General features: G+C 32.7%; 9 protein-coding genes across 12 annotated transcripts; 4 read left to right on the forward strand and 5 right to left on the reverse strand.

Annotated features, from left to right (window-relative positions):
* The first annotated feature begins 26,413 nt into the window (after window positions 1–26,413).
* LOC105330855 (uncharacterized) lies at window positions 26,414–33,183 on the forward strand. Of its 2 annotated transcripts, none has more exons than XM_011432794.4 (5): window positions 26,414–26,576; window positions 28,878–29,044; window positions 30,969–31,077; window positions 32,692–32,806; window positions 32,951–33,183. In XM_011432794.4, the coding sequence occupies exons 1-5, from the start codon at window positions 26,481–26,483 to the stop codon at window positions 32,953–32,955; spliced, it is 492 nt and encodes a 163-aa protein (XP_011431096.2). In that variant the 5' UTR covers window positions 26,414–26,480; the 3' UTR covers window positions 32,956–33,183. The 2 variants fall into 2 exon arrangements, with proteins under 2 accessions (XP_011431096.2, XP_011431086.3); XM_011432784.4 differs by having other exon boundaries at window positions 26,415–26,576; window positions 32,975–33,183.
* A 3,715-nt stretch (window positions 33,184–36,898) lies between these two features.
* On the forward strand, window positions 36,899–63,271 carry LOC105330868 (pyruvate kinase PKM). The gene is made up of 12 exons (XM_011432805.4): window positions 36,899–36,986; window positions 41,167–41,316; window positions 41,955–42,046; window positions 42,395–42,514; window positions 43,452–43,644; window positions 43,773–43,915; window positions 44,413–44,540; window positions 51,521–51,671; window positions 58,857–59,009; window positions 59,144–59,307; window positions 60,101–60,219; window positions 60,511–63,271. Exons 2-12 carry the CDS (start codon window positions 41,208–41,210, stop codon window positions 60,747–60,749), a joined length of 1,611 nt encoding a protein of 536 aa, XP_011431107.3. The 5' UTR covers window positions 36,899–36,986; window positions 41,167–41,207; the 3' UTR covers window positions 60,750–63,271.
* A 1,003-nt stretch (window positions 63,272–64,274) lies between these two features.
* Window positions 64,275–70,272, reverse strand: LOC105330889 (protein Mo25). The gene is made up of 8 exons (XM_011432826.4): window positions 70,133–70,272; window positions 69,384–69,540; window positions 68,563–68,727; window positions 67,877–67,995; window positions 67,542–67,710; window positions 67,250–67,375; window positions 66,853–66,996; window positions 64,275–66,449 (listed from the first exon to the last, which is right to left on the reverse strand). Exons 2-8 carry the CDS (start codon window positions 69,492–69,494, stop codon window positions 66,261–66,263), a joined length of 1,023 nt encoding a protein of 340 aa, XP_011431128.1. The 5' UTR covers window positions 69,495–69,540; window positions 70,133–70,272; the 3' UTR covers window positions 64,275–66,260.
* Window positions 70,273–70,319: 47 nt separating this feature from the next.
* On the forward strand, window positions 70,320–78,890 carry LOC105330880 (flavin-containing monooxygenase 5). Its single transcript, XM_011432813.4, has 10 exons — window positions 70,320–70,519; window positions 72,713–72,882; window positions 73,309–73,485; window positions 73,742–73,868; window positions 74,690–74,860; window positions 75,162–75,270; window positions 77,112–77,261; window positions 77,523–77,708; window positions 78,213–78,346; window positions 78,542–78,890. The coding sequence occupies exons 1-10, from the start codon at window positions 70,320–70,322 to the stop codon at window positions 78,717–78,719; spliced, it is 1,602 nt and encodes a 533-aa protein (XP_011431115.3). The 3' UTR covers window positions 78,720–78,890.
* Window positions 78,891–80,827: 1,937 nt separating this feature from the next.
* On the reverse strand, window positions 80,828–85,624 carry LOC105330898 (dnaJ homolog subfamily C member 3). Its single transcript, XM_011432835.4, has 11 exons — window positions 85,430–85,624; window positions 85,219–85,329; window positions 84,890–85,014; window positions 84,586–84,660; window positions 84,259–84,399; window positions 83,750–83,931; window positions 83,325–83,550; window positions 82,580–82,700; window positions 82,116–82,248; window positions 81,678–81,823; window positions 80,828–81,333 (listed from the first exon to the last, which is right to left on the reverse strand). Exons 1-11 carry the CDS (start codon window positions 85,524–85,526, stop codon window positions 81,194–81,196), a joined length of 1,497 nt encoding a protein of 498 aa, XP_011431137.4. The 5' UTR covers window positions 85,527–85,624; the 3' UTR covers window positions 80,828–81,193.
* A 2,704-nt stretch (window positions 85,625–88,328) lies between these two features.
* On the forward strand, window positions 88,329–100,305 carry LOC105319520 (cilium assembly protein DZIP1). Of its 3 annotated transcripts, none has more exons than XM_011417095.4 (21): window positions 88,329–88,488; window positions 88,974–89,231; window positions 90,201–90,272; window positions 90,458–90,523; window positions 90,865–91,002; window positions 91,136–91,333; window positions 91,469–91,546; window positions 91,818–92,111; window positions 92,626–92,706; window positions 93,350–93,458; window positions 93,606–93,666; window positions 95,036–95,174; window positions 95,640–95,717; window positions 95,857–95,962; window positions 96,056–96,332; window positions 96,436–96,678; window positions 96,922–97,105; window positions 97,342–97,410; window positions 97,760–97,830; window positions 98,011–98,096; window positions 98,625–100,305. In XM_011417095.4, the coding sequence occupies exons 2-21, from the start codon at window positions 88,974–88,976 to the stop codon at window positions 98,735–98,737; spliced, it is 2,721 nt and encodes a 906-aa protein (XP_011415397.3). In that variant the 5' UTR covers window positions 88,329–88,488; the 3' UTR covers window positions 98,738–100,305. The 3 variants fall into 3 exon arrangements, with proteins under 3 accessions (XP_011415397.3, XP_065926414.1, XP_065926415.1); XM_066070342.1 differs by lacking the exon at window positions 88,329–88,488 and adding an exon at window positions 88,693–88,788; XM_066070343.1 differs by lacking the exons at window positions 88,329–88,488; window positions 92,626–92,706 and adding an exon at window positions 88,693–88,788.
* Window positions 100,306–100,354: 49 nt separating this feature from the next.
* Window positions 100,355–101,906, reverse strand: LOC105341149 (uncharacterized). Its single transcript, XM_034472583.2, has 2 exons — window positions 101,747–101,906; window positions 100,355–101,501 (listed from the first exon to the last, which is right to left on the reverse strand). Exons 1-2 carry the CDS (start codon window positions 101,814–101,816, stop codon window positions 100,390–100,392), a joined length of 1,182 nt encoding a protein of 393 aa, XP_034328474.2. The 5' UTR covers window positions 101,817–101,906; the 3' UTR covers window positions 100,355–100,389.
* A 1,436-nt stretch (window positions 101,907–103,342) lies between these two features.
* Window positions 103,343–105,292, reverse strand: LOC105319519 (uncharacterized). The gene is made up of 7 exons (XM_066070344.1): window positions 105,270–105,292; window positions 104,659–104,870; window positions 104,484–104,553; window positions 104,215–104,390; window positions 103,896–104,077; window positions 103,635–103,800; window positions 103,343–103,516 (listed from the first exon to the last, which is right to left on the reverse strand). The coding sequence occupies exons 2-7, from the start codon at window positions 104,864–104,866 to the stop codon at window positions 103,389–103,391; spliced, it is 930 nt and encodes a 309-aa protein (XP_065926416.1). The 5' UTR covers window positions 104,867–104,870; window positions 105,270–105,292; the 3' UTR covers window positions 103,343–103,388.
* A 2,444-nt stretch (window positions 105,293–107,736) lies between these two features.
* Window positions 107,737–110,112, reverse strand: LOC109617042 (uncharacterized). Its single transcript, XM_011447507.4, has 7 exons — window positions 110,022–110,112; window positions 109,219–109,430; window positions 109,005–109,074; window positions 108,700–108,875; window positions 108,402–108,583; window positions 108,067–108,232; window positions 107,737–107,943 (listed from the first exon to the last, which is right to left on the reverse strand). The coding sequence occupies exons 2-7, from the start codon at window positions 109,424–109,426 to the stop codon at window positions 107,819–107,821; spliced, it is 927 nt and encodes a 308-aa protein (XP_011445809.3). The 5' UTR covers window positions 109,427–109,430; window positions 110,022–110,112; the 3' UTR covers window positions 107,737–107,818.
* Window positions 110,113–110,926: the final 814 nt, after the last annotated feature.

A 110,926-nucleotide genomic window follows, 5' to 3' on the forward strand; every position in this document is an offset into this window, starting at 1 on the left:
GATCAAGCTTGCTGCGAGAAAAAGTGTGGGGGGGGGGGGGCTGAACCCTCTATTATGCTATGTGTCTAATGGTTAGGTCTACTTAACTTTGCAAAAAAAGTGGGGGGGGGGGGGGGCTTAACCTAGCCCCCCCCCCCCCCCCCCCCCGGTTCCGACGCCTATGGAGAAAGAGAGAGAAAATAAATAATATCATTATATTGATAGAAAAAGTTTTCGGAAACTTTTTTCCTTCTATATTACAACAAAATCTTTTCGTGGGTGTTATTGTCTTGAAATCACTAATTAATTAACAATTTGCCTTTTAAAAGAATGAAAGAATCATATCATGTACATTCATTGTAATAAAAAAAAAAAGGAGAGAGAGAGAGAGAGAGTTCACTTATTCCTAGCCTTTCGAAAATTCAATTGATAAGTTATAATTGTTCGATTACATTTGTAGTTGTTTTTAAATTACTGTACGTTAGTCGCGATCGTTAACTAAATTCTTTAATAGTACAAGCTTGTGTGATTGTAATGTAATTTAGATAACCTAATTAGATGATAATTCCCAAAATGTTTTAGATGAGTTTTTTGTACTATAAATACAGGTCTTGTTTTACAGTGTTTGAATCTGTTTATAAAATATGCACTTAAGTGAATCTTCCATACTCTGCAACAGAATGGGAAAATGTAAAGAAGATGAGAATTACCAAATGTAATTCATATCGAAGAAACTGAATATATTTAAATGCCACAATGATTGAATTTCTCCCGTGATGAAATCATATGAAAAGCTGTTCATTATTTTTGCAGAGGAGTTTTAAAATCAATTCAAAGAAATTACCAGGTAGGCTATCATTTGACTTTATTAACATCTTGTTTCAGTCCACTCCGCTCCCCGGATTGAACCGAAAATACTTGGCTAGCGAAGACGTGAACATGGAGTCATGATCTACGACTGTTCTATGATGCGTTTTGTCATTTTATTCTATTTTCATTTTTTTTATTTGTGATTTATTCAATTTTTTCACATTTTAAAATACTTAATAGGAGGAAAAGCGTTTACAAAGGTTTGGACGCGCACCTTGTGTGTGTAAGAAATTAGGAGTGAGGGATCCTAAGAAAATGTTATCATCATTTAATCATGAATATTAAAGAGTATTCGATAATCTGTACCTAAAATTCGATAAAAATCAAAAGATGTTGCATTTAATTTGATCCGAATTATTGTTAAATACATAATTTTTATGGCATACAACTTACAAGTCACATTTAATACATGAATATGGTGCTAAGGGTTCAGTCATCTATTGGGAACTAAAATTGTACAAATACATTTATATGTCACACATAAATCAAGCTACATCTTGGAACATATATTGTTGGACATTTGTATACATAATTTTTTTTTACAGATTTCACACCAATTTTTAAATAAATGGCACAAGTTACACACATTTTTCACTAGATACTTAAAAACATGAATAACAACATAGTATATATACTGTAATAGTGATTTTATTATTTGAAAAAAAAACTTGATATAATCACCTTTATTTCGTAGAAATTTTAAAACGTGTTTATATCCATTGGATTATTTATATATTTATCTGCCTCGTTAACTTAGATATTAATATTATTACTAATTGAATAAAATTGTTACTGAATGACTACATCGGTTTACTGATCAAACTCATAGACGGCGAGGCTTAAGAGATTGATTAACCGGTATATTTCTATAGTCAGTCAGTAAAAAAAACAGTAAGCGTTTTGTTTTCACGAAGACATTTATTCACAAGAAGTGGCGATCAGCTCAAATACATGTTAAAGTTTCCTATAAAATAACATCTCGTTCAATACTCATCAAATTCTCATTCTCACCTTTCATTATTTTTGTTGTTATATAATTTTAACGACATTTTTCTTTCCCCTGCAGAGCTTTGCGATTTCGCATCCAACAATATTACTTATTAGGTTTGTTACTGACTGTTTACAGAAATTTTTGGGGTCGTTTAAGTCCATAGAAGGCGAGGCGGAGCCGAGCCTTTTATGGACTTTACCGACCCCACAAATTTCTGTAAACAGTCAATAACAAAACTAATAAGTGTTTTGTTTTGTCGAGGACCTAAATTTGATATATAAACAAACAAAAGATGATCTCAAAGGGCAACCACTCCAATTCAAATAAGAGGCCAATGGGCCACATCGCTCACATAGGGAACAATAGGTATGATAAAATGAGCTTAATAGAGTCATAATACAAAATATCTGGACAATGTAGTATAATACACGAAGATACTGTATAAAAAAGCCATTTCCCCCTGGCCGGATATTCTTATGTTTCTTACCATTAGTCCGTTTTCTAAACACATTTAAATCTACATTTTCTGAGGTTGCTTTCACTAAAGTTACAGCTTTTGTAGGCAAATGGGTTTTTAGAAAAAAAAATTAAAAGATTTTTTCTAATATATTCCTATATATATATTTATACCCCCCCCCCCCCCAGGTTGTGACCCCATCCTACCCCTGGGGTCGTGATTTGAACAAACTTAAATCTTTCTTTCCTGAGGATACTTCCACAAAAGTTTCAGCTTTTCCCGGCTGAGTAGTATCATTGAAGAAGATTTTCGAAGATTTATTCTATATATCCCTATGTAAAGTTCAAACACCCCTCCCATTGTGGCTCCATGCTACCCCAAGGGATCATAATTTTCACACCTTTGAATCTACACTATCTGGCAATGTTACCACACAAGTTCAAGCTTTCCTGGTTGATTAGTTTCTGAGTAAAAGGTTTTCATATTCCTATGTTAAAATTGACATCCATTGTGGCTTCACCCTACCCCCATGGATCATGATTTTCACAATTTTGAATCTAAACAATACTTTAACACAAGTTTCAGCTTTCCTGGTTGCTTATTATTTAAGAAGAGTATTTTTAAAGATTTACTCTATATCTCGCTATGTAAAGTTTGACCCCATTGAGGCCCCACCCCACCCTACCCCCGGGGATCATGATTTTCACAACTTTGAATCTACAATACCTGAAGATGCTTTCACAAAAGTTTCATTTTTTCTGCCTGATTAGTTTCTGAGGAGAGATGGTTTTTAAAGATTTATTCTAGATACTCCTGTGTAAAAGTTTGACCCCTTCCCTCATTGTGGCTCCACTCTACCCCCGGGGATCATGGTTTTCACAACTATGAATTTACACTACCAGAGAATGCTTCCACACAAGTTTCAGTTTTCCTGGCTGATTTATTCCTCAGAAGAAGATTTTTAAAGAATAACTGTTTATTGTAAATATTCCTACGTTAAAATTCGAACCCCTATTATGCCCTTCCCCTTCCCCCGGGAGTCATGATTTTCACAACTTTGAATTTACACTACCCGAGGATGCTTCCACATAAGTTTCAGCTTTCCTATCCAAATGATTCTTGAGAAGATTTTCTAAAACTTTCAATAATTCCTAATTATCTCCCCTTGAAAAAAGGCGTGGTCCTTAATTTTTACAACTTTGGATCTTGAAAGTGTAGAGAGTTTACAGGCAGAGAGACGACAGACAAAGGACTATATATGATATGGGCCTAAAATGGCCCCCTAAAATGAACATCATCATTTTACTGTAATTCTTTGTTTTCTTTGTACAGATATATACATGTATGTGATGTTTTTACATTATGTTCATTTTGACTCAAGTGCCCACAATTTAGAAATAAAATATCATAGAGATAACATTTTCCGGCCATTTTTGCATTTTTAGCACAAGTTTTTCTCTCTGAAAACATAGTGCGCAAGCTTGAACAAACAAAATATTCTAATCAGAGATGTAACTTGCCAAGACTAATAACTGACAAAAAAAATTTCCTTGTTCAAGCATGCGCTCTATATTTCCCACTCGTTAAAAGATAAGAAAATTGTCAATTTCTGACTTATTTTGATTGAATAGTAGAAATAGCGTCACTTCTGACGTCATATACTGCAAGTGAGTGCAAAAAAAAATCAAACAAATAGGTGAAAAATATATTTCATATCAACTCTTCTAAAAAATAACAGTACATTTTATTGTTCCCGAAACACTTTAAAATTGCGAATCAAGGGGGTCAAATTCAACTCGTCTATCTACTAGTATATTAAAATAATAGACTCGAATTTTTGGGCTTCAATACCGATAAATCGGAAAAGTACTGTCTTTTGTTTTATATATTTAAACATTATTGGTACTTGAAGATTACCAATTTGTTTACATTTTTTATTAATCAAGCTTTGCTAATTAATAATCAACGAAAATTCCTCAAAAAATTCCGGAAAACATCTGAATATTTTGGATTTTACAATCTTGCGCATGCGCATTACATTCACGCTAAATCACGGGAGGCTTTAAATTTTGTTTCCACATTATCACATTTGCGTTGATAAACTCAGAAACGATAAAACAAATGCGTGTAAATTTTCATTGGAAATTTTTTTCTGTTCATCTAAGAAAATACGGGAGATTTTCTTGAGAAAGAGAACGGGAGAAATGAACAATTTTACTGTTATTTTTTATGTAACTTTATTAATCTTCTCCAAAATCGTTTTGGAACGATTTTGCAATTTTCTGCTACATTACGGGTACAATGCATATGGGAGGCATTTAAACTTTGTTGAAGGCCTTTCCCGAGACAAAGTTAGATTATTCCAACTCAGCAGAGTGTAGTGAAATTACAATGAAGTGCATTGAAGTGGTAAAAGTTTTTGTTTGAATGGAATATCTTACACTTTGTATCGAACGTCAATTGTTACATAAGACACGCCCATTTCTTTTATAACGAGGAAAACAGTATTCGTAACCATGCTTTCGTAACCACTCATCTTCTAAACAATACAAGCAGGGCTGCAGACCCTGGAAATGTGGACACAAGCTGAATCCCGATATTTTCTCCGTATATGTTTTCCGTGCCCCGTGCATATCCTCAGTCCCCTCACCATGCTGCGAGCACAGCAAAAAATGCAGAAGAAGACGAACAACGTAGCTTACCCCTCTAAAACGAAAAACTGAAACATGTGCATAAATGTTGTGAACAAAACTTTTTTTTTATTTACAATACAGTACATGTAACAGGAAGTTCAAAACAAAAATAAATTTGTTACTGAAAATATTATTGACTCTTTATTTGGAACAATGTCACTGTTTCTGAACATAGTTGGAAAGAAAGAAAGTGTGTTTATGTGTGTTTTTTGTGTATAATGAACATTCCATTCGAACGAAAACTTTTACCACTTCAATGCGCTTCATTGTAAAAGCATAATTGTAGGCTTAAAGTTTAGTTATGCAAATGTCAACAATATACGGTGTGTCTATTTCGTAAATATCCGATATCATATGCAATGTCAACCCGTGTATGCACGGGTCAAAGTATAGTATCATATATAGTTCTTTGATCAGAAAAGCTCACTTAAGCTACATGTATCAGCAGGTGTATAGAATGCAGTTTCTGTTGTAAATGATTATATGAAATAACGAGATAAGTAGGCGAAAGGTCGGCTATATTGTCGAACATACCGGAGCACACGGCGGGTGCGACCGGTCAGCAGAGGATGCTCACTCCTCCTAGGCACCTGATCCTACCTCTTTCTATTTGAAGGTCCGTGTTGCTCTGCTTTGAATTTGTATTTCGTCTTATGGATTTTTGAGATGGTTGACGGTTTGTAATTGTCATTTTTTCATGGACTACCCTTTGACTGACATGTCACATTTTCATTGATTTAAATATGACACATGGCGGTCGGCTATATTTCTATGTCCGGCTGTTGAGAATTTATAATCGGCAATATGGCCGACGTTTTTCATACTTCACATTTCATATTATTTACAAGAAATCATATTGACGCAAGCATCAAATGGGCCGCAAAAATATAATTGTTATATGAATCATCATTGGTTGTTTACATTAAAAACACACCACAAAGAAAATAACGAGTTGGTTGTACTAATTTTGATGGTAGATTTAATTTTAATTACTATATTTTGAGCAACTCGTTTTGAATTTTGACATTTTACTATTATTATTAAGAATAGTGTTTGATAATTTTTTCCTTAATGGAATTATAAATCTTATTTACACTACAGTTTATGAAGATAATCATTGTTATTTCAAAAGAATGAAAAATAAATCAGGTTAGCTCAAATTTTCATGTCAATACAAATTTTAAGTTTTTTTCATATTTTTGCGTAAAAAAATGATATGGATGTCATTTCATGATAATTTTCTACCACATCTCACATGGAAATATAACAAATTCACACACAAAGTCATTTCATTTGACGCAGCACATAGAAATTCGATTACATCATTTATATATAAAAGTCCATGTCATTCAAGTTTTTAGAATTTCAGGTCTTTAGTATGTCCCGTATACCGATCCAGATACAATGAAAAACTCCGAAATTTTCCGAATACATCATACATATAGTCTCGATAAAAATGCGTCTAACATTATAGGGAAAAGCCTACCAATTATTTTCCCATAGAACTCTATACAAACCTTAGGACCTCTCAGTACTTTACTATGACAATAGCAGTCAAATCTTTGGTATCATTTGAAACTTCATTTTAAGCACTTTCAGAAATTTCCATAAAAAAAATACATGGTCCCGTGGCGTTTATAGGTAAAATTTGCACTTGTTTACAACTTACAGCGATCCGCAGTAAATGGCACCCTGCATAAAAAATTTCTGTATTTTCTGCAATATTTCCTCATCCCATCATTTCTTTCAAACATTTATATTTTGGCTTTAAAATGAAAATAATTACATACCTGAATTGAGCCAATCGCCTGACGCCTATCCATTTATTCCGTGTTACAATGTTCTATAACTTTTTCTCTGATGTCAACATCCGGTGCATTGGTACTCTCATTCCTATACACGACAGTCTATGACCAACTTTTCATTTACGAGCAAAACGAAAAAAATGTAATATTTTTAAAAGGCATAAAACATATTTCTACATGCAAATTTACTTTTCATTGATAAAAATGAGAATAACATTAATTCATTAAAAAAGAACTATTCCGCAGAAACGCATTTACAATATTTAAATGTGTATCAAATAACGGACCGCCTCCTGGCGGCGCGTAATAACAGAGACCGTGTTCCGTATAACTTTTCTTTATTTGGAGTAATTGCCCTTGAAATGACTATTAAAATTGGAGTAGTTGCCCTTGGAAATGATGTCGCTTTATTGTGTATTAAGCAGAGTGCAATATTTGCTTAATCCATTTATACAAGGATTTGTGAAGATCATCACTTCTTGTAAAACTCGATAGGAAAACGAAACACTTAATGTTACTGACCGAAGCTGATATATATCCGTTGTATATCAGTAGCAAACCTCATAAGTAATATTGTTTTCCCTCGGACTGAAATGTCACATTTTCATTGGATTAAACATGGCACGTGATTGCCTCATATATCTCTATATAGGTTCGTTGAGGATTAATATTAGGCAATATGGCCGTCATTGGCCGCCGCCTCACCTACTCATCTCGACTTTTCATATTATTTAACACAGAAATCGTGTTCAGTAAGTCCTTAAAATATTTAGAGTAGTGGCCCTTTGGAATTATTTTTAAATTAGAGTAGTTCCTTTTTGAATATTGACGTCAGATTGTTGTGTCTGGAGCAGAACAAAATGGCAGCGTCTAAATTTGCTCAAATCCCTGCAGAGGTTTAAAATTGAATAGCAACAAAACATTAAAAGTAATATGGGTGAAGCGAAGATTTTTAAAGCGTATTTGAAAGGTGGTATTGATAATTTTGTTTAAATGAGTTTAATTGGACGAGATGTAAGGCATCTTGTACATGGCTTTGCGTAGATCACCGCTAGGCCTATTTATCAATGAATATGTCGCTTGATAGTCCTCGGGAAAACAAAACACTTATTAGGTTAGTTACTGACTCACTACGGAAATATATTGGGTTGATCAATCTCATAGACGGCTCGGCTTCGCCTCGGCATCTATGAGATTGATCAACCCAATATATTTCTGTAGTGAGTCAGTAACTAACCTAATAAGTAATAATATCCGGCAGTCACGTGCCGATGAAAGTGTGCCATATCAGTCTGAGGGAAAACCAATAAGGATACTCTTAATGTGATTTATTGAATAAGTTTCAATCAAGTATGTTTTTATTATATTTATAATGTTATTTGTGAACACATTAAGTCAGTTTATCTTTTTTACGATAAGTCATTTCGTTCACAGGGGCCAAGCCCGTTTTAACATTAATTTCAATGTAACCATTGAGTCATGTAAGTCATTTCTATCACAATGGCCGGTCTGGTCAGAAGTTGATGTGGCTGCAGAATAAAAGTTCAGTTTGGAGAGTATTTACGGAATTTTATCGGAATTTAAGGATGTAAGTAGCGTGCGTTTGATGTGAGATTTTAAAAGATTAGTGCGAATGTTTCTCGACTTGTTGCAATACTGCTGTTGTCAGAGGCAAAATCCCATCTTGAGCCCTGGACCGATAAATGTCCGAGTAAAAATAAAAATAAACTGGCAAATTCGAGAGAATAATGACGTATATCTTCGCTATTTTAAGATCCATCAACTTGAAATTCGGCATGAGTGTACCTTAGACATTATTTTTTCTGAAAAAATACACGCATATTGCAAGTGTTGTAAAAAATAATTGATTTATTAGGCTTTTGAAGCGAGCTGGTAGTTTTTTTATCTGGGTCAGAGTTCGACCCCTTTCTTTATTTATGGTTACATTGAAATAATGTTAAAACGGGCTTGGCCCCTGTGATTTCGTCGAAGAAACAGTAGTTCTTAACTTTACACTATTTGTAAAGAAACATGAGACTCGAGCTTTGTTCATGTAAGAATGAATTCTTACCTTTAAATCTCTTTTAAAAACTTCTAACATTCAAATTGATCAATTATTCAAAATTCTCCAGTAAACCATTCTATACGTAAAAAGTAAAATATTGAATTTTGATCTCAAATCGTGTCAAGGTCCCTCTTAGTAAAAAAAGATATGGATTTCATTTTTTGTAATTGAAACCTTTTTTATGATATCGTTCTTTTAATCTTTTATAATAATTTTATTTCCAAAGTCATCTCTATGTTATTTATAAGATAATTTCTTTCTTAAATATTTTTTACTTTAATTTTGTATCCTTATTGTGACCCCTTCTTTACCCCAACTGGACATAGCCTAAGAAAGACTCTAAAAACCCATTCCTCAAAAATGCACAATACATGTATTTGTATTTTAACGTGAATATTCTTTATTTTCAGTTATATTCACATAATCTGTTTTAAAAAATTGCACATTTTATTGAATGTCCTTTAAAAAGGGAGATAGTATTTAATTGAAAGAATATTGAAAAACTTAAAAAGGACAAGTTGTGCCAAGTTTAATTGAAATTGGTCCAGTGGTTTAGGGGATATAGAGGCAAATTTGGAAAGTTTCAACCGATGACGTCGACTGTCGCCTGACTAATTGAACTTTAGCCCTCGGCTCAGGTCAGTTAACATACTATATATATATATATATATATATATATATATATATATATATATATATATATATATATATATATATATTGCACACACACACACACACACACACACACACACACACACATATATATATATATATATATATATATATATATATATATATATATATATATATATATATATATATATATATATATAATTCTGCTTTAAAGTCATCGCCATGTTCATATTTCTATATCACAGACACTAATCTTTAGCTGTTATAGTGATGATGTCGTCCGTATACGTCCAAACCCTTCAATTAAAGTACCGAGTGTATGTACATACCTTATCTTTAGCTTTGCTATTGAAGAAGCTCTAAACAAATTGTCGTTGCATGTAGCATTTGATTATTACTTCGTCATGTATCTTTTTGCGAAGGATCCCATAAAAAAGTATAAAGAATTTCCCTTGCCTTAATACATTAAAAAGATTAATAATATTCTTCAAAATAGTCTGCCAGGTAAGGCGCATTTTTTATCGAATTTCTATGTGCATGATCATTATGGTTTGTTGATATTGTTTCAGATTAGTTTTCATTTGTCATTGTCCTGCAAATTTAGAAGACAGAGATTACATTTATATGCTTTGTTTACCATTTGATTGCTTTACTTGAAATATCTATATTTATTTATGTTGATTTTAAAAAGAAATAATTATGATATTGAGAATATTATCTAATAGATTAACACAATATTTTTTTTTATAAACATAGTCGATAATTATATAGATAATTATAGTATAATAAATACAAAAGAATTTTTGAGGAATACATTTTATATTGCAGTAACATTGTCTTCGTCTGTACCTGGTAAGGAAAAGAATCTTCCGGTATGTAAAATCAAAAATAGTTCCTAGGGTTATTTTTCTTTGTTAAGGAAATCCTTTGCAATAATAATAATGTTGCTATTAGCGTTAAGTCGTGATGGATGTGCAATATGGTATAAGCCTAACCAACCTATTTGTGGGTGCGATTGGGTTATAAGAAATTCATTGCATCGTTTGTGCTTGTTTTGTTTTTTTCTCATTGTGATCATTAGTCTAATCTACTAGTAGAACTGATTGTATAACAGTAATCTCCTAGAATTTTCAAAATCTTTTAAGAACATATAATGCACATACGTGTTTGTTATACATACAATTCTCTAAATGTAAAATAGTCATTTGACTTAATTTTGTATGGGTTTGTGCTTCCTTTTTTCTTAGAGTTCGGACGTAATCTGTCAACAATTTACACAAAGATTACTTTCTGTGCAAAGAAAAAAATAATAAAAATGATTAACGATCTGGTTGATGCTTGCACATGTTTATATACATCAGAAAACAACGGATGCGAATGCTCTAAGTATGCAGCGTGTTTAAACCAAGTAATTTTAAACAAAAACGCAAATGTGACAAGATGATTATTTATTTTAATTTAAAGAATCCAAGCGTTTTCGAATTAAGTTGTTCATTAAGAAAATAATCATGAAAGTATGAATAATTACATTCATTTTTAATAACTAATGAAAACATTAATGTAAATGTTCAATTAGAAATAAGTACATTAATTTTCGTTAATTAAATATTCATTCATTTTCAATTGGAAAGAAAAGAGAAATCGTTACCAATAATGTTTTTGCTTGTCTAATACGATGCTTAAAATAGCGACCGTCACTCAGTGAAGCATCACGTTATATTGATTTACAACATATACTTATATTTGATGACATGAAAGTTCGGTGAACTGGGAACATTATAATTCATCTTTACTGGGTTTTGGTGGGTGGTGCCGTTCGTAATCAAAAGGAAAGATTTTATAATATTCGTTTTTAGAAAACAAGAATTAATGAACGCAATTTCGTTTAAGTCTTATAGTTTTGAAGTAAAAAGGTAATTAACGGCACCTAAATAACTCTGAAAATAAATTTTTCGACGTACTTTACAAATAGAACAAATTATAGGCGACCGACAATATCTTTTGCCATATATGAATAAAAAAAATATTTAAAAAAATAAGCGTATTTTATTACATGTAAAGCGGACATTTGGCTCAAACATATAATGTCTGTTAAATGAACGTAGACACGATTTGAGTTTAAGTTTTTCAAAGTTTATTTTTTGATATCTAGAATTGTCAATATGGATGCTTAAATTTTTTTCAAAATTTGAAGGTCAAATATCGAGTTACAATCGAGATACATAGGTTAGAATTCTTTGTTTTGTAAACAAAGCTCGAGTCCAATTTATGTATACATATGTGTTGTGTTGGTATATGTTTCAATATAATGCTGCTTTCTGTTTTAATTACGCTTTTCATGAACATACTGAGGCAGTTTATCTTTTTTACCACAAGTTATTTTGTCAAAGAAGTCGTAATTTCTTTACTTTTTATAAATTATAAACAAATATAAGATTCGAGCTTTGTTTACTTAAAAACGAATTCTTTCCCCTGTATCACAAATCTGCAAGTCCTTGGACCTTATATGTCATTTTTAGATAGTTGGTGTAGAATTATAGGTCGGAATAATAGCTAAGGGGTTTGTCTGATCTTGTTGAAATGATATAGGATGAAGCATATCAATTACAGATTGCTTCAAGCTATTTAATTTAGCATGTCTTTCATCACGTAATGATCTTGACAATTATTCTTAAGCAATTCCGAATTCGCTACCAACCTCGTCTTCTTTAATTTACCATCATATAAGTACATGAATTAGTTTACTGGTTTGTTTATTAATCAAAAACTTGCATATTTTTTTTTCATTTTTCATTTTCTAAATAATATTGAGTTGAATTATTGTAAAAATTCAAAACATTATAACCTTTTTCATTTAAATACAAGTCAAAAAAAATATAATTAGTAGGGCAATTGTGTTGTAGATTCTAATTTATAGCAATTAGGTCTTTTAGGAATGTTGCTTTTTTATCTCAAGCGAGGTACATTTATTACATTTGGATCTTTTCAGAATATGTTTATATTGCTTTTTCATCTAAAGCGATGTAGATTTTCTTTGTTTTATATATAATCTATTTTTTCACTATGAACATGTGAGTTTGCAAGCTCTGTATTCTATCAAAATATCAAAATTTGGTGGCCACGTAAAGTCACCGTGTTTCTTCATAATTCATACTTGACACCTTTGGTTCATTAAGATGCAAGACAACCTTAAACGATTGCTATATGGACCGGTTATCATGGTAACAATCTATTGCTAACAGAAGCAAAAGACTTTATCATAGCCATTTGAATTACGGTACTTTGAAGACAATCGCAGCAGTTTTAGGCATACAAACTATAATAATCACATTGAAATATTGTAAATTTAAATGTAATAGTTTTGGGGCAAATTTAACTGAACTAATCAAACTATTACTATGGTAACAAAACAGAACTTAAAAAAAAAACATTGTGCCAGTTTATTCAAGCATAAATAGTTTTGACTGGAACATTTTTATCTGCCAGGTAACAAAAAACAGTATATATCAATATAAATGAAAATTGATATCCGTTGCTATGATAACAAAAACCTGTATATTATGAGGTACTTTAGAAGAATGTTTATCCATACTTGAAAAATATTCTTAAATTAAACTGATTACATGCATAATTTGCATATAAAATAACATGCGAACCTCTTATGAATTGCTTTTTATCTTTTCGCAGCAGCTTTGCTCAGTTTCGGACAAAATTAAGCCAGTTTAAGAAATGTTTACATTCTCAAATTGAGAAGATGGCCGCAGATCCCCCGTAAAGCTTGGATCAAAACATGGTTGAGAGACCGTTTGAGATAAATGTACATGTAGCTCACTTACACAAAAAGCCAGGACATTAAGTAACAAGTTATTTTAAAAATCTTTCAAAATAATTTTAATCAAACACTTTAATTATTAATAATTATGATAAGATATTATATTTTTTATATGTTTTTTTGCAACGGTTGCGTTAACAAACTTAAAATAAATCAACGAGTACTCGACTATTGCTAGACTTAGGTTCCCAATTGATCGACAAGGCTATCCGAGTAAAATTGATATTTTCTAAGAATCATCTTCAAGCTATGGGAAAGATTGTTAATCCTCTTTTTCAAAGTTGTTAACTTTATGAATATTCAAATGTGTTGCTTCGCTCCAACTTGTAATGCTAGATTAACAAACCTTCAATCTTTTAGACGGATTATTTATGTAAAATATAAATATTCACACCCAGTGTTAAAATGATTCATTCAAATAAGTCCTCGTTAAAACAAATATTTTCAATTTCATTACTTCCCAAACACAGCGAAATACATTAAGCAATGATAGAAATACTGAGTTGAGCCACATTCAGCAGTTCATGTCTATCCATTTTTTTTCTTTAGAAAGTGACTATTTCGTTCTTTCTTTTTTTGTCAGATATTTTCGTTTCGGTGGGTTGTTTCTTTTGTATAGCTGTTAATTCAATCATTTGGGAAAACGGTTTTTTATCATGAATTTATCATTTTTGCTTTGATTTATGATATTAAGGCGTTATTTTAATCATTCAGGCATAGTATTAATTAGGCTATGTTTTACGGGCAAAGCCATAGATGTGGTTAACTAATAAAGTATAATCTATATAAAACATCACAGATTTTGTTTTTTTATTTACTTCTGTTTCATTTCTGTTTTCGCGGTTTGTATGTGGTTTATTCCCGTCTTCTGTAAACTGCACATTGATCCATTAATCACCAACACCATGAATAAAAACAACAGGAATATTGAATTTTTGTCATTAATGAAATTTCGTGCATATAAAAATTGGCGTTCAGATACGTTATCCTTTTGCAGCTCTAGGGGATGTGGTAGGAAAAAAAATCTTTGATTTACCACTGTAATCACGAAAGCCCAAGGTAATGTGGAAGTATTCATTGATAATATTTTAGATGTCGGATGATAGAGATTCCCATGGAAAGGTACCAGAAGCTACACTATGTTTACGTATATGCTTTAATTTATGATTGCGCCTTTTAAAAGGGTCTTCGACACCTTTTGAAACAGTTTCTATAATTAACTAGCCCATATTTGTATTTTTACATACACGTAGGTATGTAGTTTTTAACATATGTACTTTTTGGGAGAGGGGCATATTTTGAAAGGGTAATACAAGTAAAACAAAGTCCCTGCTTTATTCGATTTGTTGGAACATCCGCAATGGATTTTTGGTTAGAAATTTGTGGTCAGAAATGGATAGCCTGGTCCGAGTATCTCCAGCAACAATCCACTGAACACATACTATAGTAAATAGATATCAACTGTTCTTGCATCGATGTGTTTGGTATCAATAACAATAGCTGTGCAATTGCTCACGCGCCTAGTTGGAGGCCCCAACTCACATCATCGACACCTATTACATGGTAAAAATGTGTTGGCATGGAAGATACACAACTCCAAATTAAGATTCTTAGAGAAAACATCAAAACGGTAAACATTTATTTCAACTTGTGTTTTGTGTGGTGTATCAGGATCAGAAATCATTCCCTTTATAACCTAATCGTTACAATGTTTGCTTGTTTTTTTATTTGATTCCTCTTTGAGTTTCTATTTTTCTTTCTTCTTTCATAAACAATTCTTTTTCTGGTACTAAAAACTAATACGTTGAGAAACGGACTGATGAAATGATATACATAGGGAACAATCTTATTTTCAATAAGATTTGTTTTTATTTTCAATAAAAATGAACATGACCAAAATACTTTTTGAAATAGCCAAACCAATTAAAACTAACTTTAAATTTACATTAGACCTTTAAAAAACCAAAAAAATCGGGTTACATAGTGTTTAAAGCCTTATGATTTATTCTCTTTGTTCAATATTTTTCGTCATTGCATATATATTTCTTGATTTTGAGTTATGACCTAAATACTTATTATACTTCCATCTAATGTGAAGTTTTTCATGAACAAAATAATGTCTTTTTTATCGCTTAGAACTGCGTAGATACAGACTTATCTTATAGATATAAAAATCAGAAAAATCTAAAAGGAGGTCTTTAGTATCCCCTCTAAAACCGTCTGTTGATATGAATTCGAAGCTTGTCCATTAAAGTTGTAACTTTGTCTCAAAATAAGGTACCGTTTTCTTAAAATAGTTAACTATCAGTCAGAACGAGCTCAGAAACCTGACGTTATAAAGTTTTGTCATAATTAAAAAAGTACCCTATACCTAATATAATACACAAGGTACCTATCGCCATCTTGGATATATTTCAAACTGTCACATCAGGTGAAACTTTTGCTAAAAACTCATCAGTAAAATTATTTTGCGATCCCATTACATCAGGTTCCTGTGGGCCTGTGGTTTTGTCTGTGTGTATGGAGGTGCACAGAAGTTATATTTCCATTGAAAAATATACGAATATTTCTTATTTAAGAGAATTATTATTTTTGTTTTGGATATTTACCTCACTTCTAAAAAGAATTTACCCTAAACTGAAAAAGGACTGGTACTGTCAGATTCCACAAAGACCGTTCTAACGTACATTCATTTATTTTTGTCCATGAAAATATAACGCCAATGTCCTTCCATAGAGAGAGGAGGTCCAAGTATAGACAGATTTTTTTTTTCTTCTGAAAATAGAATCCATGCCGATGGATAAAAATAAGGTACCCTCAACAAATGGTTGTAGATATATGTATGATAGTTTTTTAGATTTTAAAACCTTCAATAGGTCTGCAGCAGCGCAGTTCTAAAGCAGTTTGAAGTAATTTAAAAGACATTATTATGCACTCGTATACGCTATTTGCATGCAAAACAACGTGTACTGATTTTTTTTATTCTTTTAACAACAGTTTTGATCAGGTCTATTTTCTATGAAATACGTAGTTTCAAGAAATGTTTACATTTTTTTACCACATTTGTACAAGATGGCCGTACATCCCCTTTATATACATTGCAGATGCTTTGTCTGGTTTTGAACATCAATGTATGTGATTTTTCTTGCATTCTAATTTTATTAAAAGTGTAAATCACTCAAACAACACAATGCTTTAGTGTACATTGTAGGAATCACCCAGTATTTCAATTGTCTTTCTCGACGACCTACATTTGTTTGATATCGCTTTTTATGTTTTTTAAAGAAACATTGTAAAATGATAAGGCGTAATGTTTTTAGGCAGATTGATAGTTTTATTTATTAACTTAATTAGATCAAGGTTCATTTTATGTTGGTCATAGGGGATATATATGTGTCGTCTCTACAGTCATCAACGGATATCTTTTTAAATGACCACGTCATATATTAATGTTTTTCATAATGAAAATATGATTTCAAGACTAACATGGCGCGCAGTCGTGTCGTATATTCCGTTCTGACACAGTGAATTAGCCTGACCCAATTTCTTTTTCATTCATTTTTTTAGTCGGAATAAGCAAGATCAGAGTTTAATGAAAACAAGTCCTGATTTATATAAAGAATTCTTGATTCCGACGGAATATGTCATTTCTTTCCTTTTGCAAATTATACTTGTCAAGATTGAAATGCGCAATATTTGTGTTATTACTCTTTCTAAAAATAACTAAACTCAAAACATAATTTAAACCAACTCTATGTAAATTTTTGGATGGTATATGTAACATTGTCAGAAATATATGCGTAGGCCTACTGTCCGCATTAATATGGCTTTCTAATCATAAAATCTTCTTCCATTTGACCTGATAATGATTAGAGCTAATGAAGAGTCAATCAACTCGAGCTTTATTAGATACTGTCATATTAATTTGATATTAAAATAAACATCTCATCGGTTCGGAGCCCACCTGTTTCCTAGTTGGATTATATTATGAATTTTCTCAATAAGTCACGTTTGATTAGGTTAGATTGTAATTTCAAGTCGGATTAGAAATTAATAGGATGAAATCACTAGTAGTAACGTCACAGACCTAATACATCATGCAGATGATAAAACCTGAGGGATTTATATTTTTGGTCTTCTCTTTCTTGTAATGTAGCCTATAATAACGTGTAGGGAAAGTTAGAAAAACATATAGAGTTGTGTTGGATGACTGGAAATGGAATATTACTGTATATCTGCTTAACTTACTGTTTTCATGCAACTGTCAAACTAAAATAATACAAACATGAAATTCTTTTCAATTCACTGTGAACTGTTTGATTTTAATAGATTAGATGGTTAAGTTTTTGCCAATGGTAAACCTTATACATGATGACGCAAAAACATTTTTATGAACTGCATTAAAAAAAATCCTCAATAAATGTTACAAATAAAGCCGGTCTTTATATAAATACATACTATGTAGGTTTTATGTATTTCTGTCTGTCTGTATTTCGATTGACTTACAAGTGCGAAAAAATTTATTGTTTAATCTTCATAACACCCCCACAGGATTGCTGAGGTGGAATTCTAGACACAGACTATTTATTTCTTGTAATCAGAAAGGATACATACAAGCCATAAATCATATTAGTGGAATTAAATATAGACTCCAGAGTTGTTCGTCATTAGCCAAGTTTGCTGAAATCATATTTTTATATCCTCTGCACGTCAGTATACGAGAAATTCCTTAGATTCACATTTCAATAAAGTATCTGCCAATGTTTTAACCCACATAAATTACATATGCGAAAAATAAGTTTCTTTTAATAAAGAATGACGTGAAAAGGATATTATCTTATATTTTTGTGTTAACACTTGAATGATAAAACTTTTTTTTTTAAATGGCCCGAATAAAAAAAAAAACTAGTGTAAATCGTTTCAGGTTGCAGCAAATTGATTTTCATAGAAGTGTATTCATTTGGATTGTCATATTCTGGAATAAATTACTTCGTTTTGAATTATGATGGAAATATGATGCAAAATGAATTATTTGTATTTAAATTTTACAACAAAACTTGCATTAAATTACCATATTTGGGATCTGTTAGCTTCAATTTTATTTTTTAACCTGGAAAACAAATATATTAGGCCTTTTAGTTGTATTTAGTTTACACACATATGTCAGAAATCTTTAATGTCCAGTGATAAGCTTGTTTAAAATACAGGGTTTTTTAGGAACTTTATATAAAATATGTGATAAACATATTGTTCAGTGAAAAGTTAAACAAATTATTAGTTAACACATATATGTAAATCAACATTAAACAAAAGACATGTACGAAAAAAGCAACCGATTTATTTTGTTTATTTTTATTTTGCTATTTACAAATTAACTTTAAACACTCGTAAATGATTTAAACTGCATTATTCTTATGCATTCTCGAAATGAATATACAAATAGGAATCGATGATTTCGGCAAGGCATTAAGGTGGTATGGGACATCTGTCGATATTAATGTGGATTAAAGTACATTATCATTAAAACACTTTTTAGAATTTTCAAATTTTACAATATTAACCCAAAAATAGCTTTTAAAAATTTTTGGAGAGGTAAAAATTGTAAAACCTCAAGGGGGATTCGAACTCATGACGTACAGATTCGTTATAAACCCTCTCAACCACTGCGCTACGCTGTTGTGTGCCAATATTGGGAAAGAAACTACTTATATAATTACATCTTCTTTTTTATTCGCAATTTATAAATTTTTCACATAGACATTCATACACACACAATCTCAACAAGAATATGCAATAAATAGCTTGAGGAATATAGTTGATACAACGTACAGAAAAGAAAGTATACGAGTCTACTCTTGAAAAATATTTCTCCACAAAGTCCATCTTTTGTCAAATATTTTCATTTCAGAACTTTTATAAGATATACATTTTTCAATTTCATATTTCACTTTTAAGTAACATAATAAACCGGATAGACATGAAAGTTTGTTTTGTTTAGAACAATAAAAAATGAATAGTTTTCCATTTAAATAAGGAAATTCACAACCAAGTTTGTATCTAGAAGAGGACAATTTCCAAAAATAACATTTGATATATTGAAACCAACTCTTTCTGAAGTAGTATTATAAATGTGAATACTAAACTGATTCCACATAGCTAATGAATGGGAACAACTAACAATAATATGCTCAATAGTTTCAGTAGAATTCCCACAGAATGTACAATCATCGTTATCAGTAGCTTTTATCTTCTTCTGATAATTTTTAACTGGGGGAATTCTGTGTAAAATCCTATACTGGAACCATTGAGCAGCAGAATCTTTGGTCACATTAAAACATATTTTGATTACATCTTTGGTGGGTTTTTTTCTAAATAACCATTAAGTGACATTTCAGAGTTCCATCTGACAAAGGAAGCTGGAGTTTTGTCTTATGTGTTAATATTTTTATAGATAATATTGGTACATTTTTTTATAAAAGAACAATGGCTCATAATACAATGGTATAATTGGACCAATAGTATAACAATACATTTCTTTGGTGAAACTAAAAAGTCTTAAAAACTTTGCAATGGCACTTATAATGCTATTATATTGCATTGTACATACATGACTAATGTTAAATTTGTTTTCAAACATCTCTTTTGGTAGAAAGAGTTCCATTATCATCTAAGAAATCATTAACAGTTTTTACACCCTATTCATACCAGTATTTTATAAACAAACTTTTCTTACCAACCGTTATCTTAGAATTGTACTATACAGGAGATAAAGTAACCTTGTAAGAATTTTGCAAGTTACCAATATATGATGCCAGTACATACAACCATGATTTTAAAACATCAACCCAAAAGTTGTTGGTTGTCTTATCTAAAAGTTTCTTAATAAAATCATCACCAAAATCCAGAATTTTTCTGACAGCAGTGTCACCATATATTGCATAAAAAATATGAATCCATGATTGTTCTCCTCTAAGGAGCTTTTGTATCCAGGAACTTTTTAACGATACTAAAAAATTACCAATATTGACCATATTAAGTCCACCATTAAAATATTTTTGGGTAACAACCTCCCGTTTGATTTTATCACACTTGGCTTTCCATAGAAAGTTCTTGGGTCAAAGATGACAAAAATTCTTTATTGGGGTTTGGTAAAGAGATAAAAAGATGATTGAGCTTCGGCAGTATAAATGTTTTAATTACGGTTACTCTACCAATAGGAGTGAGAATTCGTCTATTCCATTGCTGAATCGATGCCAGTATCTTTGGTAATTGTTTATCATAATCTAAGTCAACAATTTTATTGAGATCAACTGAAAAATAAATAGCTAATACATTGAATTCTGTTGATCCCCAATCTAGTTTCCACCTAGTATGATGGAAGACTTGACTAGAAAATTTTCTTGAGCCAATCCAAATTTTCCAATTGATTTTAAAGCAATATTGGCCACAGTGAATTAATACAATAGTTAAATTACATCTTGATTTAATTGTTTATTTCGATAAACAATACGTCACAACATGGAAGTGTCCCATACCACCTTAAATTAAGATATTGTCATTGTAATGGTGAAGTAATCATCTATGCAATATCTAATATTTTGAATATTGAATAATCTTTCAAAAACGTATGAATGAAACCATTCATGAATTATACTTTGAAAAGTTTAAACATTAAGTTTGATATTATTAATGCAATTTTCATATCGAATGAAATCATTTTGCAAAGCAAATATTAAATCGTATAGAAGAGAATAAAATTTTTCCAATTGATTTTAAAGCAATATTGGCCACAGTGAATTAATAAAAAAGTTATTTCATGCTGAAATGTAATCGATTCTACATTACAAAATAGATTTACATAAGTCATACTGTTAACAGATTTAATGGAGGGGAAAAATAACATATGAAGGAAAGTCGATCCTTCTCAATATAACAACATACATAAACCGCAATAAAAAAAATAATTTAGATAACTTTACAGGAGTTGCAAAACAAGTTCTTGCTTTTCAATTTATTGGTGAAAACTGCGCTGTTTAGATAGCTTTGTAGCATTTTATGACTATATTAGTCTCTTTTCGGATAACTTTGTATAAAGATTCAAAATTTAAAGCTAAGATATTAAGAATTTTTCTTCTCTTGTTAATAGATTGTGACTAAACAACCATATATAAAATGTAACGTCTGATCTTATGGGTATTATGTTATTTCTAGACCATCCAACCTCCTTATCGTAGCAAGTTCGGTTTTGGGGACACAGATTTTGTTACAGTGGTTTCACCAATATTCACTGATTACCAATATTTGTGGATTTTGTCGTTATGCTTATCCACAAAACGAAGTGTTCGTGGAAGTGCAATTTCAATTATCATTTTGCATTGATAGGATCCTTGGTCACAACTTAACACATCCTTGAAACTGTAATCTTCACTTTAGCCATGAAAATTGATGCTCATAATTTAATGAAACCACAGTAACAAACATTTATATCATTATGTGAGTTGATGGTGTTAAGGCGGAACTGATTAAATTGGTTTTAGTTAAAATTTTTGGATAGATAAGTGTTGTCTAAATATATACCAGTATTTACACATATTGTTATTTTTCATTTATACATTATATTATCAAATCTTGCACACATTGCTGCAGACAAAATATCTTCTGCATGTAGACACACGCATTCTTTTAATTCAAACATTAAATGTTATTTAGCAATGCCTAGTGCATTTAGTTTCAACATTAAATCAAATACTTAAAACGATAAAGAATTATTTTTACATATAAGTGTATTCTTTTTAAATCTTTAGTTATCTCTATCCGTGTAAGAATGTGCTCCTCCATCTTTAATACTTATAGACAAAGCATATACAATAATTTTTTTCTTTCGTGTTCTATTGTATAAAAACAAAATATATGAAGTAAAACCAATCTATAATCTCTCCCTGGTCACTATTTCTGTCTATTTTTGACGATTTAAAAAAAATCACATACCTTTCAAAACAGTACAATTGAAATTGATGTAAGGTAAAATCCAGAATGCGTATTGACAATTACTATTTATCATATATCGTTTGCAATTCACAATCCCCACAGACGTTTCATTTTGACTGTGTTTTATTGCCCAAAGCAATAGTTGGGCGTTTCGAAACAGAATAACTGGATTTTTTTTATTCTAATTAATAAATACAGTTTAAGACTAAAGGTTTTATCAATATCGAAATACTACACAAAAAGTGACTTGGGACATACATTACATGTTATTCATGAAGAAGTAACATTATCAAAAATATAGGGGGAGACTACACATTCATCAGTAGAGGGAGCACCAATTTTGCACATGGTTTTCTTGATAGAAATACCGCTTAACAGATCTGAAAACACGTACTGGTATGCATTGCCTTTTGATATACATATACGAAATTAAACCATCGCTTTACGGCCTCATAAATTTTTAAAGACAGATCTTAATACTAGAATAAAACATTTTATTCTGGTTTCATTATCTTCAAATAAAAAAACTGAACTATTTATTTTACAACGATTGATAAGCAAGTTCTACAACTTATATTAATATCTCTCGTTGGCACGGATGTTAGCGCGAGGTGGTCATTGGTGTGGGAATTTCGATATTCAAATAATCGTTTTCTTTTTGGAAAGTGACTTTTATTTGAAATAATATATACTTAGAGAGTGTTTTTTTAACCGAAACATGATTTATGAAATATGCATAGATTTGTTGAAATTGACTCGATGGTTATTGAGAAGAATTACACTGTTGATCTGAAACTTTGATGAATTTTCTACTCAGGTGAGCTAATTGTCAGAAATGTCACACAGATAGAATGTATCTCCTTTTTTAATCATTTTGTGTAAATAAAATTTTTTAAACCTTGCATGCACGAATCCATTGTGTAGTAATTGATAGAATGAACATCTCATGTAAATTGAGATTTGAAATTTAATCAAAAACAGTCTAATTTAAAAGTCTATGTGTTTAAAATAAGCGATTGCAGGTTTGCTTAGTTTAATTAATTGTAAGTCGTTTTAATTTTTCATTTAAAAAGTTTGATTTTTCCATGTTCAATATACAAACTGTTTTTCATAAATTTTTGTCTCCTTTTTTTGATTAAAACATATGTGGACATGACTTTTTGTTTTAGACACATATATACATACAGTGCACAATTTTTGAAATGTATACATATATCTTATATATTCAATAAAACCAAAAATGTTTTCGAATGAATATGACAGTAAAGGAATATATGAAGCTAGTATTAATTATTCCCTAATAGGGACTGAACAATGCATTTTCAGGATGAAGCTGGATTCAGAAAAACTAATTACTTACTTGAAAGAAATGATCCTTACATTCCATTCAGATTAAATCAAATGAGATTAAGATTCTCCGACGTTCCTTGTAGGGTCCTTCCTTGATCAAATGGTAATATATTCTTGGACATTTTTAACCCTGTAACATTTCCTTTGAAAGATGATTTCAAAAAGTACCTTTTGAGGGTTGGTCTTTCCTAATTATTTGAAACATATAATATTTTCTTTGAAACTAGATTTTGAAATGTGTTTTTGGTTTTTTCACTAAATAATGAATCTTATAAAACAGGCAATAACATGCAATTTTGACTACTTAACATCTGATATAGAAGTTTATCCTTTTGATGGTAATTGATTATAGTCTTAAAAGTCAAATGATTTTTATTCTTGACTTGTTGTGTTACTGTATTTTTAATCAATTTAGAAATTGATGGGGCGAGACAGAAAAGTGACAATGTGTTAACATTTTTCGTGGTAAACCTCTTACATTCCACGTTAAAAATTGCTCCGTTGGTTTTCATTGCACATTTCTTGGTCATTCTTTAAATTAGGTATTACTGTAAGAATAATCATGTGATGAACGAAAAAGTACAAATACCTGAAGTGACATGTTAAGTAGTTTATCATATAGAAATTAACACGAATTATTAATTTGCAAACATACCATAAGTTTTTTATGAATATCGTGTAAAATAATAATAATAAAACCCTTTATTATTAAGCTTTTGTTCATTTTAAAAATCTGATTATTATGTTTAAAGCATTTCTTTCAATCATATTGAACATGTATTCTTTTCTTCGCTTATATCGTACCTGTATGTTGCGGACTTTTTTAAATTGAATATTTATTGATCACAATACAAAATACATATATTATAACCATTTATAATAAAGCTTAAAAGAATGAAAATAAATTGAATTTCAAAGAAAGTATTTTCAATGTGACGTGTATTCAACTGAATGATAATTCACAGAATGTTTTATATTTAACTTTTTAAATAACAATGTGCAGAGTCCTATTAAATAATTTAGAATGTCTTAAAATAAAATAAAATACATAGTTACTGTCTTTAATTACAAACTATATTTGGGCGAGGGTAAGAAAACATGACAGAGGGCGATGCATGCATATCTGCCCATCAACAGTTAAAATCAGAACGCCATGGCGTAAACGAACCAAGAAATATGACGTCACAATCGTTTGAACTTTGGTTAAATGCACGAGGCTATATTGGGGCACTGACCAAATGTAGCTTTGGTTTATTTGGTTAACTTTATTCGGTCAATGCAGGATAAAATACATGTACATGTGATGTGTGTACTGTAAAGAGCAGAATGAATATCAATATAACAAAAGATAATGTAAAAATAAATTCTTTATTTGAATACACAAAATTCGGTGCACTGATTAAAAAACAATTTAGATAAACCGGCTTTGTTCTGTAATTTTGCAAAATATTACTAATAGAGGGAAATTCAAACTGAAATGAATACATGTATATTTGTAATTAATCACTTTTCATATAAGTGTTTGATTTTTAAAGCAATAAAAGCATTTTTTTTCAATTTTTATTTTGCTAAAAAACACTTTCCTTTTACATGTAATACTGCATTACACTACGATTGATACATACGATTCAAGTTTATGACTAAAATATGTCACTGAGGAATATTTAACTAATTTTTGTACAGGACGACAAATTGAAATTTTGTATTGATCAGGGCCTCGAAATAACTTTCCCAGTTGTATTATTTCATGAAGTTTTTTTACTACATTAGAATGAGTCCATAGATAAATGTAGTTTAAGATTACTATGATTAAATCGATGCATTAGGTGCAAAGGAGAGTGACATCGTTTTTATTCAAAATAGATGGCTATTTTAAAGTATATAATTTTCTAAAACCGTTCACGGAAATTTAGAAAATCTAATTCTCAAGGAAGTGCCATTTCTTTGGTATAAATAACGGTATTAAGAAGAAGTTTTGGGAAGGACATTTTCTTTATAGGTCAAAAACTGCTATGTAATGCGGATTAATATTATTCATGAAAGGTGTACATGTTTTCATTAATATTTAACATACAAAACATATTTATGATCTTCATGCTAAATTAGAAAAGGATTAAACAGTTTTTAAATATAAAGTGATTAAAACTGAAAGGTCCTTATTCACATCAACGCATGAAATTAAGCAGTTGTGTCATTTCAAGGAAATAATTGGTATTTGTCTTCATTCTTACGGGAAGTATTCATTTTTCCAAAGCTTAACGAAACTTTCAAGAAATGAAAAGCTTTAAAAACAAAAAACAAAATTAATGGTTTAGAGGAATGTGAAATAACATGTGGTATCTAAAATTTTAATATCTACTAAATAGTTATTTATTCATTGAAAGTAAAATGCAGTGATGTTGCATATGTAAATTTTGTTTCGTTATCAGTTCAATCCTCTTTTTGTAGAGTAATTTGCTAACATTCAAACAATTGAAATAAATACATTGTGGGGTTTTATGATTGCTATCGGCAATAAAAAGCATCAAATCTCCTTTTTTATTCGTTATTAATAAAAACTGTTGCAAAAAGGGGGGAAATTTAAAAGTGATCAACGTTGTACGACTACCAGACAAAAGCCAAAACTAATGAAATTGAATATGAAATGTCTCTATCTTTTTTTTTACTTTCCCACACAAGGAGGTGGTTATTTTGAATAATGACATATTTCAATCGATATAAAAGGAGGCCCAGTGCTAGTCATTATGTGACGTGGTAAGTAAGTTTATAAGAGTTGACTCGTGTCTGTGGAGTCCGTAGTGGAGTATATTGGCAGGAATGTGTGCTATGAAAGTACTCGGCGTCTGTTTTATTGTGATATTTGCCGTCCAGCAGCGACTTTTTGTCCGAGCGGAGACAATTGTGAGATATCAGGTACTTTTTCTCTTGATTTTTATCTATTTTTTTTTTTTTTACCCCGAAACAATTTTTTGACAATTTTTATTTTTTTTCCTTCTAAATTATCTTATAAATCTACGTTGACTTTTTACATTTTATTCATTTCATGCATACACTTTAACGATGTTAAAAGGCTAATAAGACATGTATACGTTTGCGGTAATGAGAATTTTGTGGTATGTGAAATGATTTTTGAAAGAACTTTATCATAATAGAACCGAATTAAAAGAATTATTTCTGATATAATATTTTGTAAAACTTGCACTATAATAAATATACTTTTATTTAGAATAAACGTCGTAGCACATGCACAGTATCGACGCAGCAGCCACGAACAAAGTTATATACAGTTTTTGATATACAATTAAATTTAATAAGAAATTATAAATTGTTTATCATTGGTTATTCATTCAAAAATTGCAAATACATAAATGTGACTGCAATTTTTTTTATCAAAACACTAACATTGCAAACAAATACAGTTACACGTGTATACACCAACAACGGTATGTTTACTATTGAAATAAACTTATATAAAGAAACACATTTTCTTCCTATTCATATAAGTAACATGATTCCGTTGGTTATATATGTACCATAGCCGATACAGTCTTTTGAATTTTGAAATACAGTTTTTTTCCTATTCACAAAAGTCACATGATTCCGTCGGTTATATGTGTACCAAAGCTGATACATTCTTTTTGGATATTTCCAAGGTCTTGGTTTCAAGGCTAGCAGATAAGATTAAATGGTAATCTGTCTGCGTTTGATTCTCAAATAAATACCCCGGTTTCTCGCAGACTGATAAATAGTTGTTTTTATCCTTATTACTATAACGCCACCAGTCAAAGAAGTATTTTTATACAAGAAGACATTTGCATTTTTCCTTGATCATTACTGACTTTCTATCAATGTCAGGAGTTTGACCTTGTATGAATGATTCCTTTGACTTTCGTACTTTTCTTTTTTATGTCAGTCCAATAAATAAATATAGCCATTAAATAGATCCATTTTGTAAATGTCACTTTCGTAAATGGTTTGCCATCTGTCTGTAGGGTATGCTAAGAATAATGGATTTTGAGATTTTTGGGTGTAATAAATGTCCAAAAGCTAAATGTATGTAACAAAATTTATGAATTGGATATTGTCTTTTTAAATCACAACGTATATGATTTGCAATTTTTTTGTCAATGGTTTAATATGCTTCACTTGTGACAGTGGTAATTTGGAACTAGATTGTTCAATGAAAACGATACTTTCAAGCGATAAACTCGAGTAGCTTATGTTTCACTATGAAAGAAATAGAAAATATCTCTTTCTTTTTTTTATCTCCTCGAAAAGTCAACAGCTTTGAGATGAGCTATTTACACGTACTGGCTTTTTACTGTTCCTTTTTTATTTCCTTATTTTTTTTATTGTTTTGCGACAATGAGCAAAAAAAGCAAGGTTGTATTTTAAAGGATCATTTTCGTGAAAAAACTATAAACAAATTTTAATTACCAACATGTTGTTTCCCTTTATATAACACAACGAATAAGTACATGTTTCATGATGGTCTGTTTATTAACATTTTAACAAAATGTCAAAATTCTCGTATTCTATTTAGATCTCTTGTAAAACCTAGCCACAACTCACTCATAAAAAGCATATATGTACGAAAACTTCCGCTCTGTTTGCTGTTAATGGTGCGCCTATGCATTAACATAAGCACAGAACATTTGTAAAATAGTCAATATTTGCAAATTTCAAATAAAACATTTTGTCTGATGTTTATTCTCTTATTGTAGCACTCTTTATGTTGTAATTAACATTTCGTTGGATTTGGAGCACAATAAAAATAGATTTATACTCTCAGTAATGCTGACTTTAACGGCACTTGCTTGGACAATTAGAACCATTTTAACAAGAGCTTGGACTTTCGGTAGTTGTGACAAACCGTAATGTGACGTAGGCCTGTCTATTTTATTGCTGGCCATTCACCCATGGCTCTTTGAAATCAGCATGATTTCTATGGCTTTGGAGCTAAGACTACACAATCTGTGTATATTTCGCTTGAAACCGCGTCATTTTTAACTTGTTTTGACGCAAGAAATAGATAGTTACATCCTACTGAAAGTCCAAGGCCTTGTTAAAATAGTTTAAGACATTATTTTTGAATTTATACGACTAAATATGACGTCACGTTCGTTTTTATTTATACAAATTTGTAAATACTTACAACTATCCAAGTGTGTATAAGATAATAATGCATGTACATTTGAGGGTTTTTTCTATCAGCAGGAACAGTTGGAAACAGCGGTCTGCGAGGAGAATGCAGTTTGTACCGAACTAATGGCGCTTCCAAGGGATAACTACTTTAGTCTAAAGAGTTGCTCATGTCCGAACGGTTACACGTGCCCAGAGCGACCTGGTACTTCCACTCTACCATTTGGACGCGGGCGGTGGTGAGAAACAAAGCTAATACTTATTTTTAGGGAGTTCCTTTCCAAAGATTTGAATTGATCAAGTCAGTTATCATTTTTGTGTGTCACATTTTGCAGTATTATCATTGCTATATTGGAAATTGTGATAACTTTTGAAGTCGTTAACGTTTTCTGTCAGAAGTATATGAATCAATTAACAATACCTCGATAGTTTTTTCTGCAACCCCCGTAAAATATGTTCTCGTGCGACAGAATGATCTAACTCACGCTTCATAATTTACGTTTGCTACTACATCAAGTGTCTCAATTTCTCATTTATTAGAAAAAAAATAACGAAAGCGAAGACACTGAAAGGCATCACTTTGTTCTCTAGGTGTCACTTCTTAGACGACTAATCTCATTCTCGTTCAGAATTTTGATTTTGTTTAATGTGGTTTGAATTGTGGTCCGGGTAATTGCACAAAGCATTCTGTTTCCTTACAAGAAATTATGCCCTTTATAACTATCTCGGAATTCGAATTCTTAGATATATACATGCTCTTATAGCACTAAAGATGAAAGATAAGCTTAGGATGAAGGTCTGCCAGACATGCCGCCACAAGAAACATAGATGTTTAATTTTACATAGATAATTAAGAAGGTGGCATTATAAACAATGATGAGTTGGTAGGATCCTGTAATATTGATATACATATGGACAAAACTTAGAAGATTATTCATATGATCGTCAATAAAACTATGTCACTGCTACGCTTTGAAGTACTATAGTATTCGGCAAGATGATTATGTTTGCTTTATATTATGGTGGAAAACGGGTTTAATCCTATATTCCTGTTCTGTCCACCTGGTCAGTATCATTGAAACTAGTCCATCTCCGAGTCTACTATGTTGATACTTGGCCAAGATATATTTGGTTGAAGGGGAAAGTTGGGTTTTTCCCTTTGACCTTTGGGTTCCACAACTTTTGCAAAGTGTGGATTGGACTGTACTTATACTCTGCTTCTAAACATATACAAAAGCTAGGCAATTTTCATATTTTCTTGTGGAAAGGGGGATATTTTTCAATGATAAACCATTATTATGGAGTTTGAGACCAAACGTATATTAATTTATATATCATTAACCGTTATTAAATTGAAAACTTATACTTAATTGACAATGGTAAATTTAGAATTGAATAAAAACCAACTCCAAAAAGTGCAGTTCTGATCTTAACTTTTGGAGGATCATGAATGGTCTTCTATAGCTATAGAATTACGAACAAAATGGCAACTGCAGCGTAGGGGTCATGTGTTTGTCAGTGGAGCAATGGTCTCTGTGTAATTTTTTTCCAATTCCCGAGAGACGTTAATGAAACTATTTTTTCATAACCATTGATTTTTTTATTTTCGAATATTAATGACTTTTGGCCGATTATTTTTTATTTTTTTGTTACAATCTTATCTTTGATCAGTTGGAATATATTGATGGAGGAAAGATTTCGAATAATTTTATAAGGTTTAGTTGAATTATGTTGATGATGATCAAGCTTCAATTATTAAAATGAATTTCCCCTTTTTTGTTACTTTATACATAAATCCATGATAATACTCGTGCAAGACTTGAAAAAAAATCGAACTTTATAATTAAGCATCACTTTTCTAAGAACCTATTTGCTACACATATCTCGATAATTATTCACACTAGTCTTTGATTCAGTCCCTTCAGAGTGGTTGTCGGGTCGAAAACTTGCTCATTAGATCTATAGATTTAGAATTTAATTACTTTTAACCTAAAACTATTCAGCAAGCCTCAAGAACTGAAATTGGTATTTTTTTTTATACTTTTCTACAGAACTCTTTTTGGCCGGACGGTACAAATAGTAAAATAGTAAATCAATTACCATTAAATTTGTGTACATATGTCTCTGCATCTTAATAGATCAATCTTCATTTGTCATTTGTAGGTACGGGCTGTGTCGTCCTGTCTCCGATATCCCAGAATGCAGTCCGGGGGAAGTGGCCAGGAAGCAATACAATGGCGTTCGGGATATTGGCTACCTCAAATATACTCAGGTAATGCTGATTGCAAGACGTAATTTGCATGAAAAGAATAAACTGTTAATGTGGAAATACAGATAAAGTTTTTCCTAAAACAAATCATCAATAACGATGAAAACTATGCCCATGATACAACAAAAAAGGTGCTCGGAGAAAAAGGAACCAATATATTTTTTTTAAATTTCGTGTAGCAAGAATTTGCTTTTGCAGACTTTGTGGTCATTTTAATATATTTCCGAAAGTGATGATGTTATCTGGGTTTTTTTTCTTTATCGTATGTTTCTTTGTATATAATAGTATTCGAAAAGGCGAAATCAAGAAATCATAAAAATTAAATGAATCTTACATGTTGATTTATGTTAACAGCTTAATTTGGGAAAGCTGAAATTGAACAAAAATGCCTCGAACATTTGCACCCCTCTCTTGCAGCGACAGTTAAAAACTTATATGCGAGAATTTTCCAGTATGATGGTGCAATTTCATATAAAAATACCCAAATGTGCAGTAATGCTTTACTATTATTTGAAATATTTAATCATGTGACCTGGTAAATATCTATAGTCAAGTACATAACTATTTGCGAAAACAATTGCAGAATAGTCGAAGAATAAAATATATTTTATTTATGATGGTCGATATTAGTCATTAAAATAAAGACATTTAAAACGAAATATAAAACCCCGATTTAAGTTTTATGTTACTCATTAAATTAATTGGCGTCAATAATCATCCCTTTTTTAATCTATATCAGAAAATCCTTCGAGACTACGTATTTTCTTCCGGCAGTAGGTAAGATAAAGTAGGGAATAGCAAAAAAAATCGGTCAATGAATTTGCACGACTTTCTCCGGAGACAAATAGGTTGTTTATTTTTAAATAAATCTTTGGAAAGAAACTGGTTTGCCAGACACAACACCAGAATTTGCTTCTTCATCATTTAATCTCCAATTAGAACAAACGTACTTTGCGGAAAACATGTTGCTTCGATAATAGGGAGAGCACAGGGGCAAATATTTACAAAAAGAAGATCCACAGTTGCAGTCTCATCAATATTTATTCGGAGACTATTTTGTCCAGAAATTCCAAAAATAAAACCAAACTCTCTACGTCTACACAGCACGGGAACTGCTCGATTGCTTCGTAATAATTTTATTGAACGGGAATAAAACACCCCCTGAAAAGCTGATTAGAGCAAGCTTTTGCGATCGGTGCGGTGACGATTAGCAAGCTCTACAGAGGATATTTCGCAAACCCAGATGACAACGCACACGGTCCATGCGTTTATAAACAAGGAAGTCTTTTTGCTTTAATCCGGCAAAAACCCACATCCTTCCTTTGTATGTTTTGCAAAATTAGGTGCGATGGTTTAATGCCTCTTTTAAAAGTTCATAGCAGTTGCAAGCAATGAAGCTTTTATAATGGCCCAAAATACGGACACAACCGTTTCGTTTAATTTTATTCGATAAAGGATAGGTAAGGACAGAAATAAACAACGCCATAACCAAGTGTATCTTTACATTATACAAAGGGATAGTGCATGAACTGTCAAGTTTCCAGACAAATTACTTACATGATTTGATGTTGATCAGTTAATTTGATATACATGTATATAATATAATTAACCTTGTAGATTCACTGCCTTTGCCCAGGGGATGGTCAAATTGGAATGGTACCTTCAACTGTGTGGACTAAGACCAGGAGAGATGACCCAAGGGCTGATTCCGTGTTCGAGTTCGAGTGCGCTGGTCAGTTTGGTCCTAAACTTCTTACCAAAGCCCAAAAGCTCGCTAAATATAGCTCTTATATATATTTTGGCACAATAACTGTGATTAAAAATAACCATACCGTTTGATGTTCATTATTTTTATTTTTTACAATTTTATTTTTAGTATGATTCCTGTGATTTCTTCCAGATCAAACACACAGCGGCAGTCCATCCCGAAAACGCAGCCGAGGGAGAGGGGGGTTCCGAAAATTTTATTTCTATAAATAGAGCTGTTTTATAACGAAATAGACTATTTATAAATCATCCAACGCTGTAGAAATGCTAGTATTTCTTGATGATCTTATGTATATCAGTTTTATATGATATTTATAGAAAATAAATACTTAAGAAAATAAAGCGTTGCTGGTTGTTTATTGTTGTAAATATTGAATTAAAATTTTCTTGGTTTATAAATGTCATAATTCAATAGACTGGTAATGCTGTCAGGTATTTAAACCAAAATTGAATTAAATTTTTAAAAATGTAATCCAGTCGAAAAAAGTATCAAGATAAACAAATTATTTACAAGACTTTGTTTTTATGTCTGTAACACATATGATGGCTTTCCTTTCCTAACCATATAATCCTTCTGCTGACAGGAATATGTAGGACTTTTTGATTTACCCCTCTCAGGCAACAATAATGGAATCTTCTTACAGGAATCAAATTTAATTAATTAATTAAAACTCGTCCTGTTTTTAAAAGGATTTTCTATTTCCCAAAAGGTATTTTTCTGGTTAGAAAGATGCTGGTAACGAAATAAATCAAAGTTTGATTAGCTGCTGAAGCTAACAGCCACCAACAGCAACCGCTAAGCCCCGAGAAGCTACTGTAATAGCCAATAAAGAAATTCATGAAAAGACCGAAGGCATTTGATCGAAAAATTTCTTTGTATTTCTTATTGGCTTTTTCATAACAACGTTGTTAATACAAAAGTTAATGCCATGATGAATGATAAACTCGAAGGAAAACGTGGGCAAAATATAGAAAGATGTGTTTTGAGGTTTTTTTCTTTTAAGGAAAATCAATCTAAGAATTAATTTTTGTCTACATGTAATTAATTATAAAACTGATATCTTCATATAACCTAATCGTGAAAGTAAATAATGTATATGAAGACGAAAACGTTTCAATGTTTCAAAAATCGCATGGACTGTACAGGTTGTTTCAAAACACTAAAAATTGTGCAAAATATATGTCAAATATATTTTATAGAGAGTACGTCAACTTAAATCAAAATATTTCGAACATTGGCTTAAAGTCATTCAAAAGATGTTTAGCTTGAGTCATTAAGCTCAACAAATTAAGTATCAATTCAACATTTCAAAATATGATACACTGTAGGTAAGTACACACATTTTCATGCTGAAAGTATGAATCCAACAACTTACCGGTATGAGAACAATGCATGAAACAGGAAAGTGGGCTGATATGGTTTCAGATTCAATCAGACTTTGGATGAAGGAGTACCACCGGGTGGTACCCGAGCTAGGAATACATGAAGACTGGGAATAGAAAGAGGATCCTCGCGGATTTCCTCTATGTACATGTTTATTAGCTTTAGAAGGGTTTGTTTGTGCTAGTGTTCGAAACCAGTTAACTCATTATATCATTTTTTCCGACTGCAAAATCAGTGGGCTTAAAAGTCTTAAAATTGGCCATTACTGTCCTCCCCCTACCTTCCAAGTGAGCTTCAAACGCATGCGCAGTATAGCTAAAGGGGCGTGAAATGGGAATAATTTTGCCCACTCTCAAATTTGAGCTCTTGGATGTGTTGCGTCCGTAGATGAGGGGTGGGGACTTTCAAAATTGTATATCTCCACAAATTTTAACCAGCAGAACAAACCATGAATAATAAGAAGGCCGAGCACCATGAGTATCTATTGTCAGATTTGGTTAACTTTAAATGATTTCAATCGGAATTAATTTTCTTATTTTATATATGCTATTGATGAGAGGACATATCAGTTACAAAATGTTTAAAAACATCTACAGTCCAAATATGATATGACTCAATCAACCAGTTATATATATTTTGTTTCCTTAATTCGTTACAGGTCTAACAATATTTCATATTGCTGTATTTACACTTTTATTATACTAGTAATTAAAATATATATACCAGCTTAATCATAGCAATTTAAAAAAAAAACACCTTCAATCTATTTCAAAGTATCAAAAGAATCAGATGGATTATATATATTTGTTGTTTATGATTAGTGTCTATGAAGATACCGATTTCGTCAAGTTGCATGTATGACCCATAGACAAAGATTACTTATCAACTAATATTTTTTTGGTGAACGTATTACTAAAAGTATATCGTCCCACACCCAATCGCACCCCACTGCCTTTAAATTCCCCCGAGTTGGTCAATCATCATGAAATTTATTCTAGCAATGATCAAAAGTCAAAGATAACGTATACATCGTACAGTATTTTTTATGGCACAATCAGTAATTTGTTGAGTTTCCTTATCGGCTGCTAACTTCTCCTGGCTTACTGGTTTCTGTTGGTGACTGCTACATGTACCCTCAGTCTCGTAAATGGCTGCTAGTTTCGGTCTAATTAACCTGCTCTTTCTGAACTCGATTGCATGTTCGATTTGTTACTCTAGTGACATGCTAGATCGTTAGAATCCAGCACTAGGATATACTCAGCTATAGTCTACAAAAAAGGTATTTCAAATTTAGAGAAAAAGACTTGATTATTGATTTGAAATTATCTAGAAAGATAAAAAAAAAAAGCACGCAAGCTTTTAATCTTGTTATAAAATTTCCGAAAGTCTGATTTGAAGCTAACATCCTTGTATGGTAGGACTACCGGCTAACAATTGTTGGTAGCACTGAAAAATTAAAGGCATGCATTTTTGATACACAAAAAAGTTGTAAAATATCAAAGAATGATAGATTTGATTAAATTTCATTAGGAAAGGCACACACATGTATGGTGTGCTTGAGTCATGTTCTTGTACAAATATTGTGATAGTTATGTATGTATATCGCAGATACAGTGATGTTGTATTCTGCACTTACAATGTACATGTAGCAGATAGGATTAAAAATCATAGACCTTATCAAACTTGTGGTATTTTGGTCAGCTGAGAAGCTTGTAAATGTATTCCTCCAAACTTGTATTCAGTAATATTTATAATATTCAGTGTATATTTCTCCTCATGTTTGCATGTGAAATCTGCGGTGTTCAATCTCCAATATTCAGTATTAGTATAGAATGAAACGTTCAAACTAACATAACCAATTGGATATGTATGAACTTATGAAAAATAATCGTAACATCATATCTATTCGTTAAAAAAAAATTCTCGAAAAAGTTTTTGGCACATTTTTAGTCGTTTGTGTCCTATAACACGCCAATGCTGTGTAGACAGATTATCATACCTACCGCGCGGTTTTCAATTTGTCTGTAATTATAGGACCGACGACATCCAAAATTGAGCATTCTATGCTTATATCTATATAAAAATAAGCATTCAATGCTTAATTACAATTGTCGAGTTCAAAATAGCAGTTCTTTATTGGTTTTGATCGATAGACTTCCCAATCAACAAGATATTACCGGACTCTGATGGAGAGTAAAGATTTACAGGTTCCTGCTGTATGTTATTGTCAGATTGGAGAAAGTTTTGTCTTTCGATGATGTTAACCACCTATCAGCATAGCACAATTGGTTTAAACCGGTTTATCAGTATGATGAAATTTCACATTGATATCTCAAAGTGTCCATACCATGAAATGTTTTTTGGTTTATCATTTGGTGACAGCTTTAATTTATTTGAATGAAAAAGACGTCCATAGGACAGACATACAAAAAAAAATGAAACCTTGAAATTTTAAAAGTGCTAGCTTTTTCAACAAATTTCCATATTTCCAATGGTAAAATATGAATACTTTCGAAACGACCCTTAGGAAATCGGGGTGATAAATGATTTTTTTTATCTGAAAATAATTGATTTAGAAGTAAAACTACATGCATGTTATTTCGTCAGAATATCTACGATAGAAATAATTAGACTCGGCCTCGTTAAATGAACAAATTACATCGGGTTCGGTATGCGATAATTGTACAGTCGGAAGATCAGTGGAAAATCTGAGTGGAGTCAGTGCTGAGTGTGACCAAGCCAAAACCAAAGCTATTTTAAGGTTTGTAACTGCAGTAGCTGCACACTTGTATTTACTGATTAAAAAATGCATTGAGTACATGACTCTGTGAAACAACTTTGCAATTCTCTCCATTCATTAGCATACTATTACTATTCATTTATAGTAGTATAAACTGCGTCTTATAATAATACTAATAGAATCAAACATCCTAATATGTTTTACGGTGCTACCGTTCTGGCGAGCGCAGCAAGAATTACACATACCTTGCATCATTGTCAACCTAGTGTTATTTAGGTATCAACGAACGTTAAAGAATTTTTTTGAGAGAGTATTGCTCTACAACAAGTATGCCAAAGGTACTGATTTTAATGGTTATGATTCATACAGCACAACCCCCTACCCTCTCCCAAGAGAGAGAGAGAGGGAAAGGGAGAGTGTGTGTGCCTGGTCCCTGTTTGTAGGTGCATGTGTAATTTCCTACTTTTAAATTTAATGGTTTGACTATATGCAATATCTACATTAATTTTTTTTTTAACTGTTTATTTTTTCTCTTTATTCCTTTTTATTTAGTTCAAAATGTCCAATTGTTTATGATTTCCTCCCTACTCATATACTTACCTGCCTACTGTACATGCATGCACAATTAGCTTAAAAATGGATCGATATGACAGTAAAGTATGGCTCTTGCTAGTATATACATGTTTTTATATAATCTCTATATTAAGAAAAATAAAAACAAATCATATGTCAATGAGTCAGGTATCGTAGTCTATACTGAAATAGCTAGTACACGCATTACAGATGTTTGATCCACCTCTAAATTTATCGCGGGAAATGTAGAGCGAGAGCTCTGTGATGTCATCCATGACTTCGTTCGTTTTTGTTTACGTATCCCGACTCAATAGGTATGGAAGCAAGTAACAAATCTCTTGAGTCTCGCCAAAGCATATGTGGTACTCTAAATGTGTCTTCAAACCTTAAGACACCGTAAATTACGAGTTAAATGTCAGCCATTTTTGGCATAGCACCACAGATGGAAACATTAGAGAGCATTATGGGACGCAGACAAAAAATGTTGTTTGATGACCTGTAGGTTTAGTTCCTTCTTTTTCCCGCGCACACTGGTTCTTAGAGCTCGCTTCGCTCGCTATAAGCACTGCAGTGGGATATGCTTTGTTTTATTTTGCGATCGTTAGGGCAAGTGCAGCATAAATTGAATTAAATACACACATGCACATAAATAATGAAGCATGGTTTACCAAGTGGGTACATCAATGTGACGAAAAATGAATAAAAATGAAATATTTTACGCTCTCGTATACATGTATAACCATTTAGGTTTACGGTGTGTCATGTGGAGGGCGAAGCCAATAACACCTTCACAATATCACTCTCGGAGTCATTAGAAGCAGGCACAGTTGGATCCACCGATCTGCATTTTGTACTTTGATGGCATTTATTTCAGAAAAAGACTTGTTCTAATGACCAGTTAAGAAGTTTATGTGGACTTCACTCTGAAATCATGATTTATGCAATATTAGATTTTTCACAAGTCCCCAAAATGACATTTGTTATGATAGCTAGGCTGATAAATCCATGGCTGCGCTCACTATTACTCTTAAGCTGAATATAAAGGCAGAGGATTTCAACTGGACTATTTACCTCTAGTAAGTTCAGGTTTAGGTGTAGCCTACTTGATAAAGGTGTAAAGCCCTGAAGGAAACAGGCTCACTTGTATACACGGGGTGTTAAATGCTTTCAACAGAGTTTTTCTTATGATCTAGAAAAATATTGTATTTATATATGTACTAGGTAAAGCAAATTGTCAATCGTTGAAATGAATTAATGCAGGAATAATCGCATGAAACATGTGCAAAATCTTGTCTTTTGTTAAAAAATTTTCAATGGGATTGACTGAGAATGTATCAGAATGTTTCATGCAATATAATTGCAATTATACCACACTCCAACATTCATTCAACATACTTTTTTATAACTTCTCCGATCAGCTTCTTAAACGCACAATAATTCTACAAGCTGCGCATTTACCAGAGTTGTCTCTCCTTGTTTCTCTTCTGGTATCCGCTCGTGAAACATCTCAAAGAAATATGATAGGCCTTATACATGTACCCGGTACCTATAAATCGTGAACACAGGATTTGACGTAATTTGATTACAGGTGACTCTCGATAGCTCGAAGTCCATGGGACTGAGGAAAAACTTTGAGGTATCAAGAGTTTGAGTTTTCTAGAGTTTGGAATTTTCCGTGTTGACCGAAGGGTTTTAAGATAAGTGGTACTGGATGTTATGATTAAGCCATTTATTTAGTGCTAACCTTACACACGTGCTTAAACAACTTTTTAAAAGTTAATTATACAGACCTGGATGTTTGAAAAACTGAATAGAAAAAATATTGAATAAATTCATGATACACTGTAATTATTTATTTTATGCATCATATTATTAACAAATTGCTCAGTACTACTGGACTGCGAGATGACATGTCGTAAATTTGATAACTGAGTATCACCCACTGTTCCCACTGTACGGTTTCTTCACCAGCTGTAAGAACTTGTTTAGCAATAATCATTATAATTACAATGATGTTGATAAGCATTATTTCTACAGTTTTATAATTTAAAATTTTTGACCATGGCTCAAAATTATCGTTTCGTCTCTATTAATTTTTATTTTTAGTGCGTCTCCAAATTATCATAAAACGGTCGGTTTTAATTATAGATTTGATAGGTTTTGGTATGGTCAATCATCAAACAATTATCACCTTGCAGGACATGTGTCGCCTGAATAAACAACCCGTGACACAGGTCCCGCGTGCCTGTAGCCATTAAATTACCAAGTAGGTGTTAATTAGGTAATGCTTGGATATACACAGCCACTTTGAGGTATCAAGAGTAAAAAAAAGTATAGATTATGAATAACGGGACTGCAGTTTGACTTTGAGGGATCAAGGGTTTCAAGAGATCAAGAGTTCGAGAAATCAAGAGTAATTTGCTTAGTTATATGGGGAAAAAAATCGGGACCCTAGACTCACTTCGAGCGATCAAGAACTTCGAGTGATTGAAGTTCGAGCCATCGAGAGTTACCTCTATTTATTCTTAATTATTCACCAATAAACATTATTAAACTTAATTAATGCTGGTAGATGAATGTTTTTTTGGTTTATTTTATACCGGTAGTCAGTGCCGAATGAATTAATTGACAGACTTGGTGATCAGAAGAGTAAGACTAAGTTTCAATTTGTATCTTTTAATTTCATGAGAAGAAAAATTAAAATCCGTCGACAGTAGTTTCTTTTGATTATAGTGCTTATAGACACATCCTTGCTAGCCAAGGGTATTAGTCCACTCCAATCTCCATAAACCCTTGACATATCTGATTCTCATAATAAAAACTCCCTGATACAACGATGTTATCTAGCAAATAACTAGAGATTTCACCCCTTGCATCTTCATATTTTGATCCAATGAAATTATGGGTTATATGCACTCTAGAGAGTAATAATAACTTGATAACATATCAACTGGCAGTTATTGGAAAAGAAATTGCAAAAAATTTAATATGAATTAAGACGTCACCGAGAGTAAAAATAAATGCTCTATTTATATGAACATAATGTTTGTCTGTACAGGGAGTAAAAAGTTGCTAATGTATGAAAGCATTCATGTCATAGAAACAGGTATCATCATCCTAAAAATTGTAGAAACACAGTGTATTGAATCTTAATTAAGCAAAATCCATAAGCGGTTTGGTTAGACCATCGTTGGGGAGGTACTGTTATGGAGCACTTGTGTCAACTTGTTAAAAGCAGTCTACAAAGCACGCCAACGCCATGATACATCATACATCCCCAGATCATGACACCAATTTTCTTACTAGTTCCAGGGGAAATACAGTCTGGCAGTAAGGATTCATCACTCCTTCTCTGACACTTCTGACATGGTTGCTATTTTGAATTCACTGTATGCTCAGAATTCACTCTAGATTTGGATAAGGTTTCCCATTAAACGAAATTAAAGAATATAATAAATAAAAGATGGAAATTGATTTTTTTTTTCATATCTATGTTCATGATTGCTTTGCATGTGACATGGCGTGTGTTGTCTGCATATTATGGGTATATCAATATTATCAGTACTTTGATGCATTATCCAAGCCCCACTGTTTTCAACAATGAACATCAATGTTCTTATACATGCAGGTTTCAATATAGTCTGACTGTGAGGTGAACAATCTCCAATAATGTTGTCCAGAAGTCAAATGTCACACACGCGCCTGGAGCACATGTGTAAACTGGAGATTGACCAGCCTGGACACCAAGCCAGACTCACCAGTATCATCGGAACTATAGGTGAGGCCTAAGAAAAAAATATCTTTATTTACAGTTACCCCGTGCACCGACCCTATGTTTCATAGCCAATCCAGATGTGGGTGGGTTTTTTTTCCATATTGGCTACAAAATTATTCAATTTGGCAGCATTTGACCTAATGCAGAGGTGCGTGAGAACCACTACATTGTTTTTTGCCCAAACAGTTTGAGTTAATGCCCTAAAGGAAATTTTCTCAGAGTATCTTTGAAAAATTTCTTTTATGTATTGGAGTGTCAGGATTTTAGCTTTTAAAATGTATATGCATAGAAAAGGGGCATGTCTTCACATATGTTTCTCTCTTTTAAGTATTGTCATTACAAAAGAAAACATGTTGACCATTTGTTTTCATGCATTTATAATGGCTGTTTATTCATCAAGTTCAATATATTTTTCACTATGGCATTTTCATGTACTGGTAATTCTCTCCTTTTGTATTTCAACTTTTGTGAAGTGTTTAAGGCAGCCATATTCAGATACTGTTAAATGTGTTGAAATTTTCAAAGAAAATGGAAAGATCCATGAACCAGTGAAATGTGACTGTTTGAAGTGGCAAAATATTTATAAGTAGGAATCATAAATACTAATATGTTAACACTATTAGTTCTCATTTTTATTCCAGGTCTAGCTTGCGATTCTGTAGAAACTTTGCGGGAAATGATGAAGGCAGGCATGACAATTTGTCGTCTGAATTTAGCATATAGAACACATGAGGTGAGTCTGAGCAATAATTTTCATTGGTTAACAAAATTGATTGAAATCATGTATCAGGATATTTTGAGTCTTGCAATAGACTACTGGTAGTTCAAGTACATGTACTTGGTACTATTGAAGTTGACATGGTTCTCCATGTACATGTACTTTCACAAGTGTTTTATTTCTATGAAATCCGAATTATTGCTTTTGATCGATCCAAATTAGGTAAATTTAGATATGTTATTTGTGATAAAAGTCTTTATGGTTGAGAAGATTATGCATCTTATAATTAATGAAGATTAGCACAGTAGAGAAAAGTCCATCTGACAGTGTATATGTTCATGAACTTCTTATTATCTGTTTCAGTACTTCAATGGAGTTGTAAAGAAGATTCGAGAGGCAGAGGCAAGTCTGGAGATCCCCATCCAAGTAGGAATTGGTATTGACATTACTGGTACAGGAATAAGAGTTGGCTCACTTGTAAAGGTACTTATATTGAAAATATAATTATCATTTATTTAAAATCAGATGAAGATTCTTCTTTGAGTTGCATTGGAATAATAATTTTAGTTTACCCTTGAAATTTCGAATGATGGGAGGTGTTAAAATAAGGTTTTGTTGATTGGTTCTTATCATTAGAGTTTACCTGAACCCTTGGTTGAAAATAATGAATGCTCTTCATGAATTGGTTACTCAGGTGATCTTTTGCAGCTATTCATATTTATCTGTAGCATGTGTTGCTAGTAAACTTAAGAACATTTTCAATTTCATTTTACTGAAATAGTCCTTATAGTTAATTGTGACTCTCTGTAAGGAGAGCATGATATTAATCTTGAATCATTTGATGACCTTTCATTTCCTAAGATAAACAAATTGTGAGGTTGGGGGGGGGGGGGGGAGGGGGCTGTAAGCATATGCATCTTGTAGGAAAAAAATGAGTTTTACCGGTAGATAATGATGAGCAAGGAGTCCTGAACCAAAATGATGAAACTCATGAATACTGTTACAGTGGTTCCTGTGCTTGGATTTGCTTTAATAGTCATGTGGTGGAAAGGCATTTATTCTTTTGAATGTACATGTATTTCTCTACTCTTTTGAATTCTTATAAATTTGAAAATGGATGATCAGTACATGTTAGACAACTCTAATCAATTATTAAGGCATGTGAATTACCATATACCCGGTAAATTTTCTTTGCCTTACCACAACCTTCCCTGCACATATACACATGCTCATTGTTGTATCAAATTCAGGTGACTTTCAAAAAGGACTTTCTGCCTCTTGCTTTGTTGACACACATTAACTTAAGGATGATCAAAAAAGATGAAAATAAGAAATAAAATTTTGCTTTGAATTTAAAATCAGACACTTCTTTGGAAATTGGAGACCATTGAACTTTTTTTTTTGTAATAATTTTTTTCAGGAAGTAGGTCTTGATCAGGAGTTAAAACTGAAAACTGGTGATAAAATGAGATTTTCCATTGATGAGCAATACCGTGACAATGGAAACGAGAGTGTCATGTTTATCGATGCAGCTTTGGTGTTCTCTCAAATCAAAACTGGCAGCACAGTGATCATTGAGGATGGTCCTCTCACTTTCGTCATTAAAGAGAAAGGTGTGTCATCTATAATAAGTCTGAGAACAATTTGTATATTCTGCATGTAGGCCGTAATTCTATACTCTCCTGTAGGATGTAATTCTATACTCTCTTCAAAGAAATTCAGAGTCTCTTTGTTTTGATAGGTGAGGATTATGTGGATTGCGAGGTGGAGGAACCAGGAGATTTGGGAAGTCACATGATGTGGACAATCCCTAATATGGTCATGAGAGAGGCGGAGCTGTCGGAGAAAGACAAAAAAGATCTGCAGTTTGCCGTCGATCACGATGTAAGTTGGCTTAATTAGCTGTGTTTATCTTATATCAAAGATAAAGGACATCCTGATTTTGGTTTGTTTGTAAAGTGTCATTGTCATGTATAGATGTTAAAGGCTTAAGGTCAAATTTACATCCATTGAACTTTGTCATCATTGAGGACACATCTTGTTATAGTCTATTGGGCTCTTTTGCCCCCTAATTTAATGACACTGTACTACCCATACATAGCCTGTGAATACACACATGCTCATTGTTTTCTTGGACAGTTCCAGGTATTTAATATTACAGCAGTAAACTTGATTAAATAAGGTAAAAATTAAATATGCAATCTGTGTTATACTTTGCAATGCAAAAATTGCCAAGGTACAACATTTGGTGTAATGAGATGACTTGCACTGTACAGGAAAGCAAATTTTTTTTTTCTCAAAGATGAATATATAGAAAGAAAAATAAGGATTTAGGTTTCCAGTAATTTGAAAATTAATTGTCATAATCTTTTTATTGGTAGCTGGACATGGTATTTGCTTCATGGATTTGTAGCCCTGAAATGGTGGAAGAAGTGAGAAAGTTTTTGAAGGCGAGATCTAAATCAATGAAGATCCTGGCAAAAATTGAGACCCAAACAGCGATTAGAAGGTCAGCAAGTCATGCTTTTAATTTGGTAGCTCACTTAATTAGCAACTCAGATGACATTGCTTTTTGTTTTATAGCTCACCTGAGCTGAAAGTTCTAGTGAGCTATTCTTATCACCATTGTCCTGTCCCCATCTGTCTGTCTTTTGTAAATTTTTACATTCTTGACTCTTTCTCCAGAACCAATAGGCCGATTTTCAATTGAACTTGTCACAGCTTATCCTTAGGTAAAGGGGATTCAAGTTTGTTAAATGAGGGGCCACCCCCTCTTTCAAAGGGAGATAATTAAGAATTATTGAAAAATTGTCAGTATCTTTTGAATATCTTCTTCTATAAAAAACCATTCATCCAGAAAAGTTGAAACTGAGGTAGTGTAAATTCAAGATTGTTCAGATCATGATCCCCATGGCGAGGGTGGGATCCTACTTGGGAAGGGGATTAAATTTTTACAGAGGAATATAGAGAAAATCTTCATCATAAAAGATCAATTGGCTAGAAAAGCTGAAAAATGTGTGGAAGCATTCTTATATACTGTAAACTCAAATTTGTTGAAATTATGATCCCCAAGGGTAGAGTGGGGCCACATGTTGGGGTTAAATTTTTGCATAGGAATGAATACAGAGAATTGTTGTAAAAATCTTCTTTTCAAAAGCCAATTGGTCTAAAAAGCTGAAACTTTTGTGGAAGCATCCTCAGGTAGTGTAGATTCATGATTGTTCAAAACATGTTCCACTGGGTAGGATGGGACAACACTAGCGTTCAAATTTTTACATAGGAATATGTAGAGAAAAATCTTTAAAAATGCAGTCTGTATTGGAAAATACTGTTATGTCTGTGGTACAGTCTGTATCGGGAATTACTGTTATTTCTGTGGTACATTGTATTCGGAAATACACCTATTTCTGTGATGTGCTCTTTTTGTAGATAATTCTGGACTCTTTTAATATTTTTCGCAGAAATCTTGAATTGTATCTCATTTACAGTGATCTCAATATGTCAAGTTCAAGGTAAAACTTGATTAATAATATTTGTTACAACATTGAGGTAGAAAATGAAAATGAAAAAAAAAAATGTTGTATCAGCTTACAAAAATGATGACTTTCAAGAACTGCTAATATATAGGATAGTCTTGAAACACAAGGAAATACTGTTCTTTGATGATATAAATGAAAATGCAATCTTATTTTTGGAAAAGTTGGTTACAAGCTTTTATTTTTTTTTCATAGTTTTTAGCTCACCTGAGCTGAAAGCTCAAGTGAGCTTTTCTGATCAAAATTTTGTCCGTTGTCTGTCGTCGTCATTGGCGGCATTGTCGTTGTAAACTTTTCACATTTTATTCTTCTTCTCCAGAACCACTGGGCAGATTTCAACTAAATTTGGCATCACTGGGTAAAGGGGATTCAAGTTTGTTCAAATGAAGGGCCATGCCCTCTTAAAAGGGGAGAGAATTGAGAATTATTGAAAATTTGTTGGTATTTTTCAAAAATCTTCTTCTCAAAAACTATTTGGCCAAAAAAGCTTAAACTTGTGTGGAGGCATCCTCAGGTAGTGTAGATTCAAGTTTGTTCAAATCATGGTCAACATGGGTAGGGTGGGGCCACAATAGGGGGATCAATTTTTACATAGGAATATATAGAGAAAATCTTTAAAAATCTTCTTCTCAAAAACTATTTGGCCAGAAAAGCTCAAATTAAAATGGAAGCATCCTCAGATAGTTAAGATTCAAGTTTGTTCAAATCATGGTCCCCGGGGGTAGGGTGGGGCCACAATAGGGGGATCAAGTTTTACATAGGAATATAGGGTGATTTAACCATGCATCGGACACATACCTTGGATCGGACAACTTTGTTTATAAATATACAAATAAATGTGCATGCGCTCATGTGTTGTTTCGTATATTCCTGAATTAGAAGAAATGAACTTTATCATTATTAAGAATTTGACAGTCACATTGTCAAAGAAATAGCAATATAGACATTGCTAAATGACATCAAATACGCCATTATTGAAAATTTAGTTACGAAGATTTTACACTAAAGCATTATTTGAATGTTGTGCGTTTGATTGTGAATAAGTGAAAATGCACTCTCTGTGTAAAATAATTAGAAAGAAGTAAGATTTGAAACAAAATTTGATTAAAATAAGTCCAAGAAATTTGAGCAATTAATGTCAAGGTCATTATTGCACCATATGTTCATTTCACCATGGATCGGACACAAATTAACCATGCATCGGACAGTTTTCACTGCATGATTTCTTCTAATAATATGGAGATTATGTGTCCATTCCTTGTAATATACTTTAAATGTGAAGTAAAATAAAAATTTAAAAAATCATCGATACAAACATTTTCCTCAAACCACTTAAAAATCAAGTTTTACGGACACACCCTTTTTAGTCCAAAGTTCCTGTAGGAGCTGGCACGATAAAGAGCTCCTTATGATAAATATTCCTTTAACAGAAGCACTAGTCTAAATTCTTATATGTAGATTTGAGGATTTACGTTATAAGAAATATTAATAGCAATTGAAGAAATTAATATTTCCGAACCTTTGTATTTTTGCATTAAAACCAGAAAATGTTGTTATTTTTAATCTCTACTGCACTACTATAGCTGTCCGATGCTTGGTAAACATTGTCCGATCCATGGTGAAATAGTTCAACACTTCATTAATTTGCTTTATTTTCTACATTTTTAACAATTTCACAATTTTTTCTCCAGTAATTAAGCAAGGGGAAAACCTGTAACTTTTAAAACAAGTTTTATTTATATTTGGACGATATTTGATGCGTGAACAAAGGGAAAAATCCAAAGGTGTCCGATGCATGGTGAAATCACCCTATAGAAAATCTTTAAAAATATTCTTCTCAAAAACTATTAGGCCAGAAAAGCTCAAATTAAAATGAAAGCATCCTTAGCTAGTGTAGATTCAAGTTTGTTCAAATCATAGTCCCTGGGGGCATGGTGGGGCCACAATGGGGGGATGGATTTTTACATAGGAATATATAGAGAATATCTTTAAAAATCTTCTTCTCAAAAACTTTTAGGCCAGGAAAGCCCAAATTTGAGTGGAAGCATCCCCAGATCGTATAGATTCAAGTTTGTTTAAATCGTAGTCCCGGGGTACAGTGAGGCCACAATGGGGGATAAATTTTTACATAGGAATATATAGAGAAAATCTTTAAAAATCTTATTATTAAAAACTATTTGGCCAGAAAAGCATAAACTTGTGTAGAGGCATCCTCGGGTAGTGTAAATTCAAGTTTGCAAAATTATAGTCCCTGGGGGTAGGGTGGGGCCGCAATGGTGGGTTGAATTTTTACATAGGAATATATAGAGAAAATCTTTAAAAATATTCTTGGAAACTTTTCAGTCCAAAACTCAGGACTTTGTGTGAAAGCTCAGGTTATGCAGATTTAAGTTTGATGAAACCATGATTCCCTAGAGAAAAGTGGGGCCACAAAATGGGGGGGGGGGGGGTATTTAGGATTAGAGAAAAATCTTCTTAGAGGTACAACAACAAAAGAGGCTTGGTATTTACCAAAAAAAAGATGTGGATAAGAATTGGCAGATTTTCAATTTTTTTTAGCAAGATCTACTGTACTTAGTTGTCAAGATATTTTGATTTTGATACTATAATGCTAATTTGATCAGAGTTAAGGCAATTGTTGCTCAGGTGAGCGATGTGGCCCCTGGGCCTCTTGTTTTGAGCTGGTACTTGGATCTGTTAAGCCAATTGGCATCCAAAAATCTTCTATTTTATGGTCATGTACAGTAAAACTCGGCAAGTCCTAGGGACTAATGGAATAACTTCGTTATATCCGTAATTCGTTATATCAGTATAACAAATTCGTAATAATATCTATTAATAGCGAATTTACTATATACATGTTTTCTTTAACCAGACTTTAATTTTTGTTAATTGAGGCTTAAAATAAAAATTCATTACTTTGATACCTTAAATAATCGGATTGTGAATTGAAAAAATTATATGAAAATAAATTTATTCAAACTCTTTTATTAATTGGTAGTGCAAACTTTTTTAAACTGTAAAAGAATTTGTTATGAAGGTGTTAAATTTCGTTATTATTAATCTCTATAGGACTCAAAATCAGTTCGCTATATCCGTTAATTAGTTATATCCAAATTTGTTATAACCGTAAAATTTTGCAAAGATTCGCTAAGAATATTACTGGGGATTCCAAAAATCTATATCCGTGTTCATACTAAACGAGTTTTAATGTACATGTTAGTTGGTCATGCATTGATCAGAAATTGCTCTAATTTGTTGATTTTTAGGTCACCTGAGTCACTCAGGTGACCTATTGCAATTGGTCTTCGTCCGTCGTCGTGCGTCTGTGCGTCGTGCGTTAACAATTTTACATTTTTAACTTCATCTTGAAAACTACCAGGCCAATCATTACCAATTTTGGTATGAAGCATCTCTATGGTAAGAAGAATCTAAATTGTGAAATTCATGGCTCTACCACCCTTGGGGTGCCACGGGCGGGGCCAAATATGCAAAAAAAGCCAAATTTTCAAAAATCTTCTTCTCTACTCCCACGCATGTGAGGAAAAAACTGGTTGCATGGTTATGATGTCCATGAAGCCCTCTACCAAAATTGTGAAATTCATGACCCCTGGGTCAGGGGTTCTGGCTCTGGGGTGGGGCCAATATGGCCATATAGTAAAAATGTATCAAATCTTAGAAAATCTTCTTCTTTACTCCCATATATATTTTTTAAAAACTAAATGCATGATTATGATGTCTATGAAGCCCTCTACCTAAATTGTGAAATTTATGACCCCTGGGTCAGGGGTTCAGGATCTAGGGTGGGGCCAATATGGCCAAATAGTAAAAATGTCTGAAATCTTAGAAAATCTTCTTCTTTACTCCCATGTATATTTGTTAAAAACTAAATGCATGATTATGATGTCCATGAGGCCCTCTATCAAAATTGTGAAGTTCATGACCCCTGGGTCAGGGGTTCAGACTCTAGAGGTGGGGCCAATGTGGCCAAATAGTAAAAATGTATTAAATCTTAGAAAATCTTCATCTCTACTCCCATATATATTTGTTAAAAACTAAATGCATGGTTATGATGTCCATGAGGCCCTCTACCAAAATTGTAAAATTTATGACCCCTTTGTTAGGTGCTCAGGCTTTAGGGTGGGGCCAATATGGTCATATAGTAAAACTGTTTTAAATCTTAAAAATCTTCTTCTTTACTCCCACACATGTGGGCAAAAAACTGAATGCATGGTAATGATATCCACAATCTCCTTTACCTTAATTGTGAAATTCATGGCCCCTTGGTCAGGGGTTCAGGACATGAGGGGGGGGGGGGGGGGGGGGCGCAATATGGCAATATAGTGTTAATGCATATAATGTTTAAAAATTTTCTTCTCTATTCTCACACATCTGTATTAAAAAAACTGGCTAATAATTATGTTTACCAGGAAGTCCTCTACTGAAATTTTAATTTTCATGTCCCCTCAAGGATGGGTTTTGACTCTAGGACAGGGCCAAAATGGTTGTATAGATGTTAATGCATATAACATTAAAAAAAAATCTTCTTTACTCCCACACACCTGAAAGGAAAACTGAATTCATGATTTTGTAGACCAGATCTTAGTTTTTCACCAAAATTATAGGTTTCAAAGTTCTTTTTGAAATGTGGTCGTCATTACAAATTTATAATTTTTCTACTCCAGTATGAAGCCTAATTAATTAGATGCATATATGAGGCTCGGTGACAAGTTTATGTATGGGATAAATGCTACTCAGGTGACCATTAAGGCCAATTGGCCTCTTGTTAGTTGAAATTAAGTAAATTTTAAAATGTCATTAAGAGTTCACCAAAAGATCTGGTAAACTAAATGTATGTTATACAATATGTACTGCAAGAGTGTTTATTAACACTGGGAGAAAAGTTACAAAGTAATGTAATCTTATAACTGTGTAAAATAGCCCTGCATGTAATGGTCACAAAACTACTGACATTTTGGACTCATCTTAAATGAGTATTGGTACATGAAATATGTTTGACTTATAAGTTGACTTCAGACTTAATAGAGTATTCTTCTCATTGAATAAACTCTACACAAACTGTGTTGATTGACACAGATACAAGAATTATAAACAATACAGACATCTTGACCTATCTACAATTGTACTGAGACTAGCATCAATTTTCCTTAAAAAAAAAAAGGAACTTTTTATCAACATGACATTTATAAGGCAAAAAAATTGTCAGTAATGACGAGCAAGAAAATTATATTTGATGATATATAATGCAACCAAATACTTTATTCCCATGTCTATTGCTCCACTTTCACAAGCCGTGTCAAGACTGTTACCATGCACTAACACAGCAGCTATTGTTATTGTGCTGATGAACATATTTACATGTAGTAATTACGAACAATTACTTAAAGTGGTAGAAATGATAAAAGCAGTTTTAAACCTATCGATGTTCCAATTAAGGAGAGTTCACTGTGAATTATTTTCATGTCTCTTGTAGTATTGTACATTTATGAACAATTACCGTAAAGTCGTGTGTATAATATCTTATTCCCTTATTCTTAGTTTTATTTCCATGTATTGAAATATTTATCCTCTCTCACCACTATTCCTTGCATCAAACAATTTATTATCAGTGTATTCGCCATTACGTAAGCAGCCACCTGACCTGTTGACTTGGCGTGTGGTCAATATTTGTTTAACATGTTTAACATTTAAGAAACAAATTTATGAGTATAATTGACACATTTGTAGCTCTCTGAGTCAGAAAAAAAGCTATAAAGCTATATACATTAAAAAAAAGATTCAAATTTGTTTTAATCTTGCCCCCCATCCAATCAAGACAAAAAGCAATTTATTTGTTTCAAAATGCATTAATTTCGTTATTCTGAAATGTGTGATTTCCCAACCTGATTAAATATTTAACACTTTTTTGCAAAATTTGGATTTATTTTTCCAGAGTTGATGAGATTATGGCGGTAGCAGATGGACTCTATCTAGCTCGAGGCAATCTGGGCATCCATATTTCACCAGAAAAAGTCTTTCTGGCCCAGAAAATGTTGATTGGAAAAGCCAACAAAGCTGGGAAACCAGTGATATGTGCCACTCAGGTATAACAATTTATAGGCTGTCTCTTTTGTACATAGTTCACAATATCTTCTGTGGGGTTCACCGAGTTATTTTTGCTCTTAATTCATCAGTTTTTCTTCTATAATCCTGTTGATAAATTCAGGCGGAATGCTACATGAGGCCGCTGGATAATTGGTCTTTTTCCAAATCAGTTTCCAATTTGAAAGATTATGATGGGTTACCACTTTTCTTTTCTTTACATACTTATTTCATGACATACATAGTTATCATGAGTATAGATCTATCTGCTTAGTGTATCAAAAGTGTTTTTGATGGAAAGATAAATTTATTAATATTGTACCAAATATATTCATATTTAAAGACCTATTTCAGAATTTAACAATTGAAATTATGATAGATATATCTGTGTACCGGTATTGGATACCAAAAAAAAAAACCCCAGATACTGGTAAATTGATGCTTGATCCCTGCCTATTTTTATATGCTGTAACATCCATATATTTTCAAATTTTTGCAGAATAATCTTTTGTTGTGTAATCACTATGCACAGTAATACAAAGTATAAATCATAACATATTAATTTATGATGATTTCATAAAATACAAGTGTCAATTACAAACTTTTATCATAGGGAGTTTGAAAATGTTTTGGAATTCATTGAAATCAAGCTGACATTGACAAATAATCGTACACTTTTCATTGATTTCTTTAATTTTCAATAACTTTTTGATGATTTCGCAAAGACTGGGAAAGGAAGCCTTAAGGTGTAATATCCCTCTGCTATTAATTTTGCCATGTATTTTAAAAAAATTTTCATATTGATTTTCATCAGTCAATATCAATCGATTCATATAAAACAAAGTTTAAGTGATGAAGCGCTCCCAGATTTTTAAAAAATTGATAATGTGTCTAATCATGATATGAAGAAAACTAGACATGGTGATTAGAAAAAGCAAACTTTTACCATCGCAGCATAAAATTAAAAATCTAAAATTTATATGAAAATAATATATAGCAGGCTTGGGGTAATGCTAAATGTAATGGTAATGCATTGCAATGCATTACATTTTTTCAAAGTAATGCTAGTAATGTGTAATGCCACAAAATTAGCATTACAAGTAATGGTAATGTAACTCATTACTTTCCAAAATCTAGTGTAATGCTAGCATTACATGGCATTACTTTGCATTACTATGCTTATTTATGCATGTTCAGTGTTCACTTTAAAAATAAGATGAATAAATGAATAGTTGAAATTGGATTTGATTAGATTTATTTTTAAAGAAGAAAGAAATAATTCTTGAGATAAAAATGTTTTAATTGTATTATTAAAAAAGATTTTTCAAAATTTATTTTTGAATTGTTAATATAACTACCCGTAAATATAACAGCACAGTTTCATAACATTTTTAAGAGTGTTGTTATTAAGAGTTTTTAATCATTTAAACAATTTGAAAAAAAATTTACTTATTCTCTCTCTCTTTCTTTTATATTAAGTACACAGTACATTATTCCATAAATTGTTTTTTGTTATGCATGTAATTCTGTGTCTCTATTTCGTATCTGACATTGTATCATGGCAAATGTCTATAAATATATAAATGTCTATGTATATTTGATTTATTTAATGTTCATAATGCCACAATATGATTATATATTGAGCAAATAAAGAATGACTCTTGTATACATGTAGTCATTGAATTTGAACCTGATACTGAGCATGAACCTGTAGATATGTTAAAGAGTGTCTTATATTTGAAACATTTGCAAAATCTCTTTACTTTTTTTTTTTAAAAGTAATGGTAATGGTAATGCATTACTTTACTCATGTAATGGTAATGTAATGCATTACTTCAAGAAAATCAAGTAATGGCAATGGTAATTTAATGCCCAAATTCATGAAGTAATGGTAATGTAATGCATTACTTTACAATGTAATTCGCCCCAAGCTTGATATATAGTTATATACATTTTCAATTCATATTACAAAACATATTCAAGCGCTGCATTTTAGTTCAGAATACCACTTTGTTGTATAGGTTTGCAACAGAAATTGCCTCAATCAGAAAGAGTTATCTTTCTCTATCATAGACTATTGAAGGTTTTACATACAGTGCATGATAAATTGCCACAGTTTCTATATTTTCAGAAAAGGTTTCCCGTTTTTAAATTTGGATAAGATAATAGAAGATGGATAAGAAATCCTAAAAATGTAAACCAGAGCATTTTGTTATGTAACACAAAAAGGGATCAAGTGAATAATCTTTCAGTAATTGGTATGATATCAATATAGGGATATATTGGCTTGAATCAAATGAGATATAAGGTGGGGTTTTTTCAATTTGTTTTCCCATACTAGTATCTGCTCCCTCAGAATAGAAAAGCCTTATTCAATTTTAAACATTTGAAATGTTATAACTTTTAAACGATTATAACTAAGTCTAGAATTTGTAATTGTCTTGATCACATTTTTCCTAATTCATTCAGCTCTGTGAACGAGCTATAGATGGAGAAATAAAAATATTCCATCAAAATATTCTAAGGCCTAAAACATCAAACATGTACTGTACATGTACTGAACAAGTACATAAAATTTAGTTATATTTAAAAAAAAAATTAATCCATAATCGGGGGGGGGGGGGGGGGGGGGGGGGGGGGGGGGGGGATAGTCAATATTACCTAAGTGACTTTTTTAGTTTTGTATGCTTATAAACAATTCAACATTTTTACATATATTTTCATTTTATGTTTGATATCTGTATGACCTTCAACCCATATTGTCTTACATACAATGTAAAAGCGGAAAAATACTGACACTATCTTCTCTTCTTATACTAACTTTATGCAAGTGCAGAAATACAAGAAAAAGGGATTCTTAAGTCATTTAGTGGTGGTGAAATTCATGAAATAATCAGGTGGTCTAGTGAATAATTCAATATTAGATAAATTGACCATATCGTCCTTGTAACAAATTAATTTCTTACATGTATTTATGTATATGGCATGACAAAATACCAAATCTATGAAAAATAAAAACTGGTGGACAAGGAGTTACCAAGGGTTTATACTAGATAAAAGCATAAAATAACAGTGTTAGTCAGCTAGTGAACTGAGTCTGTCTTGAGGTTTTTGTAACATACTTATTCGAAATCCAGTAATGACAAGATCGGGATAAACACATCCTTGACATAAATGAACGCAACTCTGAATCAGTTAGAAGACCAAAAACGGTATGATTTACGTAAACAAATATTTGGATTTACATCTTCCTTATTGCTGTGAGTCTTTTCACAAAAACAAAAAATCAGGTTTCATATTTTATCAATATTTGACCTCTTTTTTTGTGCTGGAACAGTTATGGATCTAGATAATGTTATTTTGAGAGTGAATATTATCAGTGCATGTATGTAGACTGAATAAAAGAAAGTCAGCATTTCTTTATATAGCAGTAATTTAAAAAAAACCTATTTTGAAATATTAAGAAGGAACTAATCATGACTTTTATTATTTAAAGAGAAATTTAAATGAAGTTTACTGCTGGCTAGACTGACATTGTCTATCATTGAGAATAAGGCCAGTGATGTATCAATAATTGTCTTGCCTGTACACTGTATTATGGCTAAATAGTACCAAGGTATTGGCATGTAAATCCAGTACATGTATATATTTGAAGAAAAAAAGATGTGACCTTCATTTAAAATTAGCGGACCTGTTAATGCTTACGATTTCACCATACTTAATTCTTTTTTAAAAAGATTTTAAATGCATTAATTATACTGTAAATTCCTTATTTAATGCGAGACCTTAATTCTGCGATCCCTCTGATTTGAGTCAAATTGTGTGAATATAAAATTATGAACGCGGAACTTTAATCATCATTTCTTAAGGTTTTCAACTCCTGAAAAATAATTGCGAGATTTTAAAATCTGCAAAAGGTGCTTCTCGCAATTTTACATGGATATGTATTCCTTGCGTTTAATTAGGAATCCACAGGGGGGGGGGGAATAGTCATGTAGATATTGACTCATAAATACTTTATCATTATGATAAATTTCTTGTAATATTTTGTAAAAGTTTTCTTTACTTTTTTGCCCCCGCTTCAAAAGAGCCCTGGGGGTCAGTTTGTTGCGTTCAAATTTTCTTTTTCTATATTTGAATTTAAATAAGTGTATCGCCTTCCAACATAAATTGGGACCCAGCACCACCTCCCTTGTTGTTACATGCCTCAACGATTGTGAGTTAACAGAAACAAAGTGATATTATTTTCTACAGAAGTTATCTCTCTTATCAGAGGGACATTCCACCTTAATTTGCTCTGTAAATATTTTCATCAAAACCATAAAAAAACTTGAGAGGAGATTTTTGTAATCGCAAATATTACCTAAGTGACTTTTTTAGTTTTGTATGCTTATAAACAATTCAACATTTTTACATATATTTTCATTTTATGTTTGATATCTGTATGACCTTCAACCCATAATGTCTTACATACAATGTAAAAGCTGAAAAATACTGACACTATCTTCTCTTCTTATACTAACTTTATGCAAGTGCAGAAATACAAGAAAAAGGGATTCTTAAGTCATTTAGTGGTGGTGAAATTCATGAAATAATCAGGTGGTCTAGTGAATAATTCATTATTAGATAAATTGACCATATCGTCCTTGTAACAAATTAATTTCTTACATGTATTTATGTATATGGCATGACAAAATACCAAATCTATGAAAAATAAAAACTGGTGGACAAGGAGTTACCAAGGGTTTATACTAGATAAAAGCATAAAAAAGCAGTGTTAGTCAGCTAGTGTACTGAGTCTGTCTTGAGGTTTTTGTAACATACTTATTCGAAATCCAGTAATGACAAGATCGGGATAAACACATCCTTGACATAAATGAACGCAACTCTGAATCAGTTAGAACACCAAAAACGGTATGATTTACGTAAACAAATATTTGGATTTACAACTTCCTTATTGCTGTGAGTCTTTTCACAAAAATAAAAAATCAGGTTTCATATTTTATCAATATTTGACCTCTTTTTTTGTGCTCAGGAACAGTTATGGATCTAGATAATGTTATTTTGAGAGTGAATATTATCAGTGCATGTATGTAGACTGAATAAAAGAAAGTCAGCATTTCTTTATATAGCAGTAATTTAAAAAAAACCTATTTTGAAATATTAAGAAGGAACTAATCATGACTTTTATTATTTAAAGAGAAATTTAAGTGAAGTTTACTGCTGGCTAGACTGACATTGTTTATCATTGAGAATCAGGCCAGTGGTGTATCAATAATTGTCTTGCCTGTACACTGTATTATGGCTAAATAGTACCAAGGTATTGGCATGTAAATCCAGTACATGTATATATTTGAAGAAAAAAAGATGTGACCTTCATTTAAAATTAGCGGACCTGTTAATGCTTACGATTTCACCATACTTAATTCTTTTTTAAAAATATTTTAAATGCATTAATTATACTGTAAATTCCTTATTTAATGCGAGACCTTAATTCTGCGATCCCTCTGATTTGAGTCAAATCGTGAGAATATAAAATTGTGAACGTGGAACTTTAATCATCATTTCTTAAGGTTTTCAACTCCTGAAAAATAATTGCGAGATTTTAAAATCTGCAAAAGCTGCTTCTCGCAATTTTACATGGATATGTATTCCTTGCGTTTAATTAGGAATCCACAGTATCCAGATAAATATATCTCATTATGTTTCACTTGACAAATACTCAAATACAGAAAAGTTATCCTTAATTCAACATTTTTATACTTTAAAGGGATACAATTTTATTAGATTATTTTAGATGATTTATTGCGTTAATTTAATTTAGCTGTTATTGTGACCGGTTTTTCGTTGAACTGTGGGCGGACCCCGTTTCTGTGGATGCGGAAGAACTCAACATCAACACCTAGTGATTGCTTTATAACATTGGGTATCGCTGTTGCCAAGTCCTCTTGGGTATAAGGATAGTTGTGAATCAATACATTATCTTTCATCAATCTCGAGCGAAGATCAGTTATGTCATCATCCATGTGTTACAGTTTTCTGTCCATTCTAATAACAACCGACCGCAGGAGATCAAGTTCACGCCTAAGTTGAGCATTTTTGGAGTGCAAGGTTGTAATTTTGTTGTAATTACACTCAACCTGGTCCGATATGTTTTTTAGTTTGTCACATAACAGACCCTGGTCACGCTCTTCCAATTTTTCGGTTTGCTTGGCTTTAGGTGAACTGTTGTCAGAATTTTTTTGGATATTCCTTTGTTTTGTGTTTCCATGTTTCAAACAAATTCAAGTTGAAATTCCTCTTTTTTTTCCAGTATATATCAATACAAAACACTATTTGACACACAATAAGTCAAAATAGAATCCCACTCTGTATCGAAAAACACCTTAATAAACCAAAGTCACCAGCACCAAGAATATATAGGTGATCATGGCCTCGGGTGTCACGTGACTTTTTTCATATGATTACACGGATATTAGTTCCTCACATTTGATAAAGAATCTAGAGTATTACAGAGTTTGGAAAGAGACTTTTTAGAATTAAATGTTGAATTTTACAATCTTAATATAAACTTCATGATACTGACTATAAGTCAAAGAAGCTAAACAGGTCTGTATAACCTTATTTAAGAATGCATGTACTGGTATCTTATGCCATTAATGTAGTACACATAAACCAACTCTTATTCTTGACATAGTTACTTTGCAAGGTAATTAATTGCTGATGATAAACGGATGGATTTGCAATTGAGCCCGCAATTTGTTATGATTTTAAACATAACAATATTATTGAATTTTTGAATTACATGCCACATGTATCAAAACATTTACAGTTAATCCTCGCTCTCAATTTGAGGACACACTATTGTGTTAAAAATATTTAATATATAGGGTTCAAAATAATGAGGTTACCATAAAATGATAACAAAAAACTTTGGTTGTGACCTCCAGTTCACTTCAACATAGCCACAGTATTTGAGAAATGGATGCTCAAGACATTAAAATTTGACTGTATATACTGATAATGTAAACATATTAGCAGATTGGTATTTAAGCATTCATAATTGATTATATTTTAGAACATAGATTGCAACTGAATTCAGAGAGAAAGTTTCAGTTGGATATTTTGTTTTTAATGATATTAGGGTATTTTTCAAAATGATTATGTATGCATGGTTCTATGTTTAGATGTTAGGAAGCATGATGCATAATGCACGCGCCACACGAGCAGAAGTTGCTGATGTTGCCAACGCAATCTTGGATGGAGCAGACTGTGTCATGTTGTCAAGGGAAACGGCAAGAGGAAAGTACCCATTGAGAAGCATGCAAACAATGAGTGCGGTATGATGACCAAAAATATCATGCAATTAGCTTAATTTTTTTTAAACCAACTCAATTAGGACTTCGAATTGATATCTAACTCATGTTGTAAGACGTCTGCTGAAAATATATGGTTTTCATTGTATCATTTTAAGGTTTGCACAGAGGCGGAGGCAGCCATTTTTAATGAGGATTTGTTTTATGCTCTGAGGCATAAAGTGGGAGTGACTGACAACACACACACTACCGCTATAGCAGCGGTGGAGGCTGCCCACAAATGTCACGCCAAGGCCATTATGGTGGTGACTGTCAGTGGGAGGTAAGTTACCATAGAATGCCACTATGGTAGATCTCAATTGGCTCAAAAGATAAATAATGATATGAACATCAATTGTATTGTCCTAACTGCTAACAAGTTTTATGTTTTTAATTTGTTTAATTCTGTTAACCTGATAAATAAGGCATTTAAGGATCAAGGAATTGTGATTTGCACATCTATTTACTTCCAAAATATGTGAAAATGAAAATATGTGAGGCCACACCAATATAATTTCTTGTTCGTCTGACCCTGCACACTCGTATTATAATAAAACTGTACAAGTAATATTATTATTAATTTCCCGCATCCACTAAATTCTGCGCTGTTTTCTGTTCTATTTCCACCCTATATTTCGTATTTTAATTAGCTTTAATTTATTAATCAGAAACAATTTTTAAAAAATATTACCATCCGCACAAATTGTCCGCACAAATTAATTTATGTACTGCCAAAAACTTCTGCCTACAATAAAAAAAAATTTGTTTATTTTATCACTTGCCCGCTCATACTTTTTTCATTGGATGTCTGACGAACAAGAAATTATATTGGTGTGGCCTGAATGTATATGTATAAGTGATCTAGAATAATTAAACTTGGCTCCTAGCTCTTATCTGAAACGTTTCATTCACAGTTAAATACATGTTGTAATAACTTAGTTGAATGTATGGTAGTACCGTAGATCAAAGTGATGAACATAATACATATATGTACATGTAATTCTAAAAAAATGGGAACTTTTATTAATAAATGAATATGTTGGTTAGTTTACCTGTATATTTTTGTGCATTAACAGGTCTGCAGCCCTGATATCCAAGTACCGACCTGATTGTGTGATTGTAGCTATCACCAGATCAAAGCATACAGCCAAGTCCCTGCAGCTCCACAGGGGGGTGTTCCCAGTGCTGCACACAGGTATGTCCCCTGTAAAGTTGTACCAAGTACATTATGCTAGTACATTGAAATCAAAATAAATCATCACTTTGTTATCTACCACAATAAACAAAAAGACATTTGTCATCAAAACGAGTGAGGAGAAATACTGAAAGTTGATCTATTTTATTCTTATCCCACTTGAAATATCTAGCTGTTCTACGAATAAGATATAAATCAATTCGTTGCCGTAAGTGCAGTGTCTGGTCACGAGAAGTTACATGACATTGTATATATTGATTGTAAAAAATCTGTCGTTTTCATTGACAACAGATTCGAAAGATCAAGTGTGGGCGGATGATGTGGATGCCCGCCTTCACCACGGGATATCGATGGCGCGGCGTAACGGATACATCAACAGCGGCGACATGCTCGTCCTGGTGACAGGGTGGACCTCGGGGGTGGGGTCCACTAACACAATCCGCGTGGTCACCTGTCCCTCCACCTCTATCCCCTCCTACACTAGGATAGAGGTGGACACCGCGACCGATGACAGGGTCCGCTTTGAGTAACCTAAGATTTACACAATGTGTGTTAGACTATTAGTGTTTTATTTGTTGATATTTAAGGAGGTTGGATGGTCAACAAATTTCATATATATATTACTAAGATTAAAATTTAAGTATTTTTCCTGTACGTATCTTTATACAGAGCTTTTTTTTTTTAAAGAAAAATTAATACAGTCAAAAAATTGCCACGGTCGTCCAGCCCTCTTAATTAAGGACTTATGATAAAATTGAATTGACTTTACTTAAAAAGTATATTACTAGTTCTTTTTTTGATTCGTTTTGTTTATTTTTATTAGTTACTTTTTTATTTTCAACCTATTTGTTTTGTTGAAGCTGTCTTCCTGAATTGATTTGAGAAGAAATTGTTGAAGAAAGATAACTAGTGCTTTTTGATATATTGAATACATTTGGTCAAAATATATAACCAAAGATGTTTAGTACATATACGCATAATGTTTGTAAATCAAAATAGAGATTTTAATTTGACATGAATACTTTTGCTGTGATTTTACTAAATTTGTTTTTGCCATGTGTTTTTTTATTGTTTATTTCTTTAGTGCCATATATATACCTGTATATTGTCAACATCACAGCAAGTACACAGTCCTAATCTATTATGGGTTTACTGTTTTTCTTGAATTAATATTGTATGATGTAGTTGGGTTTTTTTTTGTTTACACTCACATTTTTTTAATTAACATTTTTTTTACTATTTTTTTTTGGGGAGTTGGTGGGATAGAGGTGGAATTGGTAGCCGTTATTTGATAATTGTATTGATCCGTTTTATCTTGACTACTTTTCATATAATCATGTGTTTATGAATAATTATGCTTTATCAGTCAAATTAAGAAAAAGTCAAAGGAGTGTTCATTATGTCTTTCTCCTTTTAATCAAATTAGGAGTTTTGTCTTCTAGCCAAGTTTGTTTTAGAATAATTACATTATTCATATCCACGCATAATAATTGCTTTTGTTTACATACATGAACATGACTTGTATAAGTGTGTATAATGCTATAAACTAACTACAGTGTAGTACAATGTACATTGTATTTTCTCTATAAATAATGAGTGTGCATTTTCATGTACAGGTATCTTTCTGGTACCGGTATTTAAATGTGTTTTGATACACATAAATTTATAGTGATATGCAATTCATGTATACCTGTTGTCTGTGTTGAGGACATTTTATATTTTATTTTAAAGAAGGGTGTTATTATTATATCATTATAATTAATGTGGAACTTATCTGAAGCATAATATTGAAGATTTTGGGGGGAAAAAGAGGGGTTTTTTTTTTCCAGATTGTCAATTAAGCACATAATTCATTTTACATATGCTAGTATAATACTACGTGTAGTAACTTAACTACTGCCAAGTGTTGTGTTAAAGAAAGAAGGTGCTATAAATTTATCAAGAATGTAACTTTATATATAGAAACAGTATATTTGATAATGTTTTGAGTTGAAATCCACAATATCACTTTAAAGTAAATATTGCACCAAAACCTACGCACTCTTGTAAAACCAAAAAAAAATTTAATTTATAAGATTATTGTATTGATGAACATTCCCATTTAAGAAGTTGATGGATACAATATACAATGTACATTTGTGATAGCAGGTGGATGACCTATGGATGGAATGGACAGGTACTCAACTTAAAGTAATACCAGAAGATATACCGGTACTTAGACTTAGCTATTGCTACCTATAAGTGCTATGGGAGATTAACATTTGATGATTAAATCATTTTCACAACTTGATAAATTGTAAATACGAATCAAATGACTTTAAATTTCTTTTTGGAGTGTTACAACTGCATGTACATGTTGCTTGATAAGATTTGTGATTTTGAAAGCTTTTATCTAGTATGTCATTGAAATCTTTTGTTGTGAAAACAAACTTTATTAATATGCTGTAAAACACGCTTATAACGAAGTGCCAGGGAAGGGCTATTTTGCTTTATTATAAGCATTATAATTTGTTATTATCCGACAAGTTTACAACATGTAATTAAGTCACCGGGAACGAATATCACTTTGCTGTTAGCATCAATTCATTATGAGTGTGTTCGCTATAACCGTGTTTTACTGTAATGCTTTTTGGATTGATTTTATTTTATTTGTATGAGAAGTGCATTGATACCATGTTTAGGCTGTCCACAGTTAATTCCACATTTTAAGCCTTTTTGAAAATACAAAACATACAAGGGCAGAAAATAAACAAACTTTTCAAACAATTGATTTTTGTTTGTTTACAAATACAGTAACTATGGATAATTTTTATTTCAAATGGACAATTTTGAAGTTTTTAAATTTTTAAATTGTCTATCATAAAGATTACTTTGAACAGCCTGATGAAAAATGCATACTTTGACATTTATCTCTCCATGAGGAGAAGACTTTGGGATTTGTCTGTAATTACATGTTTGTAGATGTATGAAGATATAATTGCACTATTTAAGTTGTAGGTGTTCTGTTTATATAGTGATCAATGCTTAATAATAAATACATCACCATACCTATGATTGTAGTGGAGTGACTTTTAAGCTTTATAAATTGTGCAGTGAGGACACAGGCATGTACCAGTATTGAGTAATAATTTAAATAAGTAGCTATTTAAGCATAAGAAGTTCTAGCTGTAAACACAGCACATCATTACGGTATGTCAATCCTCTCATCTCGGTGGTGTCTGTGTACAGGAACATCTAATTAACATATATCTATTGTTCTAGACAGAGTAGAGATAATGTACCAATCTGTTTACCGGTAGCTGCACGAATTGGTTGTTAAATAATTAACATAAAAGAGGTTGAAAGATTACCAGGTCTTGGTCTGCATGCACACATATACACATAATTATATGTATTCATGCAGACCAAGATCTGGTAGTCTTTCAATTAATTATATGTTGTACAAACTGGTTACTTCTTACAAGGGAAAATAAGAAGAAGACTCCTGATCAGAAATATTTTATGAAGTCTGTTGTTGATGTGTTGCTATGCATACATGTACAGTGTACAAAGCTAGAGCGATGAAATTCTTTTATTCTGCAAGCATAAGGAAAAACTTCAATACATGTTAAGTACACATGCATTTATTATTGGACATGTAACACACTTATAAGTATGTCAGGTCTATGTATTATCCACACATAAATCAATTTGAGGAATTGTTGTTTGAAACATTAATATGGATAAAAATAAAACACAGCTGATAGAGATTCTTCAGGAAAACAATGGCATTACCATAACCTAATTAATTAGCTGAGGCTTTGTAAATTGGTAATCAACTGACAAAGCCACTCTGTAAAACAATGATCTATTTTATTGTTTATTTAAATGGCAAGTTACAATATGGACTGTGGAGATATCATATTTCTCCTGATCATCTAGTGCAAGGAAATTCTTATTGGCAATGTAGCTTACAGTCAAGAAACCAAATGCATGTACCAGTACATGTATTTGCAGGTCTCTAGGACTGCATCCAGTCTAGTGCTACTGAACACACAAAAAAAGACAACAAGACATTTTTACTTAAAATATTTATAACAGACTTATTTTAACATAGTATATATACTGATCAAGTCAAATTCTATTCTATATTCTTAAATATTGCAAATAAGTGAGTAAAGCTTCATTTGATTTTTTTTTTTTTAAAGTTGCCCTTACAGTGTTTCTCTAAAATTTTGTTTCAAAATAATTTTATTCTTGACATTAAAAGAAAATTGTAAGAAATTTTTTTCAAAATAATTGTTGAAATTTTTTTGGGGGATACATGAACCTATTCTCTCAATTAATCTCAATTAATGGATCCTAACTCTGCAATTACATCAATTGCACTATACAATACAAACTCATTTGTCCATATACACATTAACATCTAATAATTTTTGTGCATTCGAAAAAGTAAATTTACATTGAATTTTTTTGTCATACATATAAATGTATCAGATAAATACAAGTCCAACATCACAATAATCACATTATGCATCTAAAGCCCCATCAATATCCCACAAACATTCACAACTAGAAAGGAACTTCCAGTTGTATGGAACAGAATGCTGGAAAAAAACCTGGAAATACATCTTAATGACGTAAAATAAAATATATTCTAATAAAAAAAAAAGACAATATAGAAAAGAAATTCTCAAAGCTGGAAAGATACCCACAGATGAACATTCAATGACATATTTTTGTCATAAAATTTAGACATTTTTTAAACAGCTAAAAGAAAATTTTAAATATTCTAACGGTAGCATTATGTCAAGCAATTTGCCACCAATTTTAGAAAATAAAAAATCCTGCAAAGATGTGCACAAATTTAAATGAAAGAGTTTAATGCCTGGGTAATTTGCCTTAGGACAGGGGTTATAAAATTGATAATGAAAAGAGAAAAAAAATCCAACTTCCAAATGATTGGTTTAAACCTCTACCTAATTCAGATACATTTGCAAAAACACATACATGTACTTTAATTATAGCACTAAAGTAAGAAAACAAATAACACAGCGATGAGTACAGTAATGGAATTAAATATGCAGTTAATATTAGAACTATCTACTCATACAAAAGTACACTTCTGGTCAAATAAAGCGACCTTGGATAATGATTCACCAGTTTCATCTGAACTCAAGAGTCTTAAGAGAAAAAAAAATTAACAAGACTTGATATTAGAATTACTGTCCATGCTTTACTTTAAGAAATAGAAATAGGAATCATTTGTGTGCGTTCGATTTACAATGTAAAAACCTGGACTAGTTACCGTGTTGACAGATGAGCAAACAGAGAGGTATTAAGTGCTGATAAGTAATACATGAACGATTGCAAGGCCTGCCACATATTTATTTGCCAATTATTGAAAAACATACTTTATTTTTCATAAAAAATGTTAAGCAGTCTTTATCGTATCGCTAAATCTTTTTTAATTAATATGAAATATCACTGTAGTGTATTTGAATTATAAAGAATAGAAAGATTTTATTAGATAAAATTATTTTTTATATATGATCTGGATATATCAATAATATAAAAAAAAATTGACAAATAAAAACCTTGAAGGTATGACTTTCTCAAAAGGAACAAGATATAATTCAATTTTTAGTAAAGAAAATTGGAATGAAAACAACAAGTGCTTTAAATCTTGACCCATTAGAACAAAGCAGAGAGCATTCCAAATAATTTTTTCTATAAAATTTAATAAATAGAACAGCTTGGCACCAAAGATCTAGCACTTGAGAAGAGTCCGGTCCTCTTGATGGAACACTTAATTGGGGATATTAGGTCTTGGGCACGAATCACATTCCTTTATGCATCCTATATGTACATACAGCAAAGCGAATCACCATCATTTGAAATTTTACGAATCCTGAATGATCAGTATAAAGAAGTGTGCAAGCTCCTTGCGGATGTTTCGAGGAGGTGACTATTTCATATATTAGTAACACGGGCAGAAACTTCTTTGTGACTGAGGTTCCTCTGAAGCTAGACTCCATCGTTAGCTAAAAGCCCTGCTACTATGATGTACTTGTTTCATCGGCTTTGAGTTCTTTTATTTGTTTTATAAGATATGCTTTCTCATCATTGAATTGTTCGTCATCTGATCTTTCAGTGTGAAATTTGGTTAAAAAGTCCACAAGTTTATCCTTATTCCTTAACAGTATGTCGAGAATGGGCTTGGGTTTGTTTGGATTTGCTACAAACACCTGCAAAAGGTACATGTGATTAACAAACCTGACAATACATGTACATTAATATGGTATGTGAATATCTGGTGTATATTTAAAAATATTAACAACCAATATGTACACTGCAAATTATTGCAGAATATTTTCAATATTTTTATTTCTAAATGGGAGCTTCTGATAAAGCTTGAAATTGTACATAATGTACTCATCTAGAAAATAATAATAATTATCAAACTGTTTCTTTTACATTAAAACATACATTCATAGCTACCTTGTGATTGATATACATGTATACTGTCACTCATTAAAACTGTTTGCAACAAAAGGTTAAAATATCAAGGTGTAGATAATATTGTTGTTTTAGATTCATAAAATTTCAGTTTAAAATATGCAAAGGCTACTGTATTTTGTACATTAGTACCTTAAAAACATGGAAGGCTTCAAATTGAATATTGCGACTCTTTTCTCGTAACATGGTCATCATCAGTTTCAGATTTTCAGGGTTGCTGATGTATCGAGTCATGGTTGTGAAATTATGACGATCTAACAACAGTTCTCCTAGTAACTGAAAAAATCACAGGAAACTATTATCTTAAAGAAATGATCGGATATGATGTTGAAAAAAATACATATATACCTGAATCTCTATGCACATAATTTTATCCAACACCCTAAGCACAGTGCATATTTCAAAGATATTTGTCCGTTTTCTCTAGGGTATTAAATGAACTGCGATACAATTAACACAAAAATAATTAGCACATTATTAGTGACAATGATATCTGTGTACAATAAAAAAATCAGACTAAAACACATACCTTCAGGGCCTGACGGCGAGTGACATAGTTTTCGGAGTTGAGCAATCTCTGGTAGGACGTAAATACTTTCTCATAGTTGTTCTCCAGGAAATCTGCAGACAGCATTTTGTGCTTCACCAGCAGCTCCTATCAAAATTGAAATAGAAAAAAAACTACTTTATCTTTTCACTATTAATGAGCCTGATGATTCTTTTGAATTCAAGTAAAACAGTAACTAACAGATTATTTTTGGGGACGAGAAATCAAGACAAGATAACCATAATTATAAAGCCTTAAATTTTTAGACACATACCTTAAATGTTGAAAATGCATCCGAGGCTATATCAAATGTAGAAACCTCCACATAATCAAAGAAACTGTAGAACTCGGGAGAGAACAGCATTATTTTGGCAAGAGCTTCATATCGACAGCATTCCCTCAACATCATTCCACAATTGAGAGCTATTTCCTGATTCTCATATCTACAGTAAAACTTTCATGGTCAGGTACGTGAAAGTATTAAATGTAAACCACACATATCAATGTTATACATTTCTCCATTAAGTAAGTACCTTGACCTATATATTAAGGATATTTCATAATGCTCACTTTGTCCCAAATATTATAGCATTACATATACATACATACCCCTTCATAAGATCAAACAAAATCTCTTGTTTGGTAACAATGTATTCAACTGTGGGGGTTCGAGACCCAATTTGTCTTCGCAACAGGTTGTTGAAGATGGCAACCACATCTTTTCTGCCCTATGAAATTAAATTCTTTTTGTAAACTTTCATTCATTTTTCATAATTTTATCACTTTTCTTTTAATTCAAAAATTTATATCCAAAATCATTTTTTGGCTTCATAAGAAATACATGTATCCACTAAAGATATGAATGGATTTTAAGATTTTTAAAATACCTCAAAGTAGAGTTGTAACAATATATCAATCGTATTGATTGTGAGGGCCCACAATACCATATCATATTGTCACATGTGTATTGTGATACACAATATGAATTAATTTTCATTGACTTTATAGAATAGTTACATGGTACACATTATCAAAGACATTAAGAAATTTTAATTGAAGTTGGTTATAATTTGTAAGTTTTGTTTTAAGCAATTGAATTTTATTTCTCTACGATATAGTTTGTTGATTGATTTTGTAAAAAGATGACACATTTGCTTTATGCCATATTGCTCTGTAGGCAACATAGATATCAGTAAATCTAATACTTAACAACTATATTGTTATATATGATGTATCACATTAATATATCATGATAAGTATAGTATAAAGTGGTAGCCGGCGATGCTCAAGCCTACCTCAAAGTCTATCCGCGGGAGTTGTTGTACGAGGGTCAGCAATATGTGGGTGTTGTATATTTCCTGGGAGAGCTGAGCCACAAGCTCAGATTGAGGTTCCTGGTCACCAGCCCCATACAGAATGGTCTTGATGGCTGACAGATTCTTGGAAACATCTTCTGTAGCCTAAATCAAAGGGACATAACCATGCATAACTTAATAAGATATAATAACAAATAAATGTATCTCATGGTTCATTTAATAAAAAATATTTCCTTATGGCAATGAAGTGCTATCATATTTAGATTGAGTCGATCACATAACCACGCAATGTCACAGCAACTTGCTACTTGACTGTGTATCATTTATATTACTGAGTATGATAGTAAACTGCTGGGGGGGGGGGGGGGGGGGTTAAAACAATTTATTCTATTGCTGAAATTGACATACACTATATGACACAAATGATTTTTAAAAAAACAATTCAATTTTTTCATAATACATTGCTGCAAATTTAGAAGTTGATGCAACTGTGAGCATTCAAGGGTTTGGGGTGAATGAACTTTAGCAATTACTGGTACATGAACATGATCAAAAGCCAAGCAGACAGTACATCAAATCATATTTGTTGTCATATAGGATATCAAATAGATCAGATGAACTTATCATACCATAGCCATTGCAAGTCTGTTTCACACATCTTTATCAAATAAACAATAAAATTTGAATGTTCAATTTGTAACAAATTCTTACACTTTTATCATAAACGATATCATCTTTGTAAATTTGTTACAGATCAACAATTCACTGAGGAGATAGTTGATCTCTGATTGCATTCTCACCTTGTCAGCTTTCTTTTCTCCTGCCTGGCCTTTAACTACAGCCCCTAGAGCCTCCTTCAGAGATCTCACTAGTTCCTGAGGACTCTTCTGGGATTTCCCAAAGAGGGGCATGGCCTGATTTCTACAAGAAGTAGGGTAGAAACTGCTACGCTGTTACCTAATTCAAAAGAAGGGTTAAGCGTTGTAAGATAGAGTCTGCATGATGTTAAAAAAAACCCTGATTCATTCACGTATTTTACTCATTTTCAAGTAACTCTGTCCACTCTGCAAGTCGCATGACTTAAGAAATGAGCATTCTATCTATAACACATTTAATAATGTTGCAACATGTTATGAATAAATATGAAAAACTACATAAAACAACAGAGAAAGCGCAAACTTTATCAAATCTGCATTCCTATTCCGGGTTGCAATTTTGTTCAGAGAAAATTTGGATTATTTAAACTTCGCGTTCATAAAGGACACATAAAACGTTAAAACACATCTAAAATACCTAGATAAAAACGAAATAAATAAAGCATTCGTATTATGAATTTTGTAATAATCATTTAATGAATGGAATTTGGAGAATTTATAACCCATCATGACGACAGTGCGTGAAAATGAAACGGATTTTATTTCATTTTTCATCTCCTATAGGATTTTTTTCCCCATGATATTTGTAATCATTGTAAGTATTTAATATATTCAAAGGAAAAATATTTTCCTTTTGTTCTCCGCGCTTGTAAACGCCCAAAACAGGCACCTACCCGAATGGATGTCAACTCGGCCAGTAACTCGATGAACACAAGAAGTGACGTCAAAAAATACAAGGACTGCGCAGAGTCGGAAATGGATATCAAAGGGCAACAAATGCACGTGTTTTAAAAAGCTGTCTGCTCGATTTTTCACGTAGTCAACAGTAGCATTGGAATGTGGTTCGTGGGTTGACTTTAAATGAACAAGACAATGTCGTCAAATCCTATAGAAAGCACCGTCGATGTTGTCGTCATTGGTGCAGGGATTTCAGGCCTTGCTGCAGCAAAATGTCTCCTGGATGATGGATTTAAAGTGACAGTTTTGGAGAGATCAGGCGACATTGGTGGACTCTGGACTTACAGAGAAAATGACTATGGCGTTATGCGATTTACTCACATGTAAGTACAGTAATGTCATATATTTCATTATTCTTTCTCTTATCAATTAGCTGAAATGGGGTCCGGCTGAAATGCTATAATTTATTATACTGTAATTATCATGATTGTTGAAATATATGTCGTACGTACAGCAACAAAGATTACATCTAAGACTATTAAGAAGATTATCTTAATCATGTTGACACCAAATGGCTAAAAGGGATATAATACATAGCCCATTCAGGATGTACATGTATAAGGGGAGGGGGTATATAGCCTACATGTACATGTATATGTACTATATAATAATTTGTACGTTGTAATTAGACTTCAGCATCTCAGAATAAATGAAGTTTTTTTTAATGTTCAGTATTTTACAGGAAGATACATGTATATATCCATCTTAAGGTCAAGATCTAGTAAATGAAAAATGCCTACAGGTTTATGAAATTCAAGATATAAATTCTTTTTATGATGCTTCATAATAATATCTTTGTTTTATAGGGTGTACCGGGGCTTAAATTTTTGGTAAACACAATGAAAAATCATGTTTTAAACAACCATTTTCTGTGAAATATGATGGATAAAAGTAACAAATCTCAGAGTTTTGTCCAATTTTGACAAATGAAATATATCTAGAATGCCTACAATCTCTCCAAAAACGGCATTAAACAAGCTCTTTACCTCCTCTTTAAAACGATGTCAAATTGAATATAGGTACCGGGATTACTTTTCCTGTGATAATATATAGAATATCCAAATATTTTTTTATTTTCTACATAATTCCTTGAAAGCCGTAAAATACAGGAAAAGATTCATCAAGTCAATTATGACGTCATAATGGTTTTAGCACCAAAAAGACAGTCTGGAATCATTTACTAGATCTTGACCTTAATTCAGAGTTGGATAGAATTAATGCATTTGATTCTCTAGCTGTCAGTCAGCTTTCAGATGTTGCATTTTCAAAAAGCTAAATGACTATAAATGGATTAAGCATTTGAAGCAGATTTAAATCAAAGTGGTAAATTTAAATTGATGCATGATGCTAGGTTTTACACATATTTGAATTAAAAAAAAGTATGTGCCTTGCATGGATGATGAATATGACTGATACATGTATAGCAGGGCTGTCATAACACTTTTTGGCATAGGGACTCAGTGCGAGATCCCTCCCAAATTGGAAGATTATTGACTTTTTTTGTCAAATTGGGAAAATTTAAGATACTTATATATCAAAAGATATCATTCTATATATCAGAGAATATTCTAAAAATTGAAGTTTTACAGCTCAAATTTTACTTAACTACAATTTTTTATATACCCAGTCTAATATTTGTGATATACATGTACAGTAAAGCACAGTTATAGCAAACACGCTTATAATGACTTGACACTTACAGCGACTAAGTGATTTTCATTTCCCGTGACTGTATTATATGTTGTGAACTTGACAGATATAACGAATTACATGTATGCTTATAACGAAGTGAAATTGCCCGTCCCTGGCACTTCATTATAACCGTGTTTTACTGTATAGGGAATTTGTAGATGAGGAATTTGGGAATTTCAGTCATGCAGGAGGTTTTTAATTGGGAATGATTGACTCTGTTTATTGGACCTAAATCAAAGAGATTGACTGCCCTGTATAATTTTTAATGAATAAAACGATTAAACATTTTATGTTTCATGAGAAGGTTGATCCACTTGCAGGGATTGAACTATATGATTATGAGTCCTATATATCCATACTAGTAATTAAAACAAAAATATAATGAGAATTACTGTATATAGAATTATTTATGCCCTGTGTTATTTTTGCCCTTCTTCACTTGCAAACGGTGGCAAATCTGTGTTTAAAGAGAGATAATTTGATAGATTGGAATTCGACTAGTCTTAAATTTGCCCGCTGACAATGATGGCGAAAGGGGGGAAAATATAACAGGTGTGAATATTTCTCTGTATACAGTAATTACACTAAGGATGTAAGGTTGTTAATCTCTTAATCGATAAATAGTTTGCAAATTTTTTGTATCATGGCAAAGTACTTGATTGCTCATTTGTTGATTGCATGAATTGCCTATTATACCTTAAATTAATACATGTACAAAGTCTCACTCCCTTATGATGTGAATTGCTAGACCAACTATATATTTAATTTAAAAAGATTTTGATTTCTGTATTTGTATACTAATGAGTTATGATAATATGTTTTAGCAATGTATCCAAGCACAACTACTGCTTCTCAGACTTTCCGTTTCCGGATGATGTTCCGGACTATCCACACAACAAGGACATGGCAAAGTACATCAAGGACTACACTGCTCACTTCAAATTACAGGAGCACATCAAGTTCTTTACCAAAGTGAAGGGATTGGAGAAAACAGGTAAACATGGAATGGCAAGAAGACTAAAATATCATCTCTTACTATTGTTACTATTGCTGTTATTTATTTTAGTTAATGTAGAAGCACATATTTTCGTTGGGTCAAAATTTCGTTGTTTTTACACCGAAGAAAATTTTGTTGGCATTTAATTTCGACATATCGTTATCTCTTTGTATTTATTTATACTCGGGTTAAAAATTTGTTATGGATTTAATTTTGTTGATATATACTGCCAACGAAAATAACGAAATTAAATCCTCAACGAATATTTCTGCTTCAACAGTATTATATTTGACCTACTTTTAAAACATACTTTTTAATTTTTTTTAAAATCATATTTCTAACTCTTCAAGTGGTGCTGCACATTATCTTTAATGTATTTGTATATACCGGTATATGATTAAAAATCTGTTGATTCAAACATAGAATCTTCAGAGAAGGGCACTTTATGGAAGGTGCATTGTCAGAGAGTAGAAGATGATGGAAAAACTGTCAAATCTCCAGAAGAGGAGGAGATAATCACAGCACGATATGTGGCCATTGCAACTGGACATCATGCTAGTCCAGTGGATCCAAAGTTTAGGGGCGAAGAGACTTTTAAAGGTATCTAGTGTATATATACATGTTTATAATATATACACCTATATATGTCTGTATATGATTTAATATGATACTTTTAATTTCCAAAATTATTGGTTTAAAAGAAGCAGTATTTATTATTTATGAGATGTAAAATTCCTTTCAAACACAATTGCTTTGTAAATATGCAGATAAATACAATTGTATAAATTAATTTGTCACTGTTGCAAAACCACTGCAGAGCAAAACAACATTTTTAATTTTTTATTACATCTTGAAGGAGAGATTATTCACAGTGTGAAATACAAGGATGTAATCTATAATGGCATGGAGGGTAAGAGAGTCCTGATCATCGGAATAGGGAACAGTGCAGTGGATGTAGCTGTCAACTGTGCTAGCCAAGGAAGGTGAGGTTACATACATGAAGGTTTGATCCTAACCTGAACAGGTGAAATACAATGGCACATACGTTCATGAAGAAGCTAGATTATCTGGTCAAATACAAACTTTTCTTTGATTGTTACTCACTTTTTTAATCTTGCCACAGTAAAAACCACTTTCATTTTAGTTGATGATTTAAATTCCACATCATATTTACCGTTAGATGAATTTGTATAATTCTTCCTTGCATTTGTTCAGAAGTAAAATCAATATTCTAGCTGTATTCTGCATGAACATGGCCTGGATCCCTAGCCTCTATAATCTAGGACAATTTTGAATATTGATAATTTTTTTTTTATTTATGTATTACTCTTTGTAAAACTAAAAAAAAATCTCCCAGTCAAAATACTTAAAAAAGAAAAAAGTTCAAAGTTTTAACACATTTCAATTTCTAATCTTCAAGCTAACCAGTAATGTGAGACAGCTATGGTCTTTAGTAAGAGTTGCTGGCCTTGAAGCACAGTGTAAAGGGGTTTTAAACTCAGTTGTGTTGTAAACAATCAAACAGTTGAAACTCCTATATCTATTCTTCTTGATTATCCTTGTTCAATCAATTTGGTTGAAGTTGTAATATGATGTACATGTATGTGAATTGCAAAAATGATTGGAATAAAAAAAAATTGATATATGATTTAAGATTGAATGAAATGTATACATATCACTATTAATAATTGTTCTTTTTACTCTTCTTATTAGCAAATTTTGTTATGGGGTTGAGCTACATATAACTTCATCCCATTAAGTAAATTTAAAAAAGTGAACAACAGATTATTTGATTTTTGTACAGGTGTGAATCAGTCTATATAAGTACAAGATCTGGAGCCTGGGTAGTTCCTAACTATCTGTTTGGACTTCCAACTGATTTGTATGCATGTAGAGCTTTCTTCTACATCCCATGGAAGGTGGGATCAGCAATATTTGAGAATATTGTGAAACTTATTTCTGGACCTCCAAAAAGGTAAACTTAGATATCTTTTTTACATTTTTTAATGGTACAGTAAAACATAGTTGCATTGAATATGCTTATAATGAAATCACACTTTACATATGGAGATCCTGTTTATTATTAAGTAAAGTTTGAGGAATTGTATCATAGACTTATTGGATTAAACAAAATACATGTACGTGTAATGGAAATTGTTTGTCCCTGGCATTTTGTCATATAGCATGTTTTTCTGTAGTTATATTCTCAGGGTGTCAGCAGAGAATGTGAGAATTAAGATTTACCAATAAGAAGGCTTATTACCATTGAATTGTAGGTGGAACCTAAACCCTAAGATGAGGCTCCTTCAGACCCAGCCCACGGTCAGTCCCTGTTTGATCCATCACATCCAGAGACATGACATCCGAGTGGTGTCCAATGTTCAGGTACCTAGACTTACAATACTTTGTCATGGTTAATTCCTTATATTACGCGAGTACTTAATTCTGCGATCCCGCTGTTTTGTATCAAATCGCGAAAATATAAAATTGCAAACTCAGAACATTTTTTCTTATTTCTTATAGTTCTCAACTCTTAGAAAATAATGGCAAGATTTTAAAATCCGCAAAGGGTACTTCTAGCAATTTTATGTGGGTATTAATTCCTCATGTTTAATTAAGAATCTACAGAATACTGTACCGCTCATAGTAATACAGTTCCTTGTAATTTCTTCACAATTAGGAGATACTTGAATCAATTACGGCTGAGTTAAAAGGAGATAAGTTTGAGGTAGAGCATAAGTTATATGTTAGTATTCAATTTTAAAATATAGTCAGTCTACTTTTTTAGTTTAAAATAAGTTATTCCATTATACCCAAATATGATAAGTGTCAAATACATACTGTACGTGGTTTGCAACAATAAGATTACATGTATGTTGCATTGCAGTGATAAGAATTTGGAAACAAATGCTGCATTGATCTAATTCTTTGATACAGTGTACATGTATGTTGTTTTTTGTTGCTACTTCAGGAAATAAGAACAAACAGCCCTGTGAAGTATGGAAGTATTAACAGTTTTTGGTTTTTATCGTACTAATAACAATGCCTCCATATTATTTTCTAACAGCATGTGTGTTGGTGGTGAAATCACATGTATAGTTTATTACTTTTTTTTAAAAAGTATTTATACCTAATGGCTCTTTTGTATTTGAGATTGCTTTATTTATTCAGTTGATACACTATGTATATACCAGTCATGTATATCTCACTGCACGTTAGTTTATTCATGATTTTTTTATTTGCATGATTTTAAACCTGTAGCCTCTTTGGAGATAGCTTTTTAATTTTGCCTCTAATCTTCAGCTATCAGACCTATCAGTGCAAGTACATGTTTACATACATGTATATTTAATGTAGAGGATATCTTTATTGTGTGATTTTATATTTGCCTTTTCCAACTCATTGAAATGGTGTATATATCTGTGAGGGTTGCCAGCCATCAGGGTCAATCAGATATTGTCAATCATAAGCTATTCCTTGGGTGTTGTACATTTTCTCAAGCATTTTAATGACCCTAACATGATTAAGCAGAATTAAAGAGTACATGTATATTAAATAGGAAGTGCTTCTGTGCATCTGAGTTAATCTGCTGGTAGATGGAGAGGAGTAAAGAGCTTGTACAGAAGAGGATATATGGTTTATTCTTTCATTTCTGGGACCCATAATTACTGCGGGTGGACCATTTGAAACTTATACATAGTACCTAGTCCAGGAGCAGAGGCTCAGAATAGAGAGTTCAGATTATAGGTGTTAAACAGTGGTTTCAGACAAAGTGTTGAGACATAAGGGTTAGCTTGATGAAAATTATATTTGAAAACAGTTAGAAGCAATTGCTTTCATTCATTTTGATCAATCATATTTTGATTCAGTTATTTAGAAATGTGGGAAACATTTATAAGAAAAAATCTTATCAGTGGTTTGAACCCACATTACATATTACAATAACATTATCTATAATGTATTCACAAATTTATGAAGCATGTAGGTATATTTCTTATTGAATTCTGAAACCTGGTACATACATGTATATTGAAAAAGTTATTGATTAGAAAAAGAGTTAAATGACTGACTGATGAGCATATGAATCTCGAAGATACACACATATACTAAAACAAAATCAACACAGTATAAATTAAGAATACCAGTGCATGAACTTATATTGTTTATATATCCAAAAATATTTCTGAAATGTGGTTTACATTAGATACTAGCTGTCTGTGTTTCAGAGCATTGATGGATCGAAGGTCACATTTGTGGATGGCCAATCAGCTGACTTCGATGTTATTGTGAAGTGTACAGGGTACAAGATTGATCTCCCCTTTTTGAGCGAGGACCTAAAGAAAACCATTTTAGATGAGGATTCAAATTCCATAAGAGTATGTCTTAAAACATATAACTACTACTTTAATTAATATATAGCTATTTTTAGGGTGTTCCACATGTTGTATAAATTGATTTTTCTTTAGCACATACTGATACATTCAAATGTTTAAACCAAAATAATACTTAAAATGATAATTAGCAAAATGTGATGTAAAATGCAAGGGAGGTTGCTTTTTGCGCGAGTATGTATTGTAAAAGCAGACAAATAGGCAGTTTGACAGTATGTGAATCAATTCCTATCTCATATTTTGCAGCTTTACAAGAATGTCTTTAACCCAGAAATCGGCCATTCTTTGGCATTCATTGGTTTTGCCCAGCCTGCGTCAGGAGGACTTCTGTCCATGTCTGAAATTCAGGCCAGGTGGTTCACAGAGCTTGCCAGAGGGCGCTGTAGTCTGCCTACACCACTTACCATGAAGGAGGACATACGGGAGGATGAGGTAAGTGATTAAAAGATTCTGTAAGTTATCACATCTCAAGACAAAATATATTATTTCTGTTGTAGAGTATCATGATTTCTTTTCAAAATATTGTTTAAGGTGGTATGGGACATCTTCATGTTGTGATGTATTGTTTATCAAAATAAACAATAAAATGAAGTGTAATTATATGAGTATAAGTTTCTTTCCCAATATTGTCACCTTAAATTACTGCACAGCACAGAGGGTTAGAGAGCTGAATTCAAGTCTGTAAGTCTTGAGTTCGAATCCGACTTGGGGTTTTACAATTTTTACCTCTCCAAATATTTTTATTTTAAAAGCTAACAATCTTAAAATTTTAAACTGGTGAAAGTATTCTAATTATAATGTACTTTAATCCACATTAATATTGACAGATGTCCCCAACCACCTTAAGTTTCAGGAATTGCTTATTTTTTAAAATACCGGTATTTACATAAAAGTAAATTACATGTATTAAAACAAGTGTCTGAATTTTTTCTGTAGGAAAAAGTGAGATCCAGGTATTATCATTCCAACAGACATACAATTCAGAAAGATCCTATTCTGTACAATGATGATATAACATCCATGTTTGGTGCTAAGCCAGAGCTTCTAAAGAATCCAACACTAGCGTGGAGGTAGAGATTATCTTATCATAGAAAAAAATATTTCAAGGTCAACATCATACGATTAAATTCAATTTCTTTTTAACTTAAGCAAATTAAAGCTATTTCCTAAATTCTGCTATACTGCAATAGTACATAATTATGCCTTTCTGAGACTGTCAGAGAAATACATAATTAATGATAACATTTTTCTCTTTACCATATCAGACTTCTCTTTGGGTCTTGTGGAACCTACCAGTGGAGACTGCAAGGGCCAAATGCCTGGAGTGGTGCTAAAGAGGCGGTCCTTAAAGTCCCAGTCACAGGGATGTGGCACTACACCGGTGTGGCTTTGGTGGTGCTCGTAGGATTATGGCTGTTGTACATCCTGTCATTTCTGTTTTGACTGTAATACATGTATCAGTGCTACCCCTCAGATCAATGGAGACACTGAGTTGTTAGCAATGACAATGAACTGTGATAAAACATGTGCAATATACCGGTATCATTATAAACTAATATGCAGGAACTGAGTCATTTACAGTTGTTCTTTTTAATCTATTTATTAGAGTTATAATAAATCTTTTCAAGAATTTAGTTTTTGTTTTGGTATGTAAATGTATGTCAGGACCCTAGGCCTACTATGTTGGAACCCAAGTTACCCTATAGTAATCTATCTTTGTTGGCTCTCCCCCAAGGGCCAACTCTAACACCAAGGCAAAGGACATGGAGTGATCTTCAATTAAGTGTTTAGTTCTGAGTTTCAAGTCACAGCAGATCTTGAGCTATTTTTCACTCCCCTTGTCCCTACCTGGCTCATACATGCAAATTGTCCATAGGAAAGTTTTATGTAATGATTCAGAAGTAAAATCATAGTCCAGAGCATTTTTCTCTCCGCTTTGCCTCATCTGGTCATACTTTAATCACAAAGACTGACAAAGTGCTCATAGGTAAATCATACTTCAAAGAAACATAAGTTTTTAGGTCAAGGTCAAGGCAGAGTTCTTTGTAAATATCATTCCCTCAACATATTTTCTCCCCTTCTATGCCATTTCAGGCCCATAGTTTACACTCAAAGTACCTGTGGGACAGTGTGATTACCTTGATGTCAAAGATCAAAATTAAATGAGATTTTTGTGTAAAATCTATCTCTTCCTTGAGCTTTGATATCAATACATGTACTAGTATTTGAAAGTACTTTCCACAAGTTTTCATCCAGAATTCATTACCTATGATATTTAAAAAAAATTTCAGTGTGGATTAATTTTCTGGTAAACACAAAACAACTGTTTCAGGTGATTCCTTTTCACGACATGGTTGGTATCCTGAGTAAGAACTAAACAAATGAATAAGAAAACAAAATTTTGTATTACAAGCATTATATTTTATAACATCTTGATCAGTAACAATAAATTCTCTCAGTGAGATGACATATTGAAGCCAATGCCTGAAGCAATGGTATTGCAGGACAAACAAACAATCACGTTTTTATTTATCAGATGCATAGACAAGTTTAGTGTCAATCATTTCATTATAATATTTCAATTCAAACTTTTATCACACTATTATTCTATCCTGCACTTAAAATTTTCTAAGTACTGACATTATCAAATTTCAAAACGTTTCACATGTTAAATTCATCATTCACAAAACATGTAAATATACATGTAGTTTTTTGCATGTACATGTAGTTACTAAATAAGACGTATCTTAGTTCACACACATAATAATTAAATCTACTGTAAATTAAATATTTACCAAATCTTGGAAATCAAATAAATTTCTAGATCTTAATTTTTAATTCCATTTTTACTGGCATATAATAAATGTACATGCATTTCAACATAATTCTACACATTGAAGGAATTTTTTAATGTAAAAACTGGTGGAAATAGATGAAGAAAACTTGTGATATAATACACCCCCTGAGTCGATATCAGCTCTATAAACATTTTATCACATACACTGATTGCGCCTTGATGTTCTGATAAAAGAAACAACCATACACAGTCACAGTTCAGCATCTGATGTCAAGGTTGGTGTGATTCTAGTCATTTTTACTATGCAATTTCACTTTGGATTTCTTCAACAAGTAACAAACAAAAAACAACATAAAAGAGAAGAAAAATATGGTTGAATACTGAATACACTGAGTATGCATTCAAAGGCTCCCTCAACAGATTGAGATATCTTGCGTAAATTTGCTATAGACCCTATAAAGCTTACCCAAAAGCAATGTTCCAAGTTGGACCCGAAATTTTATCAGTGTTTTTTTAAATTTCATTCGTACAATTCTTTTCTATAATTCATAAACTTATTAAAAGAATAGCTAGTGTAAACATTTAAACCTAAAAACTTTCACATCTGATTCACAAGTTTCAATATATTATATATCCCATTAAAACATATTTAATGAAACTTAAAGTTCCTAGTGTACACCTACAAAATCAATTCATCTCAACAATATAAGAATTCAACAAGTTGAATGATTCTCTTATACAAAAACCTCTTAAATCGTAATGCATGAATTTTAACTCTTTTTCATATGCTTAATCCATAAAAAGTCAAACACAAAAACAAAACATTCATACAGTATATATCACAAACTAGGGCAATCTTGTAGCACACTTAATCACAGACATATAACCCTCTCGGCATTTATCAATATATTCATTTACACATGAATGCACACTGTGTGTACATCAATGACTCTGATATCAAATGACACGTGTGAGATCCAACATACCCTCATATATAAATGATGTTATCCTCACTATTTACATTTCCCCAAAAGGCAAACACATTCACAGCACAAGATTTTGGAATTTCAATAAATATTTCTAAGTTGTCAGTAAACTGTCCTAAATTATGGGCACCTCGTTAATTAAAGTTGAACTTGAATTTGAATCCTCCGCCTCCGAATGGATTAAAGCCTTCATGCCAGAAGGGGCCGCCACCTCCATGTTGCTGTTGTTCTGGATCGAGAGGATCTTCTCCATTGTCAAACTTCTGTCGCTTTTCTACAAAACCACAAAACATGGTGAATCTCTAATCTTCAATAAATGCATATGTATCTTGGTATATTGTGTGAAGTATACCGGTACATATAAATTCAAAAGCTGTTACAATACCAAACTAAGAAATTTTATATCACAGAAGAATGCATATTAGATATAAGTTATCTCCCTTTTTCATAATTTATCTTTTGACAGAGATGAATATAAAATTTGAAGATGCTCTTTGAAAAAATGTCAGGTACATGTATATGTAACATGAATTAAGTCTGTGAAAATAAATAAATTCTCTATATCTGAGATCATGAACTGCTTGTGTAGTTAATATTAAAACAGGAAAACAAACTGACCTGGATCTGTTAAGACTTCTTTGGCTGCTGCGATATCTATGAACATCTTCTCTGCTTTGGCCTTATCATCCCCATCGTATTTGTCAGGATGCCATATAGCTGCCAACTTTCTATATGCTTTCAATATTTCTTTCTTTCTTGCAGTTCTATAAGATACAAGTGTTAAATAAAACAGAGTGATTGCAAGTCTTTATAGTGTGACTTATTATAAGCTACATGCTTTTTACATCTTCTTTCCACTTTTAACATTTAGACACCTCTTAAAATTTTCTGCCTATTTTGAAAATATTTTTTCTTATCAAAAAGCTACAAGCCAAAGAGCAATCAGGGTAAGAAGGCAATATAATTAGGAAAACTACTACATGATAAACTTACATGTTTAGATATTAGAAAATTGTGTTCAGCTTTAATACATTTGATTAATAAGATTCTTCATACCTTTTGACTCCTAATATTTTGTAATAGTCCTTCTTTTGTGATTGTTTAAGCAATTTCTGTGCTTTGTTGAGTCCCTCCTGAGCCCTTCGATTTCCTTCCTCCATATTTAATGCCTTTTGGAAGTCATTGATGGCTGAAAATGTTTGGGTGTCAAAGTAAATTCTCATAAATTTTTGCATAATATTTGATAAAGTATGTTAAAACGTTGCCAACAGAGGTCTTAAAATTACTTTGTTTAAGCCGTAAATATGGCTGAGTTCGTTATATACAGCAATTTTGTATAGGTTTATATAAAAACTTTGCCAATTGCCTGGACATGCATTCGCTATAGTTGCTAATTTGCTATATTTGTGTTTGTTATATTTAAATTATTCTGTATTCGCTCTTTTTAAATATTTATTGTAATCTAGAGTCTCCATTTATTGTCATCTATAGTCTCCATTTTACTGATTCTCTACCCGTACCTTCTTCCCATTTTTCACTTGCCAAATAGGCTTCCGCTCTGTCCATTAAAGCCTCTACATTCTCTGGATTTTTGTTCAGCAACCTGTTGCATATCCTTAAAGCTTCTTGTATGTGGCCACCCTAAAAATATCCCTCATGAATGTTAACAAACATATTACAAGGCACTGAAAATCATTATACCTCTGACAAAGGGATCAACCAAAGGGAAAACTATCAAATACCAAAGTTGCTCTCACTAATTATCTTAGCTTTCTTAATATAATTTTGCTCACCGTTTGAGTAGTCAGTTTGAAGTCAGTTTTTAGATACATATTACTGTTCTTCTCCTAACACTAAAAAGTTTTATGAAATCATGTCTTCAGTCGATTATATCACATTAAGAAAACTGTGTTTCTTTATTTCAAAAATTAATCATATTGTTCGTTCACCCCACTTACTTTCTTGAACTTTACAACTATATTGTATATATGTAAATATGTTTGTTCTTCTTATGTACCTCTTGTACCATTATATGGTGTTGAGTGAAAATAAACTGAACTGAACTGAGTAAAAGAAGAATACAATAAAAGATATTGAAATTGTATATAAAATTCCTTGTTTCATTAACTGCAATTAAAGTAAATCTTATCAATTATAAAGTATAGTAAATTCATATCCAAACCTTTCCTACTAACTTATTACTAAAAGGTATACAATACTAGTGCTTCAAACTAGGTTAAAATTTCTATCGAGTGAGTTAAATACCTTTGCATTACAATGGCAGAGGTAGCCTTGTCCTTTGAGCTGGTAGAACTCTTCGTTTGGCTCAGTCTTCATGAATTGCTTGGCTTTGTTCAGGCACTCGTCGTACTGACCATTGACCTTGGCCTCTTGCGCAGCGTTAATTTGTTTGACTAATTTCTTCACCTTTTTATAATGGGGCTGACACTGCTTGTCATCAGGGTCAAGCTTTAAACATTCCCTGATTTGACTGCAAAACAAAAAATAAATTTCAGAATAATTGCTATACGGTAGTTATCTTTTTAAAAAAATTCTTTCATAACTTCATAACTGATTTATCATTCAATTACATGTAAGTATATGACATGTTATCTTGAAAAATTTATATGGACGACAAAACTCCACATTTTAATGGTTGTTGAGGCTTTAATCAAGATAAATATACTTACATTAATGACTCCTCTGCTTCTCCAAGCTTGTAATAGAGGTCGCTCATCTTGTAGAACGCAGGTCTGTTGTCACTGCGAAGTGAAGTGGTAGGACGGATGTCACTGATGGCCTTGTAGTATTCCCCCATCTGTATGTAGCATTCAGCTCTAGTCTCATGTAAACTAGGATCCCAGGGGCATTTCTATTGAAATTTAAAACAATTGATGCATTTGTAAAAATCTGCATGAAAGGTAGTTTTAATCCAATCTAATTATGCTGAAATCATCTGATAAGATCTTTGTCATGTTCTGTGCAAGGTACCTAGATAATCAAATATCAATTGATCAACCTTCAAATAAAATTTTTAAAGTATCTTAAAGAATAATTTATGTTAAATAACCTGTTTTATTTCTAAAACCTTGCTATTACAGGGCTTAAACCAAATACTGATTAAGTTGAGTAACCACAACGGCAACAATCTGCCACTTGTGACATTATTTCGCTAACATGTCTCTAATTAAAGTTGTACCTCTATGACCCTTCCTAAAATGTCCACAGCAGTAGGCAGCTGACCATGTTCAAAATACATGTAGGCTTCACTGATGTCTCTCCTCAATTCAGCAATAGCATTTAGTTGTGATAGAGCTTCATCATTTGGGCCTCTCTCAATCTACATGATGTATGAGAATGTACACTTTGTGTTGGAATTTTAAATAAAATTCATATCAATTATGATTACTGTAAGAGAATTGACATTTAAAGATTTTTATGTCTAAATAATGAGAGCTCAAGAGCCAGCCCAAATATCTCTGCCAGGTTAAATATTGTCAACTGAAAATTATCTGTGAAAACTTACCACTGATTTAAAATCTTTTTCAGCATCATCTAGTTTTCCTTGTTTTAACAATACATTTGCTCGTTGTATTCTTGCCTATAAAATAATAAAATAACAGTTCTTGAATCTATAAAATATGCTGTTTATAGCAAACTCATCCAACTTTACAGTAAAAACATTACATCATTATGTTAGCAAAATGCAAGTTATAAAGATAATAGAGTTAAAATTGCATCATGATGATGATGCTGATGATGAAGGCAAATGAATGAATGAATAAACTTTAATTTATTTCCATAAACTGCTGACACTCTTTAAAACTTACAGCTGTAAAATCTGGTTTTAGTTCTATGACTTTAGTTAAGTCAGGCAGAGCAGATTTTGATTTTCCCATGGCTAGAAAAACAGTAGCTCTTCGAAAATATGTCAAATAGTTGTTAGGGTCTCCATCTGAATAAAAAATCAAAAACCTTGAATAAAATAAGAGAGGGGGGGGGGTCATATAAAATGCTCAATTAATAAATTCATACAGTGCATGTGAGCGAGAGATATAAAGATAGGAAGATAGAACAAATGTTAAGAAACACAATAAGCTAAATAGAAAATTTCAAACGCATATGAGAGAGAAAAGAGAGGGGAGAGACTATCACTTACCAACAGCTGAGTGATAATGCTGAAGGGCTTCTGCCAGCTGCCCAGCAGCCAATAGTTTCTTTCCCATCTCCAAATGTTGTTCTACCTCCATGCTGTTCACAGCATATGATCCTGACCGATTTAATAAAACAAATTAAATATCAATGTAGATTTATGCAAACGAAATAACAGAGAAAACTCGAGTTGTGATCAGAGGAAATTCAAGACATACCTTTTAAGTATACATCAAGTAAAAGAAAGATGAAGAGGGATTTGGTAAATATGACAACTCCTCCTATATTCATATCCGTAATTTTCTCTTCGATCATGTTTGATAAACTCAAAGAAACATGACAATAATATCGATAACCTAGTCCGTCAACTTTTTTCTCGACTCTTCTTCTCTTGAAAACAAAATAAAGAACTCGTGGTCTTCTATGATTGGCCAAAAGAATAACTTCCGGGTCATTCAATTTAAATTTCAAGTAACTCGTTCATAAAATATTCAAGACCAATAAACCTACTACACGTAGCATATTTAATGATGTGTTTCATGGGGATTACTACAGGAAAAGCAATTTCTGACTTCAAAATGGCACATTTTATTATGAAGGATCTAGGTAGTCATAATGAATGAACAATTTGTCTCGGGTTGTCGCATATATTTATAGACTAGTCCCTGTTCGAATACTCAAACACCGCAAACAGAGCAGAATATAAAAATAATTGATGCATGACAGCGAACCCTTGCTCATAACATTTCAAATACTGTGTATTTATAATATGTCTATTGAAATTCAGTTCATTGTACTGTCTTTAATAGTATTTATTTGGGTTTTTTTTATAACAATACGAAAAAAATTTCTTCATGAAACAAAGATCATCGAATTATGAAAATGAATTAAAAATGATAGAGTAAATTGCTGTAAAACAATAATTACCAACCATCCACCTGAAATTTAATTATTGAATCGTTGTCATATTTTTTGGTTAAAAAAAAACAACAAAAAGGAGTGGGTCAAAAAATTAAAAAACGGAAAAAGATCGAAATTATCCGTGATAATATTCAATTCAATTCAATGGTTTATTGACATCACCATGTTGGCATACAGTCAAAATGAAATCAAATGACAGACAAAAGAAAATTGTAACATAAAGGCTACAGCATGCAAGACAGTTTTATACAATACTTCATAGTCCCTGGAACTGTTTTCTCTGCATAAAACATTTATCCAAGTATAGATACATATACGTTTTGTAGTATTATAATCACATGGATTAACAATCTTTTATGGGATCAATACCACAACTACAATTCATCATTGAAAATATCACAAGATTGTCATACACATTTGTAAATTATAGGGATTATAATTATGTACTGATGGGTTGTATTGCCCAAAGTTGTACTTTCTAAATAAATAAACATCCATATTAATATCGATATACTCATATAGCTTAGTGCGTATATTTTATTTATACTTTTTCATCGTCTTTCTTAGTTCTTTAATTAAAACTCCATATTTATTTGATTCATAAAACCACCCTTGGCCTCTTCTCTCTGATGATTGTAATAAGGAGAAGGGGTCGGAGGGGTGTCACACTGCTTATAGCAATTGCAATCAAATCAAACCTAGCTATATTATAATTAAGGTTTTTTTAATCATATAAAATCTAGGGGTGTCAATAGAACTTAAATCACAATTTAAGATTAATAATGCAAAATATTTCCATAAGTGAAAAGGCATAATATGCTTATATATTGACAAGACAATAAAATGAATATCGAGTTAAAAACTGTACAAGTGCTCTTAATTAAGAATCCTTTAGATTTTTTTTTTCGTTAATATCCCAGTTTGCGACGCGTATTGAACTCTATATCATTGACTTTAATTAAGCATTTCAGCATAATTATTTTCTTTCGATGCCGACGAATATTTTTGATGTGCACATTTTGGCGATAGTGTATTCCAAAATGTATCACTATAAGAGATGATTCGGCTTCAAACCAACAGTATTTCTAAGCATATTTTGTGAACATCTTCTTGCTAAAAATTGCAAATCCCCAGACTCCGATTCAGTATAGTAAAATCAAAATATACTATAGCATAATTAGAAAAAATAGAGAATTAGAACTTCCGTCCGCTCCCCGTCGCGTGACATATGGAAAACCGGGGAGTGGATGGAAGTTCTAATTTTAATTAGATTGGAAACAATAAAACATTTGATTTATGATATATAATGAAAATCCCATGATTTTATTTCCATTAAATAAAGAAACTCGTCATTTTTTTTTAAATTGATATTTATATTTCTAAAATAATTTTAAAAAACCCCCAACCCCTTAACTTAGCATGAATAGTAGTACAGTCTGAATTAATAAATGTGTCGGAAAAATTAAGACTCTCTCTTTTTTTTTAAATTAAGCCCCCTTCCCTTTTATAATTTCATTCCAATGAATTGTTCAAATTATGTACATGTGGAAATTTTAGTAAACAAAATCTATGTGCATCAAAGAGATACCAGTACCAGCCTTAAAAAAAATGGATTTTCACCACCCCGCACCCAACTCGACCCCCCGCCCACAGGAACTTAACATGAATGTTTATTTCTGTCAAACCATATCAATGGTATTTGAGGTACAAAAAAACAAAAAATATTTACAAATGTACAAATGCAGGGTCAAGTTAGGAGGAGTACAGAGTTAAATAAAACGAGCTGATATTTTTTTAACAAATATATGGACAATTTTTTTCATGAATCGATGTCATTTGTATTCATAAGGTTCCCAAATTTATTTGTATTAACATTTGTTGAATATTTTTTTGTTTGATCACAAACACACCCACATACTCAAGTTTTGTCAGACAACAAAAACTTGCTTGATAAATTTAATTAGTTAATTTATCTGGTTTTCCTTTTCAATCCATGATTTAAGCGTTAATTTGATACCATAACCAAATTAGCTGTTTGATAGAGTATTATTAGATAATTAATATAGCAATTTTAATGACTAAATCATAATTTAAGTAGTTAATCTTATTAATTAAAAAGGTGAAAACAATCTGTGTTTACCGTTAATCATGTTAATTGGTTGTATTCCGTATAAATTACACACGAAAACGAATGTGTTCAAACACGACTTAACTTGTGCTTTGTTATGGCGGTTGGAGAAAAATTCCAGGTGAAAAAGTCCGAGAGGATGAAACGAATGATATAGAATGGTTGACACGAAATTTTGAATTATGGAATAATGATCGTCGGATAGTTAACTTTTGCATTTTACTCAAGGTAAGTGAAAATAATATTGAGTTGCATCTAATCCATGAAAGATGCTTTTATCAGTTTTTACCTGCGTGTAGCGATTGTTTACCTGCGTTTGTATGGAAACAACAGATAACGCACTTTGTTAGAATCTGCTGTCTATACAGTTTCATTGAATTATTGGTATTTATTTATTTATTTTTTGTAAAAGTAACATACATACAGGAAAAGTAAATTTATAAACAAATGTCGAAATTTAAATTCGTGCATGGACTTGTCCAGGCAGTGCACGTTGGATGGATAGCTGGTTTTACTGGTCAACATTGGGTCAATTATTTATGTCTTTGTTTTGTATTTTGGCATATTATTGAGGTTGAGGTCTTTGAGATAGTTGTACAAACTGTACAATCTATGTTTTTATATGTTGCAATGCACATGCATTCACATATCTTTGGATTTGTTATTGTTTTGTTAGCACCTTTTTATTGTGTGTTTATTTCAATAATTGACAGATGGCCACACAATTTATGTCACAGTACAATGGGCATGGGGCAGCAGGCCCACAACTTGGAATAAACATGGGTCACCAATCTGCTTATGCCAGTAAAAACTCGAATGGAAGAAGTTTTGCATTCAGAAAGAGATATGAAAGAATTGATTGGAGGAGAATTGCTTCAGTGGATGTTGACCAAGTGGCAAGGACATTGGACTTTAATGCTCTTCAAGAAAACATCATGAACTTGACATTTTGCAACATTGAGGCTGAACTGGTATATATTCTATGTAGCTACACGTACAGTATATATCATATATTAATTTTGAACAATTATTTTTATTTCCAATAACACAATATGATTAATAAAAGAGTTGACATAAGATATACTTTTTATTTACCTCTTTCATATTTATATCCTTACACTGTCGGGCAGAATTTGTTGTCATAAATGATGCTACTTTGTGCATTACAATTTAATTGAGACAAAACTTACTTTTTTTTTCAAATATGAAAAATATAGCGCATATATCTTTGAACAAGTAAATATTTTCATTCAGTAATTTGTCTTGGATATTTATTAATATATCTGACAAGAATACAATGTTTTTTCTGTAACATACAGTCCCTAGCTGAAACCTTCTATTTTCCAATTTTTCTATGCACTCACAGTGCGTTCACTTGCACTCTCCGCTCCGCTCTGTTCGCGTTCACTGTGCGTTCACAAAGCATTCACCTTGCACTCGCTATTCGTTCAGTGTTCACTTATTGTTCAGTCAGGTAATATAAAATTATGACTGATAACAATTAAAACTTGTAGTTTATTTGTTACTTTTTCCTGATTACCGACGAAACACAATGTAAGGATAAATTCCAAGGCCATCCAAATAAATCGTTTTTCTTGCATTCACATAACATGCATATATCGTTTATCCTTCACTCTGCGCTCTCATTTGCGCTAAATTCCATTCAGGGAGTGCTCACGGTATGCTCAGAGTGCACTCAGCATTCACTAACCATTCAGTCACTGTTTAAGTGGGAAAGCAGAACGTTTCAGGGACTGTAAATGTTTTGGGAAGAAAACTTTTTAAATGTAAGCAATTTTACACAATTAAGTATAAATGGTAAGAATATAGGTTTATTTTCGGAGACCATTGAGGACCCCTATTAATTAAATGTAGTTTTTGCACAGTTAATTTCGTATTTGTAATTAGAATTTGATGTCATAATCATATTCAAATTTCAGGATGTAAGAATGGTGGATCCAAATTTCATCAAACTCTTCAAACTGGCCCAACTGACAATTGAATATTTACTGGTATGTACATGTATATCATAAATTGTGTTTAAAAACCAATTAGACAGAAACTTTAGTTTAATTCTAATTCCTCAGAAATGGTATGATATTTGGTATTAGAATTTCTATTCATTAATAGACTACGGTATTGCATCTGAAGTAAACATATACATGTATTTTTAACTCCTGTTATCATCATTATACAGCACTCCCAAGAATACCTGACAGGAGTTGTCTCCAGTATGGAAGAGAAAATCAAAAAGGAAGAAGAGGTAAAAAGCACTTCATATTTGACAAAATTTTTGTTGATACCTTCATTGACAAATTTTCCCAACAACCTGAACTTTTTCATGGTTGTCTGTAAGGCAAACCTTTTTCTGTGTTCATTTTAATATCCTCTTTGGACCATTTCAGTGATAAACAATAATTTTTTTGTTGTTGATTGAATCATCAATAGAATAATTGAATGGAAATCTGCAAAAGTGCTGATAATAAGTACAGGAACAATCATAATAACTAAATATACTTAAAAAAATATGAAATATTTACAGCATATCTCAATTGATGAGATTTACAAAAATGACAACCATTTTCAATGTGTTTTATTGTTCAGGATCATGCTGAAACAAAGGCCCAGTTAGAAAAAGTTAAGAAGGACCTAGCAGAAACAAAGAAAGAGAGTCACAAAAGAAAGAAGTTACTAATGGCTCAGCAACAGCTCATTCATGCAGGCTCGGGCAGTTACAATAAGGTAAAGGGGGAGCAACTTTGGAAATAAAAATCACATAGAGATTGTTTTCTTACAACCATTTTTTTTTCATGCAAATGAATATCATTATACCTTATACCAGGCACACATGTACATGTAATGGTTGTCATTTCAGTGTCCATTTTGCCCTAAAGCTTTCCTCAATTCATCATTTCTCCAATCGCACATAAACCGCCGCCATAATGATTTCTCGGGCAAGGCAGCATCGGTTGCCATGGGAGCAGAGCAGAGCACTGGTCAAATTCCCCAGGCTGTCAGAGAAACAAAAGAAATATTCCAACAGTTTCAAGTTCAACAGGAACATGCGCAGACAGTAAGTGACTCAGGGTTTATCTAATTAAACCATGCAACATTACACCAAATAAATGAATGAAGTAAAAATCAATGTTATGTATTACACCTTCACATATCTATATCTAGTTTATGACAGAACTTTTTTCCCCTACAGTTTCATGAAAGTACAACTCCCAAATCACAAGACACCACAGCAAGGATGGAAGTTATTAAAGTTCAAGAGGAAGACAAGGTATTCAAACCCAAGCAATAAAAAAACCCCAAAAACTTAAAACCAGAATGATATAATTGTTTATTTTACAATGTATAAAGAAATGTATATTTTTTCTGCAAAGCTTATGATTCTGTGCATTAAATCCCTCTTATCCATTTCTTGATCAGGTCACATCAGTTCAACAGTTACTAAATAATAATGTATTGTGAACTGTTAAAAATATATAGATTTTAAATGAAAACAATTATCATTTTTTTGTACAACAATGTGTTGTTTCTTTGTCTTTTAGAAGGAAATTGAGAAAATTAAGGAAATGTTCATGAGAGAATTAAAAGACATGAATGAAAAGTACCATTCATCTGAGCGTGCTATGACTGAAATGGAGCAGCGTCTCGGCAAGAAGTCAAACCTGGGTGACCTTCAGGATGATGTCGACAATGAGCGGGAGTTACTACGGCAACAGAAGGAAGAAGTGGCCATGTTGAAGGAGCAGTTGGAGAGGCAGCTAAGAAATGCCAGCCTGGAGTCGTCCACCCACACGGGTGAGATGGACAGGAGATCAAGGCGAGAGGAGAGAAGCAGGGTAAGGCTTATCGCCGAGTTATCGGATCTGTAACTGTCTGCAAATTCGGACCTTTATCACCTTTCTGATTAAATTACATTTTTCCAAGATATTCATTTATTAATAAGAAATCATGTCATCAATCAAGACTAAGATTAATTAATACTATGCCATCCACAAAGTTCATACAATGTCATCGAGTTGCTGTTTTTGTGTGTTTTATAAAAAGCTAGCACAATTTGTTTTCCAGTCATGCACATGCATCAACAAAAAATATCAGGCACAGATGTTCCTTCATTATTTTTAAAACTTTCAGATGCCAAATTCAAAAGTGGTGTTTATTCTCTGTCTAAAATTCAGTCCTCTTGATCCTCAACTTAATAAAATTGTAATAATCCATTTGAAACTGAAATAATATTATCACTTTCTTCACAATTTACATAAAAAAGCTTGTGTGACTCTGCAGGTTGAAGTGTTGATGTCATTGTTTGTGTTTTACCTTTCTAACTTCATGCTAAATTGCTAATCCTCACAGCGTAAACCTCCGCCCCGTAAACAGGAAGTTCAAATCGAGAAACCTGTAGAGGATGAAATTGAGGAAATGTTGGAAGATGCTGTAAGTATTTCTATCGGTGATGTGGGTCACACGACACAGTTACAATGTATGTGATGAAGAAGAGAACTGATATTTACATGTATATTTTCATGCCTCATTAATGTGTTTCATATTACCATAATTTTAAATCTTGCTGCTGGAAATTGCTTACATTTGCCAGTACATCATTTGGGGTGTGAATAACCTCACTGAATTCATTTAAATCATGCATCTGTTTAAAACAACTGCATTTAAATTCAATGAAGAAGGTGACAAGGTTTATAGAAAAAAAAAAAAACCAACTTTAGCCGTTCTAATTAACTGTAATGACTGTTTACAGCTATTAGAATTATCTCCTATATCTACAATTTGCTAATCCACACCTGTCTGTGTGTCAAATAATAGGTCATTGGAAAGTGGCATTGCTTTACTGATTAACCAATACTCATACTTATTAAACAATAAATTATGTTAAAGAATGATCAACATTGTCAAGAAAATGCTAGTTTTAATCATAGGAGAACAACATGTTGTGTCTCTGTTGCAAATATGCTCTGAAACTGTTTCTTGATATTACTATAGAGGAAACTTGTTAAGTTTGTATTAAGAAAGACAAAAATTTTGCATGGCTGGCATGATCTAACTCCATTTCTTGACATCACAGGGTGCAGCAGCTTCTCCGGAGAGGGTGACGCCCCGTGGGGGACAGCCTAGTGGAGTAGAGGTCCCAACCAAGCTGATGATGGAGCCCAGCGATGATGACGAGGATACAGGTAAAAATAAAAGTGTATTCATCAGAAGAACAGCTAATGGTTTCTCCCTAATTAACAAATGAACATATTATACTGGTTGTACCGGTAGATTGTTATTTAAATTTTACTTCTATGAGTTGCTTGATTTGCATTCCAATTATTTTTCAGAAATGAAATCTGCAAGGGGCACAGGAAGCTTTGGCAGGGAGTCCATGCACAGTACAATGGAGTAAGTCTTAAGATACTGATTTCATCATTCATGTTCACTATATGTTTTACAGTACATGGCACATAGAAAACAATATAACATGTACTTCATCTTCTTGACTTCTTGAGATACACTGTAAAATTGTAACATATACATGTAGATTGAAATCATTAAGTATGGGATACTAATTCTCATATGCTATTTTGGACAAATGTCATATCCGAATAATCCATATTCATGTTCATTTTGGTTGAAAGACATGCATGCAGATAGATTTAGTCATATATATCTGGAATAAACTGCAATGCTTGGTTGTGGATATAAAAACATGCAGTTCTCAGGGGTTTGTATGGGATTAAACTTGTACATAATCTTTATACATAAATGATATGAATATAAAGCTGAAACAGAGAATTAGGTTGACCTCTCTGAGACCACATTACAGAGGAAGCTTAGAGTCTTTGTCGGAGGAGGAGGAAAGTTCTGGTTCTGTGACCTCCCCCACCATCAGGTTTCTGACCATGAGAGGGTGGGTTCTGTCGGACAGTGTCCACAGGCTGCCGTGTTGTGTGAAAATGCATGGGTAGAGGTGGTAGTTATAGAAAACTGGATCTAATAAGGAGTGGGAGTGGTTTAAATGTAGAGCTGTTAGAAATATGTTCACAGTGGTTGAAGTGAAAAAAAGGGCATCACTGTTATATAGTTTTAAACCACTATGATACTGGATAACACGATTAGTATAAAACTGTGTGTTGATTAAGATGGACCCAGACTTAATTCTGTAGTTTTAGCAGCTGATTCATGAGAATGTATACCATTTGCTAAACTAATTAAACAATTATGAACTGAATACAGTTCACATGAAGTAACATGTATCTTTAAGGTAGATTAGAGCATTTTAACACAGAAACCCTTAATCAGCGGTAATATTAAACCATTCCTCTGAATTGCAGGAGTAGGGGAGAGATTCAATATTACCTGGTACCTAATCAAGTTTGATTAACAACAGCAAACAAAATCATACATTTTAAATTTGAAGGAAATAAGTATTTACGCAAGGAAAACAGCTGAAATCCTGACACTGCATATTCATTTTAGCATCAGTAACATTAAGAAGTGAATTTAAGCTATTAGGACTGAGTATATGAATATTGTGTTTCCTATTCCAGACTGAAAAATGGGGTCTTCATTGGTATTATGAATTTATTTTGATATTTTATTGTTTAAATCAACATGCAGAATTTTTTGTTAAAAGAAACCCAGACAAATTAATTACAAAAAAAAAATAGGTATTGGAAAAGTTAGGGAATCAGAAACACACTATTTTTTAATCTGGCCTATCTTATATTTATATAAATATCTATTGTTAATCTCTGGCATTGTGTAACAGTTCCTTCAGGAGTGGAGAGCTGACACTGAGGACGACCCAGTTTTTGGAGGAACTGAGGAAGAACCCGACCCTCAGGCTGATGAGGGACGAGCTGATCTCCTTACTGCAGGACAGCCTGGACAAGATTGGGATACCACCGGTATGTCCTCATCCTTGTGCTATCACTTAGCTCAAAGTCCCAACAGTATGTCCATATCTTTATGCCGGTACATGTACTGTTGTTTACATTTACCTCAAAATTTTCGTATCCTTATTCTATCCAAAGCAAAACATTTCAGCAGTATATAAAGTACATTGTAATACTATAGGCCCAAAAAATTTTATGTATCAGTACTGGTTTTAAGATTTTCCCCCTGTCAATATGGCATTAAATAAATTGGTGTTTGAGGCATTTGATGTTATGCGGCAGTGCTGAGAACTACGGTAATACAATTAATTATTTTTGGCCTTTCTAAGCTCCAAATACCCACGATTGATTGAATGATGATGCATGTACTACATGTATCACTTAGCTCAAAAAGGCAATTCCTTGCCCTTGAAAAACTTGGAAAACTGAATTCACAATGAACAAATGTTTAAGTAAATCATTGTCTGTTGTTTTAAGGAAACAAGAGGCATTCCTGATGATTTGTTGATCAGTAAACTGGCCTTACTGAAGCAAAGGAGACAAAGCACAGTGCAGGTACATTTGTAGTTTTCTAATTTTGAAACTCCATATTGTCAAATAGTATTGTGAAACTCCATATTTCATTTATGGTAAGCTTGAATTTCGTATGTTGATTTATGTACATGTATGATGATTTTGATTTTTTTCTGCTTAGAAATATCCAATCTTCACCGAGTTCAGGAAGCAGTGTAATGCACATGCTGACCATTTGGCTCGTGAAAAATTGAAGCAACAGAAGAAATCGCCTCCTCCCCCTTCAGGTATTGTTCAAAGATAGTTTTACCTGAACATACATGTAAATATTTCTTTTCATACACTTTTTTTACCAGGAAATTTATTTGACCTTATTTTAGGTGGAAGATCAGGAATTCCCCCTCGTGCTATGAATACCAGTATGACAGCCTCGGGAACCTCGAGTCCTATCCGGTCAGCCAACCAGTCTCCTGTACGACAGCCCCCTGCCCCTGTTGCCAGACAGCCAGCCATGTCCACTCCCCAAAGACCCACCTCAGCATCCTCTGGTCAGGGCAGGTACCCTCCTCCTCAGACTCAGCCCTCACGGGCAGCAGCCCCTCAGCAACAACCAAAGCCTGCGCCCCGCAGTCCCCAAAGGACGCCCCACTCCACAGGGTAAGGACCATAGGCAATTTTTCTTAATTTCATCAAATAATGAAGATACCTTATTGCAGATACATATTCATACACATGAATTAACATTGACTGATTCTTTCAGTTCAAGCTTAGAGTGGACCAGCACTCAGTGGGAATCGGGGGAGGATGAAGAGACAGAGGAAGAAAGTGAAGCCCCAGCATTTGAACATGTCAGGGTGATAAAGTCAGGTCCTGCAGGGAGGGGAAGGGGAATCCCTGCCCCCAGAGGCCAACCCACACCTGGGGCTAGACAGCCAGTGCAGGTTCAGTCTCGAGGGAAGGTTCAAGATGATGATGAAGATGATGTTTGGGATTCAGATGTTAGGTAGGACTTTTTGTTCATCATTTAATTGGATTATGAAATCATATGTTTAATAGTTATTGCTTCATTAATAAAGAAATGATTTTTAGAAAAGGAGGTGCATGTAATATCATGTTTGTACATGTGCACTATTGGAAAAAAATCTTTACAGAAATTTGTATTGAAATATTCTATGAATTATTGCCATTGTGCATATTCATGAACATGTATCACAATCGCTTAAGAAAATGAATTTGTATGTTTTAGTGATTTAGAGGAAGAAATTCTACTTTCGAAGTCTAGAACAGCTCCAGGCCCTATCAGGGTTCAGTCCTCTCCGGTCCGAAATCCTGGTCTCTCTACCTCACCTGCCCGGGGTGGACCAGTCATTGTACAGCCCAAAGGTCAGAAGGTCGCAGAACTCTCACGTACCATTGAGATGCAGTTAGCTGTGAGTACACTCATATAATGAAAAGCCAGCTAAACGAATGCTTTGAAACAAATGATTGCAATTATTTATGTGTTGTAAAGTGTGAATGTTTTTGCGCAAGTTTTTCTTGCAGGTGTAACGTCCTGTATTCTATCTGTCGATCAGTTTATATTGTATGATAAGAATTAATGTCTTTTATCATATGCAGTTTACTTAGAGTAAAAGAAATAAATTACGTGTATATGTTCAATTTTTAGGGTCGCAAAGAAAAGAAGTTAGCTGGAGCAGTAGACACTATGGGTGGAAAAAAAGAGGAAGACGTTCTGGTGAGTTTGTACACTGCACATATACTGTAAAACACGATTATAACGAAGTGCAAGGAATGGGTATTTTGCTTCTTTATAGGCGTAATTCTTTATATCTGTCAAGGTTACAACATATAATATAGTCACGAGGAATGGAAATCACTTCGCTGTAAGCGTCAATTCATTATAAGCATGTTCGCTATAACCGTGTTTTACTGTATATGTATATTTTGTAATAATTTCACGGAAAACATTTTCTACTATATTATCTGCTGTCTAGTCTAACCAAACAAGACAGTTTTGAAATCAGAAATTAAACTGTTTACAGTTTTTTTTTGCCAGTATATCAACCCTTCAATTTGTTTTTTAGGATGACTTTTCGGACAGTGATTGGGATGTGTCCCCTGTGGAGGACGAGCCTCGCGCCGCCACAGCACCAAAGTAGGTCACATGCCTGTCTGTCAGTGTTGTGGAATTGTTGACCGAGATATCTAAACAAATGTGCATTTGATGCTAAAACATGTTAAACATGCTAGCTAAAACCTGTAAAACATGCTGGTCTTGATGAGTAATTCTTTTGTATCATTTCATTTACTTAATGATTTGAATTTTGTTTTTCAGGCGAGCCCCAGTGCAAGTGAGAAGTAGTCATGCCTCTGATACGACCAACACTTATGGTACAAGCGTGTGGGGATCATCATCCAAAGGTAGGCAACTTTCAAAGGCAAAGAGTTTCTCTTTACCTCCAGATAATTGATAACTTTATTGGCTTTGCCATTGGCCATTGCAACTGCATGAAAGGATATTTTCTCGATAAAGTGTGAATGTGCACATTAGTTTTGTAATGGTAAACAATGAGTGCAAATTATATTCCTGCATGTTTTTAATGTGATTTGAAAACTTCAGATTGTTAAAAATTTATTACTTGTTCATCACTTTTAACATTGTACCCTAATTTTCATTGATATTATTTTTAAATTGATACACAACATACAATTATTGCTGTTTATGAGATCAACACAATAATATAGCTACCCAAGTAGTACAATATTCTTTGAGCTGGAGTTTCAGTATCAGCTAATCAGAGAGCTAGGAATTCATAATTCATATAATGAAATCAAATATTCTTTGAAGTTAGGAAAAAATGTTTTACTTGATGAATGTTACTGATGAAATTACACTTCTACAATTCCCCTAACCTCTCTTCATTCTATGTTTTGTTTCTGCATTCCTAGGAGCCAGCACAGTACCAGCTGGAGGGACCCAAGGAGGAAGAGCGTCCCGGGGGTCATACGTCAGTGTGACGGACGTCAGCTCAGATGAAGAGCTTGACCTGGACAACATATGAAAACCTCAAGACTGACCATACACCTCATTCACATACATGTAAAAAATGAAACTCTTCTGGATGACAGTCCCTTCCTAAGGATTCAGTTACATTGCATGCTAGGTTACTGATATTTTCTTTACCTTTATGTTATGTATGACCATATTTGTTTTGGTGCTTCGAGATAATGATTATGACAACACGTGTCCGAGATTTCTGGCTCTTGTACTGACTCCTAGATTCTAATCACAACTGGTTGTACTCCGAGATTCTCTCCCTTAGGGTAGCTGTTTGATATTGGATTTATTTCAGAAGCTTATTCTATTACCATGGTAAATGACCAAAAACTGTGATGTTGATTCATTTTTACTTGTTAAATGACATATCTGCTATACATGTACATATCCTGTATTTTTATGCAAAATACTTAAATATGTTGAGATTGTTTGCTATTCCCTCCAAAACCTTTTTCACATTTTGCTCTTAAAATGAACTTTATGCATTTTTATCTCAAATTTGATAAACAGGTATTTGCGTCTCAAACTGTTTTTATGGGATGCATTATAAAGTGTAGAAGTTAGATGTTATAGTTTACAATAGACCCATCAACATACTGAAGGCTAGACTTGAAAGGTTGTTAATATCTAAGTGCCTCAATCAAACTTTACATAAGCTGATTTACACTGCAGTGCATATTACGTCATCCGTCCAGACAGCAAAATGTGCTACAGTGACTTGTTAAGTTAATTCTTATGTATGGATTTCAAAGATTTATACTTTATTACTGCATGACTTGTTTAATGAGTAATTTTAATGTAGGAATTTCAAAGATTTTAGTTCTACTGTATTACAGCATGTCTTGTTAAGTAAATTTTTAATTAGGTATTTCAAAGATATTAGTTTTGCTGTTTTCAAGATTGATTTTTACATAGTCTGTTTATAGAGATGAGAAGAGATATACATGACTTTTTAAAGAGTGATTATCTTTGTTTTAATTTAGTTCTATTGCATACATCCAACCATAATTTGAATAATATTTGCTCTCAGTAAAAATAGCATTCATAGACATATTTACTTCCATTGCCATGCATTAAATAAAACAATTTTTTAGTGTTTGAATAATATCTGACATTTCTTTAGAAGCAGAGACTTAGTTATGTTACATACATGTTATTCTGCCTTGCCGTCCCAAATGACATATTTGTTCATGTACATATTTTATGTACTGTTCATGTACATATATCATGTACATGCATGTGATTAGATGAGATTTCATTTACACAACTTAAATTACTTGTTGTTGATTTTATTTTGTATATTTCATCATGAAGCATTTATTGCATGTTATAATTGTGTATAAGATATATTTATTACTACGTAGAAGTGCTGTAACTTATTTTTATGGCACGTAGAAAAAGTGCATACAAAATATTCATATTTATGGAAGCGTTTGTATACGTTTGTATACCGAGTATTTGTTTTTGGTTAATTGTACTTTTTTTTGAAATGTTGTAAAAACGTCATTCATTTACTGCTATGCATGACTAAGGAAAAATCAATTAACCTCATTAAATAAATTAATTTTCATATCACATCTTTGTACTTATTTCATCATATTTTGTGATTTTTCTACGTAACAGTGGGAATTATGAATTACAAAGATCACATTCTTGTTAATTCCGTCTGTCTATATACGCTTTGTGGCGTGCGTTAATTGGGTCAGTACTACCAATGAGTTCAAGGTCATGTTGAACACCCTCATCCACGTGATCTCCAGCCTCGTTGTCGAGATTGAGGTTGGAAAGTAATTCCTCGGGGGATATTTCGATGTTTCTGGCGTTTGCAAACTGCTGTATTTCCCGCTCTGCCTCCTCTCCTAAATTCATGTATTTCCGTTTCATAAGTTCTATATCAGAGACAATGGAGTCTGATATGTAAGCAATAGTTTCCCCAGGAGGACTGTCGACGCTTTGTTCTTTCTGCCAATTCCTATATTCCGCTTCATCCTCTTTTCGAATTTTGTCCAACCCGACCGATTTTAGAATATCGGGATCAATCCCTAACTTCATAATCTCAGCAATGTTGAATCTAAACGGCTTGTTTTCTTCAAGGAGGTTGTGAATTAAGTTTTCTCCATTATGCATCAATTGATGAATGATATCTGCTTGGTCGTTTGGACCTGGTATCGTGGTTGGTTTCTTATCCAATGTTTCTTCGTGATGAGTATCCCCATCTTTATGCATTAATTTATGCATTTTCTGATTAAGATCAATTGGCCCAGGTGCTTTAGTTTCCCTATTTTCATTCGGATTTTCGTGAACATGGTGATTCTCAACAGAAGAATCTCCGTGCATTAAGACTCCATGCATCAGCTGCTCGGCGTCCAGAGGTGCCGCTTTCTGGGCCACGTTGCCCGTCGACGTCTTGCCCACTTTGTCCTCTCTGTCGTGTTTATGTCCTGGCTGGTCGTCCCCGTGCATCATCACGCCATGGAGAGCCGTCTCAGCGTCTTGAGGCCCCAGTTGTTCCGTAGTCCTTGGTTCTTTGACACCCGCCTGGTGCGCATGTGCGGGGTCTCCTCCATTATGCATCAATGACGCATGGAACGTTTGCTCAGCGTCTTGGGGTCCTGCTTTTTCAGGACTTCCTGTGCGTAGGACAGGTTGGAACCGGAGATACTGATCCTCCGCTTTGTGGGTGTCGCCATCGTGATTGTCACCATGCATCAACATCCCGTGAAGACACGCCATAGGATCCTCAGCGTTCGCACATGGTCCTGCTTTATCTAGTAAGAAAGAACACAAACTCTCTGAAAAACGCAGTTGTTACATTTACCACCACAAAAATATAGACATTCATGGAAAACCGATTGCATTTCTTTCTTATTAAAACAATTAAAACATGGTATATGTAACATTTCTCTTAAATCTGCGTAAAAATGAATACCCTGTATATATATAGAAACCTAGATTAGAGAGACGAATGTGGCGGAAGATGTGTTTTGTGATAGAATGCCAGACATTTTCTTACCTTGGGTTGGTTTCCCATTAGTTTGATTCAGACCCAAACATAAAATTATCCATATCACAGAGCGCTTCATTACGTGAAAAAGCACTTTGGGTACGTGCACATAGGAAGAAAATATTTTTGTTATGTTCTTAAGTGATATTGACCATATATAATAGATAGACAGCTGTATTGGCTTTAAGTTGGACCAGCATCATGCTACGCGTTCATCGAACGGGGCGACATCTGGTGATTAATTGATTATACTGGGGTCACACGACGAATCTTTATTGTATAAGAACTATAGCTAGTGATTTTATTTTTCAACAAGGTCAAGATTGCATCATAATATCCATATGATGCGTCATTCTTTAAATTTAATTTAAAAACAACCAAGATATACGCTAATTTTCAATAAATGAATGTTACGATATATAATATTAGGAAAATTTTTCATTTACATATTCGTGCAAGAAAAGCCAAACAAGTAGAGCCACGACTGATCAAAGTGTGACAGGTCTTATCACCAACTCTTGGCCCTCGTGTTACTTGGTTAAGAAGGACAGTCTTGGGGTCGTCTTATCTGTTTTTTGGAGGTCAACAGTATACAATTATTTAATGCTTGAGCAGTCGATAGACCCGAATATTTTTCCCGAGGTGCAGGGAACAGCTTAGTATGATCTATTGCCCGAGGCCAACGGCCGAGGGCAATAGATCGTACTGAGCTGTTCCCTGTACCAAGGGAAAAAAATCGGGTCTATTGACTGTTCAGGCATTAGATAATTGTTTTATTACCTAATTCCGTGTTAAGTATTTTGTGTTTATAATTATAAATTACAGAAGGTTTTTATACCATGAAGATAAGAACAATAGTAAAATAAACATGATAAAGTTATCTTTTAATCTTGTAGCAATTTCACATTTTCTAAAATACGTTGCCGGTCCAATAGATCGCAGTCTATTGACCGGCGGTCCAATAGATCACAGTCTATTGACCGGCGGTCTAATAGATCACAGTCTATTGACCGGCAGTTCAATAGATAACTTTCAAATCTGAATACACATACAAAATAGACGAAAATATTCAATTTGTAATATAACAACAAAATCCCTTTGATTAGGTAATAATCTAAACTAAACTACAATTTTGGACTAGTAGTCTTTTAGTAATGGAAAAAAAATATATGGACTTAAAATATCTATGCCAATGCTTTCAACTTAAATATTTCATCAGCGCTTGCATTTCTTTTTTCATGATCACCAGAGAACACCAAATAAAACGTATATTGTATATCATTATATACCTATGAAATAGAAAATTAACTTGATTACATGATAGCCACGGGGAGGCCCGATTCTTGGATCGTACATAGAAGAATACTGTTCTGTCTGTCTAAGAAGTGGAAAAGGACGAACCAAATTCATAGCTAATTTAGATCACTCTACCAGAAAATGGACATCTGGTCTTGATAAACTCGGTCTTGCATTTGGATTTAAAACACGTAAATCATTCTATACCACGCGACTGTTTTGTCGGGGTTGTATGATTTTAAACCAGTTGTTCAGATAGGTCAAAATCCATCATGCCAAAAGATTAAAACAATTGTACAAAGCAGTGAACAAGTTTTCACATTTTATTCGTAAAAAAAAATATGACAGTTTAATTTTACTGCGGGTTTGCAGCAGTCTCGGATGGGGACCCAGCAGGGTGTTGGGAGAGGGTGTCGGTGAGGGCCTGGGCTCCGTGCTGGAGGATGTTGACGATGTGTGGCTGCATGTTGGTCAGGGTTTGCTCTGTAAATAAAGACGTGGAGACATTAGACGCAAGTTCAATACTGCAGTTGAATTTGTTTGTCCAAAACATGTTTTAATTGTGACAAGGCAGTGTTAACCATATTAGGTTTCGACGTACGGAGGATGTCAGAGACGGCGTCCTTGAGGGCACTGAGGGCGTTCTGTCCGTGCTGAGCCAGGGCGGAAGCAGAGTCATGGATGGCAGTTCCGTGGGTACCAGTGGTCAGACTGGAATGGAATTGTTGGGTGGTCTGTTTCAGGGACTCGCCAACTCCGTTGACTAACTGTATGTCATAATACGATGAAAAAGAAATAAGACAAACACAATCTTTTTTAATAGTATTTTGATATTAGCATTGAAATTAACACGAGACTTCACCTGTTGGACAGCCTGTACATGGGGCTGGAAGAAGTTGGCAAGACCTTGTCCGATGGAGCTAAGGGCGTCGGAAAAGGTACCTCTCTTATGATCAGGATGGAGAGACAAGGCGTGTCCAAAAAGTTTGGTCAGCTCAGAGACGAGCTCGGTTTGAATACCATCAGAAACAAGGTGATGAGCGACTGAACAAAAATGCAATGCCACGTAGTCACAACTATAGACATACCAAGGCTGTCTTTTTAGAACTTTATGTCTCTTATTTCAATAGGAATTTACATGAATGGGCTATATAGGGTAATAAATATAATGCAATACTAACTGACAATCTGGTCGACTTTCTTGATGAGGTCGGTGGCTGGAAGGTCTGTGAGCTGAGAGGAGACAGCTTTAAGGTTATCAATAGCCTCATTGTAGGCACCCTTCAGTTTGTCCATCTTCTGCTGCACAAGCATTTCGGCGGCATCGGTCAAATGCTTGCTTTGCTCAAGGAGTTCACTATTAAAGAGGAAAGTCCAACGGTATATTCTATCTCCCAATCTAGTGCTTAGAAAATCATGATTTGTTATAAGAACCCGCTGTCATACATACGAGAGAGATCTCTTGGTAGCGGGGTCTGTTGGTGGTTTCTGCAGAGCGCTCATGGTTCCCATGAGAAGACCTTATGGTTAAAAAAAAACGAAACCAATGCACACATCTGTGAGGATAAAGTTGGTTTATAATATTTAATACTCAAAACATAGTTGATTAGACTAAGAAATCGTACTTTGAAGAGCTTGAGAAGCGAGTTGTTTTCCTTGCTCGGTAGCTGCTGAGAGAAGGTTGGTGCCTACAACTTTAGCCTGATCTCCGACGGCATGAACTGTAGTTGTCAAAGCTGTTCCAATATTGTGAAATGTAGCCTTGAGATCGTCAAGGAAACTGGCTTGGCTGCCAGCGGCAAGGCACAAGAGAAGAAGAAATCCGACCTTCATAGCTCTATCAACGACAATGGAAAAACTGTATGTATAAACAATGGCTTAAGTGAGCTTCTTAGAATTTTTTTTATAATATTGAAATTCCTAGAATAATTTTAAACTTTATTTGAAATGTATTCCCATTTCTGCTTTTATACTAGTGCTTATTATTTTATGAAAGAATATTAAAAGAAGCGAAAATTATTCTGTGTTATTTTTTATATGAATCTAATTGTAATTTACACCAACGTAGTTATGTTATATAATTTTGTATCATTTATCCGTTAAAATCCAGCAGGAAAATAATATGCTTACTTGGTATTAAAATTTAATTAAATAATGAAGCAAGTACTGTTCTTGGTATACCTAAGTATGTAAACGTTTTAACAGAAATTGAACCTCTGAACTGATGATTTCTTACTTACGTTTAGTACTATCCCAAGAAATTAACGAACTGACTAGAAAAGAAGTAACTGGAACTATATATATAGTGCATGAAATCGTCATAGTTCTACTTAGAATCATACGATATTGGTGTGAGATAAGATATGTGCACGCCCAGGGACTATCTTTCATCATTTGCGTGTCTTTCCTTATTCTCAGAACTATGAAATTATTTGCAAGTACAGCTAAACTGAATGTTATTGTGTACATAGATAAACTTTCTTACACATAATGCACATTGCTCAGCTTGAAAATAAAAGGCGCAGTTAATTTCGTTTAGAGCGAACAATAACAATGCAATCACAGTTGGAAAATATTTAGAAAAGTTTTAAGTCTTGTCTTATGCAAAAGTCCGAATTTTAAAAAGTTTGCTTCTAAAATACAAATGATAGTATGTATAGATAAACATTTTAATATTTTCACGATAATATTTCTAGAAAAGGTCTCCACACTTGAATTGTTATTTTTTCTTTAGAATTTGATTATGAGCAGTGATGGTTCAAGAGAGAAACGTAAACTTGGCTTCGGATTTTAAAGGGGCATGGTCAACGATTTTTGGTCATATTCTATTTTTCTGTTTTTTTTTTTATTATTTACAGTGCTTTAGGAAAACATTGCCAACGATCAAATGAAATTTGAAAGTCAGTCATAGAGTAATAAGCAAGACACAGGGCTCATAATTCTTTGTCATGTAAACAAGACTCGTGCCCTGATTTTGTTTACAATGAAACAGCGTATTAGGTTCAACATAACTAACATCAGTTAACAATGCTTATCGCTAACACATTTATTTTTGGTTTCACGTCAACATTCAAAATGTGAACAAAAGCTTTGTTTAATTAGCACATATTTGTAAGCTCTGTAACTCGCTTATAACTCAACCAAATGCCCTTAGATTTTGGTTGCCTATTGTAAATGCCCGAAGCATCGTAAACATTAAAATCGAAAAAAATAATTTTTGATCCAAATTATAACTTTGTTTAGAAGTAGAAATAGCGTTCACTTCTGCAGGGATTGTAATTTAAATGAATCTTTATTTTTTGACAGTTGTGCAAACTTCTCAACACAAATTTAAATCAAATACTAGTATTTGATTCATGCATTTCATGGTGTATTTAAAAGTTTCAACCATTCAACAAATTAAAATACACTTTCTGCAGCAAGGAGATCTATTCTGTGAAAAACCAGAACGGTCAATTCAGCATATTCCTGGTTTGCCGTTGGTTACCTTTGGACGTTTCGTGTATTTGTTTTCATAACTTTTGCTACCTGTGACCTGCAAATCCCTCTCAATTTCTCATATGCCTGCATATTGCAAGTACATGTAGATACATGTATGAACATGATATATTTAATGATTTTTTTTACACAGGGTAAGAGTCCCTAGTTAAAGCTTTTTTTTTAAAAAAAAAAAGGTTCTGTGCAATTCAACAAATTCGTTTGTTCGATGCAATAGAAGATGGCTGGTGCACTTTACATATATTTATAGTTACTAGTGAAGTGACTGTTAAAATGTAAGGTCCATGTATCAGTGATTTATTCTTCCTTAGGAAAACATTATTCAACATGTCCCGTATTTGATGAAATGTTGTAATATCAAATGAATCGTTCTTTAAACGTTTCATGTTTCATGATTTACATGTAATGCAATCGCCCAAAGAAGGGAAGAAATTTGTCTCAAATATTACAGAATTAAGTTAAAAGGTCAGACTTTAAAAATTTAGTGTCACAATGTGATATATAAGAATGAAGAACTATCCGTATATGGGCAACATCAACATCAACCAAAAAAAATCCAAACCCCGTATAAGAGCGAAATGCCAAAATAGCATTATTATATTTTTAAATGAAATCGCTTAATTTACCTTTTTAGCATTTGACAAAGGAGAAGCTTTTGGAACATGCATTTTGTGGTGACTTATAGCAATTTCATACTACCTTGAGTTAAATATTTACAAGAATATAGTATAAAACTGTACATAACATTTGTGCCCGATATTCATAATTCCTAGTATATTGAAATAATGTATTGATTGTACTTTAGGTCGGTGTTCAATACTCAAGTGATACATTGTTCACTCAAATTAGGAGTTCTTCCTTGTAACTGCTATTTATTAACAACCTACCAGACTATGTTTGAAAGACTTAAACAGAAAGGCCTGCTGCAGTTGATATTGTCTTCATTAGAAAAGTAAAGAAAAAGGAATATCCAATAAAACTTTAAAGATATCTAGAAGCCTTTAAGCAGAGGAGAGTCAGACAAACTCGTTTTTTACGAACATTCTTTCCAAGAACTGGATGATTTTTTTGAATTACGTGCTATGACCAAAGTCAGAAATTATTCTTCCTAAACAAAAGCAGAATTTGAATATATATATTTATAGTAGAATTTTAAAACGCAAAAGACACTGAATATTTTGATACAAAACTGACAAACAAATGTAGATATCGTAATGATTCGTTTATTGATTTTTTTTCATTCAGGTTGATAATGGAAGCAATGAACTCTCGCTTTTGTTGGATGGTTTACTGTGGGTTGGCAGCTGTCTCGGATGAGGTGGCTGTGTTGTGGGAGAGGGTCTCTGTAAGAGCCGAGGTTCCATGCTGGAGGATGTTAACGATGTGTGGCTGCATGTTGGTCAGAGTTTGGTCTATTATGTAAATAAAAAACCAAATGCATATCCCTCAACTTATATCACCTGTATCCCAACAAATAATTTGTATTGATTTGTCATGCTTTCTTTTATTTTAAAACAAGGGTAGTTTAGACTTACGGAGGATATCGGAGACGGCGTCCTTGAGGGCACTGAGGGCGTTCTGTCCGTGCTGAGCCAGGGCGGAAGCAGAGTCATGGATGGCAGTTCCGTGGGTACCAGTGGTCAGACTGGTGTGGAATGTTTGGGCGGTCTGTTTTAGGGATTCACCCACTCCGCTAACTAACTACGGGTAAACAAATGGAAATAAATAAGATATACATGACAATGTTCATAGACATCAATTTATAAAGATGATGTCATTAAATTCTCACCCGCTGGACATTCTGGACACAAATTTTATTATACGATATCATAATGGTAATGACAATAAAGTTTAGAGATCAAATCCTCACCTGTTGGACAGCCTGGACATGTGGCTGGAAGAAATTGGCGAGGCCTTGTCCAATGGAGCTAAGGGCGTCGGAAAACGTACCTCTCTTATGATCAGGATGGAGAGACAAGGCGTGTCCAAAAAGTTTGGTCAGCTCTGAGACGAGCTCAGTTTGAATTTGGTCAGTAACAAGGTGATGATAGACTGAAACAGGGGGATTTTCAGTCAATAATACAACTATACAAATGTTTGTCTTTTATTTTCATGAAGCAAGATATGTTGGAGATTACTGTGGTAAGTGGAAATACACGCATGCTTACTAACGATTTGGTCCACTTTCTTAATGAGGTCGGTAGCTGGAAGTTCTGTGAGTTGAGAGGAGACATCTTTAAGTTTGTCAATCGCTTCCTTGTAGATTCCTTTCAGTTTGTCCATTTTCTGCTGTACGAGCATTTCGGCAGCGCCCGTCAAATGTTTGCTTTGCTCAAGAAATTCTCTGATAAAGAAGTAAGCGATTTTTTATGCATGGATTCACATTTAGCAGTTACCGTTTTCTTGTATAAACTGCATACTGTAAAATACAAGTTGCACATCATAAAAAGTGGGCATATAAAGATATACATACGAGAGCGATCTCTTGGCAGCACCGTCTGTCGGTGGTTTCTGGAGAGCGCTCATGGTTCCCATTAGGAGACCTACCAATCAAAAATGTTTTCGAGGCGTAATATTCATTGTCAGACTGTCTTAAATGACATTTCAATTGGAAGAACACGTGATAAGTGTTGAATTTATATTTACTACCAGAATATTGGTAGATAAGATAATACACTGCATCATACTTTGAAGAGCTTGAGAAGCGAGTGTTTTTCCTTGTTCGGTGGCTGCTGTTAAAAGGTTGGTGCCCACAACTTTAGCCTGATCTCCGACGGCATGAACTGTAGTTGACAAAGCTGTTCCGATATTGTGAAATGTAGCCTTGAGATCGTCAAAGAAATTAGCTTGACTGCCAGCGGCAAGGCACAAGAGAAGAAGTAAGCCAACCCTCATAATTCTATAAAGTATAAGTTAAAGTAGTTGTGTAGTAAAATATACCTTAACCTTATTCAATGACCTTTCATTAATACATATTTCTGGGGTCCAATTTTCGTGAATTAAATAAAAATGTCAAGAATTCGTGATCAGTGATTCGTTTAGTCCGATATCTTTTTAAATATTGCACCGAAATTCGTGGATGAACTCAACAACGAAAACCATAAACAGTGAAACTCAACGAATATTAATTAGACCATAGTGTTCAGCAAATGAAGAAAACAAAATTATAATTCACAATATTCTTTTCAAAAAAAAAAAGAAAAAAAAAAGAATGCATTTTTGTTTATCCAGTGGCATTCATCAAAATTACAGGTAGATAAGAGCAGGAGAAACGGTTTTTATACTATGAGTTTATAGCTTACTTATTTTTGCTTTGTGTAGGACTAACGAATTGTATAATTTTCCCCAAAAAGAACCTTTAAATTATAGATCTTTATATACATTAGTTATGAAATAGAAATTTACAATCTTTATTTTCTCTCTTACGTTTATTGCAATTTTAAGTAAGTAGTGATGCTATTACTACTATACTAATATTTCCAATACTTACATGTTCACCACGTACTATCCAAAGAAGTAAAAAGGAGTGACAAGGAATGAAGTATCTGGACCTTTATATAGTGTATGCAGTCATGAAGGTCTTAGCAGAAATCGCCCGATTGCAGTAATAGATAAGACATATGCATGTCCAACAATATCTCTGTCATTTTAATTTGCATGTCTTAATCTCGAAGATTTACCGCATGATTTTTCATTGTAAAATTTTGTTAGTTGGAAATCAATTAATTGCATATAAATCTTTTGCAAAAAAAATCAACCTTACTGTTACGTGAATATTGTACATTTTGAATTTTTTGATTCGGGGTAAATACAATCTGTCAAAATTTCATAACTTTAGTGTTTACATATATCCAGTGAAATCAAAATTTACTATATAACATAACAAGTTTACCCCTGGAAGTCAACCAATTTGCTTACTTGGTTAGTTGTATGTGCCCTTGCCTCAAGGTCATGAAACAATTTCAGACGTGTCAAAATTTCAGTCAGTTATAAAATGATTATCACAGAATTACAATTGAAATATGTAATTAACAACGTTTTATTATGACATTATTAGTGTTATAAACAAAGTTCATTAAGACAGAGCAACATTTTTGACTGAACCTATGATTGCTTCATGAGTCTGGGGCCGGTTATTAAAAATAATAAATGTTTCGGAGAGAAAACATGTTAAAATATTGTAACAGTCAACTAATATTAGGTGCTCTAAATCATGTTTTTCCTCGTGTTTTTCTTAAACGATTTAATAAATATGTCTTTTGTTTATGTATGAATTAATCTGTTTAGGATTCAACTCATTAACTGATCAATTCTTTAAATAAGAAAAAATAAATTCGAATTATATAATTACCAGATACACGAAAGACGTACGTGTGATAATCAGATAGCAACTTA

The sequence above is a fragment of the Magallana gigas genome, chromosome 8 (genome assembly GCF_963853765.1).
Source record: "Magallana gigas chromosome 8, xbMagGiga1.1, whole genome shotgun sequence".
NCBI lineage: Eukaryota > Metazoa > Mollusca > Bivalvia > Ostreida > Ostreidae > Magallana > Magallana gigas.

Bases quoted from the DNA above. Each gene is read 5' to 3' on its own strand.
- LOC105330855 (XM_011432784.4), top strand. From the start codon at position 26,481: ATGTGTGCTATGAAAGTACTCGGCGTCTGTTTTATTGTGATATTTGCC. The intron at 26,577-28,877 runs GTACTTTTTCTC...TTTTTCTATCAG, and splicing joins AGACAATTGTGAGATATCAG to CAGGAACAGTTGGAAACAGC. The intron at 31,078-32,691 runs GTAATGCTGATT...TTAACCTTGTAG, and splicing joins GCTACCTCAAATATACTCAG to ATTCACTGCCTTTGCCCAGG.
- LOC105330868 (XM_011432805.4), top strand. From the start codon at position 41,208: ATGTTGTCCAGAAGTCAAATGTCACACACGCGCCTGGAGCACATGTGT. The intron at 51,672-58,856 runs GTATAACAATTT...TTCTATGTTTAG, and splicing joins CAGTGATATGTGCCACTCAG to ATGTTAGGAAGCATGATGCA. The intron at 59,308-60,100 runs GTAAGTTACCAT...GTGCATTAACAG, and splicing joins GTGGTGACTGTCAGTGGGAG to GTCTGCAGCCCTGATATCCA.
- LOC105330889 (XM_011432826.4), bottom strand. From the start codon at position 69,494: ATGCCCCTCTTTGGGAAATCCCAGAAGAGTCCTCAGGAACTAGTGAGA. The intron at 68,728-69,383 runs GTGAGAATGCAA...CCTTTGATTTAG, and splicing joins GAGAAAAGAAAGCTGACAAG to GCTACAGAAGATGTTTCCAA. The intron at 67,996-68,562 runs GTAGGCTTGAGC...TTAATTTCATAG, and splicing joins TCCCGCGGATAGACTTTGAG to GGCAGAAAAGATGTGGTTGC.
- LOC105330880 (XM_011432813.4), top strand. From the start codon at position 70,320: ATGAACAAGACAATGTCGTCAAATCCTATAGAAAGCACCGTCGATGTT. The intron at 70,520-72,712 runs GTAAGTACAGTA...AATATGTTTTAG, and splicing joins GTTATGCGATTTACTCACAT to CAATGTATCCAAGCACAACT. The intron at 77,262-77,522 runs GTATGTCTTAAA...CATATTTTGCAG, and splicing joins AGGATTCAAATTCCATAAGA to CTTTACAAGAATGTCTTTAA.
- LOC105330898 (XM_011432835.4), bottom strand. From the start codon at position 85,526: ATGATCGAAGAGAAAATTACGGATATGAATATAGGAGGAGTTGTCATA. The intron at 82,701-83,324 runs GTATTTAACTCA...GGATATTTTTAG, and splicing joins TCTGCCATTGTAATGCAAAG to GGTGGCCACATACAAGAAGC. The intron at 81,824-82,115 runs GTATGAAGAATC...TGTATCTTATAG, and splicing joins AAAATATTAGGAGTCAAAAG to AACTGCAAGAAAGAAAGAAA.
- LOC105319520 (XM_066070342.1), top strand. From the start codon at position 88,708: ATGTCGAAATTTAAATTCGTGCATGGACTTGTCCAGGCAGTGCACGTT. The intron at 90,524-90,864 runs GTAAAAAGCACT...TTTATTGTTCAG, and splicing joins AAATCAAAAAGGAAGAAGAG to GATCATGCTGAAACAAAGGC. The intron at 96,679-96,921 runs GTAGGACTTTTT...TGTATGTTTTAG, and splicing joins GTTTGGGATTCAGATGTTAG to TGATTTAGAGGAAGAAATTC.
- LOC105341149 (XM_034472583.2), bottom strand. From the start codon at position 101,816: ATGAAGCGCTCTGTGATATGGATAATTTTATGTTTGGGTCTGAATCAA. The intron at 101,502-101,746 runs GTAAGAAAATGT...CTTTCTTACTAG, and splicing joins TAATGGGAAACCAACCCAAG to ATAAAGCAGGACCATGTGCG.
- LOC105319519 (XM_066070344.1), bottom strand. From the start codon at position 104,866: ATGAAGGTCGGATTTCTTCTTCTCTTGTGCCTTGCCGCTGGCAGCCAA. The intron at 104,554-104,658 runs GTACGATTTCTT...TTTAACCATAAG, and splicing joins CGCTTCTCAAGCTCTTCAAA to GTCTTCTCATGGGAACCATG. The intron at 103,517-103,634 runs GTACGTCGAAAC...CTTTATTTACAG, and splicing joins CGCCGTCTCTGACATCCTCC to AGCAAACCCTGACCAACATG.
- LOC109617042 (XM_011447507.4), bottom strand. From the start codon at position 109,426: ATGAGGGTTGGCTTACTTCTTCTCTTGTGCCTTGCCGCTGGCAGTCAA. The intron at 109,075-109,218 runs GTATGATGCAGT...TTTGATTGGTAG, and splicing joins CGCTTCTCAAGCTCTTCAAA to GTCTCCTAATGGGAACCATG. The intron at 107,944-108,066 runs GTAAGTCTAAAC...TTTACATAATAG, and splicing joins CGCCGTCTCCGATATCCTCC to ACCAAACTCTGACCAACATG.